The sequence below is a fragment of the Sinohyriopsis cumingii genome, chromosome 4 (genome assembly GCF_028554795.1).
Source record: "Sinohyriopsis cumingii isolate HCF-2022 chromosome 4, ASM2855479v2, whole genome shotgun sequence".
Taxonomy (NCBI): Eukaryota; Metazoa; Mollusca; class Bivalvia; order Unionida; family Unionidae; genus Sinohyriopsis; species Sinohyriopsis cumingii.
The window spans coordinates 29,421,904-29,543,330 of record NC_142964.1 but is presented as its reverse complement, the minus strand read 5'-3'; the positions used below and the strand labels follow the sequence as shown (position 1 = coordinate 29,543,330).

The 121,427-nt window shown below is 36.6% G+C and overlaps 2 protein-coding genes across 3 annotated transcripts; one reads left to right on the top strand and one right to left on the bottom strand.

Moving 5' to 3' along the window:
* Positions 1-7,979: 7,979 nt before the first annotated feature.
* Positions 7,980-36,230, bottom strand: LOC149800870 (COMM domain-containing protein 10-like). The gene is made up of 8 exons (XM_089954889.1): positions 36,180-36,230; positions 33,824-33,914; positions 32,916-33,026; positions 31,802-31,873; positions 24,221-24,304; positions 17,802-17,912; positions 15,427-15,486; positions 7,980-8,590 (listed from the first exon to the last, which is right to left on the bottom strand). Exons 1-8 carry the CDS (start codon positions 36,206-36,208, stop codon positions 8,552-8,554), a joined length of 597 nt encoding a protein of 198 aa, XP_089811015.1. The 5' UTR covers positions 36,209-36,230; the 3' UTR covers positions 7,980-8,551.
* A 185-nt stretch (positions 36,231-36,415) lies between these two features.
* LOC149800869 (GPN-loop GTPase 2-like) lies at positions 36,416-60,749 on the top strand. 2 transcript variants are annotated; one of them, XM_089954888.1, is made up of 5 exons: positions 36,420-36,511; positions 37,684-37,730; positions 40,556-41,237; positions 47,655-47,753; positions 60,429-60,749. In XM_089954888.1, exons 3-5 carry the CDS (start codon positions 40,632-40,634, stop codon positions 60,630-60,632), a joined length of 909 nt encoding a protein of 302 aa, XP_089811014.1. In that variant the 5' UTR covers positions 36,420-36,511; positions 37,684-37,730; positions 40,556-40,631; the 3' UTR covers positions 60,633-60,749. The 2 variants fall into 2 exon arrangements, with proteins under 2 accessions (XP_089811013.1, XP_089811014.1); XM_089954887.1 differs by lacking the exon at positions 37,684-37,730 and having other exon boundaries at positions 36,416-36,511.
* Positions 60,750-121,427: the final 60,678 nt, after the last annotated feature.

Sequence of the window (121,427 nt, the reverse complement as noted above, 5' to 3'; positions counted from 1 at the left end):
TTATCACAAATGGATTACTTTGACCATTATATCAAAGATTTTTATCACAAATAGGTTACTTTGACCATTATATCAAAGATTTTTATCACAAATAGGTTACTTTGACCATTATATCGAAGATTTTTATCAGATAGGTTACTTTGACCATTATATCAAAGATTTTTATCACAAATAGATTACTTCGACCATTATATCAAAGATTTTTATCACAAATGGATTACTTTGACCATTATATCAATGATTTTTTATCACAAATAGGTTACTTTGACCATTATATCAATGATTTTTTATCACAAATAGATTACTTTGACCATTATATCAAAGATTTTTATCACAAATGGATTACTTTGACCATTATATAAAAGATTTTTATCACAAATAGGTTACTTTGACCGTTATATCAATGATTTTTTATCACAAATAGATTACTTTGACCATTATATCAAAGATTTTTATCACAAATAGGTTACTTTGACCATTATATCAATGATTTTTTATCACAAATAGGTTACTTTGACCATTATATCAAAGATTTTTATCACAAATAGATTACTTTGACCATTATATCAATGATTTTTTATCACAAATGGATTACTTTGACCATTATATCAAAGATTTTTATCACAAATAGGTTACTTTGACCATTATATCAAAGATTGTTATCAGATAGGTTACTTTGACCATTATGTCAATGATTTTTTATCACAAATAGATTACTTTGACCATTATATCAAAGATTTTTATCATGAATAGATTACTTTGACCATTATTTCAAAGATATTTTTATCACAGATAGGTTACTTTGACCATTATATCAAAGATTTTTTTATCACAAATAGGTTACTTGACCATTATATCAAAGATTGTTTTTCACAAATAGGTTAATTTGACCGTCATATCAAAGACTTTTATCAATGATAGGTTACTTTGACCATTATATCAAAGATTTTTTTATCACAAATAGGTTACTTGACCATTATTTCAAAGATTTTTTATCACAAATAGATTACTTTGACCATTATATCAAAGATTTTTATCACAAATGGATTACTTTGACCATTATATCAAAGATTTTTATCACAAATAGGTTACTTTGACCATTATATCAATGATTTTTTTATCACAAATCGATTACTTTGACCATTATATCAAAGATTTTTATCACAAATGGATTACTTTGACCATTATATCAAAGATTTTTATCACAAATAGGTTACTTTGACCATTATATCAATGATTTTTTATCACAAATAGATTACTTTGACCATTATATCAAAGATTTTTATCACAAATAGGTTACTTTGACCATTATATCAATGATTTTTTATCACAAATGGATTACTTTGACCATTATATCAAAGATTTTTATCACAAATAGATTACTTTAACCATTATATCAATGATTTTTTATCACAAATGGATTACTTTGACCATTATATCAAAGATTTTTATCATGAATAGATTACTTTGACCATTATTTCAAAGATATTTTTATCACAGATAGGTTACTTTGACCATTATATCAAAGATTTTTTTATCACAAATAGGTTACTTGACCATTATTTCAAAGATTTTTTATCACAAATAGATTACTTTGACCATTATATCAAAGATTTTTATCACAAATAGGTTACTTTGACCATTATATCAGATTTTTTTATCACAAATAGGTTACTTGACCATTATTTCAAAGATTTTTTATCACAAATAGATTACTTTGACCATTATATCAAAGATTTTTATCACAAATGGATTACTTTGACCATTATATCAAAGATTTTTTATCACAAATAGATTACTTTGACCATTATATCAAAGATTTTTTATCACAAATGGATTACTTTGACCATTATATCAATGATTTTTTATCACAAATAGATTACTTTGACCATTATATCAAAGATTTTTATCACAAATGGATTACTTTGACCATTATATCAATGATTTTTTATCACAAATAGGTTACTTTGACCATTATATCAATGATTTTTTATCACAAATAGATTACTTTGACCATTATATCAAAGATTTTTATCACAAATGGATTACTTTGACCATTATATAAAAGATTTTTATCACAAATAGGTTACTTTGACCGTTATATCAATGATTTTTTATCACAAATAGATTACTTTGACCATTATATCAAAGATTTTTATCACAAATAGGTTACTTTGACCATTATATCAATGATTTTTTATCACAAATAGATTACTTTGACCATTATATCAAAGATTTTTATCACAAATGGATTACTTTGACCATTATATCAAAGATTTTTATCACAAATAGGTTACTTTGACCATTATATCAATGATTTTTTATCACAAATAGATTACTTTGACCATTATATCAAAGATTTTTATCACAAATGGATTACTTTGACCATTATATCAAAGATTTTTATCACAAATAGGTTACTTTGACCATTATATCAATGATTTTTTATCACAAATAGATTACTTTGACCATTATATCAAAGATTTTTTATCACAAATGGATTACTTTGACCATTATATCAATGATTTTTTATCACAAATAGGTTACTTTGACCATTATATCAATGATTTTTTATCACAAATAGATTACTTTGACCATTATATCAAAGATTTTTATCACAAATGGATTACTTTGACCATTATATCAAAGATTTTTATCACAAATAGGTTACTTTGACCATTATATCAAAGATTTTTATCACAAATAGGTTACTTTGACCATTATATCGAAGATTTTTATCAGATAGGTTACTTTGACCATTATATCAAAGATTTTTATCACAAATAGATTACTTCGACCATTATATCAAAGATTTTTATCACAAATGGATTACTTTGACCATTATATCAATGATTTTTTATCACAAATAGGTTACTTTGACCATTATATCAATGATTTTTTATCACAAATAGATTACTTTGACCATTATATCAAAGATTTTTATCACAAATGGATTACTTTGACCATTATATAAAAGATTTTTATCACAAATAGGTTACTTTGACCGTTATATCAATGATTTTTTATCACAAATAGATTACTTTGACCATTATATCAAAGATTTTTATCACAAATAGGTTACTTTGACCATTATATCAATGATTTTTTATCACAAATAGGTTACTTTGACCATTATATCAAAGATTTTTATCACAAATAGATTACTTTGACCATTATATCAATGATTTTTTATCACAAATGGATTACTTTGACCATTATATCAAAGATTTTTATCACAAATAGGTTACTTTGACCATTATATCAAAGATTGTTATCAGATAGGTTACTTTGACCATTATGTCAATGATTTTTTATCACAAATAGATTACTTTGACCATTATATCAAAGATTTTTATCATGAATAGATTACTTTGACCATTATTTCAAAGATATTTTTATCACAGATAGGTTACTTTGACCATTATATCAAAGATTTTTTTATCACAAATAGGTTACTTGACCATTATATCAAAGATTGTTTTTCACAAATAGGTTAATTTGACCGTCATATCAAAGACTTTTATCAATGATAGGTTACTTTGACCATTATATCAAAGATTTTTTTATCACAAATAGGTTACTTGACCATTATTTCAAAGATTTTTTATCACAAATAGATTACTTTGACCATTATATCAAAGATTTTTATCACAAATGGATTACTTTGACCATTATATCAAAGATTTTTATCACAAATAGGTTACTTTGACCATTATATCAATGATTTTTTTATCACAAATCGATTACTTTGACCATTATATCAAAGATTTTTATCACAAATGGATTACTTTGACCATTATATCAAAGATTTTTATCACAAATAGGTTACTTTGACCATTATATCAATGATTTTTTATCACAAATAGATTACTTTGACCATTATATCAAAGATTTTTATCACAAATAGGTTACTTTGACCATTATATCAATGATTTTTTATCACAAATGGATTACTTTGACCATTATATCAAAGATTTTTATCACAAATAGATTACTTTAACCATTATATCAATGATTTTTTATCACAAATGGATTACTTTGACCATTATATCAAAGATTTTTATCATGAATAGATTACTTTGACCATTATTTCAAAGATATTTTTATCACAGATAGGTTACTTTGACCATTATATCAAAGATTTTTTTATCACAAATAGGTTACTTGACCATTATTTCAAAGATTTTTTATCACAAATAGATTACTTTGACCATTATATCAAAGATTTTTATCACAAATAGGTTACTTTGACCATTATATCAGATTTTTTTATCACAAATAGGTTACTTGACCATTATTTCAAAGATTTTTTATCACAAATAGATTACTTTGACCATTATATCAAAGATTTTTATCACAAATGGATTACTTTGACCATTATATCAAAGATTTTTATCACAAATAGGTTACTTTGACCATTATATCAATGATTTTTTATCACAAATAGATTACTTTGACCATTATATCAAAGATTTTTATCACAAATGGATTACTTTGACCATTATATCAAAGATTTTTATCACAAATAGGTTACTTTGACCATTATATCAATGATTTTTTTATCACAAATGGATTACTTTGACCATTATATCAAAGATTTTTATCACAAATAGGTTACTTTGACCATTATATCAATGATTTTTTATCACAAATAGGTTACTTTGACCATTATATCAAAGATTTTTATCATGAATAGATTACTTTGACTATTATTTCAAAGATATTTTTATCACAGATAGGTTACTTTGACCATTATATCAAAGATTGTTTTTCACAAATAGGTTAATTTGACCATCATATCAAAGACTTTTATCACTGATAGGTTACTTTGACCATTATATCAAAGATTTTTTTATCACAAATAGGTTACTTGACCATTATTTCAAAGATTTTTTATCACAAATAGGTTACTTTGACCATTATATCAAAGATTTTAGGTACTACTGAACATGAACTATAAATTAGTGCATGTTCAATATTGACAAAACTTTTGCAAAATATTGACAAATTCTCTTCCATTTTATTTTCTTCATTTAACCCAAAACACTAGTTAAGGGAAAGAATCAAACTGATTTAATGAAAATAAAAGAATATTAGGGTGGAACCTGTGTTTGGGCATATATCATTGCCCATGTCCAACTTTGACATCTTAAGTTTAGGACAGTTTCAGGAATTGGTAGGTCGTCAGTGTTCTGTGAATACATATCTAGTTTTAGCTATTTAACATAAAGGGCCACAATCTCTACAATTGGTATTGGAAGGCCTTAAGAACTTGTGTTGAGAAACAAATTTAGGAGAGCTTGGCTATGTTGTATGTAATGCCATATTTCAGCACATGATAAACTTTATATGGCAGCCAGCATAATAGGTAGAGAAAAAACCAAGAAGAATCAAAATGCCCATGGAAAGCTACTGGCAAGCTTTCTCACATACCCTCATTAATCAAGCAAAGACTTGCATGGACAGAGATGAGATGTGTGCATGATCTGTGAAGTCAAGTTCTTTAGACCACTCATCCACCACGGCTTGTTGGAGAATTCAGAGGTTGTAACTCATCTAACTAATGACATGGACTGCAACTCACTCAGGGTCTAATCAACAAGAAGTTGCATGAAAAATCTATTTGAAATCATACAGACCTTGGTAAAGTAATTCTGATGTGGCCAACTGATGTGTATATGTTCAGGGACCTTGAAAATGATGTGAAAAGCTGGGAATTAAACATTTTTTTAGGTTTCATCAGTATAAACCAGCATGCTTAATTTGTTTAAAATCCAGCAGTCCTTGGTAAAATAATGCTGCAGAAACCCCCAAACAGACAGGCTTACTGTCGGATGGAGGGAAACTGACTCCAGCAAATGATATTGTAGAATGCTATAAATGAAACTAATTAAATGTTTTATCAATATAAAGGCAAATGACATATTTGGTTGGCCATATTTGGTTAAAATAAAATAAAAATCTTATTAAAATTATGTTGTGGAAACTAAGAGGACATAAGTTGTAAATGATATTGTGGAATCCTTGAAATCACACCTATTCAGTGTGTAGCTGCCAACCCCAGAGCAAAAACACTGACTGCTGATGAGAAAAATACTGATTTTCAGGAACACTGATTTTTAAAACTTGATGCATATGTAACTATTTAAAACAGCTACAACCATCATTTAAGTTGGACAGTAACTTAACTGTTTAATGCCAAAGATGTATTTCTTGCACCTTCTGAACAGGCACTCTTGTTTCATTTGGGAACTCATTCAGAAGGTGCAAGAGTGCTACACACTCACACTCAGACACATGCTGTTTATAGTAGCCTCTTCCACACCTTGTTTTTTCAATTAATGATTACAATTTTTAATTGATCTGAATTCTGTGCAGTTTTGTCACTGAGCTGTTTTCATTCTCAAAGACGAGTGATCCTTTGCAATTTTACTGTCTGGAAAATGTGCTTGAAATGAATCGCAACCAGCACTAACAACTGAAAGATGAAAGTTCATTTCTCAAAGAAATTTAGTAAAATCAACTTAGTCGAATTACATCAAGGTTTTTAAAAATGTTTGAAGTTCAGGCTTTTTTTTTGATGATGGAGCAGCAAGCTGATCATTAATAGCTTTTTCATGGGCACCTTCATATGTACCAGTGAAATCACAATTACACAATTTGCAAAACACAAAGTTTTCTCCTTTACTAGACAGTTTCACAAATTTAAAGTGTTGGCATAATTGTCATTCCAGTTCTCCTTTCTATTCTTTGTTGGAGAAAATTCTAAATTTTCTGCTTTCCTTTTCAACATGACTAGATGTTGAATCTTATGAACATGAGATACAGTGACTCAGTAAGGTGGTTAAAGACTAGCAAGGTAACCTCAATTTCGAAAGAACCATCATATTTTAGAATTCCATATCCCTATATACAACCAATACAGTTTACTCTCAGAATGGACCCTGATGCCTGTTCTAAACAGAAAAATGCAAGGAAACTTTTAATTCTTTTTATTAATTGAAAAAAAAAACATTTTTAACATGGAAAAACGTACACCTGTAATCGGGTCCAAAATATAGGACATGTGATACTTGGCATCTGTGTCAATATCTTGTCAATATAAAGTTACATTCCAAATTATGTTAAGGTCCAGTAATGCCAGGGAAAGTATTGCAGCAGAAAATAGGAGGACTATCAATCAAGACGCCATTGCTTCTCAAAATTATGTTGTTATGTTGTTAAGGGGGCATAAATCCTGTAAATAATGTCAATCATTTGCAGTCAAACTCAATCAAGGTGTCTTCATTAAAAAGCCACAAACTTAATTTAGATGAAATCCAACAAACATTAACAATATGCTGCTGAAACCAGAGTCAGGGAGGAAGGAGAGGCTTCTGTAAATTACGTTGTGAAAAGTTGAAAAACAAAACTATTTACAGATGACTCATTCTAAAATTGCATATATTAGATTTGTCTGAAATCAAACAAACCTTGTCAACACTGTGTTGTGGAAACCAAAAGTTAGGAGATAGACAATTAGGAGGTATAATTCCTGTAAAGTAAGTAGAAAGCTGAAATCGAAGTCTTTCAAAGTCTCACAAGTATAAAACTGTCCAAATTGGCTGAAATCCAAATCCAGGAAACCTTGGTAAAGTTATGCTTTGGAAACATATTTCGGGGCTAGACCGTTAAGGAGTATTACTTCTGTAAATGTCCTGGATTGCTGGAAACGCATCAGCAGTCTCAACATTATTGAGCTGCATGTCAGATTTGGTTGAACTCCATCAGTACTTGAAAAGGGCTGTTCCAGTAAAATATATATGATAATAATGTTAAACTGCAGATACAATAAGGGGTCAGAAAAACCTCTGACTGATGAAAAAGAGGGCCATAAATCAACCTCTTTTGTCGAGATAAAGCTGTATTCCACATTTAGGTTAAATCACTATGGACTATGTTGCACTGTCGTGGAAAAATATATATAATAACAAACTAGATACAAATGTGAAATATTTATTGCACTTTGTTCAATGAGTAAAGTAATTAATAAATTTGAAATTATCACTATAATATACATATAACGAAAAATTTAACTCGTACTTTCAGTTCTCAGTATTAATAATGACAAACTACATTTCATATTAAATAATTCATACTTGTCTGGGCATTTAACAAAAAATACACCAAAGTCACTTTATCTCTGCATTAAATCTAAATTACTGCCCTACCATCATTTGAAGGAAAAATAACTCATTTCAATTACTTTTGCAAAACATCTGCTGGCCTTTCCTCTTAATAATTACAGGTGTAATTTTGGAAATTTACTATATTAGCTTCAAGTTTTTCCCAAACTATTGGCCCTTTAAATACATACTTTTACAAAACACCCATTACACGTATCATATTGAACAGTATGCGGTAAATTTGCTCTAAACGCAAATGTAGTCATAACTTCTCTAGCTCTCAAACTGCATTGTAATTCACAAAACTTGTAAATGAATGCCTATCATAATTCAAATAAAGTTGGTCCCTTTGAATTTCTACTTTGACATAATGCAGAGTATCAAGTTCAGCTCAAGCTATCCAACTGGCGCTGAATTGTCTCCAACTGAAAATTAAAGTAGAATAAAGACTCAACTACATGCCATGTACCAAAATTTATAAATTTCAATTAGTATTATCTGTCATTTTGCATACATATTTAATTTTTTTTTTAAATAATTGTTTTAATTTGCACGGACCAAATGTGAATGAAACAATGTTTTTGGTAGCAACAAAATAAGTTGTGGCATTTAATAAAATTTACTTGCCTACCATCTACATGACTTTGTTCAAATTTGACACTTTCCTGAGGTTACAAACAACACTTCGGGAGGAAAATCAAATTTTAAAAGTAAATTATGTTTCTCCAAGAATGCGTACAGAATCACATTACATTAGGAATGTTTGTCTTCTACCTAGAAAATCCAGCTCTACTAAATGAGGAAAATCCTCTTTTCTGTGTATCTAACATAGACAAGAGCAATAACTCTTGTTCATTATCTGCCCTTGCCACCGCCAGGTGTCCTTAGTTTCTTAGCTGAGCAATATACAAACGAAGATGCTCACATGGCAGGGTGGCTGAGAGGATTTTTAAGTAATGTGATTGGATAAGTATTCTCGGAGAAACATAATTTACTTAAAAATTTGCTTTCTCCTTCCAGTATGTTCCCCAATCACATTACATTAGGAGAATAGATACTAGAAAGTGAGAATGCTGAACATCCAACCTCTACCTTGGGTATCATTCTATGGAATGATGGCTAGATTCCCAATGTTAATGATAACCCATTCTCCAAACTCCATAAGCAACACAGTCTAGGATCACTTGATCTGTAACCTATACATATGGTTAAGAAGATAATTATTGAAATGACCTATACAATTTCACTGTGTTGTTCAAATTGGGTCTGGTGGTCATCTCGGCTGCTGACACCAGACATATCAAATTCAAAATCTTTGGGATAAAAAGACTGCATGCAAGCCTGTCACTTCTACTATAACTTGGATCAAAAATTTATGTACAAATACAAGGCTTGAAAGATTGTGCTAATTCCATGAGTGGTAATCCTTGTGAGACCTCTGAGTTGTTGTTGTTGTTATTGTAGGTTTAACGCCATTTTTCAGCACACGATAGGCTATACATGGCGGCCAGTATTAATGGTGGAGGAAGAACCCTGGAAAACCCCGGAAAGAACCACCGACCCACGAGAAGCTACTGGCAAGCTTTCTCACATACCCACATTAGCCGAATCCGAGACTCGAACTGCCGCAGACAGAGGTGAGATGGCACTGATCCGTCACGGAAAGCGCTTTAGACCACTCGGCCACTCGGGGCCCCCGAGACCTCTGAGTACACCAAGCATTAACCCATCTCAGCCATGAAGCAAGGGCTTGTGGGGTGATATCCTGTTTCCCAGCTGTTACCCAAATAGGCATTTGCATGTACCATAGCTTGTATCTGCGCATTTCAAGTAGTGTTTTTGAGTGCACTAACAGGATCATGCATGGCCACCGTTCTTGACCTAGCTAAGGAAGAGAACGAGATAATGACAAGCGACAGATGGCAACCTAGTTTTTTGCTACAAAGCCTGGTTGTATCAAGAGGACCACCAAGCCATTCAATCTTAACTGAAGATCAGGTTGATGGAAAGGAAATGGAAGCTTGTTCACCCTGCAAACTGAAGCTAAAGCTATGAGGAAACATGTTTGTATGATAGTTACATTAGCAGAGCGTGCTGGGGAAAATAGACGCACGTTTTGTTGCCGTGCATTTTTTTTACGCAAAGGATTCTAATTAGTTTTGTACCAAGACCATTAATGTGTGTGTGTGGGGGGGGGGGTTTAGGATAATGCACATAACCCCTCCCAAATGATTGAAAGAGTGTCCACAGCCCAAGCCTCTGGATCTGGAACTAGAGAGACAAAGATGGGAAACTTGCAATTCCACCTTGTCACAAGAGATTGATCACCAAACGCCCCCCAAAGTGTGCAGATCTGAGTAAAGATTGATTGATGAAGAGAACAATGTGAAAGACCTGACCTTTCCTAAATAGAGAGTCTGCCAAGACACTGAGTTGGCTGGGAATGTGTCTGATTTGTAGGTTGTCATGGAGATTGTTGCACCAAGATAGAGACTGCCAAACCAGAACACACAAGTCTGGTGATTTGGTGCCTGTTTACTTGATTTGGTGCCTGTTTGGGGAGGTAGGACACCACCCACAGAGTAGTTGGACATAAAAAGACCATTCTGTCTGAGAGTCAATCCTTCCCAAAGTGAAAGATGCTGATAACAGCCTTTTTTCTAAAAGTCTGATGTGTAGAGGCCCCTCCCCTGGTTCCCATGTGCCACTCACAGTAGTGAAGTCCAGCAACTCAACAGTATTACTAGCATCAGTACATACTGTTATTTCCACTTGGGGCTTCTCCAACAGGATCCTCATGGTCAGTCAACCGGGGTTGCACCACTGACAAAGGAATGATTGTATTTGGGACTGGGGACTTGAAACATTTTGCAAGGGACACATAAGAAAGACAGCTGAGCATGATCAAGTCCGAATTGAATAATCTGAGGAGTTGCAAGAACTCTCATTAAAATCCAAATCCCCTTGGAAACGGATTTAACGATCTTAATTATGCAAACACAAGGAAGCCATACCAGATTCAGGTTGAGGAAAAACCCAGAAAGATGAAAGCTGGGATGGACAGAGGTAGGACTTTTCCCAGTTAACTAGAAAGCCTAGATGATTTAAAGTGAGAGGAGGTCATTTTTGCCCTGGAGTAGAAGAATTTACCATGTTTCTGGAGGGTGTCATCCAGTCATCTAGGTACGCTGCCATCATTGTAGATGAAGTCAATTGGAAATGAGTGACAATGCTATCCATAACCTTGGTAAAACCTAATGTCTGATGTAAAGCCACAGGGTAGGACTTTGAACTGACAAACCCTTTTGTGTAAGCAAAACAGAAATTCTGTGACATGGGATAGAGAGGGACGTGACAATATGCATCTGTCAATTTGAAATAGATGGCATACTTGTCCCCTCAGATGGAGAGATGGACTGATCTTTTAGTCTCCATCTTGAATTTCAGTTGTGAAATGAACTGAGTGAGTGACTCAGGTCAATGATCAGTCTCAATTTGCTGTCTGCCTTTCAAATAAAAAACAGCTTGAATAAAACACAGGAGACTGTGGTCTTTGTACAATCTCCACCGCTTGTTTTCCGGTGGGTGACCCTATCTCATGTTGTAGAAAGGCATCATTCTACTGATCTGACTTATGTCTGAAGAAAGGAGAGGAGGAAAGTGGAGAGTAGTATAAATGAAACCGAAGCCCTTATCGAAAAGAACTGTACCACACAATCAGTCTGAGGGAACAGGGAGATCCAATGAGCCTGAAAATGAAGTAGGCAGCTGCCCACAGGTAGGCTGTCTGAAGGCAGTGGTGAGGATAGGTAAATGTCTAGAGTTAGGATGCTTGAAGGATCTGTGAATCTTGGTTTCTTGCCATCTCTGTACTGTTACCTCCTTGATTCTGGCATTGGGCTTGGATCTATACTGGATCTCATTTGACTCAAACAATTTCTTATCCTTTGCTTATCGCCCTTCCACAGTGGCAGGGGCTGGGTTATTTTTTAATGCCTGTGTGAATTGAGTAGCAAATTGGAGGGGCAGTTCCTGAAATGCCTGCCACCGAACTTCTTGAATTCTTCCAAATAGGAAATGAGTGAGTGTTGTACCAGTGAGCTAAGAACATAACTTGTACTTGGCTTTCTGAATGTAAAGCCTTAGAATTCCCTGGGTCCGCAATTCTACCCAACAGGCAGTCGTTGATCTCCTTAATTTTAGCCAAATGAGGAAGAAGCCAAAAGGATGGCGTCTCTTCTTCATGGTTGAAATCTACCAATACTTTAACTATATAGTCTCGTGTAGCAGTAGGCGGTGGACTGCATTCTTAAGTTGCCAACACCCAATTAATGTCCTCAAATGTGGCCTTGCAAAATTCAGTTCATTCCATGTTCTGATCCAAATACAACTGATCTGTATGAACTTCATCACACTCACCGTGCCGAGTCCTGACCTGGTTCCACTTGCAGCTCTGAATAAGTCATACCAGGTGGCATAGATGACTCAATGCTGCCCTGTTTTAAAATGTCACTAACTCTCCCATGTGGATAAGTATTGAAAATATGTTCGTCTGGCACTGCCAAACAGCCAGTTGGTTTGCCTGGTGTATGGTCAGCCTGGATGCTGCAGTACAGAAGATGGTCTGGCTATTTCTGGTACAGCCACTCCAAGCAAATGGCTGGATGGACAGATTTCTGACTGAAATCTCTGTTTTAGTAAGGGTATGTTGCCTATGGTATAGCTGATTGGATCTGTCATTGAGATCCCCGTAAATCTTAGTTGGCCTGAATATCAGATCAAGAGCCCTTCCTTGTGCACTAGGTGAGAAAACAAAGCATCAATTATCAATGCAATTAACTTGCTAGTACCATCTATATTACTAACAAAGCAAGCAAAAAGTTTTGTACTAACTTGTAATGACATTACAACAGCTTATTTGGACATGATTAGGAGGATTTTATTCAAACCACCTTTATCCCCCAAATGAAGAGATTTGATATGAGCCACCTTTATCCCCCAAATGAACAGATTTGATAAGAGCCAAACACTGATCAGAACTTCCATTAACTTTTGTCATGTGCCATCAGGGATCTGCTTACACATACTTTACAGTCAGCTGTGAGATATTTGACATTTTATGCTCTAAATTTACTACGCATAGAATTTGGCATGATTAAACATGACTAACATTTACCTCATGTGACTGATGTTCTTGATTATTTTTTTGTACATTTCACAAGAATGTATCAATCATATGTGTTTTATATTAACCCTACAAATGTTGTAGCTTTGTAGTACATGATCCCTCAGTGCTGGATGTTTTGTGGGGTGGAGGGAAGAAAATAAAATTGCTCTCTTTCAAAGTGTTTGTATTGTAAATACTATATAAAATATGCAAACACCCTGTATGAAAAATGATCTTCACAATCTGAACTTTCTTACAAGCATCAAGTCACATGTAATTTTTATCCCATTTGAGTTAAAAGGTTGTTAATACAGGAAAAATTACATACTGAAGTATCATTTATTTTCGTTGGCTAAATTTTCGTGGTTTTGTATTTAAAAAAAGGCATTTTTGTGGGTACTTAAATTTGTGGTTTTGCCTGTCAAAGTTTGCATATTAGTAGGTATTTAATTTCATGGTTTAACCTCAACAAATACCCAAAATAAAGAATACAAAAGAATAAAACTATGCCAATGCAAATGGCAGTAACTTTAATGTTTAAATAATACTATCACTTGTATGAACACAAATTAAAGACCTGGCAAGTTCCATATCTGCACCGTGTTTTCGACCAAGTGAATAACATTAGTTGAAGCTGATGCAGCCAACAACAGTAAAACAATACTTCCATCTCTATGAGCACAAATAAAACACCTGTCAAGGTTAATCACTTTCGCCATCTTTTCATTTGAGTGCTCAACATCAAAGAAAGCCGATGCAGCCAACAACAATAGGCCAATCAGTTATTAAAGTACATATGAATTGTCTTTTATGTAAACCAGTGTCCATCAAGTTGCACCATCAGTACTTTCTGACCATCATGGCATTAACAAAGTGGCTTAAGAGTGGTAAAATTCAACTTAGACCCCCCCTTGGTTCCTGGACTTCCTAACCCGTAAGAAGCTGCAAACACAACACAGATGCTTGCTTACCAGGCAGCAATGTTTGTGCCTGCCTCTTGTACAGACCGACTTCAACCACTAGACTTGACAGTAAATAAAGAGTACAATGAAGAATTAAAGTCACACTTCCACAAGTGGTATGCTAAACGGGTCATACATGCCATTATGGAAAAAGATGTTAATGGTGACAATCAGTGCACAGTATTAGTAAACCTTGAAACCTCATTAATCAAGCCAGTTCACACTGAATGGATAACTGCATCTCACGTGACAATGAGTGAAAGATCGGCCCTAATTATCAGTGGTTTTGAGAAAGCTGGACATATTTAATTCAGCATTTTGGGGATTATTTACCTGAGAAGAATGTTTGAGTAACATGACTTGATTGACACGATGTTGATACAGTGGCTTTATCCAAAAATCTGTAAAGTGTGAGCTTTAATACTCTGCTGTAATTAGTGTATATACAGTGTTTCATTAATAATAGTGTTTCGAGAAATAGTTATAGTATTTTACAGGATTGTACAGTTTAAGACGAAAGGGAAAATAAGCTTCTAGAATAGTGTTAATAATCAACACAGTGGAATAAAAAGGAGTATTCAGATTCTTTGTGAATAAAAGCTGGAAAGGACACAATTACGTTTACTGAACATCAAATGCCAAATAGAGTATGTCTCATGATGGGAGATATGATTGCCATCATCATGTGAAATGGAAAAGAATTTCCAAGAATTGTGTCCAGTTGAGAGACAGCAACAAGTCATTGAGCTGCATAGGGTTTGGAACTAGAGTCTGTGCAACTGTACTAATGGTAAATAAAGTCTACGCATACATTACAAACTTTTTCAGTTGAACATAATGCTTATCATTGATGCGTCGAACTTTTAATTATGTTTTCCAGCTTTACAACAGCAGTTGTTGATATTTCGCTACACCCTACTGAAAACTAGTCAATCTTACGGGAAAAAATCAACTGCCGTACTGAGACCAACTGGTTGGCAGGTCTGAATACATGTGCCAAAGAAATTTAGTTTCACATTCATTTTTAATGTCATGCTGATGTCCTGGATGTATAAACAGTTGCTTACCTGAACAACTGCAGATGTCACAACAAGCACTTCAAGGGCTAAAAATAACTTTACTGCCATCTTACCTGATTATAAAATGCATACAACTCGTCATGTGTAAATTCTAGCTTTATCTTCTCTTTTTCCTGAATAAAAAAGGGGAAAGTAAAACAATCTACAGTATTAAAATACTGGATAAATATGCTGTAGATAAAACATATGCACAGCATAAAATTACATATCTGCATGTGGGTCATAAGTCAAACCTAGCATATATATATATACACACCAGAACCCTCTACAATTCTAGATACAACTCGGTACAAATGAGCAAGTTATTCCTTTTTTTAAAAAGCAGGTTTCATATTTGAGGACACGCTGGTTTTATGTCACAAACTGAGTTTCACCTGCAACATATCAGTGGAACCAGCAAACAGATATTTGCAACAGTAAAACCACCAATATAATAAAATGGATAGATGCACCAGTAAAACTTTAAATCAATTTAAATGGATATTTTAAATGGTAAAACAACCATTAAACTAAAATGGATACTTGCACCAACATTAATATAAAATGATCCCCAAATGGATTTTAGCTGCTTAAGGGCTGTTCCATTTAAACATACATGGTACCCAGGGAAGGCATTTTTTAAAAAGTGTATGCTATGGTACACTGATTTCATAGAGTTCATATAAAAATGATAAGAAAATTTTACATTGCATCTGTGGATGAGTACCTCACTTGAAAAGTGCCTTCCCTGGGTCCCATGTATGTTTTAATGAAACAGCCCCAAACACCAGACTGTTATATCCATCCTGATATAATTTGCTAATGACTGCAGATAATGTAATTTCTGGGCATTACATCACAGTCATGATCACACAAAGACATCCCAGTTTCTGACAGTAAGATCCATGATGTTGTAAATATAAGAGTTTCAACTTCTAAGAATGTGTGTTTTATTCACAAATGTATTAAGTTTTTTTTACACCATAAAACACTTAATACTTTTTAACACAATTAAAATTTTCATTCATGATCAATGCCAGGTAAAAGAAAATGACACCAGCATGAATTTGTCAAATTTTTCAGGTCTAAAACCAGCTACGATGTCATAGCCTCAATTTGATTTGTTGTGGTTGAGGTACAAGTAAGGGTACTAATATTAGTACTAGTCTAAAACTAAGACACAACCATATCTATTACTTTCATCGTACGTACACTTGAAATGATTATGTTCAAGCGTTGAAATAATTTCAGGTTTTAACATGCTAATCTGATAAAGAAAATCATTTTCATTTATGAGCGAAGAACATTTGTTTCTAAAACAGTATTTAAAATATAGGCACAAAATCTGACTTCGTCCTACTAAATCCAGGGCTATATTTAACACTCAATAAAGTATTTTAGTTTTGAGGTGTAAATGATTCATGAAATTAGGAACCCACAAGTATGTAATTTTTTATTCAAACCATGAAATTTAAAACACACTGAAACAAAGTGTTTCACAGTATGTTGCACCTGCACAACTAAACATGTCAGCAAACCAAGATTTTAAAACAGTCTGGTCTATTCAGTGATATACAGTTGCAACATTCATGGTAATTTCTACTAACGTGTGACAAAAATCAACTGAATGCATGGAAAACAACACATTATCAGCAGGCCCTACCTTTCTTTATTTGGGTAAATCTCGCACACATAAGGAAATTCACCCTAATTTTTTTAAAAAGTGGGATGGAGATTTTCCCCTTAAATTTTCAACGCTAGAATATATCTTGGTAATTACTGATCAGTTAATTCTAGTTTAATCAATGGTAGAGTGATTAAGAAAACATCACATTTTTTCCAATATTCTTCAACCACAAGACAACCTGAAAATCCCCATTCATACGATTCTCATACAAAACCATGTGCATTAAATATAATTTACTGTACCTTGTTTTCCAGTTGGTACTTTTAACAAAACAATTATCATCCCTTTAGTTCTCGGCTTTAGATGATGAAACTTTCAAAAACAGCAATGCATGAAAATTTGTTTCATTCAGAAAGCTTGCTAGAAAGAGTGCTACGATAAGCTGTGAATTAATCTTCAATTTCTTTCACTTAGAATATCCTGACATGTTTTTAGACATATTCCCTTAATGATAGTGACTTAACATACAATTTCAGAAGACAAGTAATGCTCATGGAAAAGTACAATTTAATATTAGAAAAACAAAAACGGTGAGAACTTTAGATCAGTCGGGGCCCCCAGACGCAATGGTAGTTTGTTAATTAACTGATAAATGTGATCAGTTATATTGGCCAAAGAAGGATTCGTACCCATAACCTCTTGTCACAAGTAAAACTCTATCATCACTGAACACAGTCATGATTTCTATAACATGGTATTCTGATGGCAATATATGCAAATTTGTATCATAAAGATGCTCCATTTTCATCATTCTGTGCCAACCTGAGTATTTTCATCCTTGATGCCTAGTTCAAACATGGCATTAGGTAACTTCATCTTAGTTTTTGATGCTTGTGCCATCTGTAGATTAAGCCGCCAATTTATGTCCTCCAACTGAAACAGTTAATGTAAACTAAATCCTTAAAAATATGAATTAGTCCTTTCAGAACGATCATGTGAAGATAAGATAGGTCTAAAAGCTTTTAGGAAGCCTGTTTAAATAGTGTTACAATGGCAGCATGACAAAAATACTGTTTCAAATGTCATCCCATCGCACATACTGTTATATACATGTAGTTGACATCTATAGATTTTAAAAATAAAAAGATTTTAAAAAATTTTCTGTTCAAAACCCCACACATTTTTTATACATATTCTATCCACATGTTACAGACACCAGTCTACTGGGAAAAGGAACTGTTCCACCGGTTTAACACCTGCACAATTGGTGTGTTTGAGTAATCCTATTGAGGTTGACATATAAAAAAAACAATAGCTGTAAAGTTTAATGCCAAAGGGGGCTTATTTACTGAGGTGTTGTAATAAAAGGATGAAAGGTGGTCTCTGAAGACCCACAAGTCTTTAAATAAAATCAGCTGACCTTTGGTGAAGGTGAGATAAAAAGGAGAGACAACCAAAACATGATTTCAGCTGAAAAACTTTCAAGTATTTTGATATTTTGTCTTGTTTAATTGTTGTGCTTTTCAAACTGTTATAAGATGAATATTTAAGGGGAGCTTTAATCTTTCATTGGTCAATTCATGTCAAAATGCCTAAATGTACACTTTCATTGGTCAATTCATGTCAAAATGCCTAAATGTACACTTTCATTGGTCAATTCATGTCAAAATGCCTAAATGTACTTTCATTGGTCAGTTCATGTCAAAATGCCTAAATGTACACTTTCATTGGTCAATTCATGTCAAAATGCCTAAATGTACACTTTCATTGGTCAATTCATGTCAAAATGCCTAAATGTACATTTTCATTGGTCAATTCATGTCAAAATGCCTAAATGTACACTTTCTCTCAATATTAACCAAAACAAGTAGCTAAGGTCCTGAGATTACACTGTTTTGTGCAAAGTGGATTTTAAGATGAGTACACAGGAAGAAATTTTATCACCAGGCATCTGAAGACATCATCACATAGGAGCAATGAATCTTCTGTAGCAAACATGCCCACTTTTAAGGCCTACTTTGAAACTAGGTCAAAAGTTCTGTCATTGCCACATTCCACTACTGGTAAGGAGAGAACATTCTCCATTTTTTGAAAAATACTGAGCAATTCAAGGGGAAATCTAGACCAGAAAACAACTAACAGCCTTCTGAGTATGACACTTAATAGTCAAAATGTCGTCACTTGTCACCAGGCAGTGAACTTTTGAAGATTCTAAAAATGCTTGTGGATTTTTTTATTTTTAAAAATCTCTGTAGTGAACTATCAGATATCCATTCATATCCAGGCCCATCCATTCAAATTTAACTAATAATACCCTGACTTGTATTAATTATTTTTGTAATATTTGCAACCAGATTCTGATTCATGTTCAAAACTTGCTGTGTTACTAAAATTGGAATTGCTTATTACGGCCAAAAAGTACATTTGTCTTGTTTATCAGTCCCCCTTAAAATGCATACAATTTATGTCAATACAAAATCCAACTGATTTAGAAACTGACTGATGAAATTTTTTAAATCTACTGATTTAGTGTCCTGGTTCTGTCACATGTACAGCAAAGAATTCATATTTATGTTCTTAACTACTGGAGAAAGTCACACATGAAAGACGAGGATTTTAAACTAAAAATACCTGTAACTTTATTTTCAGTGGAATAACTGATCTAATAGGAGTCCCTTGAGGGAATGATGCTCTACTGTCCAAAAAGAATTTCCAGGAATTTAGGAAAAGACCATTTCTTCTTTTCAACAGGTGAGTGTTTAAAATAATCTCTTGTATTCTTGAGCAACATGATTTTCAAATTAGCTGCTATGGCAGTTATACTGTATATAAGATCCGCAGCATTATCATTTAGGACAAATTAGAAACCATTAGAAGATTTTTGGTGAAAACCCCATGCCAATGTTACCATCAAAACTGGACAATGAATTAAAAGATTATTAACATGTTTATTGTGGCAGTCATACTGGATGTCAGCAGGGCACCATTTTCATTAGAACCCACTAAATATCATAGAAAGTCTTTTTGGTGAAAAGTCTATGTGTCGATATCATCATCAATTCTGGAGGAATAGCTATAACAAGCTTTACAAGATGGATGTTTGATTGGCATCATTTTCGTTCAGGACAAAGTAGACACCATAAGAAGTCTTTGGTGACAACCACATGTCAATATGAATTTCCATTTAAGAAGATCAGTGAAGAGAAAATTTTCATGATGGCTGCCATGGTGACCTAACTGGATGTAAAATCTGTCCCAATATCATTCAGTACCAATTAATCACTAAAAGTCTTCTGATGAAAACCCAGTGTCGAAATGATTTCCATCAAAGAGGAGTAGTATATTTTAAATATGGCCACTTTGGAAGCCAATACTGAATATTAGGTTGGCATAATTTTTTTATTTGAGGTCAACAAAAACATCTAAGAAGTCTTCTGGTTGAAAATCTAAAGTCCATACAACTGTTTTTTGTTTTTAAAGAGAAGTAGTAATAACGAGATTTTCAGGTTTGAGTTGGGCTCTGACTAATGTTTGTTTTGTATTTTTATTAAACAACATATTACATAGCTAATATTTGTCTATGATTTTAAATTATATTTTAAGATCATAATTATTTGGAGGCAAACATGTTTACAGATGTTGAATTCAAGGTATAGCTTTTTAAAAATAGAAATTAAGAATGTTGTAGAAGCAAGTGTCAAATTTTAAGGAAAAATTAACCTCATCATGATTCTGTTAGTATGTCTTAGCTTTTTTTATAAATGTTGTTTAATGCAGAATTACTCATTCTATATCTTAACATCAGTCTTATTGGAATTAATACAAGTTGTGTTTCAGTTAATATTTTTGAGAGGATTTATTTTATTTAAATTGTTCACTGGAATTAAGAGGTACTCACTGATTATTTTTGGGCTAAATCACTATTTTGGGATTACTGTAAATTCATGCAAGGACATTTTGGATTATATCATTCTGATATAGCAATACTGTTAGTACATCATCAAGTCCAGGCTGTTGGTATGTAAAGATACAAATTTCTGTTGATCTATGAAGAGTACATTAACTTTGGCCGGAGAACAATTAATTACATTTATGGTGAAAGGTGCTTGTTAAATCACTATATTGCAATGATTTCTAGTGTCTATGTCAAGAGAGGAAGTGATTCTTAATTATGCCTTCATTTATTTAACTGTCAGACAGACTAGAAAAGGAAAGGTTAACTTTGATTTTATATCGGAACTGACACAGTTGAGTTTTTCCAGAATCATTGTTTGGAAATCCAGCAGTCAGTCTGACCACATTTTTGGCGCCTAGTTATAAAAGGCGGTAGATATATGTAATCCTGATTGGTTACGCTAAATAAGAGGCATGGTTCCCACACAAAATTTCTTGGGTTTTATATGCCCCCATCACCAAAAATTTAGTTAGTCTACATTTTCCTACAAGAGTTAAAAATATAGGAGACTCCAATATTGAATTTGGAAGAAATTCTTGCATGATACATTTGTCAAAGGGACCAGATGTCTGGAAACTCAATGAACACAATTCTGGCAGTAGAAGCAAACAAAGCTTGAAAGCACAAGGTATCTGCATCAATCTCATGTAATTCGTTGATACCAATATAATGACTTGCTTGAATTTATTTGCTTATATTTGCATGAATTTATTTGTTTAAATCCATAGATTAATTCTCTTGATATGAGTATAACTGTGTTGAGTTCATCTATCTGAATTCCTACAATGATCTTCTTTATATAAGTTTGACGACTTGTCTGAATTTTTCGTCTTGATTGTTATAGGAATCTAAGAATTTCATGCATTACTTTAGTTGATATTAGTTACAAGAATCAGTTTGAATTCACCGATCTTAGATGATTTCGTGTATGCTAAAGACTCAGATGTGTGTATTTGCTGAAAATAATGCAGTTAAGCCATGTAATGAATTTCATTCATTCATCTGTGTAATTGAGACAAGAACAGAACTGTTAACACTCATGTGATGTTAATGGAAGTCAGGATGGAATAGCCATTAGGAAGTACATTAATCTTAGGAAACTAGGTTTGTTTATGGTCTGCCTTGTTTAGCTTGACCAGATAGCCTTTGATATCTGTTTGAATTCTGATAGAATGATATCTGACATAACGAGAGGGGAGTAATGATCTATTCCCAGTAGGACAACTGACAGACGATTTAGGTTGCTTCTCTGTTTATTTTGAAAGGGGAAATAGCTCTACTGACGTATCCATGTACCTACTGATCCAAGTATCTATGTATTTACGTACTTACATATCCACCTACCCATCCAAGAAGTTTGAGGGCCGAAAATAGGTGAGACAGCAGGAAGGTTGGAGAAGGGAAAAGCAAAAGACCTCGAGGAAGAACCACAGTGAAGTAGGAGTGGACTGGAAATCAGCAGGTTATGAAGTTGTACAAGGCAATGACTTCGATTGTTCACTTGATTCTATGATGAACCAATTCTATCATTTAAAACAGATTGGCTATTTATATAAATATATTTGTGTTTGAAATTTGGTGAAAGATTTATTTAAAAAAGAAGTGTTATCTTCCAAATGTAATTATTATCACAGTTGTTTGTGTAATTGATTAAACTGTTGTTTTTTCATGCATGGGGGCTCGTGTCATTCTGTTCTATATATCTGCTCAGATCTCTATTTATTCCACCTATAAGTTTCACAAGTCAAACCAGAATACTCAGCATGCAATCTCGTATATCAATATACAAATTGGAATTAATAAAAGTAAATAAACTTGTCACCAACTCCTTTTTGTACCAGAACTGGGTATCACAAAAAATTTAGTACTTCTGTATTTCTGAACATACTGTGCTATGTACTATACTGTACTGCAATAATATTAGGAACCAATAATTTGATATTCTGGGGCAGGGGCCTGACACCCATTTTTAAAATGTCCATCTCTCAATAGCTGAAACATTATCATGCTCTGATTTATACCAGAATAACACCAAATTATATCCATGATATTATTTGAAGAACAAAATTAATTATCTTGATATAAAAGAAAACAAAATACCCCATCTCTAAAGAAACAAGCAGACCTGCCCCCCCCCAATGAAATGGTCAGTAGCTTATAGTAGATTAATTTGCTGTGTTAATGTTAACTGTTGTACAAGTTGTAATCTAAAACTTTAACTAAAGTAGAATGTTTAAACCTACACTATAGCTGAAAACCTGTGAAACAAATTGTGCTAACATTAGAGATCTTGTTAATAAAATAGGATGTGTTTACAGGGAAGCCTACAATTCACTAGCTACACTACTGATATAATAGATAGGGATGTGTTTACACTGAAGCCTACAATTCACTAGCTACACTACCGATACAATAGATAGGGATGTGTTTACACTGAAGCCTACAATTCACTAGCTACACTATTGATACAATAGATAGGATGTGTTTACACTGAAGCCTACAATTCACTAACTACACTATTGATACAATAGACAGGGATGTGTTTACACTGAAGCCTACAATTCACTAGCTACACTAGTGATACAATAGATAGGGATGCCAACACCCAGGCAAGATATTTATCAGACAGGACCAGTAAACAAAAAAAAACAAAAAACTTCCTCAACAAAAGAAAAAATATTTAGTGGACTTGATAAATTACATAAAATTCAAACAGAAAACTGCTCTCATAAATCTTAGGATGGTCTTCAGGAATGCAAGTACTTCATACATTGGCATATCCTAGTATTAAAAACTACAAATGCCATGTATGTTTTTCAACTTGAAATATATCCAAAAGTTGGATTTTCCCTGAACATCATAACATCACATTTAGCTATCATGTTTGCATACATGACATATGTTAAACATGTGATTCAAGGATCATAAATATAATTATAATTGAAATTTTCAAAATTAATGTGCGACAAATCCAACTGCTTTATAGAAAATGAATAATACTTTTTTTATATTTATTTGGAATGAAAACATGCTGTAAATACCATTCAATTCACAAAAAGATTAATTGGAAATATCCGTACATTCTATACTGATGGAAACTACCGAAGTACTGGTACAGTAAAAAGGTACTGTGGTGCAGACCATAAAAATAAATACCATGATAAACTGGTTTACTAATAAAACCAAACATTATTTGACATGTCCCATCAAACGAATATGGTTATGTCTCAAATACTATCCATAACTCAGATTGGAAGAGAGAAAAGCAAATTCTACTGTCAGGTACCTGTTTACAGTTCAGCCGACACTGCCTAAGTTTCTGTACTATGTCTTTAGCACCGTTGGTCCAGGCCTCTACTATTGCTTTGACCTGCATAATAATAATAATAATAATAATAATAATAATAACAACAAGTACTCCACAGATCCAGTTGCCTCAGAGACACAGGTGTACTGATGTATCTTCTCATTATCTCACTTACAAAATCCTATCACAAAAGTCTAATGTATATGTTATTGCCAATGCCAGAAGTCTAATGTAGACATTATTGCCAATGCCAGAAGTCTAATGCAGATGGTACTGTCAATGCCAGAAGTCTAATGTAGATGTTACTGTCAATGCTAGAAGTCTAATGTAGATGTTATTGCCAATGCCAGAAATCTAATGTAGATGTTATTGCCAAAGCCAGAATGAAATACCTTTGTCTCACCATGCTTATGCAGACAAAACAATAATATTAATAATATCTAGAACATGAATCCCTTGAAGGAATGGAAGATTTAGTATCCAAAAAGAATTTCTGGGAATCCATGGCAAGACCATTTCTTCTGTCTTATTATTATTATTATTATTATTAACTGCTGCATATTGAAATCATCTCAGATATTTACTTACTTACATTTCTAAATTAACATGTTCACAAAGTATATTTAACAGCATTACAAAATGTTTTGTCATGGTCTTTCACTTTAAGCCTGATGTCATGGATGGAAAATCACTAAACCAGTCTCAGAAAATGTCAAATACACCCACATGCTAGGTTTGGTCAAATCAATAATTAATATGTTTTTTAGGAAAAGAAGTTTAATTGGCACTGTTCAAGGTCTTCCTCTAATATCTCCACAAAATGGGTTTGATACAAATCTATTCTTGTTTGTGTTATCATGCTCACAAGTCAGTACAGCTAAAATTCTCTCAAGACCTTTGATCTTAACATCAACGTCAGAAAGCTGACTATGAATTTATAAATACAAAATATGGTCAAAATTTACTTGAATATGTACAATGTCATTGTGCTCAAAAGATCAATGAAGGACAAATCAGACAGATTTTAATCTGGAAGAACTAAATATTGCAAGAAAGAAGCATTTCTTGAAATATTTTTTAATGTCATTATGGCTATCTGTTCGGGATAATTTGCTCTAACAAGATTTTTTAAATTTTGGAAGATCACACTGGCACTATTTTTATTTAGGACCACCTAACATATAGTATGAAAACCCAAGGTTAATATGACCATTCCTTAAAGAAAGCAGTGATAACAAGATTTTCAAGATGGACACCATTGATCAGTGCCAATTTTATTTAAGACCAACAGGACATTGTAAGAGGGGCCCCGAGTGGCCGAGTGGTCTAAAGCGCTCTCCGTTACGGATCACTGCCATCTCATCTCTGTCTGCATAGGTTCAAGTCTTGGATTCGGCCAATGTGGGTATGTGAGAAAGCTTGCCAGTAGCTTCTCGAGGGTCGGTGGTTCTTTCCGGGGATTTCCTGGGTTCTTCCTCCACCATTAATACTGGCCGCCATGTATAGCCTATCTTGTGCTGAAAAATGGCGTTAAACCCTACAACAACAACAACAACAACAACAACAACATTGTAAGAAATTATTTAGCACAATCCCCATGTCTATATGACCATCAGAACAGAAGCAGCTACAAGATGTTCAAGATGGCTACCATGGCCACCACAGTGGAGGTCAGAATAGTACTATCTTCATTAGTCATCAACTACTGTATATACTTGCTTATTAAGTTAAGTCAAACTGCAACAACAAAGATCCTGATTCAGCCCTCCCAAAGACAAAAATTATCTTTCCTGTCCATATCATACCAACAAAGGGCAATAACTAGTGCCCATTACTTTTCCTTGCCAACAGGTGTTGCTAGTTTAAAACTGAGAGGAACTTCATAAATGGGATTCTCGTAACCTTTGAAGGAAGATTAGATTCCACATATGAAAGATAACCCACTCTCCTAACTTGCAAGCAGCACAACTAGAGAAAACAGTTTATGTCTGTGAAGAAAAAATAAATAAAATCTTCTCACCAAATAAAAATTCCAGGAGAATCCAGTGAAAGTTTCATAGGTGCCAATCCAGAGGTTGTGCTGATGTCTAATGCTTCTGTTCACTACCTGTTCAATTGAGAACCAGATCCAGTGTCACGATGGAGCCAAGGGTTGTGGACAGAAATGTGAGAAGGTCGATTGCACATGTCAGCCAACAGCCTCAATGATGTAAACTTGCAGAGATTGCTCTGATCTCATGAGCAGAGATTTTCAAAAGGTAATTTAGTTCTGGCAAAATGTCAGAGTATGCCATGCATATGACCCACTTTACCAAAATCAGAGAGCTCGAGGGGTTAAGTCCTCTTTCCCAGGTTTAACTAGAAAAATGAGACACCATCAAGTACTGTGAACTGGCTCAATTCACTTCAAATAAAGAGATAAAGTCTGTGCGCCCATATCAGATCCTGTTTGAGTGCCTCTTGGGATCTGTCAATACAGGAGAGGTTGTATGATGACTTTCTGATTGCCCACTGACAGAAACCTATTTTTGGCAATGAAACCAGGTTGCATCATAAGAACTCCACGCAATCTGATTGAAATAAAAGAATGGCTGGATCAACAGAGCGGGCATGTAATTCACTGACTCTGCATGCTGAAGCTAACACTGTCAGGAAACAGTTTTTGTATGAAAGGAGCTTCAGTGATTCCAGGCTATAAGGCTAAAAAATTCATCCAAATCAAAACCCAGGAAAGATTCCACCCAGGAAATAGTGTGAGTGATTTTGGCCAATGCAAGTAGTCACAGTTGGCCAACAAGTGTCTTTGTTATGACCAAGATCCTCTCTGCCATGATGACAGAAAGCGTCTGATACCATAGAATTGAAACCCTTCATAGTAATTGGGGCCATCTTTTTCTCCATGAACAGCCAGAGAAAAAAGTCAGCTTCATGTGGAATAGAGCCACTGAAAGGAACGATGTTACTGACTTTGCACTGGTCCACTTTCCCTCATAAGCCTTTAGAGAAGAGGGACTTTTTTATTTGTACAATTCTGTCCATGATCAAAGGGTTAAATTGTTTATGCCTTAAGGCTATCCTGACAAGAGCCAGACATGAAGAAGTCAGTCTGGAAAAGGATGGAACACAAGAGTCCATTTAAAAAGATTCAGCCTGGTCAGAATCTTCCTATATAGATCTATCATCAGACTGAGTAGATCACTGATCTAAGACTTGTATGGCAATCATTATCATTTTGCACTTCCGACCCCTCAATTTCTGTATAATGTTTGGAACTAAGACCACTGGGGAAAAGGCAATGGCCCCACAGACCCTCCAACTGGCATAAAAGGCAATAATGGTCAAAGCCTCAGGATCTGGTACTAGGAAGATCAAAATGGGCAGTTTGTGATTCCACCTGGTCACAAAAAGATTGATCATCAGATGCCCCAATAGCATGCAATTCTGATGTAAGACAAATGGATGAAGGTGCCATACCATATAGAGAATTTGTTCCTTCCTTGACAGAATCAGCCAAGACAATGAGTCTGCCAGGAATATGTCTGATCTTAATGCCAATGTTGCATCATATGCACCAATGGTGATATTCCCAGACCAAATGCAGAACTGATACAATTTTGTACTGCCCTGTTTCAGGAGCTACATCACTACCACCGAGTTGTCAGATTTGATGAACATAACATTGCCCCCAAAATGATCTCTCCAAAAATGAAAGGCCTTGATGATAGCTTTCATCTCCAAGAGAATGATGTAGAAACCTGCATCCTCTGGATCCAACTGGCCACTGAAGGAGCTGATGCCTGGCAACAGTTAAACTCCTCAACCATAGATACTTGTGACTGTACACACAGTCACAACTGACTGTGGCTGTACCAGAGGTATTCCTGTTGTGAGCCAGCTTTGGTTGCACCACTGATCTAAGAATAATATTATCTCTCTCATTACACTGATCCAAGAATAATATTAACTCTCTCATTACAATGATCCTGTAATCAAGTGGCACTACTTAGAGAGCAAGGCCATCTGCAATGGGAGGCGACCTAGCAGGAAGAGATCCACTGCTGCATTGAACAATCCAAGGAGTTACAGAAACTCCCTGGCTGTGATCCATGTCTTGATGGGGATGGACTCTGTGAGTTTGACGATCTGGACTATCTGAAGGTGTACAAGGTTGAGGTGGGTGAGGAATTCCATACCCAGATGGATGAACTGTTGCAACAGAAAAAGGTCGGACTATTCCCAATTGACCAGAAATCCCAACTGATTTAAAAGGGATACAAGATCATTGGTTACTTTGACCTTAACTGAACTTACCATATTCTTCTGGAGGATGTAATACAAGAGTACCACTGTGGAACTGGGAGATGTCAAAGTTGGTTAGTTTCATAAATGCACAAGAACTTATGTTCAAGTCAAATGAGAGAGCACAAAACTGAAAACAATTTCTTTGCTATGCAAATCACAGGAATTTCCATGGAAATATGAAAATATGTATCTGTCAGATTGAGACTGATGGCAAATTTGTACATACTGATGGAGAGGTAGTCTGATCTTGCAGTCTTTATTTTAAATTTTAGTGAACTGATTTAGACTGGATTATGAACAATCTCCACTGCCTGCTTATTGATCAGTGTCCTCTATTGCTGTAAATGTGTATCCTTCACCAGGGGCAACAGTACTTCCATCTGGAACAGAGAGGACAAAATGAGAGGTGGTTGGCAAAATGAGATCTTAAGCCCTCTTAGACACACTCATCTTGCAGAAGGAGATTGATCCAATGCTGTCTGAATTGCAAGAGTCTGATCTAATGCTGTTTGAACTGCAAGAGTCGCATGCCTACTGGAAGGTTGTTTGCAAGCAGTCATGGACACAAGTCAAAGGCAAGAGGGTGCAGGATTGGGAGTAGAGAAACTTGGTTTCCTACCGTCTTATTAGGACTGCCTCAGAAACTGGTTAGCAATTTGTCTACATATATAGGGAAAATACAGGCTATATCTGCAGTTGTAAATTGATTGATCCTGTATCCTGTGTAGTACATGATCCTGTATCCTGTGTAGTACATGATCCTGTATCCTGTGTAGTACATGATCCTGTATCCTGTGTAGTACATGTTCCTGTATCCTGTGTAGAACATGATCCTGTATCCTGTGTAGTACATGATCCTGTATCCTGTGTAGAACATGATCCTGTATCCTGTGTAGAAGAAGGTGGCTGCAGACATTTTGAGTTTGGCAGTACGTGATATATTTCTTCTACTACAGCCTTAAACCCATACTCAGCCTCCTCCATAGTGGGAGCTGCATATAAAACATCATCCTGCTCATTCATCCCCATACAATGGAATTCAGGAGTTGATTTGAATGACATATTCTCAGTTCATGCTGAAAGCTTAAAATTATCACCACCTCTCAGTGGCAAGAGTAGATAATTAGCAAGAGTTGTTGCCCTTTGTCTATGTGTGTGTGTGTGTGTGTGTGTGTGTGTGTGTGTGTATAAAACTTATTACTAAATAGAGATAAACAGTTTTATCATTATTTGTATCATGTATAATGCACTCTTATTAGAGATATAGAAAATAAATAAATAGAAGAAAGAGAAAAAAAAGAAAGAAAAAAATTAATAAAATAAAAATAAAATTAAAAAAATAAATATATAAAAAATAAATATTGATATAATCTTCACAAATGTTAAGTAGGTTATCAAAACTCAATTTATATAATAAAAAATATGGTGTGCATAACACTTACTATCAAGTATTTTATAAATAATTAATCGTATTATATTGAGAATTAATTTATAAATTACTTTCATTTTTAAAGAATTAGTAAACTTATTTTTATGATATTAGATTATACTTTTACCAATTAAGTTTTTCTGCAAAGTAAAATAATATGAAAATATTCTTATCTGATTGTAAACAGGGGACATAATTCAGAAGAAAATTTAATTTTTTTACTGAATGTCATATAGTGTTTTTGAATTTAGACCTTTTGGATATACCGTATTAAGACGGTGAATCCAATAGGTTTCCTTTAGCAGACGTTCCATTTCAGAATCAGCTTTAACAATATGTTGGAAGAAGAAATCTTGCAATGTATGGGAAATTTTGTTAAAATGTGTGGCAACATGAGATGAAAATGATTGATTGATATAATTTTTTATATCTGATCTATGTTGGTTCATACGTTTAGATATTTGTTGACTGGTTTGTCCAACATATTGGATGCCACATTTTTTGCATGTTATCAAATAAATAACATCTGATGTTGCACAATTAATATCACAATGCATATTAAAAGTTTCTTTCGTATTATTACTATTGAAAGAAGTATTTTCATTAATAAATGAACAGTATGAACATCTAGGTCTATTACATTTAGTTGATGATCCTATTTTATATGATGGTTTTTCTAATTTGGAATTAGCTAGGAAATCTTTAAGATTTTTAGTCCTTTTATAAGCAAGTGTGGGTTTGCTTTCGTGTAGCGATTTAACACTTGCTTTACATGATAAGTTTAATAAATCCCAATATTTATTGATAATCTTACCTATATTAGGCAAACTTGGATTATAGTCAATAACAAAAGGAATGATATCTTCATTTCTACTTTTGATTTTATATTGTAAAGATTCAAGCTGTGTAAGAGAAGATACTTTTTGGAAAGCAGTATTAATGATGTCAATAGGGTACTTTCTATTTAAAAAATGTTGACCTAACTCTGTCAAAGATGATTTAAAAACAGCGTCATCCGAAATAATTCCTCTGTATCTTTTTGCTTGACTATATGGTATCCCATTTTTACATGATTTAGGATGGCATGAAGAATATTCAACAATATTGATGAATATTCGTGTTTTTAACATGAACCATAGTAGTAATATCATTATTTTCATTTTTCACAACTACAACACAACATCTGTGAAAAATATTTTATAATTTATAAATGATCAGAGAATGTATTCAAAGGAGAAAACCCAACATCAACATGACCGTACAATCGTGTAGTAGTCTGATGAAGCATTAAAGCGAAATTGGTCACACATTCTACGTGTTGGTGTTGTTTATTTTATAACATATATATATATATATATATATATATATATATATATATATATATATATAAACAGGAGAGAAGCATTTTCATCTTTTGGGAGGGCTGGATTTGGGAGGTGGTGAAACTAATTTTTATAATGTTAATGTGATCAGAGAATGTATTTAAAGGAGAAAACCCAACATCAACATGACCGTACAATTGTGTAGCAGTGACAAGATTTTTCAAAATGGCTGCTATGGCAACCATACTGGATGTCCGATTGGCATAATTTTTATTTAGGATCAACTATACGTCATAAGATGTAAAATACCCATGTTCGCCACAAGATATCTGGAGAACACATTATCTCCCAAGACATTCTTTCACAACAAAGAAATCAGTAAGCTTGCAGAGACAAATGCGTTAAATGGATTAAAAAGTCAGGGGGTAATTGCAGATTTTGTTGGTTTTTTACTTTGCTGCAATAAAAGAAGTATTTAAAAATTGAAAGCAAACTCTGTATGCCTACCTTATCTTCATCAATTTCCAACTGTTGTAGTTGCTGACCCAAGACAACTGGTTTAGCAGTGTGGTAAGCAGCCTGAATACATAACAAAATGAACAGTAATTAGAAATTTTAAAATATATTCCAGCTCTTTCCAGCAATTTGATACCTATCCATCAAAACCTTGTGATCTATCTTGTAGCCTGCAACAAGGCTTGGGACAAAAGTTACAAACCTGCATGCTGATACATGTATTCTCATGTCAAATTCCATGGTTTGACCACTCTGTTGTGTACTATGTGGTAAAATGTATAAATAATAAGGACATGGTTAGATAGAACGTAAAATTAGCGAATTTCATTCAGGCAATGCGATGTTACAAGGTGCCCTCCAACCAAAGATAAGTCTCTCTCTGCATCAACATTTATGAAGAACCTGTCTTAAAAGGCCAACCCTTTTGCCAAAATATTATAGTCTCACAAATCAATCTGTGCTTTGAGAAGCTCATATCTCAAGACAGGTGGTCTCTCATTACAGGTATTAACTCTTAATAACCAATCAATCTGTGCTTTGAGAAGCTCTCACAGCAGTGATCTTTTAAGATAGGTACAGGTAAATAAAATTGTAAATAGGTTTAGCACTCTCATTCATGTTATTTTAAAAATTAAAATATTTCTACAAAAGGACCACTCTGGTGGCCTAGTAGTTAGAGCATCCAACTCAGATGCGGGAGGTCGTGGGCTCGATCCCCGGTCGAGTCATACCAAAGACTTACAAAAATGGTACTAACAGCTGCCTCGCTTGGCACTCAGCATTAAGAGGTTAGTGTTAGGACTGGTCAGCCTGGTGTCAGGATAGTGTGACTGGGTGGGACATCATGCTACATATCTGCAGCATGATGCCCCAGTGCTTGACATTACTATAAACTGCCACACTGCAGACATCGTAGCAATATGACTGAGAAATTGTTAAAACTATGTTAAAAAGTCCAAATCACACACTCACACTCTCTCTCTCTCTCATACACACAAATATACATTACCTATCCAAAACATGAAATTTTAAACTTGATATGAATAAATTTCAAGTGATATTCAGAGCTTTTTAACAGAAAATTTGAACTTGGCACACAACCTACCTGTTGAAGAAAAAATTCTAAAGTTTGCAACAGAAGTTCAAGGTCTGGAGCAGTAAGTCTCAGGGTACTCTGAAGCTTTTCTTCCTCTTCCTCTGAAAATGTTCTTTCATCCTATTTTAGGAAAGGTAGAAAATTTTGAAATTATACCTAACACATTATTTTGGGGTTTTTTTTGCACATTATTTGTTATATTTACAATTGTATTTTTGTCAATATAAAATTATTTGTTATCATATATAATTGGTTACAAGTTAAGTCCAACAACAGACTGCACAGACCCAGATCTGTCGTCGCATAATGTGCTGTATACATGTCATTATATTTTTATGTCTGACTTTAAGCTTCATTGTTCAGATAATTGAATTTGTTTTTATCTGCATGTTAGACTCTATTTAAGTATAAACTCTGTAAGTACTCTCATCCAAGATGAGTTTTGAAAACAAAGCACATTTCTAAATGCTTTTAAAATTTTGTTTTATACATTACAATAGTTAACCGTCTGTTTAAAACTCAAATTATTTTTATTATTATTATTATTATTATTATTGGGAGTGGTTATTATTTTAATGTTGCTGTAAAGCATAGGAAATAAACAAAAATTCCCAGAACACATTGCATGATGTATCAACAGAAGATTCTAAAAGGATATAAAGTGGCCCTTTCAAAACATTATGGCACAAATAAGCTTCCTAAAATGATGTGATCATTGGAATTTTGTTTACTTTATATACTAGATAAGGCCTACCTTCAAATGTGATCATTGGAATTTTGTTTAATTTATATAATAGATAAGGCCTACGTTCAAATGTGATCATTGGAATTTTGTTTAATTTATATAATAGATAAAGGCCTACCTTCAAATGTGATCACTGGAATTTTGTTTAGTTTATATACTAGATAAGGCCTACCTTCAAATGTATCTTCTGCAATATCCGAGAGAGGATTAGGGGAAACCTTGCTGCATCAAGTGCATTAATTAGAATTGCCGCTTTCTTGATGCTGAAAAAAGAAATTAAAAAGTGCAAATCATCATTAATAAGTAAGTACCACCATTAGATAATCCAAGTGACTGCACTAGAACTTAACCTGTAGAGATCCCATAATGGTGAGCGCTTTAGACCACTTGGCCACTCGGGGCCCCTATGTGGAAAGGTTATTCACAAACTAAATGTAATACATGTGGCATTACACTCATACAGCAGCATAGATGTGATTCTACCAGCATTTTAAAACCCGTATACCCAACATATCATTTTATACTTGAAATCTACCACTTTTGAAAATTAAAAGATATCTTAACAATTTAATAAAAAGCTCCCCCTACTACTTTTTATATGTTCTATCAACACATTTGAGGCCTCAGCCAGAACCAGTGTGCTGGGCAGCAGAAATATTCCAGCAGTACAATGACTTGTGAGATGCATGGTAGATGGACTCAGTTCACAATTATTACTTCTGTTTCTGAACCCATGAATGAAGTCCCAGTCTATCTTTTTAACATTTTCTCCTCTCCCTTTCTGTGGTGTTGCAAGAGCTAGATTTAAGCATTCTTGGTATAGATTTACAACGAATTGTTTATTCTGTAGAATATGAGCCTATATGGTGTGGTCAAATGTATTTTGTTGACAGTGAGTAATGAGGCATTGATGCTAATCCAAAAGTAAAACATGTGACCCATTACACACTGAGACTATACAGGAACAATAACTGTGATTCAATTCCAGATTAATAGGATTAGAGTTGCTTACGATACTCTGATATGTGTATGCAACAAGCTGGTACTTACCATATTGCTGGAATTTGGGGAGGTAAAGGCCAAATATGGGATGCTTTTGAAATGTTATGATTAATAAAGGAATAAAATGTTGTCACGTCTTCTGTTAGATGTTCTGAACCTTGTATGAAAATCAACTTATCTTTGACAGATGGATGACACAATGGAGAATCCAACCATAATAAAATAATTTTGGCAGACACAAAAAATTATTTTGATCTTTTTTTGTCATGTAAATTGTTGCTGCATTGTTCAAGATGTTTTAAGAGGAATATATGACAGCCCTTACATATTTTCTTGAATTCACTGCAAAATAGTTTGCATAATGCTTTTCAAAGTGTGCATCTTTTGCATCTCATAAACTGTTTAAAGTTTTCATGGACACAAATTAAGTTCAATTAGTAGATGAAAATATATCAGCTAACAATATATTACAAGATAACTTATATGGATGAATTATTCATAAATGCATAAATACATCATGTATTTTTTTCATTATTTTAAGTTTAAATTAATCAGTATGTTTTTTTCTTTACAGTAGTGAAACTTGCCAACAGATTTTTAGATCTGAGCCATGAAGAGAAAGATAAAGAATTCCTCCGCAGGGTGAACATAATTTGGAGGAGTACTGGAGAGCGTCAGCAACCTTACTAACAAAGCAATAGGAAAACACCAAGTTAGAACTTCTTTACAGGCTGAATATAGTTGTCCTATCATTACAACATTGTAATACTGATAGAGAAAGGACATTCTCCAATTTTCACAAAATAAAATGTGATTCACTGCAAAGCATGGATAAGAGAACTACTAACAACCTGTAAAGTTTGAAGCTCAATAATCACAGGGACTCATCAGTGGTCAACTCATGGTGGTATTGTGTAGAAAACTAAAAATTCTGCTGGATGTTTTATTTAACAAATCTTAGCAGTGAAATATAAGATAAACACCTCTTCCATTTTCAGTAACTGACAAAACTGACTCCTATCATTACTGTAACATTTTCCATCAGAACATGAATCTGATTCAAAGCAGTATGATGATAATATGTATTATGACGCTCGTTTTATTAAAAAGCAAAAATATATGCCGACAGAAAATATCGACTGGTTTCGAAGCGAACCTGATCAAAATTTGTAAATATATTGCTTGGAAATCTTGGTTTTGTCACAAGTATACATCAGTGGGATTCGATCCAACATTAACTGTTTCAGCTAAATGACCTCAAGATTTTTAGAAGAAGCACGATTTGTGTCTAAAAGTTTGTATTAGAGTCTATGAAAAATCAACGAAATCTCATTATTATTACGAAAACATGTAACCAACATTTGAGAGTTTGAGTGTGCTTTTCAAAATTGACCATGTGTGTTATTTTCAAAACTGACCCATCATGCAGTATTATGTGTTTGCCTATTTTAGAGTTCTTTAGTTTTAAATATTTTAAAATATTGCTCAGTAAATAAACAATAAAAAAGAAACAAAGAAACAGACACCTGGGGGTGGCAGTGAACATCAACGCCATGTTTACTTTCTGTTAAAGAAACGGTGCAAAGGTGAATTTTGTCTCTTAATAAACTGTTTCATCGTACAAATTAGCACAAAAATAATTAAACCGTAATGATTTAATTATTGTAAATAAATTGTGTAATAAAGGAAATAAGAGATTAAAGCGAAGTAGATAATTAAGTTTTCCATTATTCTATAGATACACCGGTTTATGACCGTTTGGAATATCTCGGTATTCGTGCCTTTAGGAACAGTTCGGTAACTTTGCAGAACACAGTTATAAAATTGTTAAAGTGTTTAAAAAATTGACATCGTTTAGGTATGAATTAATAATATTCTTAGTTTATGCTCGACTTTTTGTGTCTATGTGTCTTATCAAATACTACTGTAGTCCTACAATCATTGCAACAATGCAAGACATATCACAGGGGCTCGTATCGTTGCTTATAATTATGTCATGTATGTACTAACGTAATAAACAAATATTATATATACATGTATGACTGATAGCTAAATTGTAAGCAATGATATGAGACGTATCACATATTATTTATGTTTTGGTGCTAAAAAATATGTTTTACGTCTCCCGTTTTAGGACAAATCAAATACTTGGTAATGAAACGCGGCGATAGTCGGGTTATAAATTATAAACTAATGAACGAAAAGAAATTAAGGTATGACAGCATTACTCAAAGAAAAAATTGTTTAGACACAGGCCCAGGGCTGGTGACTTTAAACATGTTTGTAGATCAGTGCAGAATGAATTCAAATTCATTTTGCAACAGTTCGGTAACTTTGCAGAACACAGTTACACAATCTATAACTCCACAAGCCCTAAGTCCAGTATCCATGCCCAAAATTGCGATTATTGGTCACACGACATTGCCATTGCAAAATATTTAATGTAATGCATTGTTTTTCCCAGAGGTCAGCCATTATCTATTTATTGCTATATCAATATCCTCTATACTCCTCATGTAGATCTGACAGTGAATGCTAAGGGTAATTTTCTGGTAAACTTTGAATTAGCCAATGGAAATTCAGCTTTTAGATATCTGAAAGTGAATCACATCTTTTGCACACATTTTTACTCTTCAGCCATACTGCTTAGTCTCGCATAACGCAAAGGCTTAAGACTTCATCTGATTGGCAGCTTATGAAAATTAGCAATTGTGGTAATAACATAGATCACCAGAACATGACCCCAAGGCAGTCACTGTCAGATCTTCATGTAGAGCAGTTGAGATCAGATTTTAATCAGTTTGGCCAAATTTTGATGAATAAACGTTGAGAGAGTTACTTGTCTTAAAGCTTTCCTTCAAAAGTTCCTGTGTATCAAATTACAGTTGGTATTTAATATAATTTTCTAACAGCATAACAGTTCAATACAGGTTTCTTTATTCCCATGGCATGTAATTGAAGCTTTTCAGTGTTTGTTTGCAATCAGTTTACAGTGAAACCACTTGACCAAAACATTGCACTCTCTTTCAGGTGTATCAGTTAGAGGGCCCATGTCTGGACAGAAAAAGGACAGTGTTGTAATTATACATTCTGCTGCGTTCATACATTATTCCCTCTAGTGCTTAAAAAATCAGTTAGCCCGACACCCAGGGCCCCTCTAATTTCAGTTCGGGCCCATCCTGTATTCTAAAAGTGGTGTCCATCAGGCTTGTTAAAAAAAATAATCAGATTTGTCTAGGTTTTTTTTGTTGCACTGATGAAGTGCAGAAATTTATTTTCAAGATGTTGGGATACCCTCCATAACACTGTGCAGTCTGATTAAAATCAGATCACCACTGTCATTTATGAAGTGGAGATGTGATTTTAATCAAATTGTAACACATCATGTCATGTTAAAAAGACTTTTTTTACTCCAACCCCCCTGACATGGTTGTATTTCAACAAAACAATTTTCAGTAATCTTCAAAAATAGAAAAAAATGACAAAAAACAGAAAAAAGCACCACTCTTACTATATGCCTGTTACCTGTAGCATACATAAACAGTAAACAGTTATGATTGGAACTGCTGTCAAACCATCCTTTGAGCAGTTTAAACTGGGGTAAGCTAAGAGGTCAGGTTATAAACCACCATTTAACATGTTACTTAATTGGCTGACAGTAGCTAGTGGGATGTGTTTGAAGGGTGTAGTGGGTGTATCCATTATTTGCATAGGTATGCTCAGTATGTGGATCAGACCAATAGGTAAATCAAAGAAATGTTAAAGGAGAACAAAAGGTATATGAATAATTGCTTTGAATGATAATGCTTAAGCCATATGTATTATAGGTTTTTGATGAGTTTGTGAACAACGGCAACACATCTTTGAAGTGGGAATTTAACTCTATATATAAAATGCATGTATAAAATTTCTTTTGAGCACTGCCCTCATTATAACACTGTCAGTAGGAGCCACAGAGTATACAGTAGGGGCCGTCCATTTAGTACATACACATGGAGGGGGGAAGGGGGGTAACCAAAATGTATATGCTTGTGAAAGTTATGCTGCTTATTTCTTTGATGCAGCCAGCCACTTCAGCGTTGGTGGACTATCTTTTATTAAACACATTAATATTATTAATCCTTGATTATTTCTGCATTGATTAAATATAGGCCATTCTATAGAAGGGGGGGGACATCAAGCATACGTACACAGGTTGGTGTGTGTGTAAAAAGGTATGCATGTGTACAGGGAGGGGTCAAGCTTTGCCAGGTTTTTGCATACATACTAAATGGATGGCTCCCTACTACCTTGTACTGATACTGCCTTATAATGAAGCACATCATACATGTAATTTTACTATCACTTAGTGAAATGGGATCCATACTCATCTTATAACAGGAGTGATATTATAATGAAGGGCTTAAAACAGGAGTGGTATTATTAAGGACCTTACAGTGATGGAGTGCTGTATTTGTTGTAAACCATGTTTATATTATGTCTTTATGTTCTATGCAATGTTAGTAAAAGGCTCATTAGTACTTATGTTAAAAATTGTTTTGTCATTATTTTTCAACTCTAAATAATCTTTCCTATGCATCTCTCTCTCTCTCTCTCTCTCTCTCTCTCTCTCTCAGTTGTTCTCTGTTACGTTTTATACAGATAATAACTCAGAAGGTACAGTTCAGTTACTGCTTCCACTTAAACCTTCTACCATTACTAAAATTAATTGAGTTTCCTTACAATTAACCTTAATGGTTTTGCATTACATTTAGTGTTGTGACAGTTATTCAGGATAATTAGGATTTGTCTGTCAATTCAAATGTCCAATCAGTCAGTTAAGGGATAAGAGCCTATATTTAAGGATTTAATGGTGGTCTGTCACAAATTTAATGTTAGCAGTATAATTCTACCATTAACATCTTGAAATCTTCAAACGCAAGGCAGTTATCCCCATTTGAAAACACTTTTGACAATGTTGTCAAAAAATGGCAAGATCCGATATGTGATTCTCCTTTCAAACCTGGGGTTATCATAATCATTGATTGTAGTCATGTGTTATACAATAATTAATTGCATGTTTTTAAGTACATGTAGTCATATAAAATTGAAAGATGATGTTTCTTGTAGTATTACCTGCAAATTGTGATTGAATCAATTACGCTAACTAACATGTGCTTAAGATTATCATACTTTCCAATTATCTTATGATTACATTATTAGAAATATATTCCTACAACTTGGATTTTTTGGATGTTATATCATTTGTGATTGATAAAAATAAAATTTCAAGTTACAAGTTTTATAATTTCCAGGTCTGATGTCATTATACCCAATACTCTAGTACAGTTCTGTGGAATAAGCTTCCACTACATGTAAAATCTGCGGAAAATATTAGAGTATTTAAGAAAAGATCTCATGAGCATGTATGTGTTTCTAATAGATAATGGAATTTAGTATTTTAATACTAAACATGTTAAAATAAACAGTAATTATTGCTATCTTCATATAATGTGCATTGTTATACTCTCCTTAAGAGGGCCTCAGGGGAGAATAGTCCTTAACTAATGAGTCACCCTCTATAAATAAAGCATTATTATTATTATTATTATTATTATTATTATACTGCAGACCATATGAAGTACATTGTCAAAATCACTTTCAGCATCTTTTATTCTTTGCATTAAATGTTTACAGTTGATTACATACCCTTGAGGTGGAGAAAAATAGACATTGACCTTTGATTGTAACCACTTAAGCCCATGCACATATAGTTGATAGAAACCAGAAATGAAACCTGAAACATGAGAATTGTGAAGCAAGTGTGTTGCCACTATGTTCTCTAGGCCATATTTAAATGAATAAATAATTTTTCAGTTCTTCAGTTATTACAAAATAATTATTTTAAAAAATTATTTTACAGGTCTCTGCATTGTTTTGAACAGTTCCATCAATAATCAACTTCTTCAGCTAGACTGTAGATACATTTGCCAGCAGCCATGTTTGGTCAAGTGGTCATTGGTCCTCCAGGCTCAGGAAAAACTACTTACTGCAATGGTATGTCACAGTTCTTAACGAGCCTTGGACGTCATGTAGCAGTGATCAACCTAGACCCAGCCAATGACATCCTTCCATACAAAGCTGCAATAGACATATCTGAACTCATTACATTGGATGACGCTATGGAAAACCTGAAGCTTGGGCCAAATGGTGGACTTGTGTACTGTATGGAATATCTTGAGAAAAATTTAGATTGGTTGAAAGAAAAGTTGAAAAATCTGTGTGGAAAATATCTGTTGTTTGACTTTCCAGGACAGGTTGAACTATATACACATCATAACTCTGTCCGAAATATCCTGGAGGAGCTTCAAAAATTGGACTATAGACTAGTAGCTGTTCATCTTGTTGACTCCCATTACTGCAGTGATGCCTCAAAATTTATTGCAGTACTGTTAACGTCTCTTTCCACCATGCTACAGGTGGCCCTTCCACATGTCAATGTGCTGTCCAAGGCAGATCTGATAGAAAAGTTTGGCAAACTGGCCTTTAATCTTGACTTCTACACAGAAGTGCTGGACTTAAATTACATCTTAGATCAGTTCAGGGTGAGTAAATCCACTTAAGTTAATCTTAGATCAGTTCAGGGTGAGTAAATCCACTTAAGTTACATCTTTGATCAGTTCAGGGTGAGTAAATCCACTTATGTTTAGTTAGTATGAGCCGACTTATAAGTCAGATCCAACTGCTTAGTGTGCTGGCAGATCTGGGTCTATGCAGCTGTTAGGACTAATCACTAGAACAAACAGCATAGACCCCTATCTGTTACTGCATTTAATGTGATGGTAGATCTGGGTCATTGTTGTTCATATTTGTAAGTGTATAGATGGTGTATGTCTATCTCTCTATCTCTCTATCTCTCTCTCTCTCTCTCTATATATATACTCAGCTACACTTGGAAATGAGCACGAAACTAAAGTTGTTCATTTGATGTACTATTGTAAATAACCATATTTAGATCTCTGTGTATTTCTGCCTCAGAATTCAGTCGTTGTAAATCGCAGCACATTTTCTCACCACTCAGCAGCCAGTCAAAGTCTTTGAAATTGCCGCCCAGCTATTGCATCATGTTCTTTTGATGTACTCTTATAATAGCAACTTGCACATCAGCTACTGAATTCTCTCATTGTAAATATCAGCACAGCTCAAATGGTCAGTTGATCAACACATTTTCCCACTCACACGTGGCTGAAGCAGGACTAGCAAGTCTTTGAATTTTGCTGCCCAGTCACATACATATGGAGGACTCCCACTTAAATATTTTCTGCATCCCAGATTAAGAATTGGCATCCAAATATGTGATTAAGCATGTCTGAGACATATATATATATATATATATATATATATATATATATATATATATATATATATATATATATATAAGTCATTGTGCTGACATAGCTTGTTGATAAAAATATGAGGTGTTTACACCAATGTCTGCAATTGACCACCTAAACTATTGTAATAAACCTAGGGTGTATGCTATTTGTATTTACATGTCCATTTACAGCTTTGTTGGATTTTAGTGATTATTTGTTGATTAAGAGGAATCAGTGTGGGGAAGATATTTTTCAATTCGAGTAATTAGCCTAATTCTAGAGCAGAGATCATAATGTGCAGCATTCAAGAGTTTTATGGCAGCATGGATTATTTTGTAAATGGACTTCGATAATTTTATTAACATTCAGAATTCTCTGGTTATTTTTAATTCTACATGTTTAGTAATTTGAGATTGGAATTATTCTTTGTATTGGTGTTTGAGTCATGCTTTGTATTGCATGGCAAGAAGTATTAATATTTGGCTCAAAAAGGCTTACTAGTAAGTCATGCAAGGTTGAAACAAGAGAAAAACCATGCAAGTGTGATGTCATATTTTTGTAATGTGTGATCATTAAGTGATTAGAGAATATTTTGTTTTAGTATTTGTGTGTTCAAGAGCCTTTCAGTTATTAAGGACAGTTGTCTTGAGGTCCTTGGGAATAGGGGAAAACAGTGACTATCAAGCCATGCTCACAGAAACTTTGAGTGGAATGCCAACACCTGGACAAGATATTTAACAGAGGTCCAGTAAACATAAAACACACTAACAGAACAAATAAAAAAATATTTAGTGGACTTTAGAAATTAGATAAAATTTTAACAGAAAACAACTGCTCTACTGAAAAACTTTGGATGATGTGCAGTCTTACTTGACTTTAACATCTTAACATGTGGTTTATATTGACTAAAACATACATTTATTTTTTTGTTTTCAAATCCAAAATTTGTCAACATATTTTGATTTGAACCAAATATATTTCACAATATCCCATTTGAAAAATGTGATTAAAGGAACATTTTGTTTTTAATATGGCTAACAATATACTATTCTGCCGGTCCTGTGGGAGAAATACCCCAAATTTTAAATGCTTCATTGTCACATCAAATTTGTTATGGATAAATGATCTAGTGTCCCATCTTCTATACAATAACATTTGGAAGATACCTGTCAGTTTTGCTTTCCAAATATTGCTTCTCAGAGAATTGCTATCATTAACTTGCAACTCGCATAACAGAACAGACAAATTATATATTTAACTGATGCGTTCTCTCATTATCTGGATAATAATTAGCATAAATCTATTACAAGTACATGATGAATATAAGCAGCTTCAGCAGCAGCATCTGTATGGTTAAGATAATGTGTCCATTTATCATGTACTCTGAAATCCATCAATTCAAACATTACGTTATGAATTTACAAATATTCTCATGTGAAACATTTTCTTAGTATTGTTTTAAGATGTAGACTATAGACACAGCTATATTCAAAACAATAGGTAACAAATACAGTTTTATCATGTAAAACAAAAGCATGCTGTAATAGAATTGAATCTGTATCAAGATTACTCTGGAATTTCTGTATATTCCCTCCTTACTGATGGAAAATACACCTCCTCTCTCTCTCTGTCTGTCTCTCTCTCTGTTTATATATATATATATATATATATATATATATATATATATATATATATATATATATATATATATATATATATATATATATATATATATGATTTGGGGCTATAACCCATGGATCAAAGAGGTGAGAGACATGAGGATTTGTCATTCCAAATCATGTAAGTTAGCTTTTGCCCTTTGTTTTTTTAATTATGCCATGCTACTGATATATATGAGCATGTAGTCCTATAGTCTTATCCTTGTCCATTCATATAGTCTTATCCCTGTCCATTCATATTGTCTTATCCCTGTCCATTCATATAGTCTTATCCTTGTCCATTCATATAGTCTTATCCTTGTCCATTCATATTGTCTTATCCTTGTCCATTCATATTGTCTTATCCTTGTCCATTGATATAGTCTTATCCTTGTCCATTCATATTGTCTTATCCTTGTCCATTCATATAGTCTTATCCTTGTCCATTCATATTGTCTTATCCTTGTCCATTCATATTGTCTTATCCTTGTCCATTCATATTGTCTTATCCTTGTTCATTCATATAGTCTTATCCTTGTCCATTGATATAGTCTTATCCTTGTCCATTCATATAGTCTTATCCTTGTCCATTGATATAGTCTTATCCTTATCCATTAATATTGTCTTATCCTTGTCCATTCATATTGTCTTATCCTTGTCCATTGATATAGTCTTATCCTTGTCCATTCATATTGTCTTATCCATTAATATTGTCTTATCCTTGTCCATTCATATTGTCTTATCCTTGTCCATTGATATAGTCTTATCCTTGTCCATTCATATTGTCTTATCCTTATCCATTCATATTGTCTTATCCTTATCCATTAATATTGTCTTATCCTTGTCCATTCATATTGTCTTATCCTTGTCCATTGATATAGTCTTATCCTTGTCCATTCATATTGTCTTATCCTTATCCATTAATATTGTCTTATCCTTGTCCATTCATATTGTCTTATCCCTGTCCATTCATATAGTCTTATCCTTGTCCATTCATATAGTCTTATCCTTGTCCATTCATATTGTCTTATCCTTATCCATTAATATTGTCTTATCCTTGTCCATTCATATTGTCTTATCCTTGTCCATTCATATAGTCTTATCCTTGTCCATTCATATTGTCTTATCCTTGTCCATTCATATTGTCTTATCCTTGTCCATTCATATAGTCTTATCCTTGTCCATTGATATAGTCTTATCCTTGTCCATTCATATAGTCTTATCCTTGTCCATTGATATTGTCTTATCCTTGTCCATTGATATAGTCTTATCCTTGTCCATTGATATAGTCTTATCCTTCTCCATTCATATTGTCTTATCCTTATCCATTCATATGGTCTTATCCTTATCCATTCATATAGTCTTATCCTTGTCCATTGATATAGTCTTATCCTTGTCCATTCATATTGTCTTATCCTTATCCATTAATATTGTCTTATCCTTGTCCATTCATATTGTCTTATCCCTGTCCATTCATATAGTCTTATCCTTGTCCATTGATATAGTCTTATCCTTGTCCATTCATATAGTCTTATCCTTGTCCATTCATATTGTCTTATCCTTATCCATTAATATTGTCTTATCCTTGTCCATTCATATTGTCTTATCCTTGTCCATTCATATAGTCTTATCCTTGTCCATTCATATTGTCTTATCCTTGTCCATTCATATTGTCTTATCCTTATCCATTCATATTGTCTTATCCTTGTCCATTCATATAGTCTTATCCTTGTCCATTGATATAGTCTTATCCTTGTCCATTGATATAGTCTTATCCTTGTCCATTGATATAGTCTTATCCTTATCCATTCATATTGTCTTATCCTTATCCATTCATATGGTCTTATCCTTATCCATTCATATAGTCTTATCCTTGTCCATTGATATAGTCTTATCCTTGTCCATTCATATTGTCTTATCCTTATCCATTAATATTGTCTTATCCTTGTCCATTCATATTGTCTTATCCCTGTCCATTCATATAGTCTTATCCTTGTCCATTGATATAGTCTTATCCTTGTCCATTCATATAGTCTTATCCTTGTCCATTCATATTGTCTTATCCTTATCCATTAATATTGTCTTATCCTTGTCCATTCATATTGTCTTATCCTTGTCCATTCATATAGTCTTATCCTTGTCCATTCATATTGTCTTATCCTTGTCCATTCATATTGTCTTATCCTTATCCATTCATATTGTCTTATCCTTGTCCATTCATATAGTCTTATCCTTGTCCATTGATATAGTCTTATCCTTGTCCATTCATATAGTCTTATCCTTGTCCATTGATATAGTCTTATCCTTATCCTTTCATATTGTCTTATCCTTATCCATTCATATAGTCTTATCCTTATCCATTCATATAGTCTTATCCTTGTCCATTGATATAGTCTTATCCTTGTCCATTCATATTGTCTTATCCTTATCCATTAATATAGTCTTATCCTTGTCCATTCATATTGTCTTATCCCTGTCCATTCATATAGTCTTATCCTTGTCCATTCATATAGTCTTATCCCTGTCCATTCATATAGTCTTATCCTTGTCCATTCATATAGTCTTATCCCAGTCCATTCATATAGTCTTATCCTTGTCCATTGATATAGTCTTATCCTTGCCCATTCATATTGTCTTATCCTTGTCCATTCATGTTGTCTTATCCTTGTCCATTCATATAGTCTTATCTTTGTCCATTCATATAGTCTTATCCTTGTCCATTCATATAGTCTTATCCTTGTCCATTCATATTGTCTTATCCTTGTCCATTCATGTAGTCTTATCCTTGTCCATTCATATAGTCTTATCCTTGTCCATTCATATAGTCTTATCCTTGTCCATTCATGTAGTCTTATCCTTGTCCATTCATATTGTCTTATCCTTGTCCATTCATATAGTCTTATCCTTGTCCATTCATATAGTCTTATCTTTGTCCATTCATATAGTCTTATCCTTGTCCATTCATCCAATTTGGTTTGCTTTAGTATGGTTTAATGCCATTTCAGCACATGATAGACTATACATGGCAGTCAGTATCTTTTGCAGAGGAAAGACTTGGCAAAAACCACTGACCACAAGAAGCTACTAGCAAGCTTTTTCACATATCCATATCGGTTTCACATACCCATATTGGTTGAGCAGAGTCAAACCCATGTCAGCAGAGGTAAGTTGTGGGTGATCTGTAGAAGCAAGTACCTTAAACCATTTGGCCTTCCAGGGCCCCACCCCACCCCAACCCCAAACTTCCCCCATCCATCCAAGCTGCAGTTGTTTTTTTGGTCATCATTAACTTGAAGATTTTGTGCTTAAATGTTTTTTAGACCATATTCATGTATTGTACAATCAATGTATATAGTACATAGGTAAGACTAACAGAGTCCTTCTTGTACACTGGCATAGGATAGGAACAGTCCACTAATGCATAATGAAAGGTTATATTTGCCACACTCGGGTTAAAATGTGAAGGCAATTATAAACAACAAGGTTCCTCATTGTCCAGGATAAGCATAAAAAGTAAAAAAAAATGGCTATTAAGAATTTTGAAATATTTATAAAAAGCAGATAATGTTTACTTTGCACCAAATTTGGTGTAAACTTGGAAATGTAATTAAAATGCAGATAAGTTAATGATTTAAATTAAAGCAGACAATGATAGCATGTTATGTCACTCAATATACACTGTTGATAAGATCATTTTGTGTGTGTGTGTTTAAAGACTTTAAAATGTTAGGGCATACCTTTGATATAATTATCTAAGGCATCTTAAGCATCAAATTATTTGTCTTCCTTTCAGGTTCACACAGTTGAGTGTTTGTATTCATCTAGCTATGCCCCAGTAATAAATCATCGAAACTTATACATTAACACTTTCTCCTTTTTATCCATTATTTCATTTTCAGTCATTTTAATAGCTTTCTTATTTTGAGATATGTCTTTAAAAAAATCAATCATTTTAAATGTGATAATGGTTTATTTCCTTCTTTGACAGGATGATCCCTCCTTTGCCAGGTACAAAAAGCTGAATGCAGCCTTAGTAGAGGTGATTGAGGAATACAGTCTGGTTTCTTTTGTGACACTTAACATACAGGTAAATTTCATGGTTCAGAATTGTTAAGTTTTGACACTTTGGTAGGGGTGATATTTTCTAGACTTTCCACATACCTTCTCAGCCACAGGGGTTATATGGGGCCCCGAGTGGCCAAGTGGTCTAAAGCACTCTCCGTTACGGATCACTGCCATCTCACCTCTGTTTGCGTGGGTTCAAGTCTCGGATTCGGCTAATGTGGGTATGTGAGAAAGCTTGCCAGTAGCTTCTTGTGGACCGGTAGTTCTTTCCGGGGTTTTCCCGGGTTCTTCCTCCACCATTAATACTGGCTGCCATGTACAGCCTATCGTATGCTGAAAAATGGCATTAAACTCCACAACAACAACAACAACCACAGGGGTTGTATTAATTTTCATATTTGTTATGCATTACCTGCTACTATTACATTTGAACCCTTTTCCAGGATGCCAAGTCCCAGTCTTATTCTGTCCTCCATGTAGCAATTTGAGGGTCAGGATAGAATAAAACATGCTCCCACTCTGCCACCTTAGTCCTATCAGTGTACAGGATATCGTACCCTTTAATTCCTGTATTAAGCCATATGTGTCAGCAAAGTTGGTCTCATTTTGGTCTTTAGGCCTCTTTTTACAAAATATATTTTGTCTTTTTCAGTCCTTGCTTTATTTGTACCTTTTAGTCAGTTTTGATGAGTGATTGTACCTCACTTAATCACTGACACACAAACTGTGCTATGGCCTCCTGTTAGGGAGATATCCTTGGCCCCTCCAAGGGAGGGAAGGTAAAGGTGCACAATAAGAGCAAGTCATGCATTCCCCAAGAGAGGGAAGATCAGGAACATTATCTCAGTTTCTCCAGCAAATCTCATACCGGAGTGTGCTCTGAATAGAGAATTATCCATCAAATCGACATCAGTGGACTGGTTACTGTGCACCTGTCATCACCAAGCATCATGCTTCAAGTGCCAGTTACCAGGCGACAGTGCCTTTCAGGCAAATGGACACTGGGATTTTATGGACAATTTTGGGGGTGGGTTTCTGCCTCTTGTTTTTGGATCTATTCTTCTTCCAGGACCCATAAGCTCCCCCAACCAAATCCCATTGATGGCTGTACTATATGATGCAGAGATGCTTTTCAGAGGTCTGATCCCCTCTTTGGCATTGCAAAACTTGATCAACAGAACCAGACAAAGGCCATAAGTCCAGGCCTGTCTAAACTGAGTAAGCAGCACACCAACCCTCAATAGTCAAGTGAAGCTCTTCAGACAGGGTCAATTTCAAGTCATACAAGCAGCCCCAGTTCAAAACTCCCTCCAGCCCATCTTTTTCTGGATAAAATGGTCATAGAGGCCAATGGGAGGAGTCACACCATCTTCTGCATCATCATACGCTTCCCAGTATCCAGGTTCATAGTTGCCAGCTAACCCTCTTTTCTTATGCAATTTAGTAATTACAGACAATGTGTGGGTCCTTTCCAGAATATAGGTAGGTTAACAATTTTTTTCTGGGAATCTCCTCCCTTTCACGGACATCCTTAGGCTGGTTTGTGCAAGGTAACAGGTGTACACCTTTCTATGGAATGACACAGTAAAGAGAAAGGAAAATGGCCAAGTCCGGTTTTCTGTTTTCAGATTGTTTCATTCAGTCAATAATACCATAAAGCCCAAACCATCAGGAAACACCTCCAGTTTTGTCTGGGCCAACAGCTACTTCAATTTTGGGTTCTTCCATTAGGCCTGTCCTCTATCCCCTGAACCTGATAGGGGTACAAGAATCTCTCTTGAGGTCTTTTAAGGTCATTAGCTACCAGCATTTTCATGGCTGATTGATGCACAACATCCTCAACATCTTCTGATAGTCCTGTCCCTCTGTGTTGGCTGACAGAGACTCATCTTGGTCTAATATCCTACCTGTCTTATCCCTTCTCAGGACTTTGTGAACATGGAACTGAATTTCCTCACCAGTCAGAGGATAGTTTGTGTTCACCCAGACAGGATTGTCCAGATTCTTTAAATCATAGATGGTCTTTTTGTCAAGACTTCATTGTTGGCTTGCCTTTACCTCATTATCACTGGAACTCTGAATGCCACTGTGTAATTAGTTCCCATAGGGAGACTTCATTTGTGTCTTATCTTGCTCTTTCTCTTAGGATCCAATTTTTGTCACCACCTGAGTTGATGGCTAGATCAGGACTAGTTTCTAACTAGAATTCCGGGTCACACCCTGGAACCCCACTATTTTCTCTGCACATATGCATCAGATTCAAGATGGGATACTCATCTGGAGCCAGAGGGACTAGTTCTTAACCGATTCGGCCCCGATCCCGTCTGTAGGCGTGATGAGACTGTACCCTACTTCAAAGCCCTGCAGCATCAAGGCCATTTAAGATAGACCAACGTGGATGGTATTAAAAAATAGCAGACAGATATAGCTCTAAAATGATATAAAATAATCTGGAAGTTCTAGTTGCACTACAAAATACAGTTAGAAAAAGCTCATTTTTTGGACCCGTTTTTTTTTTCCACCCAAAATTCGCTCGAGATCGGAATGCGATTTTGTGTCCGGATTTTAGACCTTTTGGCCTCAGATCTAAGGCATACCGGTCTTAACTGCACACAGACAGGTGAACCTTTGCAAAAACTAGGATAAGGTGGGCATTTGGAATAAATTGCGGTCTCCATACGAAAATGATGGGTCTATTAAGCGAAAAAAAAAAAGAAAAAAAAAAAAGAACTCCAACTTTTACCCATCTGCTCATGCGCAAGCAAAATAACCAATGGAAATTGATGTTTCTAATACAACTAGGCATTATTCTCATGGATAATCCGTTGAAAACCGCTGTATTACGATGTATTCAGAAATAGCACCCCAAATCTCGTTCCTACGCACATTTCAGGCAAAAACGACAAAAACCTCTGGGGCCGAATGAGTTAAGGAACCTTGGTCTCAGGAATAATTGACCCTTCATATCAACAGCCTAGAAGTCCAGGCAGTGTTTCTTGTCCTAAAATGGTGCGTCAGCCTGATAAGGCATAATTGCATTGTGCTTACCTCAGACAACACATATTACACCTCATGCAATGAAACGATGCATATGTTCCTTTTCAAAGCATCAAAGTCTGGAACCTCCTTTGATGTGCAGTTCTGGAGGAGATCACCATCATAATCAGCCACATTCTGTGCAAGAGAAATATCCTGGAAGACAGCCTGTCCATGGCTTTGTGGTCCTTATGGGTTTACACAATCAGTAGCAGAGGCATTTTTTTTTTCAGTTGTGAGGGAGACCAATAGTAGTCTTGTTTGCTATGCAGCTGGACAACAACTCCCATTTTATGTCTCCCTATCGCTGGATCAAAGTTCCTGGGTGGTGGACACTTTCAGTTTGAAGTGGAATTGTCAGGACACTTGTGCGAAATAATCCCTCATTTTCATCACCAAGCCAGGATCTCCATGTCTTTGTTCATCCTCATTGCTTCCATTGGCTCCACTGGTCATCTCCTTGATCTGTTGGTAGATGAACCCAAGAGACTACCTCAGAGACGGGACATGCTGTCACAGAACTGGGGGGTCTGTCCTACACAGAAATCCATATTCCCCACTTTCACATTTGGCTTGTATCAAATGTTTGATCTGCTAAGACCAGTTTTCAAGCAAGCTTGCCAGCTACATTGCCAAAGCCAGGAGGCAATCTGCTTCCAAAATTTAGAAAGCCAGATGGAAAATCTTCTGTAATTGGTGCAGTAGGAAATGCATTAATCATGTCTATGTCCTCCTTCAACTGCAGTTGCAGATTTTCATCTCTTCCTTTTGATGAAAGAGAATGTTCCATTAAGGACTGTAGGGCAACCTTTCTAGTACTTTAAGTTTTCTAGATCCTTCTCATCTTTCTGATCTCACCAGGTATTTTGAGCTTAAGAGATAAGTATCTTGCTCATTAATGCTTAGATGGAACCTTTCATGTGCACTTTGGGTATTATCTTAACCCCACCACCAGCATGAACCAATGAGTGAAGCTTTCTTCACGAACATACCCTTGAAATAGGTCATCCTGGTCTCAGTGTTTGGGAGGAGAATGAGTTAAAATCATGCCTTTTTGGTGGGAAAGAGTTATGTATGGTTCAGTGGTATCTATGATTCCATTTCTTTTCTTTGCCAGCCTGATTTTCCTGGCTATGAATCAGCTACCTTCATTTGCTTTACTTAATATTGAGATCCCAGTCTAAGTCATATCTGTGCAGGGGATGATCAAGATAGGCATATTTGCCCTGTTGGAATTTTAAGCATTGTTTGGGCTTCCTCCAAAAGATGGAAGGGTCAGAATCATATCTCTTGCCTTTACAAGGTTGGTTTGATATTTAAATAGGCACCATTTCCATTTGGATTCTCCTTACTATCAAGAAAGCTTATCAGCCCTCACTGAGATGGACCTTTCTTTCACTAGAATTAATGCCACTCAAGTTAGGGCCATTGCTATATCATGGGCCTACTTGAATCTCTCCTTGTTGGAGGATATCTTGAGAGCCAACTTCTGGAGGTCTTATTCTATCTACTCCTGAACTTACATTAAAATACATTTGCACATTTTATTTATTGTAAGGATTGATTTCATTAAGTTTTGAGGTCATTGTATAAAATATTTTGTATAAAATATTTTGTTGATACAAATATGCTTAAAATCTTACCAGTTTTTATTTTGTTTTGTTTCTTGCAACATTATTGCAATGCAGGTGTCAATTTCTCATTACTCTGATGTACACACTGTCACTGTTGCCGGTTGCATGTACTGTTGTTGTCTTGGAAACAGTATCATTTAAGTTGTTGGTGTGGACTGTTTTGCTATAAAAATTATACTTGGTTTTCCTTGCCTTTTATTAGTACATTGTTATCAACAGTATATTTTTTAATTTGTATAATGTTATTGCTGAAAGTAATTTTTCTTATGTTGTTTAAAAAGTGACAAGACTGTTTATCACCAGACATGATAGAGGCAGAGAAGTTGTTTACTAGTAGAAGTTACATTGTACCATTGACTATCAGGCAGTTTACTAGTAGGGGGCCCCGAGTGGCCGAGTGGTCTAAAGCGCTCTCCGTTACGGACCACTGCCATCTCACCTCTGTCTGCGTGGGTTCGAGTCTCGGATTCATCAATGTGGGTATGTGAGAAAGCTTGCCAGTAGCTTCTCGAGGGTCAGTGGTTATTTCTGGGGATTTCCCGGGTTCTTCCTCCACCATTAATACTGGCCGCCATGTATAGCCTATCGTGTGCTGAAAAATGGCGTTAAACCCTACAACAACAACAACAACAACAGTTTACTAGTACAGATTACTTTGTATCATTGATAGAAGCTATCAGGAAGTTTACTAGTACAGGTTGCATTGTACCATTGATGGAAGCATGAGGCAGTTTACTAGTAGATGTTACATTGCACCATTGTTGGAAGCTATCAGGCAGTGCCATTTACTAGTAGAGGTTACATTGTACCATTGATGGAAGCCATCAGGCAGTTTATTAGTACAGGTTACATTGTACCATTGGTGGAAGCTATCAGGCAGTTTACTAGTAGAAGTTACTAGAGGTTATATTGTACCATTGATGGATTGACTATCAGGCAGTTTACTTGTAGAGGTTACATTGTACCATTGATGGATTGACTATCAGGCAGTTTCCTAGTAGAAGTTACATTTCACCATTGACTATCAGGCAGTTTGCTAGTACAGATTACACTGTACCATTCATGGATTGACTATCAGGCAGTTTACTAGTAGAGGTTACATTGTACCATTGATGGAAGCCATCAGGCAGTTTACTAGTAGAGGTTACATTGTACCATTGATGGATTGACTATCAGGCAGTTCACTAGTAGAGGTTAAATTGTACCATTGTTGGAAGCTATCAGGCAGTGCCATTTACTAGTAGAGGTTACATTGTACCATTGATGGAAGCCATCAGGCTGTTTACTAGTAGATGTTACATTGTACCATTGATGGAAGCCATCAGGCAGTTTACTAGTAGAGGTTACATTGTACCATTGATAGAAGCTATCAGGCAGTGCAGTTTACTAGCAGAGGTTAAATTGTACCATTTGTGGAAGCCATCAGGCAGTTTACTAGTAGAAGTTACATTGTACCATTGATGGAAGCCATCAGAAAGTTTACTAGTTGAGGTTACATTGTACCATTGATGGAAGCTATCAGATAGTTTACTAGTTGAGGTTACATTGTACCATTGTTGGAAGCCAGCAGGCAGTTTAGTAATAAAGGTTACATTGTACCATTGATGGATTGACTCTCAGGCAGTTTGCTAGAAGTTTCATTGTACCATTGATGGAAGTTATTGTACCATTGATGGAAGCTATCAGGCAGTTTTCTAGTAGAAGTTGCATTGTACCATTGATGGAATCTGTCAGGCAATTTACTAATAGAAGTTTCATTGTACCATTGATAGAAGCTATCAGTCAGCTTACTAGTAGAAGTTACATTCTACCATTGTTGGAAGCCATCAGGCAGTTTACTAGTAGAAGTTGCATTGTACCATTGATGGAATCTATCAGGCAATTTACTAATAGAAGTTCCATTGTACCATTGATAGAAGCCATCAGGCAGTTTATTAGTACAGGTTACATTGTACCATTGATGGAAGCCATCAGGCAGTTTAGTAGTAGAAGTTACATTGTACCATTGATGGAAGCCATCAGGCAGTTTACTAGTAGAAGTTACTCGAGGTTACATTGTACCATTGATGGATTGACTATCAGGCAGTTTACTAGTAGAGGTTAAATTGTACCATTGATGAAAGCTATCAGGCAGTTTCCTAGTAGAAGTTAAATTTTACCATTGACTATCAGGCATTTTACTAGTACAGATTACATTGTACCATTCATGGATTGACTATCAGGCAGTTTACTAGTAGAGGTTACATTGTACCATTGATGGAAGCCATCAGGCTGTTTACTAGTAGAAGTTACATTGTACCATCGATGGAAGCCATCAGATAGTTTACTAGTTGAGGTTACATTGTACCATTGATGGAAGCTATCAGACAGTGCAGTTTACTAGTAGAGGTTAAATTGTTCCATTGGTGGAAGCCATCAGGCAGTTTACTAGTTGAGGTTACATTGTACCATTGTTGGAAGCCTGCAGGCAGTTTAGTAATAAAGGTTACATTGTACCATTGATGGATTGACTCTCAGGCAGTTTGCTAGTAGAAGTTTCATTGTACCATTGATGGAAGTTATTGTACCATTGATGGAAGCTATCAGGCAGTTTTCTAGTAGAAGTTGCATTGTACCATTGATGGAATCTATCAGGCAATTTACTAATAGAAGTTCCATTGTACCATTGATAGAAGCTATCAGTCAGTTTACTAGGAGAAGTTACATTCTACCATTGTTGGAAGCCATCAGGCAGTTTACTAGTAGAAGTTGCATTGTACCATTGATGGAATCTGTCAGGCAATTTACTAATAGAAGTTCCATTGTACCATTGATGGAAGCCATCAGGCATTTTACTAGTAGTGGTTACATTGTACCATTTTTGGAAGCCATCAGGCGGTTTATTAGTACAGGTTACATTGTACCATTGATGGAAGCCATCAGGCAGTTTACTAGTAGAAGTTACATTGTACCATTGATGGAAGCTATCAGGCAGTTTACTAGTAGAAGTTACTAGAGGTTACATTGTACCATTGATGTATTGACTATCAGGCAGTTTACTAGTTGAGATTAAATTGTACCACTGATGGAAGCTATCAAGCAGTTTTCTAGTAGAAGTTAAATTTTACCATTGACTGTCAGGCAGTTTACTAGTACAGATTACATTGTACCATTGATGGATTGACTATTAGGCAGTTTACTAGTAGAGGTTACATTGTACCATTGGTGGAAGCCATCAGGCAGTTTACTAGTAGAGGTTACATTGTACCATATGTGGAAGCCGTCAGGCAGTATACTAGTAGCAGTTACATTGTACCATATGCGGAAGCCGTCAGGCAGTTTACTAGTAGAGGTTACATTGTACCATTTGTGGAAGCCATCAGGCAGTTTACTAGTAGAGGTTACATTGTATCATTGGTGGAAGCCATCAGGCAGTTTACTAGTAAATGTTACATTGTACCATATGTGGAAGCCATCAGGCAGTTTACTAGTAGAGGTTACATTGTATCATTGGTGGAAGCCATCAGGCAGTTTACTAGTAGAGGTTACATTGTACCATATGTGGAAGCCATCAGGCAGTTTACTAGTAGAGGTTACATTGTATCATTGGTGGAAGCCATCAGGCAGTTTACTAGTAGAGGTTACATTGTATCATTGGTGGAAGCCATCAGGCAGTTTACTAGTAGAGGTTACATTGTACCATTTGTGGAAGCCATCAGGCAGTTTACTAGTAAATGTTACATTGTACCATATGTGGAAGCCATCAGGCAGTTTACTAGTAGAGGTTACATTGTATCATTGGTGGAAGCCATCAGGCAGTTTACTAGTAGAGGTTACATTGTACCATATGTGGAAGCCATCAGGCAGTTTACTAGTAGAGGTTACATTGTATCATTGGTGGAAGCCATCAGGCAGTTTACTAGTAGAGGTTACATTGTATCATTGGTGGAAGCCATCAGGCAGTTTACTAGTAGAGGTTACATTGTATCATTGGTGGAAGCCATCAGGCAGTTTACTAGTTGAAGTTACTAGAGGTTAAATTGTACCATTGATGGATTGGCTATCAGGCAGTTTACTAGTAGTGGTTACATTGTACCATTTTTGGAAGCCATGAGGCAGTTTATTAGTACAGGTTACAATCTACCATTGATGGAAGCCATCAGGCAGTTTACTACTAGAGGTTAAATTGTACCACTGACTATCAGACAGTTTCACATCTGTTACAATGTACATTTTAAGTATAGTATGAGATCAGTACTTGTTTTCTAGTTCAATTAAAAAGTTACGTATCATGCCTAAATATGTCTGTTATTGTCTCTCAAATGTCAGTGGTGTCCGACATTTCTGGAATATATGACTTCTGAATGCCTGGTATTTGTTTTCTGTAAAGGTTCTTATAAACAGATGTACCATCCTGTCATAACAGGCAAGAAATATTGATGTATGAAAACATCAACATATAATGTATTTGTAATAATGTTTTAAGGCATCAGGTTTTGTATTTTTGCTATATGTCCTTGTAGACTCATCACTTCACTTACATCAACAGTAATTATATTCAATATCTATAGAAACATCTCGAGGAGCATCGGATAGCAAACTATTCTCTCTCTCTCATTAAAAGATAAGGTTCTCAACACTCATGGACATAAAGAAATTGGGTAAGTTAGTAGGCATGCTCAGAAGTTCAATTGCTATTAACACCCTTAGCAGTGATGGTATAAATAGGTTATGGGAAGATTTCATTGGCTACTGGCACATGCTTAGGACTGTTAGCTACCTGCTATCAGGGAAGAGCATTGCTGGTCAGAATAAAGGTATATGGGTCGATAGGATGATGCAACTGAAAAAATTTAGTATTGACTAAAAACACACAATGAACATTCTAAATGCATTAAAATTAGTCAAACTTATTTAATTTCAACAATTTAGTCCAAAGTTGTCAGCATATTGATTCAGCCATAAGTACTGTCCACATTTTGCATTCAGTGAATACAGACTATGTTATGATGACAATTCCAGATGTTTCTTGCACATTTGAAACAATAGTATTCAATTATGTTATGCATTCAGTCAATACAGACTATGTTATGATGACAATTCCAGATGTTTCTTGCACATTTGAAACAACAGTATTCAATTATGTTATGAATATTCACTCAAACATGGGACTGCTTTGGTTGCCTAAGTAGTTAGAGCATCTGCCTTGGATGTGGGAGGCTGTGGGTTCAAAATCCAGCCAAATCGTACAGAGACTTATAAAAATTATGCTAACAGCTGCCTGACATTGCACTCAGCATTAAGAGTTTACTGTTATGACTGATCAGCTTGGTGTCAGGATAATGTGTCCTGGTGGGACAAGGTGCTGCAGACATGAAGCCCCACTGCTAGACATCACTATAAACTGTCACAATGCAGACATTATAGTGATATAACTGGATAATTGTTAAAGCTACATTAAAAATCCAAATCACACACTCAAAACAAAGTCAAATAATTGAACACAATCATTAATCTTGATCATTAAGCTGCTTTATACATTCTGAAAGGCACAATTAACATCTTCATGATTAAGACCACAGGTATCACAAGCTTATGTTTTGCAGTGTTCACAAGAAACCCATTCAGATTGTTTTATAAATGCAGTTCCAAACCTGAGAGTAAAATACTCATATCCTTAGGTCTGAATGAAGCAGTGAAAATTGCTGCTGGTTGCTATCATAATAGTTAACAAGTGGTCTTGTGCTAGATATATGGAATAAAATGTGAGCAGATGGCATTCCCTTTAATGGTTAATAGATCAGTTTAATGTGTAAACTGAATACTTACCAGCATCCTGTACTTGATGAGATACAATGAATCCTCCCAGTTCAAATGGACTAATGTTAAACCACTCAGCTGGCAAATTATTGTACATGATGAGGTACAATGAATTCTTGCAGTGCAAATGGACATGTATTAAACCACTCAACTGGAATGGACAAGAGTTAAATCACTCAACTGGTGAGTTATTGTGATTATTGTCATAACAGTCCACAGTGCATTGAGCTAGCTTTGGGGCCCTGAGTGGCAGAATGGTTTTAACACTCACTGTTACAGATCATTGCCATCTCACCTCTCCGTTTGGGTTCAAGTCTCAGGCTCTGCCAATGTGGGTATGTGAGAAAGCATGCAGGTAGCTTCTCGTTGTTCTTTCAGGGGTTTTCCCAGGTTTTTCCTCTGCCATTTATACTGACCACCATGTATAGCCTATCATGTGCTGAAAAATGGCATTAAACCCCAACTACAACAACAACAACACTGAGCGAGCCAGGTGTACTGGACCCAAGCACTGATTTCATTACTGATGATAACAAATGGTGCATTAGGCTAGCAGTGACCAATCAGAAAGGTCGTGTTTGCTGACTCGGCCAATAATTCAGAAGTAAAGCAAACAATGTGTCTTAATATTTATATCCTTCCAAGCCTTCAGGCAATTACATCTATGGAAGTGAACGCACATCCACTCCAGAAGTAGCTAATTATTTCTGGGATATAGTTTGCCAATGCCTTTCTATCCTAGGGGAGATCACTCATGTATGACTTCCATCTTGGCGAACAGACATCATTTTTAGCTTATTTTTGAGATAATAGATGTACTTAATACTCATTCAGATCAGACAAGTTTTATCAAAGAGACCTATTCTACTCTTAGATTGGTTTCACTAAAACCATTTGCTGAATGCATTATTTATTTGCCAGTTCAGTATTTTGTAAAATACAAATGGGTGATACAGGCTTATTGCTGATCACATTCATATTGTTGGGCTGAATGGTGTGAAATATATTATGGCTGAGTTGAATACTTTACAGTGAAATATAACACGGCTGTCATGTCATTCTGTTTATTTCAAATTCTATAAATAAATTGTCAGTAATAACTTGCTGGAAGTCATGTCCTACATTTAAACTCAATATTGTATCAAGAGCTGTAGCAGCATAACATAAAAACATCTTGTGACAATGTCACAGTGTAACAGCTTGCAGCATAACATCATAACATAACAATACCTTACAGTGTAACATCATAACATAACGATACTTTACAGTGTAACATCATAACATAACAATACCTTACAGTGTAACATCATAACATAACAATACCTTACAGTGTAACATCATAACATAACAATGCCTTACAGTGTAACATAACATCTTGCAACATAACATCATAATGAAACATTTTGCAGCATAACATTATTACACATCTTGTGACATATTGTCATAACATAACAGCTCGCAACATGACATGATAACATAAAAATACCTTACAATATAACATCATAACATAACAATACCTTACAGTGTAACATCAGAACATAACAGCTTGCAACATAACATGATAACATAAAAATACCTTACAGTGTAACATCATAACATAACAATACCTTACAGTGTAACATCATAACACAACCATACCTTACAGTGTAACATCATAACATAACAATACCTTACAGTGTAACATCAAAACATAACCATACCTTATTATGTAACATCATAACATAACAATACCTTACAGTGTAACATCATAACATAACAATACCTTACAGTGTAACATTATAACATAACAGCTTGCAACATAATATAACAACTTGCATACCTGATTTTAATAAATGCAGTATCACAATATAGGAAAATATTAAATACTTTCATCCAATGACTATTAAAAGAGGGTACAAATGAAGCATATATTTACCTGCATTTTTAGATCTGCAGTTTCACTGAATGGCACATATCATGTGATCTGCAATAATTCAATATGCACTGTCAATACATGATTGACTTTTACATGATTTTACACCTTGTGGCGTTATCACTATTTGGAAACAAGTTTGGTTAAAAATTATGCATGATGTCATACATTAAAATAATTATAGACTTTTCTTTTGGTGAATGTGGATTTTTTTCAGCTAGTAAATCAGTTGCATAGAATTGGTTTAATGGCTCATAAAATTTATAATCACAAGAACAAAGGTCTATAATTAATTGTGTGTTTCTCCATTTTGCAGGATAAAGAGAGCATGTTGCGTGTGATGAAAGTGGTAGATAATGCTAATGGATACATCTTTGGTGACCTGGAAGAGAGGGATTTGCAGTCCCTTATGTCATATGCTGTAGGAGCAGAGTTTGAGTATGAAAAGATCAAAGATGTGCGTGAAAAGTACATGGACACTGAATCTGATATTAACATGGATAAAATGGAGGATTCATGATATGTACAATTAGGACCAGCTATTTACAAATAACATAGAAATAATTCCCATCTGACTTAATAATAAATATACATGTATGTTTCTTTTTTATTCAATAAAAGCATCAGGTGAATTAAATGTTGTTCTTTGAAATGCTTTGTATTTATTAGGTTTCAAATGCAGTTTTTTTGCCTTGGATTTGCTATATTGGCATTTTACATTGGAAATAATAGGATCATTGCTCACAGCATCAGAATTGTGTTAGTTTGTAATCATCTTCAAATTAATTATATGAAACCTTCCATGAGTTTTTGCTGATGGAATTAGAAAATGAAATACAAAATTAACTTAAGTTGCAATTCGTTTGATGTAAATTTTCTGAAACAAATTCCATAAATCCCACAAAATTCTAGAAGGAAATTATACTGTACATACATCATGAATTATATATTTCCCACTCAGTGTCATGAATGTAAATATGGGGCAAAGAATTAAGTGTCCACTACCAATAGTGGATGTCTACTACATCTGGTATATGTCCACTAAGCTTAGTGGACATCCACTCAATCTAGGTCCATATGGATCTTATTAAGCCAAAGTGGGTTTTATGGCACCCCCAACTGATCTGATTGCATTTGCCCTGTGAATCAATACAATACACTAGTACCATTGTCTGTGGTATTTATCAGTGATCTAGCTGTTGAAACATTCAGTTAAATATGCATCATTTAGAAGCAAATTACTTGTTTTATATTTATTGAATATCCTCCTACTTATCTATGACAGAATGTACATTAGAAAAATTGCCTAGCAACAACATACATCCCTTTTGATCAACTACATATATTTGTACCTGTTATCATATACACATGGGTAAATTTACAGACTCGTCTGCATGGACTTCACAGTTCATTCTCAGTAAATGAAATTTTTAATAAAAGTGCTTGTTGTTTTGGTTATTAATTTCTGATACTTTCCTCTTGATTACCATGTTGTTTCTAAAGCCCCTTGGAAGAAATAATTGACATCGATATACAGATTAAAAATGAAGAGCTTTATCACATGTAAAATAGTTTTGATTTATTGCATTCATCCTTTAGATAAGATTTGAAATATATAAAGTAAACAGCTTATTAAAACTTATATAATTAAATCTCAGAGGCATGCTGCAGTATTAATTGTATAATGATATGCATGTCATAATTTTTCAAGTTTATTCACAAAGAATAACATGGCATCGTATATTGAAATAAAAGATACTTCAACTGTGCTAGAAACTGTTCTGGATGCATGAGGTCACAGGTTCAAATCTTGCCCAACTCAAACCAAAGACTTATAGAAATGGTATTAGCAGCTGCCTCACTTGGTGCTCAGCATTAAGAGATTAGTGTTGGGACTGGTCGGCCTGGTGTCAGGATAATATGACTGAGTGGGACATACTGCTACATATTTTTGGCATCATGCCCCAGTGCTAGACATTACTATAAATAGCCATATTGCAGACATCATAGGGATATGACTGAAAAGTTGTTCAAGCTACGCTAAAAATCCAAATATTACACACACACACACACACACACACACACACAGACAGAAACTGTTCTTCTGTTGCTTTATTCATACATAGAATATAACTGATTATTTGAGAGTATGAGAATTTTTAAATGGTCAAAATTCGTCTACACTGTGTTAAAGGCTGCATTCTCTCAGTGGTCATCAACATGGTGATTTCATGATAAAGGTTACTTTGTTCATAAATCTATCATCAAGCACTAGACAGTGAGTGACATTCTTACTTTGAAATAAGCTTGTTAGCAATGGTCAGTCTGGAAGGTGTTGAGCTTCCATTGAATTTATAATATATTCTAATTGAATAAGTTGCTTCAGATTGTAAAATTCCTATCAGTAGGTGTATCCTGCTCAAGGAACATCACTTTCTTCTTTCTTTCTTCCTTTCTTTCTTTCTTTCTTTTTGTTGGATGGTGCTTCTTTATGGAATACATTATATCTTGGTATCTTCAAATGAGAAAACACACCAGTCTTAAAAACTGAAGTGCCTCATGATCTCTTAATAACATACCAAGTCATTCAGAATAATATTAATGGCAGGTTCTCTTTCTCATTAACTCCCCATAGATTACTCATCGTTTTCTTATTATTAGTTGATGTCCCATCGGTAGTTATCATATTCACAAGGCAAAATCTGGATGAAATGATGGCCATTTATTTAGATCAGTGTCCCTGCATAACATGTCAATTAAATGTGCATGCGAAATCTATTACCGAAATAAAGATCTCAGTTATCAATTACTGAGTCTACCCGAAGGACTTGGCATTATTTTGTTGTGACATCTTTAATGGGAAATTCTTGATCTATTTTGTAATACAGCAGCATGTGTGAAATTCAAGAGCACTATATGGCGTGCTGGTCGAGTCAAAATTGCATTGAAACGTTCTTCGGTCAAACATTTTTCATCTGTTTCTGGATAAACCATCTTCCTCAGAGACCGAATTGAACATTCACCCAGCAATTATCGCGTTGTCTCCGCTTTATACCAAGCAGTTCAGGTTGATATGAAATTTATCTTGGGAAATGATGATGTTTTTATAACGTGATAAAAGCAGCCATATTAAAGTTTGGTTCTCCTTTGGGATAAGGATTTATTCTTCACCGACGTACCGTTAGAAAAGAAAATTGATTGGATATACAAGGCTATGGATCAACTGTCAGGTTTCAGATTATTTTCTGACAATGCTACGTTTATCCCTCGCAAAATGCACTGTGTTGGTAGGCATTAGATAGCAATAAATACATCGAGGGTAATTATTATATCATGTATAACATTACATATATACCTTCGACCTCATTCAGTCGTTTTGGGGGGTATGAGCGCATGGCCCTATTGGTTCGAGTGATCGCGCGTGAGAATTAGGCGAGGTTGTTGTCGTTACTCGCAGAATTGGTTCGATTCTTACTTGGAACGAATTATAACTCTAACCTCTTTGACCCTATAGGATTTTATGTACAAGTTTATAAGCAGACATGGTGTTGGATCCGGGGATAAATGTTTCCTTCTGTGTCAATTTAGACTTCCATATTTTTGTTGTTTTAAATGTCTGGGATTCCTGTGAAGATTACAGTTATGTAAAACCGACACAATCTGCCTACCTACCTATTTGTATATCTGTCTGCTCGCTTTCCTCTCTCTCTCTCTCTCTCTCTCTCTCTCTCTCTCTCTCTCTCTCTCTCGATTGATCGATCGATCGATCGATCGATGGATGGAGGGGTGGATGGATAGAAGTACTGTGTTAGTGTGTTTGTGTAATTGTCCCATTACTGAGAAAAGATTAATGAAGTTTGGGAGGCCGGTATGCGGAGAACTCGCCCCAGAGTGGTTGGAGAAGTCGCCCCAATTGGTTGGAGAAGTCACCCCAAAACTTGTCACCCAGATAACCTTTTTATAACAGAATTAAATCATCTTTTACGTGATTCATATTTGTTGTTGTTGAGTTTAATTATAGTAGCGTTCGCACAATTGTGCATGTGCCACTTTTTTCTGACTGCACCGCAGCCTGCTAGTTGTTCCTGGGGAAGGGGATGGTGCCACCTCCCCCAGGCTTTTATGGATTCAAGGAACCCTGATAGTTTGGCCTCAATCTGTGGGTCCATAAAGGTCCCTACAGTTGAATGATTGGCTGTCATTAGTGGGAAGGAGAGCTCGGGAACGGTCCTGCTTGCTTTACATCGCTGGTTTCTTGTTGCATTTGCCTGGTGGTTTTTTTTTTTTTTCGAGATTTTTTTTTTTTTAATTTTTTTTATTATTTTTTTTTCTTCTTCAAAATCTTCTAAAAGGAGGGGGGATGTTCTATGCTGGTGATTCATATTTTGATTTTTATAAATACGCGATTACAAAAGAGATATTAACTGGTAATCATAAAAAGCAATATCACAGTAATATTTCTAAGGACAAAATTAAGTCTTTATATAATCTAATGAATGGCGACAGTATAGCGATTAAAAAGGCTGATAAATCAAACACTATTATTATTATGAATCAAGATGATTATGTTAAAGAAGTTGAACGTCAAATAAATGATGAAAAATACTACAAACATATTATCGAAGACCCGTTAATAGAAATTAAATAAAAAATTTCAACATGCATTAATGAGATCGCTAAAAAGATAATTCCGTATATGAGGAATTTGATACTTTCCCTCTTAACATACGTACACCTCAGTTCTACATATTACCCAAAACTTAAAAAAATCCTGTCCATAATTTACCTTTAACTTGTCCAGGACGACCCATTATATCAGGTTGTAATTCGTATACTGAAAACCTATCCAAATTTATTGATAGTGTTTTACAACCGTTAATGAAATCACTTCCTTCATACATTAAAGATACAACTATTTTCATTAAAAAGTTGAAGTCTCTTCCACAGCAATCTGATAACTCAATCCTGGTATCATTAGATGTAACATCACTATATACCAACATTCCGCATGCAGATGGCATTAAAGCGTGTAAATATTTTCTTGATAACAATCCTAATAATAGCACACTATCTATTGACGATATTTGTAAAATAATAAAACTTATCTTGAAAAATAATTATTTTCAATTTAATAATACGAATTACATACAAATAATGGGTACGTCAATGGGTATTAATATGGCTCCTTCATACTCTTCCCTTTCATGGGCAAATTAGAAAAGGATTTTCTTCAAAACGAAAAGTTTAATCCATCTCTTTGGTTCAGATTTTTAGATGACATATTTATGATCTGGAAGCATTCAACTGAAGAACTGAAAACAATTATTGATCGCCTAAATCATTTTCACCCGACGATTAAATTTACGTATACTGCATCTAGTACGCATGTTTCATTTTTAGATGTAGTCAAAAATATTGATAACACTATCTCTACAGGCTGAATCGGTACAAATTACTGACTGAATCAGCCAAGATTCCTGGCTGATTCTCCAAACTTCCAAGCTGATTCGGACCATGTGAAATATTATTCAGTTTAGCCCAGGATTTAAATGTGACATTTAAATTTGTTTTTAAAGATGATCTTCGCATTATGTCCCAAGTACGTCGAGTAGTTCAAATATGCATTTACGGTAACAAAATCCCGTTAGTACGCATGATCATTGTGTTTTTATATATAATAAAATAACGTAATCTTGTTTATTTTGCATCGGTAATTTAGTAGTGAAATATTTTTTTTAAACTTCTCGTTCAGCTTGAAATAGTTAGATATTATTGAAAAATAATAAAATTACGAACACTGACAAAAAGAAGAAATAAACTAAATGATGGGCATAGTACAAGTGATCTTTCAGATACCGTCCGAATTCTGCGCATTAGCTATGATGATGAACTCTGTAGCGACCGCATTTCCTGAGTAGGCGTCAGTGATGCTTTTTATCGAGTTCAAGTATCTTTCGTTAATGGTTAGCAAATCTCAACGAACAATCAGATTAAATTGTACAGTTAGAGAGATGATAATATAACCCTTTGGCTTATTGATGGTCATCGTCAATTCAGTCGATTTCGGGTTATAGAGGTCCATGCCATAAAGTCATCTCAGGATGACAGGTTATGAGGTTGGAACCCTTTCATATATAAAACTGCAGACATCCCATCATGCTTACATCCTCTCTATTTTTCCAAATAAAAGGCATCTAATGATTTGAAGAGCAGAGCAAAAGAGACAGACAACACTTATTTTTCGTTAAGTACAGAAACGGACTTGATCAAATGGAAAAGTGGAAAAATTGCAAATTTTATAGATTTAATAAGTTATTAAGTTGAAGAAAAACAATAATAAATAAAGCCTTAACAACCATGTGGCGACATCTCAGAATTACTATATATGATCCTTGGGGCTACTTCTGACACCTGGGATGAGTTGTCCCAGAGCGAGTTCTCCAGGGGGCGAAATCTCCGCTATTCTGGGAGGCCTATATATTAAATGAACAGCACCATTTACATTCGTCTCTTTCAAAAAATATTTAGTTTATCATGATGGGATTTTGTCAGCGGGAATAATATTTAATTCTTGCAGGAGGGCGAAATTTATAACAATGAATTTGTGTTTATAATGATTATATGCGTTGTTTTAGGTTTGCTATTCGGTTTAAAAAAAGACAAAACAAAGCCACGTTATCGAGAGAGATCTACATAGTCAGAAGAACCGTAGCTAATTATCCTGTAGGAATGTGATGAACTATTCTGTCGCATGTTTTGTAATCGTTTTATTTTTCATTAGTCGTGTAAAAGAAGTCGCAACAAAAAAATAATGTATTGGGTGATCAAAATGCACGCCAATATTTTGAAGCTGCAATCCATCCCACTGTAATATCAAATCTGTGTCAATAAGCTGACAAACTCTTGTCAGAAACGATACGTGAGACATAGCTAGTTCATTGAAATTTATGATTACAGGAGAGGGACTCTAGTCAAGAAAATAATGAACGTTCCATCATTGTAACTTTCTAATCAAGTTTAAAGATTGTCAGAGGTCTTGCAGCTTGATTTAGGTTCGTGCTAAAAACTGTTAGGGAATACATCGTGACCCACAGTTATAACGTACTTGATAGACTTGGCAAAATCCATGTATCGGGTAAGTGAAAACATTTGGTTTACTCAGGCGTTCTCCTTCATCATGCCCAAAAATCTCCCAATGTGTTATCATATAATTTCTCATAATTAGTCTTGGTAAATCTTGTGAATAACTGCTAACATGTTATTGCAATAAATTATAGGTCATGTAACAGTCTTGAAGGATAGTATTGTTACAAGCCAGGGGTATTTGCTTGACCGAGTGGTGTCAAACCCTGGCGCGATTCCCGCTAGAAGTCACAAGTTTACCCAGATTTCCAAAGACTTCTATTCAACTTCAGTTGTAAAGTAGAAAGCCCGACGTATCCATTCTATATATAAATTTTACTCTAATCAATGCAAGACAACAGATCTCACAACCTACCAACTATCTATCAAGCGCACATGTGCATGGTTTCTCTTCATCATTTTTCCGTACTGTCAGCAGTTCACGCCGTAGAAACTATAGAACTATCCCCTAACACAGGGAACTATTTTAACTACGCCACCTTCGGCCAGTTAATTATTGGTTTCAAGGTACATTTCTCCACTAAAACTGCATCACACTTGCCACTATGGCGACATAAACGGTATATGCTAATTCCCTTCTTGTTGATTCCATTTTGTAATTTACCGGTTTCCTACCGTAAATACTGCCACTGCAGTCACAACAACAATGTAGACCACTAGATTTTAATAGGGACTATGATATTCCAGGGACACTTATTCGGTTTTGACCTGAATTTACTACTAGTGAACCATGGCATCATGGAAACTCACTAACACTTCACTCCGTGACGTTTACTCCTAGTAATTGGCTAATTATTTCGGTCTAAGGAATATTTCCATTGCATCGAATTCCAATAATCAGACAAGTAATCTAAAAAATCTAAGAATTCCTTAAAACGGGACACTATAACCAGATGCGCATACTCTATAAAATTTACTAGAATATATATCCTTGGCTTAAATAACGTAAATTTAATTTAGGCACTAAAATTTGTATATATCCTTGGATTTCAGTGCCTAAATTAAAGTTCAATGTTCATCGTATATTCCGATTTAAACCTGTTACATCTGACATCACTACCGTGAAAGAAATGTACTACAGCATAAGAGAGAAAATCTACAGCATTTGTACACTTCACTATTATGAATAATGTAGGCATTAAGCACTAAAAAATCACTCATGACTTATTTTTCCAGGTTCATCTTTTTCAACTTGCATATACAAATTATTTTCACACTTAAACGCAAGAGAAGGTCTGGCTGGACCCTTCGTCAACTTTTCAAATTTTGGCACTCTAGCAATCCTTTCACTGAACATGCTGGGTCTTTCTTCTTCTTTTGAGATAATTGTCGTTTATTTTGAGATAATTGTCGTATCTTTTGAGATAATTGTCGTATATTTTGAGATAATTGTCGTAAATTTTGCATGATAATGCAACAAACATCTTCATGTGATCTTTTTTCTTCAAAATTACAATCGTCTTTCAAAATTTAGTTCTTGTGCATATCTAATGTAAACAGTTTTTTTCGCACATTATTTTTACATTTACGGATTTCACTGGAATATCGACTTGGTCAAATGTAATTGCGTAAAATTATTTGCCATTTCGAAACCGTAGAATTTAGCATCCTGCAAGGATATATATGAACATTCATTGGTCATTTTAGTCGATCATTTTTAACAAGCTTTTCAGTTCCTCTCTTTAATTAATTATAAAACTAAAATATTTATCTTAAGTAAGCATTTACCAATTTGCATGTTGACTTAATTGGTGAATGTTTTGTTTTACAGTTTTCTGAATATTTTTGAATGTTCCCACATTGTTTGACAGAGCCAGCTAACATGACGTACACATATCCATTCGTACCTCGGTTCCTTTAAGCGCTGAGCGAACTATTCCCCCATTTTATCAGTAAACAATACGAGATTCAACAGCAGGGGATTGTGCTTAAAATTCTTTCGAGGACATTAAAGACACGAAATCGTTGACTCTAGAATAGTGTTTCTAAATGCAAGTATTTTTTTTATAGAAAACTTGGTTGATGAAGAGATACACATTTTCTTTTGTTGCCGTGACAGGAACGTAAACTTTAATATCAATATTATTATTATTATTATTAGTAGTAGTAGTAGTAGTAGTAGTATTTTGTTTTGTGTTAAGTTTGTCATTCTCTTGCGTAATTTTATAAAGGGCCTCTGTGTTTCCACCTGACTTTAAATGTGTTTCCTTTAATAAAAACAAAAATGATAAGTTCTACAACTATCTATCTATCTATCTATCTATCTATCTATATATATATATATATATATATATATATATATATATATATATATATATATATATATATATATATATATATATATATATATAGTGGTACATACATGCTTACATACCTTGAAATTTTTAAATATGCCATTACATGACTCTATTTCTTCAAAAAAAATTTAGCCTCTGGTTTACCAACCTTTGCTGTCCTAACTTCTCAATGACAAGTATAACTTCAGAATGAAATTACTGAAAAGTGGGTTTCTTCCCAAGAGTTTTAAATTTGTAAATTATGTGTTTAGCTAGTAATACCCAAAAAGTTTTAAACCATTTTGTTTCTCTTCAGAACTTCTTACATCTCCAAAGAGAATTGTTTTGTTTTTTAGATATATTGCTGTCCGTTTCGTGTTTTGTCGTGCAAACGTTACATTTGAACTCCAGAGTCATCTGACAATATTGTTTTGCTTAATATATGAACTAAAATTGCATTGTCATTATCAGAAGAATAACATATCTTGCAATTGGGATCACCCAATATTATTTTTTGTTTTATATTTAAGTCACTGACATCTTGATATCTAGAACAATTCTATATTGAATTTGGATATTTCTTTCCACGAATCCAAAGTTGCATTGCAGGCTTGGGCAATTCCAAGATGTATTGCAGGCTTGGGCAAATCCAAAATGTATTGTAGGTTTGGGCGAATCCAAAGATGTTTTGCAGGTTTGGGCAAATCAGAATTGTATTGCGGGTTTGGGCAAATTTACTAATTATTTAAAATGCCAGGAGTAGTTTAGTTACCACACAGGAGGGACTTTGGAAAAATAGAAACATAATTACTGAGAAAAGAATAACTATGTGCAAGTCATGGTTGACAAATGGTGTAATATTTATTTTTTACTTCTTCGATGAAATCGGATCACTTTTTGTGAGTTGTTCGACTTTTCACTGCCTTATTCACTTTTGTATGACCCAATAAGTCGATAAAAACGTAATTTAAAAAATTTCAAAGTATAAGCACAAGTACATTTGGTTTGTCCTTTTGTTACTAATAGTTTGAAACTTGTAATAAAGGATGCGCAAAAATGTAGATATCTATTTGACATCAATATCAACCCTTTTTTGCAGCGTCTGAGAGTGCGAGAGAAATATTTAGCTTACAATAATATTAGAAAAGACCAGGTTGAAGCCGAGAGTCAGACATGAAAGAGATGTTCGAAAATCAGATAAGTATGGTGACAACGTTAAAACCTCCACCCCATTTATGTTCCTCAGTGTTCTTGGCGACTTAGTTTACACGGTACTCACAGGATAGCTAACATTGAAGTCATTGTCTATAACGAGATGTAACAACCTGTTTGTAACTGGAAAGGGATACAAAACCGTTACATGTCCACTAACGCCAACGTCAACACCACTAATAGGAAAGAATTAGTTGGTAGAAAGACAGTGCGTTACTGTGGATTATACGTCAGATTTTATAAAACGCTGAGCGTTGCGACCTTCTGATCCAGAGCAGCAGAGGGGGCGAATCCTACAAGATACTTTTCCGAGATACCCCATCCACGGAAACTATTCCCGATAGAAGCGTTATTTCCATGAAATAACACTTTTATTCAGAAAACGAGACAAAAAAAAATGTCCTTGAAAATGCTTTGTATTTCCGCTGATATAACGCGAGTTACTTCAATAAATCCGACTCGTATCCGACATAATTTCCACGGTGAGGTATCATCGAAAAATCAGGTGTAGTTTGCGCCCCCTCTGCTGCTGTGGAAAGTCAAAGATTTCCAAGGAAACATTTTCATGTTAACCATACAGTGTATCAAGTCCGATACGGTATCGTGTCCGCGGGTCGTGTAAATTTATTGTTACAAATCCATGCGGGGTTCTTTGAGCGCGACTAAAGAAATTTTTGAATTTATTTATGTCCATATCACCGCTACACCATGTCTGATGAATGTTTCTCAGCGTGTGAACATCAACTCCATTAAACACCGCAAGAAGATTACAGTTGTCTCTAATTACTTTAGGAATTTGTGTATAACGCTGAGTAACATAAATCACATCAGTGTTTTTATGACGACCTCGTGAAAATATTCTTGCAGGATTTTTTTGCTTGTCCAGCATCACATCATCATACACTACTAGGTTATTTATTTCACCGTTAAGGTCTTCCACGGACGGAGCTTCTTCAATATCAGTTATAAATTCAACAACATCCTCGCCGTCTTCACTCAGCGCTTTTGCACTCTCATTAAAATCTTTTATAACATCATAACAACGTTGATCATCCACAGACGGAGCTATCAAGTATAGTTTATCCCATTTCATCCACTTCATTATCATGTTCAGTAGCAGTTGCGTTTTACCTGATCCTGACGGTCCTATGATGATCATTCTGATAGAATTTGGTAGCACGGAATTATGCTTGACTGGTTCTTTTCTTCGCGTCGCAGAAAAATCAGTGATCTCCATTTGTATATAAAGAATAATAATTATGGATTTATATTGTGTAAAGTGTAAGGCACGAACCCCTACAAACGACATAACAACCATTACAACAAAAAATAACAGACAAGCACTCTCTGGTAAGTGTGCGCGATGTGGCACAAAAAAATTTAGATTTCAAAAAAAAAGCCTGACAAAGTCAGCGGAGGTGACATCGCAGCAACCCTCGGACGACTTCCAGGTACCCCTTGGGCAAAATATCCAGGAGAAAAACATCTTCCGGGATACAATTACTGCGGTCCAGGGACACGACTAGATATCAGACTTGATGAACAATCTAAACCAAAACCGGGAGAGTATCCGATAAACGCTATCGACGCAGCGTGTCACATACATGATGTTGCTTATCGAAGTAAAGATCTACAAGACAGGCATATCGCGGATGTGAAATTAATTCATGCACTAAGCGCCATAAAAAATAAATCATTTAAGGAGTCACTCGCTAATTGGTTAGTAAGATCAGCGATGAAATCTAAATTAGCATTAGGCGCTGGATAATTAATAACAATGGAAGCATTTCCAATGCAAGCGATTTATTATTCCCCAATCGGATACTGGAGAGGTAACTCAGCAATTAATAAACTCGCCAGCGCAGCAAAAGTAACACGCAAGGTTGCCAAAAATTGGCTATCAAAACAAGCAATATGGCAAATCTACCTACCACCACCTCGACAAATCAATTTTGCACATTTTGATGTTAGTACCCCCAATGAAGTTCATCAGGCTGACATACTATTCCTGCCTCATGATACTGTCCGTAGAAAAATATACAAATACGCGCTAACAGTAGTTGATGTTGCCAGTAGATACAAAGAAGCAGAACCGTTAGCGACTAAAACAGCGTCCGAAGTCGCCTCTGCGTTTAAACGAATTTATCAACGAGGACCTCTAAACTGGCCACGATTATTACAAGTTGATCCTGGTAAAGAATTTCAGGGCGCGGTATCATCACTGACAAAGCAGCATAACGTTATCATACGACGAGGGCATACTGAAATTCATCGGGATCAGGCAATTGTTGAGCGATTTAATAGAACACTCGCTGAGAGATTATTCGGATACCAGTACGCGAGGGAATTCATTTACGATACGAGATCTCGTGAATGGGTTGCAAGACTGCCAAACGTGATAGCCGCGCTGAATAATGAAATTACCAGAACAACAAACATGAGACCTGTAAATGCAATCACAAAAAAATATATACCCCGCGTCAGTACACGCGGACATGTTTCAACGCAGCCACGGACGCTAGCGTCCCCACTGCTGGGTAATGTCACCGTTAGGTATTTATACGAACCAGGCGAACTAGAAGGAGGAAAAAAGAGAGCAACCGATCCGACATGGAGTGTTACCACACACAAGATATCCAGCATAACCAGATCAACTGGGAGAAACGCAATCTACAGATTAGATTCAACTGCTCCTCAGCGTGGATTCACACGCGAGCAACTTCAGGTGATTCCCACGGATACACAATTACCACCTCGATCACTTAAATAACTGCAGCAACACCTCTGCGTCGATTACACTCAAGACAGGTCAGCATTACATTTTCACGCGTATGACCGCGATTACTATCTATTCTATCTACGGTAAATTGCCTTGGATTATTTTTCGAATACTGCCACAGCAATAAACAATTACAACTCGCGCAGTGATTATTCTGCTGTTGTTGTAATTGTATAATAAATGTTTCGTCGAGATCAAACTCTCTGCCATTTTTTTTGTCGCTCTGTTTGTAACCGGCTAATTTCTTTCTTATTGTATCATCAGCGATTGATCTGTTGATGCTGTCGTTGACAACATCATCTAATACAATTCTTCGTAACTGAGCTATCCTTCTTACTCTGGAGACTGCTAAATAAACTAAATTTGACCATTCGATGCGATCATCAACAATCCAAACTGTTGTATCTGAAATAGTTAGTCCCTGCGAACTGTGGATGGTCATAGCGTATCCTAGCGTCCACGGGGATTTGCTCATTTTCAGTGCCTGTTCGACAGCATCAACATCAACGACAACAATATCATTTAATACTAAATTCTGTTTCCTTGACTCTGTCAAGGGACCCGACGCAGATACGCGCGTTGGAATATCAACATCAATATTCTGCAGTCGCGTATCAGCTGGTCTATAACACAGCGGCGTTGGCAACATGGGAAATTTCTTCTGATGTAACTGAAATAACTGCTGCTGAAGCGTGTCCCTGACTATCTTTCTACTTGCAACAATTAAATCATCTGGTTTCCACGTTTCCCAAAAGTCGCTCAGCTCCGTCTGTGGAATTATTTCACGCATTATCTCACACTGGACTTTATTGGTTTGTAGCCTGATCAGTGTCTTAAACTCTTTCAGCGTTTCATCGAGTGCTCTGTGATCGTTAGTTATTTCCTCATAATAATCTACAAAAGTTTTCAGCCACTCGTGTGGAGATTCACCTGTAAATGGCGGTGGTTGACCATGATCGCCGCACATCACCACTGCGGTATTTTTTTTTAGCAGCCAATCCAGAAACTGTTTTAATGTATCCAACGGCACAGTGTCTATCTCATCCCAGATGATTTTCTCAGGGATATATTTCGTCCCCATCCGCGATGGTGTCCACGTACCACCACTGTATTTGAAAAAACTGTGATACGTGCAAGCTTTTACTTTGCGTTGTCTCATCTCCCTGGCAAGTCTGTGTGTGGGTGTTAGCACAATCATGTCAGAGTTTCTAAATAATTCAATCGCTCGAGTTGTTTTACCAGAACCACCAGGCCCGTTCAGATAAACTGTTTTGTGTCTTGTAACAGGATCGTGCACCGGCGGCGACAACGACGTCGAAGGCATTTCTGCGCTGCGGTATTTATCTTCGATTGTCACATCAGCCGATTCACAATATCCGTGTAACATTTCATTCTTTATTCTCCACGAGCCCCACGATGGATCATCCGATATAACATTATTCAACACCGCTAAGTGTTTTTTATCAGTATAAAATGAATCCGTTGCAACTCTTACTGCGTCAACGGGGAATTGATTAATCATCGACAACAAATTTATGGATACATAAGCGAGCATCGAAGATCTCAAATGTGTGTACTGAGATGATTCTCCGTCGATGTAACTAAAAACAGTCCCTAGTTTTTCCCCGTTTGACAGAAACACATCTTCGCGTTTACAGAACATGTTGTTCGTGGCTGCATCAGCGACAATAAGATCCAATTCAGTCTTGTCCATGATTAATCGACTGTGATGTTGTTTATGATCATACGCTCCACCTTGAGTGAATTTTCCTATTATTTTTCGTCCTAGATCTTTTGCTGTGCTTGCATCATTTTTGATAATATCGTCGATAGAAGTTTCTGGATATTCTCGTGACCAATCTTCGATGACTTCTTGTGACGTAACCGGAGTTGGCAACCAAACTTCGGTTTGACGACAATAACATATAATCGCTTCGCTGACCGTCAGCGACAACAGTATTTGACTGTCAAGCATGTATCGCAATAACACTATTGGAGCCCATCGCTTCTCAACGAAATGTCTGCCAAACCAAACATAACACACAGGATGTAAATCCTTAGCGAATTTAAACGACGACACACAAGCAAATCCGGTCAAGTCAAAATCAGGCAATGGTCCGTTTACAGCAACTCTTGTCATCGAGTTTGTAACGTGGCCAAACCGTTTAAAATATTCGCTGCATTCTCCACGCCCAAGGAAACTTCCTGGATAACACGCCGTCATGTCCACGGATATCATACCGCGGTGATCATATCGAGTATTCCACAAACCGCCGTGTCCGTATTCGACACAGCTCTGTTGGATATCCCCAAGGAAACTTTTCGGAGTTGGTCTCCATGAATTTCGTTCCCGGGCTACATGCGCGGCAACACCCGGGACAGTAAAACAGTGTCGCAGTAACGTATCAGTGTCCGTCGCATGATATTTTTCTGCGAGTTTTTTCATTTCGTGCTGTAACGCCGCCGTTCTGTATATTTCCCCGTCGGGTCTCACAAACTGATTATATTCTCCATCTTCGCTCGAGAATAACCACACCGACACTGGATCGGTTTTACTTATCCGATGAATACAATCAAACATATTTCCCGAGTAATACTTCACAACACGGTCTCGCGGAAATATCCTAACCTGGTCAGTCCAAGCGTGACTGTTATGATCGATAATATTTATTGAAGCTCCATTGCGATTATATTTTGACTCGTACAATACCGTACCGGTTAACGATGAAACCGTTATAGGAAATCTCAGCGAGCGTTCCAACGCGGCAACATCATTTATTGACGCTCCTGTATCCGCTACTCGTTTAGCCCATTCTGTTATTTTATTTTTTCTGATCTCGGTTAGACCATTTCCACGTGGTGCATTTTTAAAATGTTCCATTACTCGCTCAGCTACACAATTCATCCTTGACTCTGTCAACGGCGACACCCTCATCGGGGCGAGTTTATCGACACTTGGTTTCTTTATCGGATAAATTCCATAAACGACCGCGGTCACAGGATACGCTCTGGCATAATACGGTTTATCAATCCCAACAAGTACTCCCGGGTTTGAGTCTTTGCTCAACAAAATGGTTTTTCCGCGCGGATCAAGAACAGGGTCTAGTTTGTCTCTGATAATCCACTTTCGGGTTCCCTCGTCGTCGACTCCAACAATAAATTTTATCTGCACGAAATATCTTCTCGTGTCGAGATACTCAATTATATTACGCGCGATTGTATCGTTGATGGTACCATCAATGATGAAACTCAAGGAGTTTTCACGGGAAACTCTTCGAGTTTCGCGGATAATTTTATACGAAGACCACGTGTGTGCGGCACCATCACGACGAAACTCTTCTTTGGCATCCTTGATAACACCAATTACCGTTGCTAACTCTCTTCGTCGACGATCAGTGGTTAACCGGTCAAGATCGAATCGAGAACCTGCGGGTTTTATTCTGGATAGTCTTTCAAAACTCATTATTATAATTAAGACAAGTATTTAAATAGACAAATATATTATATGCACCAATGCAAGTGGATTAAACTAAATTCATCAGCGCCGTGTAACAGACGTTGCAGAGGCGAATACTGTGGACAACATGCTCAACAGGTCCGCGGCGGGAGTCTAGGACCGATACCGTGTATCAGATGCGGCATTGGAGTACGAGGAAAAACGCAATTATGTTCAGCGTGTGGTGGAAAACGCTATCGAGAACTAAAACGGTATTATGATAAAAAATACTGTGATAACACTCTCTCGGAGCGTGATTACATAAATAAGTTTTCAGACAAATTATGAATTAGACAAATGATTTGCTTATAGTATAATGAATCAAGAATTCGTCCCCGAACAAGAATTTGTTCCACATCCAACTATTCCAAATTATGAAGCGTCACACGATGATACAGTCAGACACTGCCAGCGACGGAAACCAATCGGTGTTGTATCCAATACCGGTTATCTAAAATTCCATGCTGGAGAAAAAGATTATCTCTGTCATCGTTTCGTCTATGAATGTTTCCATGGATTGATCCCTAAGGGTCTTGTCGTTGACCACGTTGACGGGAATCCGACCAATAATGCCATAAACAATCTTCGGATGGTCACGCAACGCAAGAACTGCTTACTGGGTAACACAGGTCATTGTAAAACAGTTGGAAAACGGGCTGTTAAGTCTCGAAATACAGAGACGGGCCAAGAAATGATATTTCAATCAATGGCCGCAGCTGGCAAATATTTCGGTATTTGTCAACCTTCGGTACAACGAGTCGCAAATGGGATCTACAAAACAGCATTTTCAAAATCGCTCAAACAATATATTTCATTTTCCTACATACAGCTTATCCTCGACGATAACTCGTAAACACTCTCATGCAATTTAAAAATATAAAAAATATAATAATATGAATCACGAAAACATAAATGTCATAATTGTTGAACTCGAAAAATTGCAACAGCGTGGTTTTAATATTTTACTAAACGCTGAAACAATTATGTCAGATTTTGAATCGTTGAATGAGCGCGCCGGCAAGAACAATCTCGCCGCGTGTTATAGGTTCATTAAAAATATACAGAATTACGTTTACGGGTCACTTGCGTCGATAACTGACGATCAGGTATCTGAATTCGTTCCACTGTGCGGCGCAGTTGAGAAGATCAGGCTTGGATTGTCACAACAATATGAGACTCGAAAATTAATCAACACCAGGGTACGACGGCTACAAGGTCACATAAAGAATCTTGGAAACGCTAACACTTCCGAAAACTCTTCGAGTTTCGAAAACTCTTCGAGTTCTGACACGGAAATGCCTACGGGTACTAGTGTTTGTGACTCCGTCGACGAAGTATAAGTGCGTGGAAACGCTATGCGTTTTCGAAAACTCTTTGAGTTTCACACACTGAAAGTGTCTCACGCTTTGTACATTTTCACGGTAAAAAAAAATAATACATTTTTTTTGCCTGGGAACCGTTAACGGTTCCAGGGGCGCTTTCAGATTTTGGAAATGTTTTACATTTTCAGGATTTGCTCAAGCGTTTCAACATCAATACAACAATGAGAATAGTTCATAATCTGTTCTCGTTGACACCAAACTATGATCATATGATTTTGCTGTAGCTCTGTTAATTGTGACGGAGTTAACAAGAAGTCTTCGTCACCATACACGTCAACGATTATTTTAACGGGGAAATACTGTTCCGAGAAACTCTTTGAGTTTCCAAATGCGGTTTTTATTGCCGTGTGAAGAATTTGCTTATCATGGATATAAACTCGTGCGTGGATGTATTCGTGTTCCATTATACACAACTGTTTTTTTTTTAATTGTAAAACGCTATGCGTTCGAGAAATGTTTTACATTTTCAGGATTTCACCAGTAATTGTACCGAGACAGTCTCGCCACGCAGGTCCAACAAATTTCCCCGTTGGTCGGTGAGTTTGAAATTTATCGTTGACAACCACACGGTATGACACCGCAGATAGACCACATTGATTGGTTCTTGCACAATCAGAAAACCAGGGGGGTCTTTTGGTGTGAACGTATACAGGATAAACCCCTGTTGGGCCGTCGTAGTGTCAGCGCTAGCGCTGCCAGCGCTGTAGCTACCGTCGATGACGTCACATACAAGATTGACCGCGATAACATCTGTGATATTTACGATCCCGGGTGAGATGTGTCTGCCATCCGCGGATGTACTGTTGTCGTGCTTGAGAATAACAGGTTGTGGTTTTGTTCGCGTGTACGCGGCAAGAATATCTTCGAAAGATTCCTCGATGAGATCTTGGACTGATTTTCTCAGCGTGGGCGCGTTATATCCCGGAAATTTAAAAGTTGAAATACCGTCAACGGGAATATTATACAATGTTGCAAATTTTATTCTTCGTTCCGGGGTAGGATCATCCAGAAATATTTGAATTACTGTTTGATTTATAAATTCCATTACGGCTGCGAGTTTGTTTAGTTTTTCTATTGTTGTGATAATTTTATCGCGTGAACTTGTTATATCAGAAATATAATCCTGGAAATATCCTCGCAACAGTTTTAGTTGTTCTTGATGCATTTGTTTGATCGGAACAAATAAATGAGATTCTATCTCGGTAACATGCGTAATGAAAAGCGAGTTGGGGGGAAAATGCCCCTTTATGTTAAAATGTAAACCCAAACCATCTTTGAATATATTACTGAATATAACTTCTTCTATTAGTGGTTGATTTCGAACTAAAACAAACCCTTTACTGTCGACTTTGTTGATAAGGTCGTGTACTTCTTCTTTCGTAGTCGTGAAATCTGATTTAACAGGTGGTGGTGGGCGCGGTTTAACCCCGGGTGGGTCTTGTGGTGGCCATCCTAATACGGTCCGGATTGAGCTGTTATAAATATCCACGGCGTATCCCGGTGTTGAGATTTCAATGACCGCAGACAGCGTTGGTTCGTGCGCGGTCACAGATATTTTGGCTTCCTTGCCGGTGATTCGTTTTATTTGGCGTTGTATCTCATTGTTGATTTCTTCGATCTGATAACTCCCAGTGGGTAGCGTAATTGTATCCCATTCTGGAACGTCATCGGATTTGTTTTTGTACGAGAACACAAACGAATTATTCGGCTGCAGGCCGGAAAATGATGCCGACCTGATATTAGGCCAGCTGTGATACACACTGAGCTTCGACAACGCGATTTCACTCGCACGAATTGGAGTTCGAAAATTAATACTGAATTCTGGCTTTGTCGAGGACACTGAGATCATTGTGGTCCTTACCGGTGTTGTGTTTGTGACTATTTGTTGAAGCAGTTCTTGTGACATTATTTATTTGTTTAGTTTTCAAATAGTCATTGTACGCATCTGACATTAGTTTGAATTCAGAATCTGATATCGACGTAGCGTCGCTGGATTGCGCGTCTAACGATGATGATATCAGCAGTGATAATTTCTGATATGCGGTCGTGGCTGTATTTAATTTTGTCGTGTAATCGTGTAATTTCGTGTTCGCGCACGAGGATATTTTTTTTGCTATGATGCCGAAAACTCCTGCCGCGGTAGTGGTCGTACAAACAGAGATCGTGGCAGCGACTACTGCTGTTACCGGAGTGACCGCTGATAATACTACTCCGGCGGATGCAACAACGGCGGATACTGAATAAACCATAACGTCTAACACTGTTATGCGTCTGCGGTATTTTTTTACTTTTTGGGACGTCGCGTCGATGACAGTTTTTAACTCAGATTGCCACTCACGGACTTGATTGTATCTATACGCGGATGCTTCCATTATTACTTTACCCGGTGACCAATTAAGGTGTTTCGGCGACAAATTCCAGACAATACCAGTAATTGACTGTGGCTAATCCTTCCGGATTTTCGGCTTCCAGCGTAAAAGTTTCTTCGGTTCTTTTGTTTATCACCACAGACGCAACTCGGGAAAACTTGCTAGTTAAATCATGTCTGGTAGATATCTTAAATTCTACAGCAGAGAGTACTGTCAGTCTGTATATTCCAGTAACATCTGCAGTATGTGTAATAGTCTTGTTTTGTTGTGACCATGTTTCCCTTCCTGATTTTATCGTACACACAAGGTTTTTTGGGGTTACTCCGGCAGGAATTTTAATTAAATTAAATTTTTCCATTATCTGCGGAATTCCATTTACTACGTTATCTAATGTTTCCTTAATTTCGGTGAGTTTCATACTGACGGCATTAGGTTTCCCGAAGAACTCATCTACGGTGTTAAGAACGTTTCTGCGAAGTCTTCCAAACTGGGTCACATGAACATCATACTCAGCTCGTAACGTGGATAATTTGGTATCTATGACGCTGTCGGCTGTGTCCACATACTGTTTGTTTGCTGCATCGTCGTTCGAGGCTGGATCTCTGAGTACGGTTATTTTGTTTCCATTCATGCTGAGTTCTCCTGTCATCGTGTCACCGGCTTTTTTCACGCACTTGTCAACACCTTTATCAATACTGTCTTTGATGCTTGCGATTGATATATTCGAGTCCTTGATCCGGCCGCCATCACTAAATGCAACGAAGTTATCCTTGGTAGCTCCAAGAACTCTGCGAATTATATCATTCCACTTAATGTTGCTCGTTCTTAGTTTTCCTTGCCTGTCTTGGAAAATAGCAACTTCATCTGGGTCAACTCCAGCTATATTCAAAAGATTATCGACTTCATCTCGGGTCGCATATTTTGAGAGATCAGCATCTGTGCTTGGTTTGACTTTTCTTGTGAAAGGTCTTCCGTAAATATCCACCATTATTCTTATTGCTGTTTTTCAAATGCGAGCATGAAAATGCTAAGCATTTCTCGATGCGGTATATTCATGCACTACTCGATGCGGAGACGTTGCCAGATTTCTTGAGATCGCATCGAGAACATTTAAAACCTCCCGACCACAAATGGGCGGATCAATTAGTGTTTGTGTTGGTAACGTCGACTGCCACACTGGAACATTATAAAATCTGCTGTTGAGAGTACGAGGCACTCCGCGGACATACCTGAGAAACTCAACTGGTGGTGCTAGCCCGTACGAATCAAAATAGATAATTCCACGTGGATCGATCGCGTAAGCAACCCAGTGAGTTCCAGGACCGTCTTTGTTGTCGAGATTGATAATGCCAGTTTCTGGATTATTTGGTCGTTGCGGTAATTGATCTCGCATGAATACACCTCTGAAATGTTTTATACGCAATTTTTTAACAGCATCTAATAAATCAAAATTGCTCATTGGAGACTGCGTCTCACGAAGCGTTTTTAAACCCGTTTTGGGTACCATGATGCCGGAGTTCCTGGTAGTCTTAGACCGCGTCCCTTTTTTTTGTATCCATTTCCGGTTGCCTTTTTAAGTGCCATTCCGGCCGCTGTTCCAACTGCACCGAGTGCTGCGGCTTTTGCTACGGCGGGTGCTGCTGCGGCAATCAACGCCGGTATTGCTGCGAGAAGAGGAAATATTCCACCGGTTTTAGTCATGTCCTTGATAGCTGCAGCAGAGAAATCTATTTTGGTTCCCTTCCCTGCTGCATTGGCTTTGTCGAGACGGTTAAATTGTGTTTTAGTTAATGATATTTTATTTGGACCACCACCGAGTTGATTATGTTTGAGTGTCACAGATACACCCGTTGATGCTGCGCGTTTCGATTGTATTTTTTTTACTTGACCGGGAGTCAGAGTAACATTCACGTGATTGTATGACATTATATTTCAAAGACTGAATTTAATTAGGTTACATATTCTCGACTGGAGCGTCAATGACTCTCATTCGTCCGCCAACACCTTCCAAAAGCATTGTTTTGTCGGAGAGTATGACAGCAATCGCTCTGTAACCACCAGCAGGAACTACACCCACCCTAGCCTTAAAGTGTATATCAACGACAGATTGTTTGGTTAGATCAAGATGTTCCAGCGAAAAGTAATAAACCGGATATAACGTTTTGAAATCCAACTGTGATATCTGTAGACCGGTATCAATATTTTGATCACGCCCCATAAACGTCATCAGACGGTGATACGCACGTGCGACCTGATTTTCTTCAAAATTTATATGAATGTCTTCAGATGGTTCTTGATGTCCGTTTATTCGCAGCGAAACCTCAGTGACGTCACAATTATCAAATACCATTGAATTTTCTTCTCGATTGTTTAATCGATCCATTCCCTGAAGTGCAACGAAAATATGTCGCGGTGCTGATACTCCCTGTTGTGATGCTATATGCCACGTAAAATTTCCAAGAATGTTACTCTGAAAACTATCTGTTGTTGTTGTTAACCATGATAACAGTGATTTACCGCCTGTATCCATGAAAGAGAGTAGCCGTTGCTCTTCAGTGATCGATGGAGACATCACTGGCATCCACAACGCAAGCTTGGATAATACTACTTTACCTTCAGCAGCACCGGCTTCACACCAGATAGCGTCATTGCTGGTACCGTGTCTAACAAGTACAACTGAATGATTAGATCCAAAAATAATCTTTCTGACATTTCTGCAGAATCCAAAGATGTGAGACAGCGGAATTACACATGAGAATCTTCTGTTATTGCCTGATAACATTAATTTACGCGTAGCAAACCCCAGATTGTAATTAGGGTTGGGAAATGATAAATCTTCAAAGTTATCAATAGCAACAGGAGGAGCAGCACGGTTGGTTGGTCGTCTCGCAATGCTAGATCTATGATCCGGATGATCAGAATTGTCCTTAGCAAACATCATAGTCGGACCAGCTGATCTGGTGTAATCATCTGAGTATCGTGCTAATCCCAAGATTGTTGTAGCAACGCCAACATTATCCTGAATCGTTTCAATCTCTCTCCCGTCAATGCTATATGAAGCACTTTTGAACAGCGCCATGATGCCATTATTAACAAAACCAACTCGAACACCAGCATCGTATGGCGTATTAGCGGGAACATTTGTTACAATTTCACCCGTGACTTCAAGAAATGCTTCAGCGGGCAAGAAATATCTACTTGTATCCTGAACTCGCAATTCAATTCGCCCCGACTGATTAGGTACTGTTGCTTCGTAAGAATAATACTGATAATCACGCACTGACTCATCCTTGAGTGTTGGTGCATCCATGTCGAACGCTGGATCAGATATACGTTTAAACATTTTATATAAAATTATTGCCTTCTAAAACGAAATCCACTTCCTGATATCAGACTTGTATTTATTTGTTCGGGTGTTTGGGCTACTAACTCTGCGAGTTTTTGACTGGCAGCCTGATTTATTATTTTACCGACATCCGCTGGCATAAGTTCAGTACTCGCCAGTTTCACCGGTGGTGGTTTTTTTGATCTGCGAATTAACCGTGACAGTCTGTCCTTGATTGACGCGAATGCTTTCCCGGCGAGATCACCAACAGATCCAAGGGCTTTATCCTTAATGACATCAATAGCTTTCATCGACAATTGTTTTGCAATCGGTAATGCCTTAGGGGCTATTCTTGAAAACAAACCAGTAATTGTATCACCGAGACCATCTCCGTAGGTTGCTCTGTATACTGGTAATCGTGAGTTCACTACGCGGACTGGTAGCACGCTAGCGTGTCTGGGTTGAGAATTGTGCACGATCATTTATTTAATTATTATTTCTCTAACTAAATTTGCTAGTCGCTGTAGTAACCATCCGCGAGTTCATCAATGAGCCCCCGGTAGATGCCAATATCCATAATGCCACGCTGAAATAGTCGTTGACAGATATCTGCGGCTTCATTTATAATTTCCGGAGAGTTATTTCCGGCACGTCTTCCTCCGATGAGAACTTCCAACCGTGATACGTCATTGACGATGCTATCAGGACAGATATTATGACCGTGACCGGTGTATCCACTTCCGAATTTCTCTAGTTGTTTTTCTATTTCACTAATTTCATTAATTACAATTTCTCTATCTTTCTTTGCTTGTGCTAAATTAGATTTAACATCTTTTTTTCTCTTATCCCCCTTTTTTAATTCTTTTATTTTCTCATTCAATTCCATTTCTTTATCAGTTAATTTGTTTTGTCGCTCTTCTAGTTCTTCCCGTGTCGTTGACGTATAGGGTTGCGGAGAAGTAAGAGGAGATTGAAAATCCTCTTCTTCTTCTTGGGGCGTTAAAAATTCGGCAACTGGATCGGTTACAGGTTCTTTCACTTTATAACCAATCGCCGGTCGAGGGCTAAATTTTGGAGTTTTTCTCGGTGTAAATTTTTTCTTCCCCCGGTTTAATTTAATCTCTTTAACTTTAGCATCATGAGCTATGGCTCCCCTCATATAGGTCTTATAAATTTCACTTTTTGTGTCCAATCGCTCCATATTTCTATTTATTTTATATAAACCATCAAGAAATTTTTGTTTAGTCACCTCCTGTTCGGGATCTTTTAAGGCTGTTTCCTTTTCATGATAATAAGCAGCAGCTCTTTTTCCAAATGCTTCCACTTCTTCGGGAGTATTAATTGGTATCGCTTTTATCCCAGCAACAACACTATCAAGAAGATCAGTCTTCCAATTAAATCCCCTAACAGCCTTAGTTTGTTCTTTCTTAAGTCCTTCTATGGCCTGAAGCAAACTTAGTTGTGGCTTATCAGCATCGGCAGGATCAGGTTTTCCTACAATTGCAGTTGCAACTGCCTTAGTAGATGCAGTCACGGGTTTAAACAATTCCTCCGCGGATTCTACAAAAACTTCCTTTGCTTGCTGTCTTGCTTGTAATTTTTGTCTAACACTATCACGGACAGGAAGAAAACCCTTGATTGCTTCGAGTCGTTCTCGAGCTAGTCTAGTAGTAAATGATTCTCCAATATTTGCCATTATTTATTTGTCAATGATTTAATTCCACTAACGTAAAATATTTTTTCCACAGCAGCAGAGGGGGCGCAAACTACACCTGATTTTTCGATGATACCTCACCGTGGAAATTATGTCGGATACGAGTCGGATTTATTGAAGTAACTCGCGTTATATCAGCGGAAATACAAAGCATTTTCAAGGACATTTTTTTTTGTCTCGTTTTCTGAATAAAAGTGTTATTTCATGGAAATAACGCTTCTATCGGGAATAGTTTCCGTGGATGGGGTATCTCGGAAAAGTATCTTGTAGGATTCGCCCCCTCTGCTGCTTCCAGAGCTGTATAATATGGCATTCCACAGAGAGGTGAGGCAGTCGTCTGCCATACGCACTTATTATCCACATTCGTCAGATATTTACTGGTGGGAAATTCAGTCAGGGTATAAGTTTAGCGGAACAAAACGGTTTTAGTTCTTGTTTTTACATGTGTTGCTAAAAGAACTAAGTCCATGTGTGTCCGTTTGTCTGTCTGTGTCAACATATGATTTCATTGATTAGTTCTGGCTGATCTGTTGTGCAATCTCCAGTGTTAATTTTCCTCATTTTGCTTTGTTGTACGTTGTAAGCGGATTACATTGTTAAGCTTTGGTCTTGTTTCTTTTATTTTATTCAAATAATTGTAAACTCGGTCACGTTACAAAATTTTGTCTTTTGCTTAGCAGGTAGGCATCGGAAAGTTCGATTCCTTTACAGAAGAAAAGCTAATACTCCGGACGTTGGAGAAAGGGGCTAAGTCGATTTTAATGAAAAAATAAAAGACAAAAATATACTGTTTATTTAAAATGGGTACACGCGAGCCAGTATAACTAAATACAAACATGGCCGTAAAATATATTCATACCCTGTATTTTGTTGAGGTCAATTTTTGTTTTCTGCAACTATCGTAAGTAGTATAGTTTGCTACTATAGCCTCACGTAGACTTCTATGTTAAATTTGGTTTTTTTTTTTTTTTTTTACCAAACCCTGGGACTCTATAGCCTCAAAGGGAATTGAACATGGGGGATGTTGGGACTGTATAGTGTCAAAGTAAAGTGGGCTTGTTTTATAAAGACAATAAGAATGGAACAGGTGAGGTGACGTCACGATACTGAAGATTGGTAGCAATGTTGCAACAGTGTTGCAAGAGGCTGACCTCAATCGGGACCAAAGGGCAGGGGAAAAAAAACCTAGAACGTTTGGCGGGACAGAGACTTATTTAACACATACAACATACAGACATAAACAACTATACAATAGACTATAAGAAATTTACACAAGAAAGCTAATCTTTACGAGGCATAAGAGTCGCCCTGAAAGGGGCATTTGGGTTTTTCTGTTTTCTCCAGTTCTTCCACCATCTCCTCACTTTCTCAATGATTCCTTTCTTCGTCTTCTCCTTTTCCGTCTCTTAATCCAGTCAGGATTTCCCATCAATCTAAATTTGTCCTGTATATTCATCCAATTTTCATTCAGTCTTTCAAACTCCTCTTTTTCTGTTTTCTTTGTCCTTTCTTTAGCCCAGTTATCTTTAATCTTCTTCACTTCTTCTTCCAGTACCTTTCTCATCATTTCTTCTCCTTTCTTTAGTTGGTCCAGCCTCCACTTCACAAATGACCACTCTGTCCAATGCAGTGTCTTCTAGAAAGCACCTGACTTTGATGACACCATCAAGTGCCTCCTTCAAGGTTCCCACTCTCACATATTTTGGTTTAATGAAACCCCTTAACTTTTCTACTTCCTCCTCTATCATACCTTGTACCAGATCCCTGGCTACTTCCAGGCTAGTTACAAAATCTAGGCTACCTTTATACTTCCATTCCTTCTCAAGCATTTTCACCACATAGGCTGTATCCGTGATCCAGTACCAACAGTCCTTCAATTTGCTAAACAAATCTATTGCCATCTTCGTTTATTCAATGTTGAATGGCGCGGACTATGAACGATTTGTCTTTATATTTGTCAAGCACGGACGTGAAGGAAAACATCCATTACATTCACTTCAATATCTACTATCCACAGACGCGAAGAAGAAAAAAATATATTATATACTGTCCACAAACCAAAATATACTATTGACACACGGGAAGGAGAAAAAACAAACCACTATCCACACATGGGAAGGAGAAATAACAAAACCAATATATACTATCCACACACGGGTAGAAGAAAAAAAGCCACAATTATACTATCCACACACGGAAAGGAGAAAAAAACAAAATCAAAATATACGATCCACACACGGGAAGGAGAAAAACACACAGTCTACTATTCACACAAACGAACGCGAGCTCATACCAACACACGCACACACACACACACATCAGTAAAGGATTGAGTGTTTATAATCACATTACCCCACACACATACCAATTGGCAACTTGAATAGTCTCTTTTCTAGAGATATTTTTAGCCCTGAGAAGGACTGTTTTTGTAAACTCCAGATTCACCTGGCTAATGATGACATCTCCCAGGCCTGGCACCACAGATACAACAACGACTCCAATCGTTATCCCAATACACCGTTGTGGTTGGGAGCGCAGTGGGTGGGTGAGTGGCTTCACTCTCCCAGTCTTCACTTTCAGGGATAGTGAAGATTTCCCTCTGTCTTCTCATATTCCACACTCTTGGATGTTATAGCCTCCTTATACCCTGTGCACTCCCCTGTACTTGTACTGGCTGTGGTGCTGGTAGAGGCTGTGGAGTTGGTAGTGGCTGTGGTGTTTGTCTCTGTGGGTCGTCTTCGCCTCAGGCTTCACCTCAGACAGAGGTCTCAGAATGAGGTGAGGTAGGATAGGTTTTTTCTTTACCCATCTTCCTTCTTTTTTCTCTCCTCCTCCTCCTTCTCTGCCCTGGCCTCTTCGGCTATGGCCTCCATAGAAAGTTCATCCAGGATGCGCCTGGCATACTCCAGGTGCATTTGGAGTTCTAATAGTTTTGCGATTTTGCTGCTCATCTTCTTTAGTTGATGTGTCAACGATGGGTAGCCAGACTAACGAGAGTTCCCCTTTATATTTGTGAAGCGCGGACGTGAAGGAAAACATCCCGTCACCAAAACTTACAATACCCATATCATTACCCAACGAAACATGGAACGCGTGGACTTAAGGGAAAATCTCACTCACTTTTTTAATTACAAACGCTAACTACAAACAAAAATTCACAGACTATATTTTGACAAGCCACGCAAACGAAGTGCTTATCGACACAATCCTAACAAGGTCAAACAAATAAATGAAGCGCTTAAAGACACACTTCTAATTTTTAACATAGTAACTTTACATTGGCAATTGAATTAGTATCTCTTATCTAGAGTATTGGGGTAGCCTTGAAAGGGCTGTTTTTGTGGACGAGGAGTTATGGCAATCTTTTATCGTCTAAGATTGCGCCCCCGTCTGGCTGAAGGCATTCCCACCAAATAGGGCCTGCTTCTTCAGAAAGAGAAGGGAAAAATATTTCGTGTCTACACGGCAGTCGATAAATCCTCTGTCTAGTTCCTGCTGTTGAGTTTCATGCACATGTTCTCCAAGCCATACCCACAAGGGTTGCTTTTGTAGATCTTGCAGAGAAGAACTTGGCGAAGGAGTGGTAACTGTGGTAGCTGCGACTGTGTTGAAGGGTATGATGGTCGGTTCTTTTTTTTTTATTGTCGATGACATGTGGATATCCTTTCCAACGCATTTTGACTTTTTTGACACCTCGTTTTCCCACTTTACGGGTTCTTCGTTCGAGAATGCTTTCGATGTCGTACACTTCGTCTTCTCTTTGGGTCACGCGTTGTAACTCGGGCAAGTAAAACGTTCCTTTTAACACTTCCCAGTTCATGTCTTCCAATTTATGGACGGCAGGGTGACTGCCACGCACTCATCCTGTGACACGAAACAATTCTGTCGTCCAGTTGGGTAAGTAACCTTTGTCGAAAATGTGTTTGATTTTGCCAATGCGCACTCAATCTCCTGCGGTCAACACTCCACATTTCTTGGAGACAGCCACCGTCTAGGACATACCAAACAGGTGCTCAAAAACGCTCACTTCGCTGTCGGAGGTCACATCTTTGGGGGCACGTCCGATGCTTCGATGGTACGAATCGTTGTAGGCTTGAACAAAGTGCGGTAACATGTCAGTGTACTTGAGAGTCTGTTGATGCGTAAAATATTTCCACATGCGTTCTTTCAAAGTGCGTTGAAAACGTTCCACGCTGCTGGCTTTGCTTTCGGGATTCTCGGAGGTGAAAAAATGAATGTCACGTTTCTTTAATTCTTTTTGGAAAGATTGGTTCAGAAATTTGGTGCCTTTGACGGTTTGCCATCGAAGAGGATGACGACCACTTTGTTTCAACAGCAGTTTGAAGGCTAACACTAACTCACTGCTCCATGTGGAAGTCAATGGCACGACCCAGGCAAATTCGGAAAAGACGTCGATGACACAAAACAAATATTTGTAGCCGCGACTGTAGGTGGACAAATGAGAGACATCGGCTAAATCGGCTTGCCGTTGTTAATCGATGCCCTCCACTCGTGTGTGACTTCTCTAAAAGTTTCGTCGAACGGGTTTGTGTAAAGTATGCGTGTCTTGGTCTTGTAACAATCGTTTCACTTGAGGCAGACGGAGATTTTTCAGTCGAGTTTTGTCAGTACTATCCAATTTTTGAACTCCTCCATAACCGGCAGGATTGGATGGATCGCGATACATGCTGGCTAACACGTTCTCCATTTGTTTTATAAAGTTACCCATTGTTCACTGATGCTACTTTTTATGGGGCGAGATGGTGGTTTGGAAATATAGAATCTCTGTTGGAGTTTGAGCCGAGACAAGGAAATCTCAGTCATGGGTTTATATAATATAAACCCACGACTGAGATTTCCTTGTCTCGGTCCAAACCTCAACGTAGATTATTTTTCTCACCCAAAATGTTCCTTTAAAGTAAAAAGAATTCTGCACTAGTGTTCACGTCCAATGTTTAGATGCAGCGCATGAATATAAATATGTTAATGAGGGCTGTGATGTGACCGTTGCGTCCGAAGTACACAGTTTATACGCGTGAGCAAAGAAAAATAACAACATAAAACATCTCATAATAATGAGGTATTATCATATTTAATATATGGATGTTATATGAAATTGACAATAAATAATTAATATTTATTACAAGAAACTGTTATATTTTCATCAGTTCCAATTTTGAAAAGTTATATTGTAAATAATAAAACGATATTGGCTACTCGGCTCTACTGAAGTTATACTTATTGCAATCTGTAACAAAGAGTAACATCTTTCTTTAGATTATTCATGGGTAATAAGAGTTCTGTGTAATAGATCCTCCAAAAACGGACTCTAGCGGATAACCATGTGCTAAACTTTCAAGTTCACGGATTCTTTGAACATTTATTTTTCTGTCCTGGAAATATGGCAAGTGCTACAGTGAAATTTGCTTATGGATTAAGATATTGACGGATAAATGATTCCTTCTGGCTGGTAAGTGCATTATTTGTCTTTAAATATTGTAGTTACATTTTTGATTCAACCGGAGTACAATGGAAATGATTAACACAATTAGAATAACGCATGTTTTATATAACACATTTCTAGCTGTTACTAAGTGTTCCGTAGTTGTTAAGAGAGTTGGGAGGCTATGAAATGTACAGGTCTATAGTCTTTAGAATTTTATCCAATCTGTAGCACATTCATTTTTCAGGTCAGCGTCATTAAATGTAGCTAACAGTATATAATTTGTTTCACACAAAGTATTTAAAACTAGTCAGGTAGCTTTAGCTACATTTAATGACGCTGACCTGAGAAATGTACTGAGCTAGGCCTGCATATAGATAAAATTGACCATGCTGTGTGGAACGAAATAGCATAATACCAAAAAGTTGGACATCGTGTGCGTTTGTGTCTTTGTCTCTCTCGAAATGGTTTTTACTGTGTGCTCTCAAAGATTTACCTTAAGTTACTACGTTTTTGTTATAGTTTTGTTGCTGTTGTTATCGTTTGATTTTAGTACAACTACGTCAGGCAGAGCAGAAGACAGCATGGGTTTCTTTTTTAAAAGTAGCTCTGAGCGCGTGGACACCTTGACTGAGACGACTGGTCTGAGATGACTAGACTGAGACAAGAAAAGTAAGGTTAGCAAAACAAGTATATTTCTCTGTCGCATGGGTGAGAAACTGCTTTACGTGTCCGACGTGCCACCGGAATAGAAGTCAAAGGTAGTAATGGCGGTGGGGGTGGTAATGGGATGACTTTGGTCTTCTTTTCATTTTTCACTTCTGGTTTCTCTTTCTCTTCTTTCTTTTTCTCTTCTGTCAAATAAGGAGTGGACATCATCTTTTTAACCTAAGTTTCCAGTTCTTCTCGTAGGGGAGTGGGGGAAGGTGTCAACAAGGACGTTGCAATCTTACTAGGAATGAGAGCTGCTGTCGGTGTTTGAAAGACTTCTCGTACCTCTTCTTCCTCAGTCATTCGTGGCGCTGCGTCTGTCTGGGGATGGTGGTGATGTACTTTTCATCAGGGTCTTAAAAACTTTCAGAGTGGGCAGAGCTCTTTCATCTAAAGCTTTCTGGTAAAAGAGTATTAGTCGTTGCAAGAGTTGACCGTACTTTTGCAATTTTTCTGTTTCGGACAAATCGTTGCGATCCATTGCGATTGCAATGCGTGTTGTAACTGGGACATCTCGGTCTAATTCGGATTGGCAGGCAAATGAGGGGTCCGTTGTTCTTGCCAATGATTGGTATTCCATCTATCGTTTGTAAGGCACTAAAGCCAGTTTTCGTCCTTCCATTCAATTTCAATGGTTACGTCTGAGATCTTTGGGCTCAAGAGGTCCCTTTTATCTTCTTGATCCTTTTTATCTTGCTCCCAATAGTTATCCCATCATTGTTCACAATACTCCTTTCAGCTAGGGTCCTATTAACATGGCAAAATTCCTCTGCGTTGTACCAACATTTTCTTCTTTTGACGAATGTGTATTTTCTTTGAACCATTTGGCGCAGAACGTGACGATGTTTGGCTATGCATTTTTTCTGGTGTTTAGACAAAGGTATCGTGCCTTTCAAGACGTTCAAGCAACATTCGCACACAGTATCGATGACATCTTTGGAGGCAGTTTGAAAGAATTTTTTTCGCATGGGTGGAGAAGCTTTCGACAGGATGGACAACATGTCTAAACGAGGAGGTAGTCGTTTTCTTTTCTTTCCTTTGAGGTTATAAGAGGGATTGCTTCTGGGGGTGACATCTTTGGGTGTTCAGGAGCACAAAAACACTGATTCCCATTCTTTTACTCAGGTTTTCTTTATATGCAACGCGTCGCGACTGAATATCTTTACGTAGTATCAACTTCATGACAGGCATTACGCGTCGTGGAGGGGTTAGCAACGGACTAAATCGGGACAGTTCTTGCTTGGACAAATCCAGTAAACATTGTAACATGCCCGATCTCTCTTGGACTTTGATTTTGTGACCAGGTACTTTGTGAGCAGCTGCCACTGCAGCTAAGGAGGAGGAGGGTGTCATCGCTGCAGGAGAAGTTCTTGGAGACGTTGGTTTCCAAACTTTCAACAACTGAGGAAGAACAGGTGTCAAACTGGGTTTGGCAGGCATCACCAACAACAGAGAAGTGGAAGAAAGAACTTGAAGCTACTGGAGACGCGACCACCGTCGTTGCAGGTAGTGGTTTGCAAATGTAAGGTTGCTTCCTGGCTGAAGTGTTTCTCTTGCAGGTAGAAGCTGTTTTCTGGGGGCTTTTGCTTTCCTGGGGACTTTTCTTTGTCGTTTTGTGTGGGCTTTTCTTTTCCTGGGGTTATGACCTGGTCTTGACACCGTTGCTCTTTTTCTCTTTGGGGTTGATTTGGCATTTTTAGGAGTGACTTTTTTCTTGGGGAGACCTTTGGGGGCATTAGGATCCCATTTTAAGAGGGAGCGAATGATGATACTTCCTAGAGAACCGCTACCTCCGGGTTTCAAAATGATTTGCTTTTTGGTTTGAGTGTCGATGCCGGGATCGGCCAGTTGCGTTAAGGATACTATTTTCTCTCAAAATAAGCGGTTGGTTTGATTTGGGATGTGAATGATGCCTTGAAGTAATTAACGTGCTATCACCGTAACCATCGTATGACTTCTTTCAGAATGGTTTCTAAAACACGAGCACGTATTTGGATTTTTTCGCGACTGATGCCGTGCAAGGCACGAACCAAGTGGACTGGAAGATGAGACTGAAGTGACGTCATGTTGACGCTGTGTAAGACAGATCCAAAGTGTCAGAGGTTTTAATAGTTTTTTTTTGTTAAGTCGACGACGAGGACGTTTACAGGATATGCCCTCCGTCTTGGCACCTGTGCTCAAACAGATGGGTAGGAAATCGCAAATAATCGGGGGTGGTTTTTAAATCCACGAGTAAATAGACGTGTGGGGTTTGATTGGCATAGTCGTAGGCATGAGACAGCCAAGGCGTTCATAACTGTTTGTCTAAGACTTGCACTTGCGATTTATCTCCAGGGCTTTTAAACAAGACCACGTAATGAACACTAAGACTGATGGTGCGATGGGCTTTACTTTGTTGAAACAAACTTTGAGTAATGTAAATGACATTGGTATTACGATGATACTCTTTGCGAGTAAACCACAGTCTAATTTCTTCTTCGTCTTCTCCTAACATGTCTTCGAAGATGACTAGATGGGTTTCACTGAGGTCAGATACAATCCCGTCGTCTTCGCTAGGAATTCCTTCCACAAACACGATAGAATCGCCTTGATTTTCTCGCAGGAGGCCGTACACCGATTGCCACTCTTTGTAACACCATACGATTCGTTGAGGTGGATGATCGATTAAATGATGTTTATGTTCAATCAAATGTTTGACAAATTCGGTTATGCCTGAACCACTAGGTCCGGCAATTAACATTTTAAAGGGATGGAGAAGATACAAGGCCTCCCAACTGGCACGATCTAAATGTTCGTCGATGACTTTGAAAGTGGAGGAAGAGCGAACAGATACAGTAGAGGTAGACCTAGTGCAGGGAATGTCATTTTTGACACCAAGACAGACAAGACGAGTTTTTATACTTTTTCAGGACACGTTTATTTTTCAAAAATGGAACAACACGAAAGACAAAAAGACATAAAATCCAAATGGTTTAGTACAGCAATAAGAAACACATCAAAACAGTCAAAGTGGAATGTAAACAAGTCACTGTACAACATGTTTTTGGTAACCAAGGTGTCCTAGGGACAGTGTGTAATGTTCCTACAGTCTCTACATTGGGTACAGTCACACAGGAGACCTCCCGGAATGGCTTTCGGGAATGTCTTTGACAGTCCTGTCCTAAGAGGAGTGGTTGTCCTTGGTGACGGATTCTTCCAGCACTGTCACTTATACAGGTTTAAAAGTTACTTTTTTTCACTGAACGTTTGAATCGAGGATCACAAGTCTTCGGCATATTTGGCCACTTCTTTGGTCCATGCCTCAAAACCCCAATTTTTCCAGTCACGTACATCTGTCCACTGAGGATGTAAGTCACAAGCTACACACATATCGTCATACACATCTTCAGTACCTAAAAGTTGACGAATCTTTTTTTTTCACGTAGAGGTCGAGAAGTGTCCCGATGAAAACACAAGTATTTTAACAAAATGAGTCTCTCGTGGACATTTAAAGGGGACACTTTCATGCTTTTTTTTGTGGCATGTACTGTTCATAAAGAGTCCACAAGGAATCTGTTGGTAAACGAATCCCAGAAAGCAAGTGACTAAGACACACACCACATGTCGACCCCGATTCAATGGACACAGTTCTCGTAATAAGTTTCGGTACTTTTCCAATGTCTGAATAGTGTCATAGATTTCCTTCCACGAAATCTGTTGTTTGACGAGTGATAGAGGTCGTGGCATGGTAGCAAGTTGTTATACCCCCTTTGGTGTAGGTAATAAGTGTACTTTTTGAACAGCATCGGTTTTATTTTAGTTCCGTACCAAAACTGTTCAGTTACTAACTCACACAACACACGTCGTACGGAAGTTTCCTCTTGAACCAATATTTCTTGGTGTAGAATATATCGGTAATCCTCTAACTCGTCCGTTGGAATTCGGTGTATTAAGATCATCTTGTAAGTAGAATGAGTGGCATCCAAAACTTTATGAATCTCAAGCGATTCATCAATGTCTGACCAATGGAACGCTCTGAAGTGAATCAGTGCTCTTATACCCTTCAGGTACCAGTGGTTCCAAAATCGGTGTCGTGAAGGATGCAATTATTCCTTTTGTTCAACTTGTATTTGGACCAAAATGTGTTCTCTCAACTCCACAGGCAAACCACGAATGTTCTCTTGTAAAGTATACATCCAGAGATTACTGAGGTCGTCCCACTAAAGGGAGGTAGTGACAATCCGGATACCATCGAGCATGTTCGAGATAAGCCTAATCTTTCTGCTCCCACTGGCGTAGTGACACACCACAACTGAAGCACGCGACATTATCCTCTTCACCCAAGTAGACAAATCCGGCTCTGGCTAATTCTTCGGGGGCAGGTCCTCTCAGATATTTAGGCCATTTTTCTTGGAAGGCTTGGATTCGATTTTTCAAAGTCGCAGTATTCAGGCAAACGCACAGGAAACGAGTATTCGTTTTTCACAGGTTCATTTCGTTGAGGGTGCGGTGAAATCCGCATGAGTTTTATCAGTTTTGGATGACATCAGTAAGGTGATAACTGCATGGTTTCACAAGAAAGATGACATTGACTATGAAAACCAATAAAGAGTCCACGATAACGAGTGGCATCGCTTTCGCATCCCTCAGGTTTCACACGCACATCATCCCTTTCCATGGTAGGTATGGTAGTAGTGGTATTAGTAGTCATAGCAAAGTTCCCATGATGCTTTACTGCATCACTAAGGTGACAGCGTATGGCATCGCTCTCATTGCAAGGCACAGCATCGCACTTCATTTGAGAATCCCCAAACTTGAATGATGTCGTTTGAAAGGATCCAACTTTCTCGCTTGGTCTTCGTAGTTACAATGAACTATAGTTCTTGGACGTTGTCTCTTTTTATAATAGTCATAATGAAGTCTCGAGCTTGGATGTCGTTCCTTTTTTAAACCTAGTTTCGGAAGTTTTCCATTTTTTTCCTGTACCAAAGCGTGATAGCTGAAAAGGCCATAAAAAAGGTAAGGACAGTGCGGAGACCATTAAGTATCTTCCAAAATAGCCGAATCTTTATAGATACATCGATCCATTCGCAACTTCGGACCATAACTTGAAACACTGTACTTCGTATCCCAGTCCAGTCTCATGTCCCAAGTAGACAAATCCTGTTCTAGTTACAACATTCGAAGTAGGTAATCCTTCCCTGTCCGTGAGCCATTTTTTAAACGTTTCCAATCGACGGGCACAATCACAATAGACAGGCAAGAAGACAGGAAAATGGTATGGTTTGAACTTGGAGTTCTCATTAGGTCACATTCGATTCTTGCTGTGTCGAAGTCATCCTTCTTGTTGGTGACTAACCTCTTAGAACCATTTTCTATACCGGAAAGTCCATACGAAAAAGTAAAGTGCTTGAGAAGTCGCACTCGCTTCTGGTACACGATTTGATACACTTTTTCCAAGGGTCAACTGACGACTTGGTGTGTGGATAAACGTATAATCTTGCACATTTCGTAGTTGGTCACTTTAAAGTTTCCATCCCATCCAGACCGTAAATCTTTTTTCAGCACGCCAAAGTTCACCACTCGACTCGTGCGATGATTGAGAGTCAATCTTTTCACTTTACACTCATTGTGCACTTCTCCTTGTTTGTCCCGGTATTCGTAGCCGTAATTTTTAGGACCGCCACTAGCAAAACTTAGATTCTTGTCGTCGGGGTACTCGTCCGTCCAGGCTCCTAAACGGTCTCCTTCGATGTCAGGGTGACGTTGATCCAGGCGATCGATGTTGATGCAACTGTCGGTGTCAAAGTACAGGATGCGGTCTCCTAACAGTTCTAAAGCTTCGTACAATTTTAATCGAGCATAGGCTGTCACGCAAGCCGCAATGATGACATTTCTAAATTCGTCGGCTTGTACAAAGTCCAGTTCTTCCTCATAATTGTCTAAGATCAAGTCCTCACGAACGGGTCGACGTGTTTCGTGTATTTGGTTTTGTCGTGAATCATCTGAATGTAGCGAGAAGGTTCTGTCAAATACTCCGTCTTGGGTCAACACGGTCGTAGTGCCATTTTCCACCACAAGCAATTTAATATAACTTTGGCAAACGATCACCTTCCTTCGTTTTTCTCCACGTGGTCTAAAGCGATGCCTTCCTGCTCCCAGTATTTCTCTTTGAATTTATTTTGGTCTTCGGGATGGTGGCACCAGGAAGGATAGCCACTGGTTTCTTGTTGCATTTTCAAAAAGGTATCCACGTAGTCTGCGAAATTGTCTTTCTGTATCTCGTCGCCCTTGTTGTATTTTACGTCTTGGGAAAGTGGTACATTTCGTACACTTCTAACAGATGGTATCCCAGGTACAGAGTTTTAAACAATTCCACGCTGACCCACGTTCCCGTCAAGGCGCGTTCTTCCTGGGTATGCTGACAAGGTCGGTCTTGGTTGCACGTTTCGGCACAAGTACTGCACAAGGGAAACATCAGTTTTTCTTGGCAATGGTGAGGTAAAACGGGATGGTACAAGTCGGTTGGAGGCAAGACTTCTCACTTGATAAATCCTTCGAACTGTCGAACGTTGTCCAGGTCGATGTGTTCCGTCAGCAATTACAGGTGACCTGTGCGAAAGCGACAATATTTTCGCACGTAAAGCTACAGTGAACACACGTCCAAGTATTTGATTTCTTCTCCTTTCTCCTCGTCGGACTGGTACAGCAAATAGGTGGCATTTGTCCGTCCTCCATACAAAACTATACCGTGGGTTCAGTGGGTCAACCAGTTTGTAACTTTCCACGATGCGTTTAAACTTGGGATCGGTTTTCATACGGTGATCGTACTCGTGTTCCCCACATTTCCACCCCTTTGTATCCTTTCTCTTCTAACTTCATGTGGCGCTGACAAGTGGCCTCGTACAAGTCTTCCATGGTAAGTTGTAAAAACTGATTTTAGTGTCACGTTGAGGGTAGCAGAGGGGACATCCGTGAAATAAGCACCCGTTAAACTCGTACACGATCTTAGGGTTTTCTAGGTCTCAGCCGTCCGCCAAATACCCTTCGATCGTCTTTTCGCCTCCTCCGTTTCGGGCGTGCTGGATCCATTTGTCATCCTTGTCACACAAGTACTGTAGCCAGCGTAGGGCTTTGACCGAGTATTGACTTTTGACAAAATTCGTCGTTTGAGGGCTGATGAAATCCAGTGTTCTTTCGGGCTTGAATCGTTGGCGGTACACGAAGGAATATGCTTTGGAAATGGTGCATGCTTCTTTCAAAGGATCGATCCCTCTGTGCTCCATGAATAATTCTCGAAATTTCCCACAGCAACGCCGTAAAATGTCCACGTCAGAACGACAATACTTAAGCATTTCTTCCTGAAAGTCGAAGGGGTCCGACGCGTGAGTCTGATACCAAGCGTAGAAAGTTTCTCGTTGTTCCGTACGCATGTTGTCGGGGTCGTAGTAGCAAGCCTCAGGCAAATGGGTTAGAACGGCGTGTTGATTGGCTTCGGTATTGAAAGCGTGCGAAAAATAGCCTTTGGCCATTTCTGTCATTCCAAACGTTTTAGGCATTCGACTCAATGGCATGACCAAGTAACTCATCGAATCTTTAAACTATAATTGTCCCACTTGCATGGAAATGACTTTGGCACCTTTCAAAGTCAGTTTTGGACGTTCGGTACTTTGTTGCGTATAGAATCTCAAAAGAAACTGCCCATCGTATCCCGAGAAATAGTGAATCATTATCGTGGCATGGCGATGAAATCTTCGTAAAGTTCGATATCCTCTTTGCTCCACGTCTTGTCGATGGGGTCTAAGATCCTTTGGCCGAAATCGGATAGCGTGTTCGGTCTCGGAAATATTTTGTAACGTCCTCCAGGAATCTTGCTGCAGTGAGTGCAGTGACTAAAGATGGGTTCTTGGATGCACTTCTCGCACGCTCGCAGAAATTATGAATGTGAATGCTAGTCTCTTGCATTTATTCGAAGTCGAAAAAAAGGAAACTGTCTTTCTTCTGGTCATCTTTCTCATCTTGCTTGGAATTGTATTTTTTAATGTAGCATTCGAGTTCCAAGTCCACGATTTGGTAACAAATGTGACATCGTTTCTTTCCTGAACATGCGTGTGCCTTCGAATTATTCCTACGCATGACTTGTCCACAAGTAGGTCACAATCTCAGGAGTTGACAATCTCAGGAGTTTACAAGCACTTTTCTGCTGTGAACCTTGCGTCTTTAGATGTTGTTGGTAACAGGCAGGGCTAACGAAAGTGTGCTGACAAGCAGGGCAATGCACTCTTTCTTGTCCTTCGTCAAGACAGGGTTGAGAAATCTGTCCCTTGGGGAGGAGAAGCGTGGGTCATGAACAGTGTCGCTTTGCCGTCGGTGATGTGAAACTTGTTGTTGGATTGTCGCACGTGTTGAATCTTCTCCATGACATTGGAAAGTGTTAATTTGGCTGGGCTGCTAAACTCAATCCAAACGGGGGACTTCAAACTTTCGTGATGAATGGTTAACAAAGAATCCCACATCTCGGTGATGAACACCTCTGCTTTCTCCAGCGGTACGTCGGACTTCCAGTCTTTAAACTTCACCGTGTACTTGTAAGCCGTAGTTCTACATTTTCTAGAGGAGATCTGTTTCTTCTTTCGAATGTGGTAGCACTTTTCAGGGTTTGCTAATGCTGGTGCACTTTGGCTTAGTGTAGACTCTCTGGGTCTAGATTCTGGCTCACTCATGTCATCTCAAAATCGCTGGCATCAATTTGTGCCAAGACTTCAGCTACTATACGAGGCGATAAATCACGTTTCTGCCTCTTACAGTCTTCTCCTTTCTCCACGACATGATGCAATCGTTTCATTTTGACTGAAAAGGTCAAATAACTACATTTTAAACGTTATGGATTCCTTTATATCCATGTCAGAATAGTGTATATATAAAAGGTTAGTATCTTCCCTTCCAGTATTCATTTCACTTTCAAGCCTACCAGAACGATGGAAGAGCCCACACAAATCGAACTTCTGATAAGAGCTTTGCGAGGTGTCATACGAAAGTTTTCTTTAGACACGCTGACGAAAAAATTCCCCTTCTTCTGAGATAAAAGTCAAGATAATTGATATATCTGTAAGAAAAAAGGACATTGGGTTACAAAATGCCCAGACCGTGAAAAACGCAAAACAGGTGTCAGAAGAGACAAAAGTCAAGATACCTGTTATCATTGTAAAGAGAAAGACATTGGTCTTCAGACTGTCCTAAGAAACAACAGGAGCCAGAGGTATAGAGGGGTTCCGAACAGGAAGAAAAGGTACTCTCCCCAAAGGAAGAACTCAGACACGTACAGAAAGAGAAAAAGTATAAGAAAAGAAGACGCGGAGAAAGTGAGGAAGAAGAGGAGGAAAAAAACAGAGAGAGTGAAAAAAGACACAGAAGAAGTCTATGAAATTTTTAGAGTGTTGTGTCGTGAATTGGACTGTAAAATTTTTAGCAGAATATACCGGACAGAAAATGTAAGTGTCTCTTGGTTTCGATTTTTTTAAAATATAAATCTACAGTCACACACTCACTAACACGCGTACATCATATGTAAAAAAAGGGATTTTGAGTTTTAATTGATTTTGGCAAAATGAATATGCTATCTCGTTTTGAAACAGGTGAATGGTCCTGAAAAGGACCGTTGGGTATTTGTTTTTTTTTTTATAATAAAAAAACTCAGGAACGGAACCTAATCCGCTTTAACTATCTTAAGCCTTTGCCACGGCCAAGGCCTATTTCTGGACTGGCTCCTGTCCATGATGATTTGATAGAAATCACTAGGGGTGGTATCGCAGTCGTAGTAACAGGGTTGGGTTGTTTGGCTCGGGAAGGTCTTTTTCTCTTTGGTCGTATTAAAGAAGTCTGATACATTTGTTTCAGACTCCTTAACTCTGCCAACATGTCTAAGAGTACCGTTTCCGTTTGACTTTCACTATCATCCTTCTCTCTTAGACATTGTTTCTTCTTAACTTTCAAATTGAAATGTAATGACGCCTCATAACTAAATACACGAATGATGTCATTGTGTAATGCAACACGTCATTTCACCATATAAATATAAAAATTCTGACAAGCACAATAAAAAGTCCAACCAGCACTGCATAATTCAACTGATATAATCTAAGCACTAAACACGTGAAATTCTCGACATATCACAATAAAATTTAAACAACCATCGTGTAATTCAGAAGATACTATCTAACAAATCGACATTGGACATCGAATTTTCAACCATCAGTGTTTAATTCAACAGATGAAATCTAAATACTCAACGTATGAAATGGAACTTTCATCATAAACTCTTTGAACCAATACGTAGATTAGGAACTCTCGACGTATGACATTGAAATTTCAACCAACGCTGTGTAATTCAAACGACACAATATAAAACCTCCACATAGAAAATATAACTTTTAACCACTAATGTTTAATTCAGCAGATACAATCTAAAATCTTGACCTGGAAAATGGAACTTTAAGGACAAGCATTTTTGATATAACACGTGAAATTGGACTTCTGAACATATAACATTATTTCAACGGCAACGTTCTGAATGGACTATCTTTTGTCCGCTACGGCGCCTCATAGTCATCCTCTTGCAACATTGTTGCAATATTGTTACCAATCTTCAGTATCGTGACGTCACCTCACTTGTTCCATTCCTATTGTCTTTATACAACAACCCCACTTTCCTTTGACGCTATACAGTCCCAATATTCCACATATTCAATTTCCCCTGAGGCTATAGTGTCCCATGGTGTGCTAAGAAAAACAAACTTTAGGCTATAGTACAATTCCCCAGATTTAACACAGAAGTCTACGTGAGGCTATAGTATCCCACTATACTACTATCGTAGGACGGAGTCCTTTTGGTCAGATCTTTCTCGAGTTCTAAATTCTGGTACCTGTAACATGTATTTGACGGATGAACGTTACAAAATGGAATATTGATTATTCACGTCAGAGGCTGTCTCCTGTATCCGCTCAAATAGATTAATATTACAACGAGAGTGAGACAGACAGAGAGACAGACAGAGAGAGAGAGAGAGAGTTTTCTCAATCGAATAATTTAGTAAGTAACATGAAAGGTTGACATTTACAACTGCCCGTCTATATCGTACAGTGATGTGTATGAAAAATGAAAAGAAAACCCATCCAATTGTGAAAAGAAAAAACTGAACGAATGTGAGGGAACACCGAGATTACAACGAGAGAGAATATATTTTCTTGACCCATACAGAGAATAATATGAATTATAAAGTTAAAAACTTGTTTTTATTGTTCCATGCTACAATTTAGCTGCAATTTTTCGCTCACCGTGTACTGTCAATTATAGAATGATAGAGCCGATAAATCATGTTTTTACAAAGTAGTTTACACAAAGCTACATAGGGAATTTACGTTTAAATCCAGTAAGCCAAACACGCGTTATGCCATTGTGCCAAACAGACAATATTTTACCTGCAGTCCATTATTATTGTAACGGGATTCGGCATCTCTGTTTGTGGCAATGAATTGTTACAATTGACAAATAAGAGGCATCCACAAAGGTGAATGCGCTTGAAGAGAAATTACATTGTATGGTTTCGATGATATAGCTTCGGTAAACTGAGGTGATTCTCAGTAAAATGGCTAATTATCGCATCAGATTATTAGTCTGTATATAGAACAAAGTATTTATGTCATCCTACCTGACAAAGCGGTTTGTCGACATTGTAACTTCAATTGTCAGCTCAGCGATTAGCCGTATACGGAGGAATTGAGACATTGGAAGGAAACTTTTGTTATTCCATGCTTTACTTACAAATAAAAACAAAATATCTGAATCCTTGACGGCGAAAATTGATTTATCCGTGGCTGAATAGTTCAGTATACGAGCGAAAATTGCAGTGCTAATTTGAACGCCATTTTGCTTACACCACTGAAAGTATGTAAAACTCAAGTCTTCATCTCTTCGCCATCGTTAGCAACGGCTATAACGATATCGAAAATATCAACCCCTCCTCTAAAGAAATAACAAATAACACAATAATTATAAGAAAAAAGTTGCGTGGTAACTCACACACAAATACCTAAATTGCAGGTCAAACAACAATTCGTATATGGGTGGAGCCGAACCACAGAATGTTTTGCCGGGCGGAGTGGAGGGAGGTCAGACTGTATTGCTATCCCATTGCAAGTAAAAGAAGTATCACCTTCTAATTTCCTCGCTTTGCTTTCTTAATCTTCGGTGTTTATGCCATCGTCGCTAGCAGTTGATATAAATTTCCGATGTGCATTAGAAATCTTGTCAAGCGTAAACAAGTGTAAATCACACATAATGCACATTAATTGAGAGTGAATCAGATTCGAAGAAACGAAACATATTGATTAGGTCTTCCAGATACATGTTTAAAATAAAGGATATCCATAAATGTAACAAAAGAAGTGTGGAAGTGCAGAAATAAGTCAAGGAAGCCTATATGCAAGCCAGAGGCCCGATTTATAAGTACTACAGGTGGGCGGACAAAATGGTAGCGGACAAAATGGTATGGACAAAATGTTAAGTGGACATAATGGTATTGGTCAAATTGGTATGGATAAAATGGTGCCGACAAAATGGTACGGACAAAATGGTACTAGGATTAAATGGTACAGACAAAATGGTACGACTACAATTTTATTAATACGAAATGTAAAAAACAGACAAGTTTTTACTAAATAACATTAATAGGCTGCGATTGCGAACTGACCATGGATGATTTATAATAAATATCTATACAAACAATTTTAAAATAAAAAAGCAATTCAAGAAAAATAAAGCGCAAACTACAAAGCTACATGACAAAAGACAAGTACAAAACCTCTGACTACTATAAAATATTTTAGAAATAGAAAAAATTAACTAAAAAATGTTACACATCCAAGGCATATTCAAATAAAATTTATCATATGAGGTCAAACTTTTTAACCTAGTCGCAGTCAGATAACATTTGTATTGAGCACTCTAGCAATATCTCACAAATATGTAACCGGATCTCGGTTATTGTAATCGACCACTCTGGTGTGAAGTGCTTCGTTGATGCGAACTTATGTTTTCTTCTTCTTTCCGGTTGTTGTTCCCAGTTCCTATTGACGACGCTGAAGTTGAGTGCGATGCTGCTCCTGTTGTAGTTTTCGCGCCAATTTTGTGACGATCTGATGAGCAAATCCAACAACGTTGTTAAAAGCATTGTGCCAACCCTCGAGTGCATTGTTGCTGCGAGGTAGGTTATCGATGCATCTAGAATATTGGTTCCACGACTGAATTGCGAATCTTGGTGTACCTCTTCTTCCTCTCCTTGGCCTTCCGATGAAGTTGTCCTCCATGTAATCACATAATACTTCAATTTCTCGGTATGCTGGATATGCGGTCCGATATTCGAAGACTTCTATGACGCTATCTGCTGGAATAAATGCTAGAGCGAGAAGACGCTTGACAAGAAGCGCGAAATCAGGTTCATCTCTATAACGTTCTGAAAAACCTTCTGATAGCAGTTTCCTCCAGACGCACTGACCGAAGTGAAAGATGCATCCAGTTACTGTTGACATCGGAAATATATTCTGAAAAGCTCTAATTGCTGCCAATTCAAAATCAAATACAACAGTAACTGGATCTAAACCTGCATGCAAGGTGAGAATTTCTTGTATTGGTATCTTTTTCAGTTAGTTTATGGATGCATAAATATTTTAATATGTGTATAAAAATTAAATTTTATTATGATTTTAGGTAATTATTATTTTCAGTAGCAACCGAAATTCTAACATATGTACCATTTTATCCCGTTTTGTCCCATACCATTTTGTCTGCAACATTTTAACCATACCATTTTGTCTATACCAATTAATCCTAGTACCATTTTGTCCCATACCATTTTATCCGTACCATTTCGTCCGCACCATTTTATCCATACCAATTTGTCCAACACCATTATGTCCACTTAACATTTTGTCCATACCATTTTATCCGCTACCATTTTGTCCCAGTACCGTATTACATGTACGCACGGTATAGACCGTTCGTATCCTTGCGTTTTATACCTTGCTCATTTCGCGACAGTTAATCTTAGTAATATTTCATAACATGAGATTGCCAGTCATAGATCCAGTTCTAGCACCTTTCTTGGCGAGCTCATACGTTTATCCAATGGTAGTCTTGACCACTGTATGGTTTTGCCGATTTAGCTGTCGTATTTTCAGTCTGTCCATTAAAATTACTGACCAAATAAACATATATATTTGTTCAATATGCGCGTTTTGTGGTTCTTCCATTTGGTTATGGAGAAAAGCACCGTCAGACATGCTTCATTCAGTACCCCAGGTCCAGGAATATTTTAATTCCGTTCACACACATTTTTCAGGGATCTTTATCATAAACACCAAAAACAATTTCTTAAATTAAATAGCTGCAGAAGAATACAGTTGAGAAGAACTTTTTCGGATGTGTTTAAGATTTTTTTGTTGCACTTCTTACAGGAAATCTCTCAACGGTTTTCCTTGAAATTCAAATAGAAAATCAGTACGTCTTAAAACTTTTTATTGTGCTTTTTGGCAGTTGTATGGTGATATTTAAGCGTTTAGTGAACATGAATATCTCTCATTACAATAAACAAAGTCTTCATTTAATGTATATCAAATATAATCAAATTGAATTAAAGAAAATGATGCAAATGACAAGTCAACATCGGCAACGGTGATACTATATCTGCTTCGATTGATTTACGGTATTTCATCTGCACGCTTTTAACTGCTCCGGAAGAGTATCGAACCAGCGACTCTTAAATTACGAATAAGACGCTATACCAACTGAGCTATCATGGTAATAGAATAAGTCAGTATCATAAGCCTGATTACCCGTAAAATATCAGCAGTTCATCACCAATAATTAAGAAGGTGTAGTAAGTACGTGTAAACTAGGTTGTTTTACACAATACTTTCTATGCAAGGAAAGTCATTTATTACCAGTGGAAAGAGGATAATAATCAGTGACGTCAGTTTTATTTGTAGGACATATACCATAATACTAGTATACTGTTTACCTATACATACCTATACATGCATTGATACGAATGATTCACAAATAAATAGTAATTTCAGGTTTGCGACCGCTCCAGTGGCCTAGTCGTTAGAGCATCCACCTCGAATCCGGGAGGTCGTGGGTTCGAATATGAATAAAGATTAGCATGAATAACTAATCTAAACATACTGAGTTTCTTTGTGTCATTTGGGGAGTAATGAAATGAACATTACTGATTAGCAAAATTATCAACATATTACTATGCATGTATATGACTTTTAATAAATTTATTGATGGAAGTCGTTGACAAAGTTGTCAATTAAATCTACACAATTAACTTTATCTTTCGTTAAGGGGAAGGCAGAACTGGTAGTATGTGTACAGAAAAATAACAGAAATTGACATTTGGAATATGTTTTGCACAAGCTATATCACTATTCATAAGGTGGAATCAGAAGCAATATGAAAAATTACTAAAGTGTCTCAAAAAAGAGCACTTAGTTTGGAACACTTATTGTGATTGCATTGTTTCGGGATAACTATAGCATGTTAAATTCATCTGCATAACAACATTTGAAATAGTACTCTGGGCAGATGAAAAGTCCGTCTATACTTGAATCAAGGTTATTAGATTGGATACATTAGACAAAATTTGACACAATACTGTGCCAAGATCAAAGGCCCTTCTATGTTGCAGATCAAGGCCTTCTTCTGTAATAAATCAGACAAAAATTGGTACAATGCTGTGGAGAGATTAAAAGGACAGTCTGTTCTTGGATTAAGGCCATTTTATATAATATATTAAATACAATTTGACACAAAATACCGTGCGCTTATAAAAGTTCCGTCCATTTCTTGGATCAAGGCCATCATATGTAATATATTAAATAAAATTTGACACACAATACCGTGTCCCGATAAAAGTTCCGTCCATTTCCTGGATCAACACCAATATATGTAATATATTAAATAAAATTTGACGTGTCCAACTTGTCCAAATAAAATTTGACCGTGTCCAATTTGACACACAATAACGTGTCCAATTTGACACGATACCGTGTCCCGATAAAAGTTCCTTCTATGCTCATGACACAATGCTGCGCCCAGATGAAAGGACTGTCTATGCTTAGATCAAGACCATCGTATGCAATATTAAACAAATTTAGCACAATATTTTGCCAATATGAAAGAGATCCATCTATTCTCGTAGCCAGATTTTCCTATATAACGCATTAGATTACGATATAGAAACATCAAACTGATTAATAAAACAGTATACCTGTGAAGTCTCATAAATTGTAATTTTGCACGCATGCTTTTGAGTTAAAAACAAATTGCAACAACTACGAAGAAACTGTACCAAGACGTAGCTTTCAAAACAAATATTATGTTGAACTTCATTATCTTATGTTACGTGTTTAGGCTCGAATAAACAGTAACACAAAACAGATTGAAAAACAAAAAGCTTTGAAAAATATAATAAATAATTTATTTCCCTGGAAAACTATTGTAAAAATGAAAACAATAGCTTATGGTTTCAAGAATCAAGTCCAAAAATAATCCAAGAATAATCCACGAATCATATATCAGAAGTCCTAATAATAAAATGTCCTAATGAATTCAAATTCGAGTCCCAACTAAGAATCCAAGATGGAAGGCGATGACATATGATGTAACCTGCACTGTGTTGAAGTCTACAGTTCCTTGTAGAAATACAATAAATTTTCCTCCGGTTTTGGAAATCCAAATAAAAATTTTAAGAAATGTTGTTTTCCAAAAATTCTGCAGAACAAAAAAAATATTTCCAGAAAACGAATTATTTTTTTAGAATCCGAAAAATTAAAATAAAAATCAAAACTAGTCACAACAGAAGAAGACAACTTGGCATCAAGTGTTTAAAAGCCCCCGAACTCTGAGATCTCTCTCTAAACATCACTATTAATACTAAGTATTTTGCAATTTTGTAGATTCCTAATTGTCAAATAGAGGATCACGTGATCATGTTTACATATAAATATCACGTAGCCCCTGTATGTCCTTGATAAAAATCAATCATTTTACTCCGAGAATAAAAGTTGTTTACTTGACTCTCAAACAAGGCCAGGAACTAAGTCAAAAATATAAACAGTGTTTCTATTATTAGGTATTTCTGGACAGATTCAATTCACAAACAATCAAATCAAATCAAATACAAATTAAATCAAATTTATAAATTAAACCTTATATACGTAACAATTATAGCTTTTGTCTTCCAGTTCTTTATCGTGACATATTACGTTCTAAGCTATATTGAATCCAACACAGAGCTGAAAAAGCAGTTATCGTAAATTGAATTGGTGGCATGGTATGATTGTGTGCCTTTCCAAATAATGAATAACAAAAACATTTTTTTTGTTGTTGTAAATTTGGATATCATTATCGGGAATTAGGCGAAATCCACCCGGTGGTCACTTTTGGCGGACAGACAAATAACATTTACATGAGGTAGGCTTATCTCCAGAATGTTGTTGGTAATGCAAGCGTAATACGCTGTAAAGACACAGGAGTAACGGTCAACATGGCACAGATAACTGTAGTGTCTGTTTGCTGTACATTCTGGCCATACCGTTTGAACATTACATAAAAAATCTAATTATTTTCAAGCTAATATGAACTGAATATTAAGTACGAACTCAAATTGCAATTTTAAAAAAGAGTTCTTCGTTTTCATCAACATAAAGAACAGCTGATAACAAGGGTAAGTCTCTCTTATAAATAGTAACCATGGAGGTGAATTAGTGAAATGGCTATGACCTGCAAAACAGTCCAGTACGTTTTGACAGGTTAACTCTGAGTAGCAAACTCGTCTTGACATCAGGCTCTTAAATCTTTTGAGTAATACGTGTACTAAACGTCCTCCAAAGTGCATTATTTTCAACCATTACATTATTGAGCCAAATATAATATATATCATAAAAAGATTCGAAAATAGAACGAAACAATTCAGGCTTTAGTCCGAAGACCATTATGTAACAGCGTCAGATCACAATAGGGTGAAAACAAAATTTGAAGTAGAAAGAAAAGAAATTGTACGGCTAGTCAAGGGAAATCAAATGGATTATACGCTCTCCACTCGTAACTGACTCGATGGGTTGGCAAAGAGCAAGTGCTGACCACGTGTGCTCACTGTCCTAGTATCGGACGATTTATGCACGACCTAGAATTTTTCTACCTCAAAAGGTGTGTCAGATCCAACAGAAACATACAAAGCACAAGTCTAATCAATGCTGTTTCTGGATAGGAAAACCTAAAGCCTTTGCTAGCTAAACTGGACTATATGGGCTAATTTTCTCGTTTTACATAGTTATCAGACACAAAACACTGGCTCGTCATATTATTTAAAACTGGTTTAGCGAGAGAATGCAGCTTTAAAATAAAGTAACTGAAACAAAAACCAAGTGCCCTTTGGCATCTTTGGATTTTTTTCTGGATGGATAAAATATACACAAAATACTTTACATTTTATTCTAATAGTTTTCAGATGCTCTCTCTCTCTCTCTCTCTCTCTCTCTCTCTCTCTCTCATATTACAATGTACACCATAATTTTGATTAATCACCTTTTCGGACAATTCTTTGTGCAAAGTTAATTGAAAGTTCACTCACGCAAATAGGATATGTGGTAATTTCAAAAGGTTTTAACGTAATGTTTATTTCCAGTGTTCAGATATGGTATCAGTGATTGTAAAATAATAATCTGCCTGACCTCTTAATGAACATATGTAATTCAAAGATATGCAAAAAAGTAACTTATCTACCTACCTACCTACACACACACACACACACACACACACACACACATATATATATATATATATATATATATATATATATATATATATATATATATATATATATATATATATATATATATATATATATATATATATATATATATATATATATATATATATATGTGTATCTATCTTATGTACCTTACCCATTTAAAATGCAATCACTCAGTTATACAGATTGTTGTTTTGTTGTTAGTGTTAACGTCACTTTCTAATATATTATTGTCTTGATCATTCCGAGGAAATAGGAGCTAAAGGTTTTTTTCCCAGGCACGCTAATTATGAATCTACCACCTGAGCTCGTAGATTTTTTAGCACTATACACTTGAGCCAAGATTATGTCACGCTGTAAACTTTAAGAAAATTGTCTTTAGGCTAACTGACCCTTAAGTATGTATATAAGAAAATTGTCTTTAGGCTAACTGACCCTTAAGTATGTATATAAGAAAATTGTCTTTAGGCTAACTGACCCTTAAGTATGTATATAATAAAATTGTCTTTAGGCTAACTGACCCTTAAGTATGTATATAAGAAAACTGTCTTTAGGCTAACTGACCCTTAAGTATGTACATGTATATGCAAGAAAGTCAGACATTTAAGACGCGTTAGAAAATCGTCCATAGGATGGATCATAAATAGCTAATTGGAAACAACGTGAAATAATATGAGTCAATACATGTATATATGCTTTACTAATTACTGGGGTTTTATGTTGTTTTTTTTTTGTTAGTACTATCTGACGTGAAATGTTTGAATGTCTGTAAAACATCCTTTGGATGCCTTTTCCGGGTTATTCATTATTAAACATCTGGTTTATCACTGTAAACCAGTTGAGTAATTATGGATGTGTCTTCTGCGAAATGTATTAGAGTGCAAAGGAAGTAATACTGATACAAGATGTCGTTTATACTACTGTTTTGCAATTATAAAGTACCTTTATTTGCACGTTGCCTGAGAGAACATTATTATGTAAAGAAACAAAAGGAAACATAAGAAAAATGATTTCTATCGGAGTTCCTCGGAATGTTCATTGCAGATTTTACAGAGGAACACTTTCATCAGACTACTGATGATATTTTTTTTTACGATTGTTTATATTTTCAATGTATGCGTCATTTTTTTATTGCTAACTCACTTCAAAGCTTTTTAAAAAAAACAAACAAACCGTCTTCATGGCTAACAATTCTGTTTTGATAAATGTGAAAAATTTAATTAACTATGAAAGTGTATACATGCGTTATCTCCCCTTTCACAGCGTGCCACATTATAAATATGACATTCCTTGTGCGACTTAGTGAACGAACAAATATTATCAATTTCCATTTTCGTTAAGTTTCCTTCATGTTCAAATTGAAAAATACATATCAAAAGTGAAATATTATCTATTTCCATTTCCGTAAAGTATTTCATCTTCAACTTAAGACATAAATATCAACCGTCTTTGTACATTAAGGATTTAAAGGTTTCAGGAAATAATTTTCTGACACATGCCATTGCAACGTACAAATGTCGTCGAGTCCAGAAGTGATACAGACAGGAATACCAGAGTATCTGAAAAGTTCTGATTATTTTGTTATAACTTGTTTGGTTTCTTGGAATTTGTCAGTACATTATACGCTATCAAATGCAAAATAGCGTTCTAAAAATTGACTGCAGCTGCACGTGAAACCCGCCGGACACCCGTAGATATATACGTGTGACGTAATATATGTAGTAGCTTGAAGTACGGCTTTTGCCTTTTACCTCCCTTTTGGGGAGATTCCACCTGTTCTTGGCTCCACCCCCATCCCCCATGACATACTTAGCCCATAAGCGTCCCATACATATTGATCACCTTTAATTAACCGCGGGGTTTGAGCAGATCATACACGTAAGCAAATCTGGGGTGGGGGGGGGGGTAGAGTCTCATCCAGATGGAAATGCCCAAAAGGGTTTCGGAAAAGGACAAAGTGCTAGCTTTTAATGACCTTAGAAACAATAAAAGCCCTCAGAGTATAGTACTTCAGCCAAGCCTATGGTAGCGATCAGCACACACACACACACTGTGAACATACACACACTGTGAGCTAATGTGTTTTTTTTATCGATAAGCAGTTGTCTGTGTGACGATTATTTGGTTTTCTCTGTCTGTAAATCCGCGTTATTTCTCTTTTGTGCTCGTAATTGCCTGTGTTTTTCCATATCAGCCAGAACTGTTTCAGATTCAGCCGCATTGATTGTTTATCTTCAATTGCAGCTGAGTACAATTTCCCGATCGTATTAGGACTGCTTTGTGTGTATGCGTAATCCAAAATGCAGTCACATGGAAATTCGTTTGCTTGCAACACCAGAGGTACCAGTTACTATTGAAAAAACACCGAAAATAATACCAGTTGGTGCACCTTCGATGGTTGATGTGGTTGGGATTCCAGTCACACCAAGACCAAGAGTGGTTGCCGTAGCAAGCCTGCAAATAGCATCTACCATCAAACACGCAGTTCTCATCGTGATTTCCTTTTGCAGGTGTTATTCTGCTTCGATTTTTTTTTCACACGGTAAGAATGAGGGTTAGTCACAGTTTTCTCAATAATACAATCGCGTATTTTAGATGCACAACAGGCAGACCTTGTCCGGTTACATCGTCATGCGCAGGCGCAAACGCATATAACTTTTATCTAATTTATCCTTTATTACTGTCGGGATTGTCATGCAGTTATATATATAAAAAACACCACTCTTTCTTGGGAAAACTTAAATCTCCAGGAAGTGTGCGTTCTGGTGATTGGCACCCCTTACATATAAAAAAGCATCGATTATGCCAGAATGTTTTTCATCTAACGATCATCTTTGTCCAATAACTGTGACCTGAACAAATGCTTCCTTGTTGAATAACAATCGAGACCTTTCTTTTCTCACCTGAGTCAATGTTTTTGTTTAAAATAGTCGATGGTACACGAAACTGGAGTGATACATCGGTAAATATAACTTCATCATTATAGAAACAATCCCTGAGTGTTCTTACGCCTGGTGCTGCTATCAACGCTAGAGCATTTTCTGCGTACAAGTGAGATTTTTCCAAGCTGGAATCGAGTAGGTAGTGATACATCAGGAGATTCCAAATGGCAATTTCTACTTGGCCATTAACACAATTATGCGACAATTCCTAGAAAGGTTTGGCAACACCCTCTTCACGCAGATGTTCATCAACAAGTGGAACGAAATTGTTATCGATGTTAATATCCGTTGCTAGCTGATCAGTGGTAAATTCTGCAACTTCATTACCGCGGTGAGATTCCATTACGTATATAATAATAATAATAATAATAATAATACTAATAATAATAATAATACAATCTAATTTTAAACACAAACAGCAAAGACGGTTAAATTTTCGACTGGATAACTACTTACGCCTGCGTAAGTACATTTATGGGTGGTGTAGTGAGGTTGCATCTACTTTTTACCTTACTCTGTTATGACAATGAGCTGAGCCCGGAAGGGCCAATTGAATTGCTCCGTAGTGGTCATTGGCCAATCATTTGTCAGGGCTTGCAAATGCGCACATTAGCTTAAATTGTAATTAGCCTCACTTTCAACTGAACTGCAGAGGAGCTGAGACGCAATCCTGGTGAAACAGTAATGACTCTTTCCAACAAAAAAGACCAACAGTCGTTATTATGACGAGCGGTTCCGTCAACTGGTCAGTCGCCATGGGGAACAACTCACTTAGAAGTTGTATCTGCAGTCGCTTGAGGACTTGCAAGAGATTGCACAATTTAAACATCAAAATTTCCTAAGAGTTAAATTTCCAAAGGGGTGGGGTCTGCTTCCCCTTTCACAAAGGTAAAAACTGTACAGCTGGTTGGACCTGCTCATTCCAACACAATTTTTCAAATGTCTTGGGAACCACCCCTTTATATTATGCAGACAGAATGTAAGGCAGCCTTTCAAGGTCATGCCACGTTACTCCCAAAAGTTGGAATTAAAAATAAGCCTTTGCTTTTTCGTGGGACCGCAAAATCTAGAGCAAACCGCCTACAAAAGGGTATTGAAAGTGCCCCATCAGGCCACCTAGACAACTCAAGTAAGGCATTACCTACGCCAAGTTACCACATCGCCTTCAAGTTTGGTTACAGGGGTGCGACTCCCTTTCAACACACTATCTAATCAACGGTTTCACTCGGAGCTTTGTCATCGGTCATGGTGGGCCCATATCGACATCGGGTTGTAACAACTTGCCATCGCTGAAGCACAACCAGAAGTTGTGGACGCCAAAATCCAAAAGGAATTGCAATTACCAAATTTGCGGGCTCCTTCCATTCTCAACTATTTCCAAAAATGCAGATTTCTCCCTTAGCCCTGATTGAGAAAAAGACTCCGGGCACTTACCGTCTCATTCACCACTTATCACATCGGCAGGGACACTATGTCAATAATAATATTCCGCCCGAAAATTCGTCAGTTCAGTTTTCTTCATTTGACCATGTTATATCTTCCATTAAGAAAAGGGTTTTATATATGACTAAAACAGATATAGCTAGTGCTTTTCGAATCATACCAGATATGCTTTCACAATATCCTTTGCTTGGTTTTCAATGGAAACATTTCTTAGTCGAATTTCTTTGTTGATCGATTCTATGTCATACGCCCAAGAGGACAGTTCAATAGTATGCCAGTTCGCACCAATTTCTGCGAAAAACACAAATTAATTGGTCGTAGGCAGACACCCAAATGGTTGTGATCAAATAACAGACCAACATAATTACACTCGCAATGATACGAGAGCGATCTCAAGTGTGCTTGATTCTCCACGGTTACAGGTGGAGAAAGCCTTGGTACCATTTTGGTGCACTCACTGTATTTGCATCCGGATTCATCGACGATCTCGCAGTGATACGGGGACAGTCATGAACCAGGCACCGACAGAGCTTCTGGTGGCAGCGAAAAATCGTTGTGTACATCGTGTTAATGTTCAGGATATTCCAGCTCAACGTCAAGGACGTATCCGTGGTCACTGTGGATGTTGTGATCGCGCACGTGATTTTGTAGAATAATATTCGCAGGATCGAGTGGAACCCACCAAACGGAAGTGACATCATCATGGCCCAGCATTAAAGGCTATTTGTATCCAGATACATGATGTAACTGCTTATTACTTTTACCTAGGAAATAATATTCGCCATTGATAAAGTTCAGGACATCCAATCACAGACTTCCCGTTGAAATCGGTCAGTGGAGCAATACACCGTTCGAGAAACGATAATGTAATCATTGTGATAAAAATGACAGCGGGAACGAATACCATTGTTTGTTAATTTGTCTCAAATTTCACAAAGAAAGGAGCATGTTTCTAAAACCGTTCTATTATTACAAACCTTATTTTACACCAATAATCGCAGAATTCTCCCAATGTTTAGTATTACTATGCTTGGAAATGTTATCCAATGATGTGATTTGAAACTTCATATTTTAGTGACGTCACCTTACAATATTTTAACAGTTGTGATATACTCGTATGCCACCTGTGTGGCCTGACATTTATTTTTATTAAAAACGTTTTGTTCTGTTCTGTTCTTACATCTATCTATCTATCTATCTATCTATCTAATTCTTTTCATGAGTATCTGAGATTGTTCATCATGAATTGATCCCTACTAATCTTATAGTTTCTAGAGGAATGGCATGATTGGGTCCTTACTAATCTTATAGTTTCTAGAGGAATGGCATGATTGGGTCCTTACTAATCTGATAGTTTCTAGAGGAATGGCATGATTGGGTCCTTACTAATCTGATAGTTTCTAGAGGAATGGCATGATTGGGTCCTTACTAATCTGATAGTTTCTAGAGGAATGGCATGATTGGGTCCTTACTAATCTGATAGTTTCTAGAGGAATGGCATAATTGGGTCCTTACTAATCTGATAGTTTCTAGAGGAATGGCATGATTGGGTCCTTAATAATCTTATTGTGTTCTAGAGAAATGGCATGATTGGGTCCCTACTAATCTTATAGTTTTTGAGATATGGCATGATTGGGTCCTTACTAATCTTATGTTTCTAGAGAAATGGCATGATTGGGTCCTTACTAATCTTATAGTTTCTATAGAAATGGCATGATTGGGTCCTTACAAATCTTATAGTTTCTAGAGAAATGGCATGATTGGGTCCTTACTAATCTTATAGTTTCTAGAGAAATGGCATGATTGGGTCCTTACTAATCTGATAGTTTCTAGAGGAATGGCATAATTGGGTCCTTACTAATCTGATAGTTTCTAGAGGAATGGCATGATTGGGTCCTTAATAATCTTATTGTGTTCTAGAGAAATGGCATGATTGGGTCCTTACTAATCTTATAGTTTCTATAGAATTGGCATGATTGGGTCCTTACTAATCTGATAGTTTCTAGAGAAATGGCATGATTGGGTCCCTACTAATCTTATAGTTTTTGAGATATGGCATGATTGGGTCCTTACTAATCTTATGTTTCTAGAGAAATGGCATGATTGGGTCCTTACTAATCTGATAGTTTCTATAGAATTGGCATGATTGGGTCCTTAATAATCTTATTGTGTTCTAGAGAAATGGCATGATTGGGTCCTTACTAATCTTATAGTTTCTATAGAAATGGCATGATTGGGTCCTTACAAATCCTACGTTTCTAGAGAAATGGCATGATTGGTTCCTTACTAATCTTATGTTTCTAGAGAAATGGCATTATTGGGTCCTTAATAATCTTATGTTTCTAGAGAAATGGCATGACTGGGTCCTTAATAATCTTATGTTTCTAGAGAAATGGCATGACTGGGTCCTTAATACTGTTTTGAGATAGAATGGCTCGTGACTTTGAGTCTATTTTCAATGATCTAAGACCAGTGTAACTATATCTATCTCTTCAAAGTTGAATCTCAACTTCTTAACATTTTCACAATGATAGTATTAATAGATATCGCTTTATTTCTTGTTGATGTAACACCAAACACGAGTTTTATGCTTTATCTAGCACATTTATCAAAAGTACTCCTTTTCAGATTTTTCTCTATGTAATATATCCATCTCCAATACCAATTAATATTACTGACGTTTTCTCAATCATCGTCGCTGTATATTTCATCATCATCATCATTGTCGTCATTAAAAACATTTAAAGCAGTACCATTAATGTTCATTTAATGCTAGCGAAACTATTTTTCTGAATTAATTTGGGTTGTGTTTAGTAACTTTGCTTCTTGTATTCCTTATTCCTATATTCCAGCCCAGGCTGACTATTACCATCTTCGTTGTCTACATTCACACATTTATTGTTGTCATAGTCACGTAATCATTATCATTACCTAAGTCTTAGTCATCATCCGCATACAATCCTCCTAAGAGGTAGCCTAAGTCAAGCTACTGCTATGCATACAATCCTCTCAAAAGTTAGCCTAAGTCAAGCTATTACTATGCATACAATCCTCCCAAGAGGAGCCTAAGTCAGGCTATTACTATGCATACAATCCTCCCAGGTGGAGCCTAGGTCAAGCTATTACTAAGCATAAAATCCTCCCAAGAGGAGCTTAAGTCAAGGTATTACTATGTATACAATCCTCCCAGGTGGAGCCTAAGTCAAGCTATTACCATGCATACAATCCTCACGAGAGGAGCCTACGTCAAGCTTTTACTCTGCATAAAATCCTCACAAGAGGAGACTGGGTCGAATTATTACTATGGTATGCACCATAACTTCTGAACCAAATAACTTCAGTCAAAACAACAGAAAAAATGAAGACAAAAGTCTGGTGGCACGACTATATCAGCATCAACAGGAGCTGCGTCTTCATCGACATCCTCACTGTCATATGCTCTGTAACTTATAAAAAGAGAACATCGATTAATGGAAAATAATTCTTTTCTGATTCATTCCAACAAAGCTTTTTATTACATAAGTTATAGTTTTTATTTCTTTTGAAAGCGACCTGCACTGATTGTTCTAGCGTCATATAATTTGCATCAAAGAAGATCTATTTTTCAGATGCTGCCCCCATCCCTTTTTATGGCAAAACAAATAATGTAATATACGTTGCAATTGGCTTCTCCTATACGCGAACAGGCAGATTCTGGTAGTTCGTTCTATTACGAGCCTCATGTAAACCATCTGAATAGCGAGACATAAGACCAGCAGTGTTAATTACACCAAGTTTATAGCCAGAAGAAAAAAAAAAGACCAGCAATATGTTACATACATCATACGTACGTTGGTTACTCTGGAAAACTTGTTATTTAGTCTAAATCCGAACGCTTTGATAGTAGACAGACACGCTCCTTATTAAATCTTGGATTTATGTTACGATATTAATGATACTGACTTTAAAATAAAGATAACACAATAAGGCGGTGTCTCATTAAAAATAAATATCTTCGTATTTATGTTGATTTTCCTGCTTTGATTAGCAACTGGGAACACTTCGGATCTACATGGCTCTCGTGGCCTGAGGGATTCGAGCTGCGTCACATTGTAGCCATTACGTAAATTAATCAGGAAGTCGGGACATATATTTCACGTAATAGGAGGGCACCCGCTTTCATCGCTTCATCTGATATGTATTGAAATTTGTGTTTTGTGTTTAACATCGGCTTTGTATTAAATAAAGCTATCCGACCTTTCTTATAGAATCAGTATAAAGGGAAAGGAATTATCTTAATTCAGTTTCATCATAAAATAATCCAACAATTCGAATCATTTTTTAATTAAAATGCAATGATGTAGATACAGAAGTTGGAAAATCAATATTTTACTCTGAAACTTTGCTTTTTTTGTTGCGATGCAAAATTGAGCCTGCAGTGTCAAGTTTTCAGATTGAAAATTTGTATTGCTTTGTGGTCAACAGTTAAACCTTTGCCAATATATTTCGTAATTTTAGGGTTAAATCGTTTATTATAAATATTGATCTCAAAATCAAGGGGAAGAAAACTTAAATGAAATGAACTTTAATTTTCATCACAGTTCTACAGAAGGAATCTTAGTGTCGTCTTTTTATGGTTACATAGAATTTATATCATTAAGGAATGCGAGTCTCGGTTTTATGTATGCTCCAACTGACCACATAGCTCTAGAGTCATTATTTTACCAGTTAAATGTCCCTCTGTGATTATTTTAATATTGTAGTATGTAGGCAGAATGGAGATAAAATTATAGTTTTTAGAATTTAGTCTGTATTTGCCAGTAAGGATTAATCCTGCTTCACTTTGACATCTTTAATGGAGAAATATAAAGATAACATTTTATAATACGTCTTTATGTGTCACATTCAGAATAATTATTTCGTGCGCTAATAACAAAAAAGGGAGATTGCAATTTTCTTTTGTCAAATATCTTCATCTGTTACCGAAGAAATCTTCATCCCCAGAGACCGAAATGAACATCCACTCTGCAAATAACACGTTGCCTCGACGTTATACAAAATTCAAGTTAAAATGATGTTCATCTGGGAGAAATGATAATGTTTTTATTACGTGACAAAAGCAAACACATTTTAAATACGATTTCCTTCTGGGAAAAGAATTTCATTCTAGACAACGGACGGTTGAGCACAAAATTCATTTGATATGGGAGGATAATACTGAACGGACAGATTTTTCGATTACTTCCATGGTTATTGATGTCTCGATTATGTTCTCGAGAATTGTATACGGACATTAAGTGTCATCATCGAAAAGATTTTAAATTACACTTGAATGGGAATCAGTCTGTAATTGAGGATGACAACACATTTTGGGGAACAATATACCACTGCAATTAGAAAACAGAGATGTATTCATAATTTTATCATGGACTGCATCCGAAGGATTTACGAAACATAAGTCGATATTATCTGACGTGAAGAGGTAATTGGCTCGGTGTCTATCACCATTTCTGGCTCTAATTTAAATGATCGATAGCATTGAAATTGCGCTGGTGTTTATTTTTGGAAGAAATTCTTGTTATGACAAGTATTGCAATATTTATTTATCTGATGTTATAGACTTTACTTAAAAAGGAAATAACTGAGTTTAATCATTTAATTTCATGCAAAACTATCGATCAGGACCGTATCAAGTGTGTTGACCTGCCAGATAAGGCAAAACTATCGATAAGACCCTGTCAAGTGTGTTGACCTGCCAGATAAGGCAAAACTATCGATAAGGACCGTGTCAAGCGTGTTGGCCTGCCAGATAAGGCAAAGCTATCGATAAGACCGTGTCAAGTGTGTTGACCTGCCAGATAAGGCAAAACTATCGATAAGACCGTGTCAAGTGTGTTGACCTGCCAGATAAGGCAAAACTATCGATAAGGACCGTGTCAAGTGTGTTGACCTGCCAGATAAAGCAAAACTATCGATAAGACCGTGTCAAGTGTGTTGACCTGCCAGATAAGGCAAAACTATCGATAAGGGCCGTGTCAAGTGTGTTGACCTGCCAGATAAAGCAAAACTATCGATAAGACCGTGTCAAGTGTGTTGACCTGCCAGATAAGGCAAAACTATCGATACGACAGTGTCAAGTGTGTTGACCTGCCAGATAAAGCAAAACTATCGATAAGACCGTGTAAAGTGTGTTGACCTGCCAGATAAGGAGTTGGATCCGTATGGTAAAATTATGGATATCAGACCA

Bases quoted from the DNA above. Each gene is read 5' to 3' on its own strand.
- LOC149800870 (XM_089954889.1), bottom strand. From the start codon at position 36,208: ATGGCGTTGATGTTCACTGCCACCCCCAG. The intron at 33,915-36,179 runs GTGTCTGTTTCT...TTCTTTTTTCAG, and splicing joins ATGTTCACTGCCACCCCCAG to CATCAAGAAAGCGGCAATTC. The intron at 24,305-31,801 runs GTAGGCATACAG...ATTATTATGCAG, and splicing joins TGGAAATTGATGAAGATAAG to GTCAAAGCAATAGTAGAGGC.
- LOC149800869 (XM_089954887.1), top strand. From the start codon at position 40,632: ATGTTTGGTCAAGTGGTCATTGGTCCTCCAGGCTCAGGAAAAACTACT. The intron at 41,238-47,654 runs GTGAGTAAATCC...CTTCTTTGACAG, and splicing joins ACATCTTAGATCAGTTCAGG to GATGATCCCTCCTTTGCCAG. The intron at 47,754-60,428 runs GTAAATTTCATG...TCCATTTTGCAG, and splicing joins TTGTGACACTTAACATACAG to GATAAAGAGAGCATGTTGCG.